Source organism: Sceloporus occidentalis, unplaced genomic scaffold (assembly GCF_023333645.1).
Source record: "Sceloporus occidentalis isolate IW3139 unplaced genomic scaffold, rSceOcc1.0.p SCAF_1, whole genome shotgun sequence".
Lineage (NCBI taxonomy): Eukaryota > Metazoa > Chordata > Lepidosauria > Squamata > Phrynosomatidae > Sceloporus > Sceloporus occidentalis.
Window position 1 is genome coordinate 161,830,187 of NW_028316981.1, and position 124,577 is coordinate 161,954,763.

The 124,577-nt window shown below is 42.0% G+C and overlaps 3 protein-coding genes across 8 annotated transcripts; 2 read left to right on the top strand and 1 right to left on the bottom strand.

The window, feature by feature from the left end:
• Window positions 1-3,538: 3,538 nt before the first annotated feature.
• Window positions 3,539-70,687, top strand: LOC149322568 (adenylate cyclase type 6-like). Of its 2 annotated transcripts, XM_089479922.1 has the most exons (23): window positions 3,539-3,783; window positions 8,733-8,854; window positions 9,819-10,668; window positions 21,281-21,430; window positions 25,284-25,405; window positions 25,689-25,800; window positions 26,197-26,324; window positions 33,247-33,405; window positions 35,086-35,227; window positions 35,918-36,046; window positions 49,618-49,643; window positions 49,873-50,020; window positions 50,128-50,225; window positions 51,748-51,835; window positions 52,824-52,940; window positions 54,254-54,415; window positions 54,854-55,029; window positions 57,422-57,457; window positions 59,491-59,620; window positions 60,347-60,610; window positions 64,917-65,121; window positions 65,276-65,400; window positions 67,662-70,687. In XM_089479922.1, the coding sequence occupies exons 3-23, from the start codon at window positions 9,820-9,822 to the stop codon at window positions 67,785-67,787; spliced, it is 3,492 nt and encodes a 1,163-aa protein (XP_089336048.1). In that variant the 5' UTR covers window positions 3,539-3,783; window positions 8,733-8,854; window position 9,819; the 3' UTR covers window positions 67,788-70,687. The 2 variants fall into 2 exon arrangements, with proteins under 2 accessions (XP_089336048.1, XP_089336058.1); XM_089479932.1 differs by lacking the exon at window positions 3,539-3,783 and having other exon boundaries at window positions 8,702-8,854.
• A 1,052-nt stretch (window positions 70,688-71,739) lies between these two features.
• SPMIP11 (sperm microtubule inner protein 11) lies at window positions 71,740-89,865 on the bottom strand. 3 transcript variants are annotated; one of them, XM_089479980.1, is made up of 5 exons: window positions 89,824-89,865; window positions 82,921-83,147; window positions 78,862-78,999; window positions 75,831-75,975; window positions 71,740-72,339 (listed from the first exon to the last, which is right to left on the bottom strand). In XM_089479980.1, exons 2-5 carry the CDS (start codon window positions 83,003-83,005, stop codon window positions 72,291-72,293), a joined length of 417 nt encoding a protein of 138 aa, XP_089336106.1. In that variant the 5' UTR covers window positions 83,006-83,147; window positions 89,824-89,865; the 3' UTR covers window positions 71,740-72,290. The 3 variants fall into 3 exon arrangements, with proteins under 3 accessions (XP_089336106.1, XP_089336096.1, XP_089336114.1); XM_089479970.1 differs by lacking the exon at window positions 89,824-89,865 and adding an exon at window positions 85,647-85,940; XM_089479988.1 differs by lacking the exon at window positions 89,824-89,865 and adding an exon at window positions 84,246-84,562.
• A 1,845-nt stretch (window positions 89,866-91,710) lies between these two features.
• Window positions 91,711-107,189, top strand: CCNT1 (cyclin T1). Of its 3 annotated transcripts, XM_089479942.1 has the most exons (9): window positions 91,711-91,920; window positions 93,987-94,068; window positions 95,854-95,982; window positions 96,748-96,808; window positions 98,043-98,105; window positions 98,490-98,535; window positions 100,727-100,890; window positions 101,171-101,241; window positions 103,609-107,189. In XM_089479942.1, the coding sequence occupies exons 1-9, from the start codon at window positions 91,730-91,732 to the stop codon at window positions 104,977-104,979; spliced, it is 2,178 nt and encodes a 725-aa protein (XP_089336068.1). In that variant the 5' UTR covers window positions 91,711-91,729; the 3' UTR covers window positions 104,980-107,189. The 3 variants fall into 3 exon arrangements, with proteins under 3 accessions (XP_089336068.1, XP_089336074.1, XP_089336083.1); XM_089479948.1 differs by lacking the exons at window positions 91,711-91,920; window positions 93,987-94,068 and adding an exon at window positions 94,618-94,640 and having other exon boundaries at window positions 95,854-98,105; XM_089479957.1 differs by lacking the exons at window positions 91,711-91,920; window positions 93,987-94,068; window positions 96,748-96,808 and having other exon boundaries at window positions 95,964-95,982.
• The last annotated feature ends 17,388 nt before the right edge of the window (window positions 107,190-124,577 follow it).

The window sequence follows — 124,577 nt, forward strand, 5'->3', positions numbered from 1 at the left end:
TAGTTCTGGAGATGGGATCAACAGGTGGCTACTGACCTAAGCCCAGCCTGGGTTCAGGTAGGTCACCCCTTCAGTCCTTCCACAAATGACAACAGGAGGCAAGTCACTCCCAGGGGTAGTTGTGTTGTGTGTGTAAATCTCCTTTGACATGTGCTGTTGGGGAGGGAGGCAAAAGGTGGAAAAGACATCTCAGAACTGTGCCTTGTGAAGACCAAGACTTCATCAAGGTAGGACAGGGATGCTGATCAAGGTATGACAGTCTTCCATCCCTCGGGTGGTGGACATTGGTCACCCGCTAGGCAGGGTGACCAGACATGCCATCCTTTCCCAGGACCCTGTCCTCCATTTCAGCCTTCTGTCCAAGAGGAATTCCAAAATGTCCTCCCTTTGGAACAGGACTAAGAAGAATGCATTTACATTTTATATGAGTATTTTTAACTTTTTATTTGGACATGTTCTCTATTTTTCTGGAAGGTCCCCCATTTGGTGGTGCCTTGTCCTCCTTGGTGGTGAGGAGGACCTCTGGTCACCCTGTGAGGGAAGAACCCCAGAGGCAGGGTGACCAGACATCCTCCTTTTCCAGGACACATCTTTCAACTTTCTGTCCTGGAGGAATTCCAAAATGTCCTCCATTCTGATCATGGCTGAGAAGCATGAATGTATATTTATACAGTCTGTCTCCCATATCCACAGATTCTTTATCACTATGGTTTGAAAATATTTTTAAAATATATAAATTACAAAAAGCACACCTTGATTTTGCCATTTCATATAAAGGACATGATTTTACTATGTCATTGTATATAATGCGACTTGAGCATCCTCATATTTTGGTATCCATGGGAAATGGGCGGGGGGGGGGGGGTCCTGGAACCAAACCCCAGCAGATACCAAGGGCCCACTGTATTAGTGTTTTTGGCTTTTATTTGATCATGGCCTCCATGGCTCAGGAATGTCCTCTATTTTGTGGAACCTTATCCTACTTGGCACTTAGGACATCTGGTCATCCTACCCCAGAAAGCCAGGGACACAGGAATATGCGCATACCTTGGAGAGTGCCTGCCATTGCCCAGGAGTGGGGCAGAGGGACAAGAAGCCCTAACTGCAAAGAAGGACTAGGCATTGCAAAATGGAGGCTCTTCCAGGGAAAAAAATGGAAGACATGAGCAAATAAAAGCTAAAAGCACTCATATAAAATATAAATCCATGCTTCTGAGTCCTGCTCAAAATGAAAGACCTTTTGGAATTTTCCTGGAAAGAAAGTTGAAATGTAGGCTCTATCCTAGAAAAGATGTATCTGGTCATACTGGCTGCTGCTGCTGTGGTTGAGAGCCAGTGTGGTGTAGTGGTTGGAGTTCTGGACTGTGACTCTGGAGACCAAGGTTCGAATCCCGACTCAGCCACTGGTTGACCTTGGGCAAAAGTCACACTCTCTCAGCCTCAGGGCATAGCCATGGGAAACTCACTCTGAGCAAATTCTGGCAAGAGAACCCCAGGATAGGGTCCCCATTAGTCAGAAATGACTTGAAGGCACACAACAACAACAGCTGCCTCTTCCCCCTCCTCAGGGTGACCAGATGTCATAATCACCAAGGAGGACAAAGCACCACAAAATGGAGGTCCTCCCAGGGAAAAACAAAAACAAAACTAGGACCCGACCAAATAAGAGCTAAAAGCCCTCACATAAAATTTCATGTAAGAATTAATTAATTCATTTAAAATTCATGAAATTATTAAATCCCCGCTTCTTAGTCCTGCTCAGAACAGAGGGCCTTTTGGGATTCCTCATGGACATGTGTCCTGGAAAAGGAGGATGTGTCTGGTCACCCTCCTCTCTTGGGGTGTGTGTGTGGTATCAAAAACAGGGTGACCAGATGTCATAACCACCAAGGAGGGAGTGCCACCATTAAATGTACGACATTCAAGATAAAACGTAGGAAAGGCCTGACCAAAGAAAACGCTCGTGTAATAATTTGTGTAAGAATTCATTTAAATCCCATGTTTTTTTAATCCTGCTCAAAATGGAAGACCGTTTGGGATTCCTCCTGGACAGAAGGCCAAAATGTAGGATGTGGCCTGGAAAAGTCTTGGGGTGTGTGTGTGTGTGTGTGTGTGTGTGTGTGTGTAAGAAAAACTGGGTGACCAGATGTCCTCACAGCAAAAGAGGACAAAGATGTTTTGGAGCTTCAGCTCCCAGAATTCCTGACTGTTGGCCAAGTTAGCTGGGGCTTCTGGGAGCTGGTCTTTCTAGGAGTTGTAGTCCAAAACACCAGGAAGGACACAATTTTGGGAACCAAATAACAACAACAACACCTTGAATATGACAATGTGGATAATCGTAAATACTTAATCAAAAGTCAATAATACAGACATATATAATTCAAAATTTAGATATCTGGAAGTTCGTTTTTAGTTAAGCTTTGTTAACTTTATTAATTGTATGAGTTAAAAGTGAGGTGTAATTGTATTGTATTGTCTTTTTTGTACTGTTTGTCACTGTGTGTGTTTTTTCAACTACATGAAAATTTAATAAAGATTATAAAATAATAATAATTTATTTTAATAATATAAAATAAATTTAATAATTTATTTATTATACTAATAATTTATCATAATAAATAAAATAATAAAATAATTTAATTAAAATAATAAATAAATTTAACAATGTATTTATTATACTAATAATTTATCATAAATAATAATAAAATAATAATAATAATAAAAAATAATAAAATCAAAATTAAATTATTAATAATAAATTAATTAAAAATAATAAAATAAATATAACAATGTATTTATTATAATATTTTATCATTAATAATGATGATGATAATAAATAAAATAATACAATTAAAATTAATAATAATAACAATTAAAATAATAAAATAAATATAACATTTTATTATAATAATAATTTATCATTAATTATAATGACGACGATGATAAAATCATAAAATAAAATAACAATAATAATTAAAATAATAAAATTTAAATTGAATGCATAATAATTAAAATAATAAAATAAATATAACAATGTATTATAATAATTTATCATTAATAATAATGATGATAAAATAATAAAACAAATTAATAATTGAAATAATAAAATTAAAATTAAATTAATAATGATTAAAATAATAAAATAAATATAATAATTTATTAAAATAATTTATAATAATAATAAAATAAATAAAATAATAATAATAATATGGTAGGGACTGACCAAAGGGGAAAAAAGCTAACAACACTCCTATGTTAACTATGTAAATGCCACGCTTCTTAGTCCAGCTCAAAATGGAGGCGGGGGACCTTTGGGGCTTCGTCCTGGAGCGAAGGCCGAAATGTAGGGCGGGTCCTGGGAAAGGAGGACGTGGCTGTCGGCCACTCTGCTGCAGCTGTTCCTCCTTCGGCGGGAAGGGAAGGCCTGAGGGACTGAATCACGGCGTCTCTCTCGGCGGCGGCAAAGGCCAAGGGGCTCCTCCGCAGGGACGGGGAGGCCTCTCTCTGGTGCGCCTTTAAGGCCGCCTCCTCCTCCTCCTCCTCCTCCTCCTCCTCTTCGTCCAGGAGGAGCGGAGGGAGCGGGCCGAGCCTTGTGGATCCGGGCTAGAGGGCGTTTACCCGGGAGAGGAGGGGACGGGCCCAGAGAGGAGGAGGCAGAGGCAGCAGCAGCACAGGCGGCTTGTGCTGCGAAGGGAAGGGAGAGAGAGCCAAGGGGCCGCAGGGAAGCAAGCAAGGAGCCCCGAGGAGGAGGAGGAAGGCCTGCGGTGCAGCCCAGCAGGGGAGGTGAGCAGGGGGCAGGGGGCGCAGGGGGCCCTCGTCGGAGGGACAGGGGTGGGGCCCCCTCCCCTCAAGGAGGACCAGGGACACCCAAAATGGGGGTGGTGGTGGTGGTGGTGGTGGCCAAGGAAAGGCTACCAAAACCACCCCCAGGAATGGGCAGGCATGCCTCTCAGGGTCCTGCTCAAAATGGAAGAGGAGGAGGAGGAGGAGGGCCCTTTGGGAAACCCCTCCTGGGCAGAAGAAGAGACAGGAGAAAAACACTCCCATATACATATACACACACACATACAGTATATATATGGTATGCATCTATGTATGTATTTGAGTTCATGCTTCTGGGTCCTGCTCAAAATGGAGGAAGACCTTTTGGGAGCCCTCCTGGGCAGAAGAGAAAAGATAAAAACACTCTCTCATAATATATCTAACTATCTATCTATATGGTATACATGCACACATACTCTATCTATCTATATATATATATGTAGAGAGAGAGAGAGAGATTATGCATGTATGTATGTGGATTTCTGGGTCCTGCTCAAAATGGAGGACCTTTTGGAATTCCTTCTGGACAGAAGATGAAAGCTCAGAACACTCATGTATGTGTGTAAATTCATGGAGGACCTTTTGGAATCCCTCCTGGAGAGAAGGCTTGAAATGTAGGACATGGCCTGGGAAAAGGAGGACGTGCTTGTGTAGCCCTGGCAGAGTGACCAGAGGTGCTCCTTACCTCCAAGCACTGCAAAACAGAGGACACTCCAGGAAAAAAATGGAGGACCCTTTTCCCCCAAAGAAAAGCTAGAAAGCACTCGTTCTAGAAATGTATATTCGTAATTCTTAGTCCTGCTCAAAATGGAGGAGGACTTGGAATGGAGGACAGGTCCTAGGAAAGGGGGATGTGCCTGGTCAGCCTGGAGGGAGAGGAGGTTGTAGGGAAGAGAGAGACCAGGACTTGGGGGGGGGGGGAGGAGAGTGGGGAGAAGGCATAGGGACCCCCCAACTCGCCCTGGGCAGGAAGGGAATGGCAGCGGGGGGGGGGGGGGTTGGGGGGTCAACCTTGGTCCAAGCATGTCCCTTGGGGAGGCTGGAAGGGCCCAGGAGAGGGGAGTGGGCTAGACGTGGGGCCTGGGAGTGGGTGCTCAGGCAGGGCTTGTGTGGTGCAGGGCACACCTGTTTGGGGAGGGACTCCTCTTGAAGGGCCCTGGCCCAGAGGGCAAGGAGGGCAGCCTGGCTCCAATTGCAATCATTGGAAGCTGCCCTCTGGAGGATGGACAGCCTACCCCTATTGAGTGTGTGTAAGGTATGTGTGACACCCCCCCCCCCACACACACACCTTTTCCCTCTGGTCCAGGTGAATGTTGTGTATCTTCAGGTAGGTGACCCCAAGGTTTGTTCAGAGGGGGATTGCCATGGCCTTCCCCTGAGGCTGAGAGACTGTGACTTACCTAAGATGGGTTTCATGGCCAAGCAGAGAATCAAACCCTGGTCTCCAGAGTCCTAGTCCGGTGCTCAAAGTACTACTCCAGCCTAGCATTCCTGGCCACAGGCCCGGGCTACAAGGCAAGGGGGTAGCCATGCAACACACTGGTCCTGGGCATGGGGTAGTTAGAGGAAAGACAGTCACCTTATGCTTGCAAGGCTACTATGGATAATCCACCTCCTCCCCTTCTAGTGTCTTCTCCCCCTTCCCCAAATTTTGGGACTCCTCTGCAGGGATTGGTTGCTTCCCTAAGAAGGAAGCTGGACCTTGCAGCTCAGCTCCTCAGCCTGGTCAGGTTGCATACCTGAGGGAGGCGCAGGTGGGCTCCCCTTAATCCAGATCTGCCCCAGGGTTGGGTCCTGGCTATTTTGTAGCCACCTCCAGGTCAGAGAAGCGGAGAGAGTGGTTAGGCAGGGGTCACTTTGGGACCCTCAACTCCTTCCTGCTAAACATGGAAAGCAACCAAATGGACAGAAGAGAGAAAGGAGGAAGAGAAAGACTGATCTGACCTATAGCCTGGCTGAGGGATCCAGACTAAGCTTTGCTGCAGAATATTTTGTGGTGTGCAGAAAAGGGGTTTTGGGTAGTAGGGAAGAGGGAGCAATAGTGCACCTCTGTGAAGATCTGCAGAAGGCATGTGTTCATGTTGGGATGTACACTACTGACCCCGGTGTCATGCTGTTGCTGTTTCATCAGAGTCTTCTTGTTTATTATTGTATTGGTTATGGATGTTTTTTTTAAGGAAAAAACCCACTTTTCCTGCTGTGCTACAGTGCTGAGCTGTGAGGAGTGTTGTTGCTCTTTAGCTCAAATCCTTCCTTCCCTTGATCCCTTGAGTGCCTTGCTTCTTTCCTCCTCATTCTGCCTGTTTGAAGGGTTGCATTCTGCACCCCTTGACCTCCCAAGCTTGCCACAAAGCTGTCCTCGTGTGCTACTTGTCTGCTGAGTAGTTGGCGGTGGTGGCTTCATCCCACACCAGAGGGAACTGTATTAGAGCCCTACCAGGGGTTTCCCCCCTCTTTGATTTGGCATGCAGGCCATGGGAGGGAAGTTCATGCTTTGGGGATCAGAGTGGAGCTGAAGAGAATGAGGGGTCTCCATCTTCTGGGGTATATCTGTGTTCCCAACCATAAAGGGCAGTGATGTCATGACTGTGACGCTATCTCCTGGGATGGATGCAGATAAGGACTGTGTAGGAGGGTGTTGGAATTGCTCTCTAAAGAGGTTGGAGCTAAAATGAGCCCTGGTTTTGGCTGGCACTCAAGACAAATAGAGTTTGAAAGGAGAAAACTATTCCAGTTTGGTTTCACATTGAATTGTAAGCAGGGAAGGAGGGAGGGAGGGACTTTGCTGCCAGGACCTCTGTTCTTCTAATCCCCCCATTGCTCCCCCCCCCCCCAATTCAAAATGCATTCTGTCACACACTGGGCAAAACTCCTCAGGACTTGGAGAAAGAGGGTGGACTCTTCGAGGCTGGGAGAACAGAGGAAACTGAAATGAAGCATCTAGTGAACTGTGTGTTGGCTGTTCCTGTAGTGGGCTGGGAATTCCTTTCACCCTTGGTTGCTGATCTTTGTTATGTTGTTTGGATGAGCCAACAAAGGAAGATGATGACTTGGGAAAGCTGGATTTTCTGGGTCCCTCAGTGCAGCGGTGAGCAAAGTGTGGCCCTTCAGATGTTGTTGGACTGCAGCTCATAGAATTTCTCACCACAAGCTATGCTGACTAGGACTGGTGGGAGTTCCAGTCAAACAACATCTGGAGGGTTGTGTGACTCCCACTTCTGCAATGGGAAGAAGTTTATAGATGTGCTTAAGGACACCCTCTGGGTGGAGTTCACCCCATTCCATTCCCCCAGCCATGAAGAGTGAAGACTTTTTCTTTAGATGTATCTGCTCCCCTTCATCTGGCCTTTTTCTGTCTTCCCTTGCTATTTTATGGTCATTCTGAAGTGGGTTAACATGTTAGGAATTGTCTTAGATATAGTATTAACACACTCTGGCTGTTTTGTTGTTGGAGCAACAATGGCAAAGCACAACTATTGCTCTCTTTCTACACTCCACTGTACTGCTGGTAGTTTGGGTTAAACTGAAGTCAGCCACCACTGGTGGTCTTGTTAGCTGTCTAGTGCATGTTTGATTCCTAGAATCCTTACTATATTAATGGCCTGTTACAGACTGCCAAAATAAAGCTGCTTCGGGTCTCTTTAGATGTATGCTATTTAAATGATGCATGAGTCCTAAGAGTCCGAAGGTCGCGCCAAAGCCACACTCCATTCCTAAGCACTGGAGTGCAGCTTTGGTGCAGCTTCCAGATTCTTAGGATGCATGCATCATTTAAACAGCATACCTCCAAAGAGACTTGAAGCAGCTTTATTTTGGCCGTCTGTAACAGGTCATTGAGTGGTCTGGGAACTGCAGCTGTCTTCTTTTTCCCATTGCAAAACCCTAGTTCTGAGCTGGCAGCTTCTTTGACATTTCAGATATTTTGGACTAAAATTCCTACAATTTCTTGCCATTGTTGAAAAGGTCTGTGTGTCTGTGTAAAAGGTTTGTCACCCCAAACTAAATTCAATTGAAGCCTTCCTTTCAGATTCAGAGTAACTGTGTCTTTACTTCTGAACATACTGTGTTTGACAGAGAACCATTTTCATACTGCTTTTGCAAAGGGAGTATAGGATATGCATTCATATAGTATCTGCCTTAATGGCCCATGTTTTTAGTGATTCAGGTAGTCCCTCCATGGATGAAGATCCTATCTATTTAGTGTGTTGAAAGTTGCTGTGGGCAGTTCATCACCTGGTGGTCTATTAGTGATGAGTTTCTCCTTACTTAGCCATGCACATGACCAGGTAACAGAGAAGCAGCTTAAAACCAGGGACATAATCAAAGCTCTGCTATAATGGCAGGACTTGCCAGAGTTTACACGCTGCTGCCATAGCCTTCCAGATCCCACTTTTGTGCCCCCAAAGCATGACAGAGTATAGCTTTGTGGAGGACAGAATACACACAGAGAAAGAATTGCAGGAGTGAGGGGAGGTGGGAGATAGATGAAATGAAATATAAAATGGGACAGACAAAAAGCAGGTGAACTAATCTAAGTGAATATGTCTGTTTGGACTTCTCCAGAATCATAGTCAGTTGAAAGGGGCTGCAAGGGCCATCGGCAAGAGCACTTGGGAGTTCAGAAATACACAACTGAAGCACTTGTGAAAGATGGCCATCCAGCTTTTTAAAGACTCCAAAAAAAGAGATCTCACCACTCCACATGGCAATGCAGAAGCAGAACTCTCTGAAGCACTTGCAGCAGTATGCAGAGGAGAGCCAACTGTGTGACAGTGGGCACCAGTTGATCAAGAGATTGAAATCTGGTCTTGATTCCCAGGGAACTGCAGAATGGAATTGCTGTGGGTGCTTTCGGCTATGGAATGGGATCTAGCATGAGTGACCAGCCTGACCAGCTCCTTTTCTCCCAGCAGGTTGCAGTTTTAGCTCAATGCTGAAGAGGAAATAACACGTGCCCTTCAGAGTTGCTGCTCTACCATCCCTACGGGGATCCATGTCGCCTCATCAAACCCAGTTCCTAGTGGCCTTTCAGGTATTGGGGGGGGGGGGGCTGTTTCCTCACAACAGAAAATCTCTGGTTTCTGAAGATGGCAGTAGGGCAATTCCTGTTTTAGAAGCCAAAACGTTGCTTCCTAATAAATCATAAAACCCTTCTGTGAGATTCCCAGATTTTTTTCCCCTGGCACCTGAATTTGTAAGCCTCTTGGCTTCCTGTCTGCCCCTTCCACAGATGGACAGTTTGGGTTTTTCACCCAGGGTTTGGAAAATTTACCTGGAAAACATTTCCCAGAATCCACAATTGCTGCGTTGGCTGCAGGATTCTGGCAATTATAGCCATTAAAAGTAATTTTTCCAGCTCTGGTATCTCCTGCCACTTGAGTTTTGTCTGGTATTGTCCCTGACCCAGCTTTCTTGTTTGAAGCACAGCCGGTTTGTGACTGAGACTGGAACTAGTCCCCATGCATTCTCCTCTCCCATGGGTCTTTGTCTTGTGGGGTGAGGAACTCATGGGTCCCAGCGTTCCATGGAACACTAATTTCTCAGAATGCTGTGCCTTCCCAGTTCTTTCCTTCCAGGCTCAAAGCATCTCTTCCTGCTGTGTTTCACAACCCTATGGCAATACCTCTGAGACAGGAACTCCATCCCTGTTGGATCACTTTGGGAAGGACAGGCTTCTTCTTTTTTCTGAGTGGCAAATTAATGATTGTCAACCTTTCTCTCTTGCCTGATCTAAACTGCAGAAGTAACGTAATTTGATACTGCTTTAATTTCCAATTATCAATGCTATGGAATCCTAGGATTTGTAATTTTGTGAGATCTTTAGTCTTCTCTGTCAGAAATCCCTGGTGCCACAACAGACTGCAAATCCCATAGGATGGAGCCATGGCAGTTAAAGCAGTGTCACACTGCATTGTTTTTCAGTGTGGATTAGACCTGTGCCTTTTGCTGTTTGTTCATCTATCTAATTCGATTCCTGCCTCTCTGTTTCTCCATAGCATGTCCTGGTTTAGTGGCATCCTGGTGCCCAAAGTGGACGAGCGGAAGACTGCTTGGGGGGAGCGGAATGGGCCCAAGCGCCACCGCCCGGCGCTTTGTGGCCCACGCTACATGAGCTGCTTGCAGGATCCAGAGCTGGAGCGAGGAGGCAGCGGAGGACTTGGGCTCAATTGTTCGTGGCAGGAGGACCACTATGGCAAGAAGCAGCCGCTCTCGCCACCACCACCGCTTCCTCCTGGAATCGGGACGGGTGATTTGGGGCTCAAAGCTGTGGACTTGGGCTTTGAGGACAGTGGGGGAGCTGCACAAGAGGCCAAGGGGCTCTCGGCTAGGGACTGTGGCCGGCGCCTCCTGCAGGTGTTCCGCTCCAAACGCTTCCAGTCAGCGAAACTGGAGCGCCTCTACCAGCGCTATTTCTTCCAGATGAACCAGAGCTCGTTGACTGTGCTCATGGGCGTCTTGGTGCTGGCATGTGGCATCATGCTAGTGTTTCATTGTGTGCCTGGAGGCCCCCGTGTGCCCTATGCTGCTGCCCTGGCAGTAGCGGCTGCCCTCTTCCTCTCCCTTATGGTCCTCTGCAACAGGACTGGCTTCCATCAGGACTGCATGTGGGTTGTGAGCTACCTAGTCATCGGGGCGCTGTGTGGGGTGCAGGCGCTAGGCACCCTTTTGGTTTCGCCACGGAGTGCTTCTGAAGGGGTGTGGTGGAGCGTCTTCTTCATCTACATCATCTACACACTTTTGCCTGTGCGCATGCGGGTGGCTGTGCTGGCTGGAGCCTTGCTGTCGGTGCTTCACCTAGTCATCTCTTGGCATCAGAATCAGATGGACTCCTTTCTTTGGAAGCAGGTAATGGTGGGAAAGGACCCAGGAAGTGTAGGTAATGAGTGAGCCTACTAGGCAGCCAAAAAACGGGTCAGAAACTGCTGGGAAAGGGAAAGTTGAAACCTTACACTAATGGGCCTCAGATGTGCTTTGCTGAAGGGAGGGTTGAGGCTGGGCATGAAAGGGAGAGAGTGTATGCTACAAACTAGTTATAGGGTTAGTAATGTGTTCTGGTTGTATAGACATAGTTAGGGCAGTAAGAAAGTGGCTTTTACAAGAGCTTGGAAACATTACTTGCACCCCTCAGGCTGCATGTGTGTCTTGGAACTTCCCATAAGGTCCCCAAAATCCCCAAGTTTTATTTTTAAAAAATAAGTTTATTTTATTTAAGTTACTTAATATATTCATTTATAGCCCTCCTTTCTCCCAACATGGAGACTCAAGGCAGCTAACAATATTTTAAACAATACAAGTTAACAATGCTAAAAAAATTAAAGAAAAGTATAAAATATATAATTAAACAATCATATATTAAATAATTAAAAATGCATTAAAATAAGAAAAATAAAACCTATAAACAGCCTTAAAAACATCAAAACAGCATAATACAACATTAAGAACCCAGTCTCAACAGTTTGTAAAGGCATGGTGGCATAAAAATGTTTTAAGCTGCTGCCAGAAGGAAACCAAGGACGGGGCCAGCCTGGCCTCTCTTGGAAGGAGATCCAAAGTCTGGGAACATCCACCAAGAAGGCTGTCTTCCTTTTCTCACCAAATAGGTCTGAGAAGGTAGTGGAACAGAGAGGAGGGCCTCTCCAGATGATCTTAAAATCCTAATGGGCTCATACAGTCAGATACAGTCCTTCAAATAACCTTGATCCAAGCTGTATAGGGCTTTGTATGTCAAAACCAGCACTTTGAATTGTGCCCAGAAACAGACCAGCAGCCAATAGAGCTGTTGCAACAAGGGAGCAGTGTGCTCTCTGTAGCCAGCCCCAGTTGACAACGTGTCTGCAGAGATTTCATGCAGTTTTGCCCCAAAACCACACAGAAAGCCCCTATAACATATGGAAATATGTGAAAATACACAAACCATACTGCCTATATATACCCCTGGCCATGCTGGAATGAGTGTTCTCAGCTACTACCGTGTTAAAAACAAATTAAGGTTTCCAAATTCTGGCTTATCTGAAGGATTCTGGGTGCTGTATTCCAAAAAGTGATCTTTGTAGGCTCTGTGCCATCAAACGGTCTAAATGCAGAGTGGGCAATTGCTTGGGGCCCAAGGGGCAATTTCCCACCAGGCTTCCCCAGGAGACACCCACCCACAACAGCAACCTCAGATATCAGAACTTTAATCAAAATGATGACCTGCAGTGACATCCTGTCATTTTTTGTTGCCATTTTGAGAAGGACTGCAGATGAAAGCGGAAATATTTCTGGGCATTGTGGGATTCTGGGGTGCTTGTGGTTGGAGTATTTTTACATGCTTTCCCACATTTGAGGGACATTCTGCATGGTTTGGAGGCAAAAAAATCCCTGGAAATTGTGTGATAAAAAAAATTGGTGGGGGGCTATGGGGACCTGATTCAGCGGGCTTCAGTGATCACAAAAGTGAGAGCCAAGGGCCACATGCAACCTTAGGGGTGCACTATACCCACCTCTGGTCTCAAGCCCATATTCAGCAGTATGGAAGCTGCTGCTGAGTGACTCCTTCCTGGTATAGTAGCTTGGAAAGCTTTCAGTTGTACAGGAGGAGCCTGTGTAAGGTGGCTCCTCCTAACGCTGCAGTTGCTGCCTTCCCTTTCTCTCTGTTTCTGATTACTCTACATCCAGAACTCTCTGAACAGTGTGAAGAACTCTGCATTTAACTCACACTCTCATGTGTGAGAGATTTTTTTAAAAAAAATATTGTATTAGAGTCTATAAATGTTGTAATGTCAACAGCAGGCAAAAAAAAACCCAAAAGAGAGAACAATTTGCAAAGGATTAACCAAGTGACAAGGATCACAGGGACTTACACATAGTAAAATCATTCATAGATGTGCTCTAGGATTTGTAATACTTTGCTAAATGTGGCTTTCCATTTTGTGACTGTTCCCATATCTGTCCATTCCTGGCTCCTTTTTGTCATTGGCTGAGGTATACCTGGAAATTTTTTTGCCTGAAAGAACCATCAAATCCTTTTCTCCAGCATAGAATTTGCAGGGATATCTGCAGGATTTCCCATCAATGTTTGCAACACAGGAACAGTTTTGGTGGTGGTGGTGGTGGTGATATGGTTGAATATATGGGAAGGTGAAGAAGATGTTGCAGTAGAAATAACAGTAGCAGGAGGGATGACTTGGTGTGCTTGATTTTTTTGCCCTTTACTGTATATTCCATACTCTTATTGTCATTTCCAGTTCTCCAATATTCCACACATCCCTGAATTTTTTTTTATCTCCCATTTTTTTGTACCACTTATCCATTCCGTCATAATTTTTGTGACACCTCTCTTCTTTGAGCATAGTCAGATCTTGGGTGAAATAGGACATTATGGGCATGAGGAAAGAGTTGATGTGTGTGTGTGAATACTTGCATACTAGAAATTGCTGCAGTGAAAGATGTTGCCTTGCCTATCATGAAGGATAGTGTGGGACTAACTATCTGGACCACATAGAGAACCACATCTACAGTGCAGTCCTAAGCATTTGACCTGTGACTTCACTTTCTTGGTATCAGTATAGTCAGTGCTGTGTAACATCCTGTTTTATCTCCATCCTAACCTTTCATATACTTAACATTGCAAATCTTGGCTTCAGTTCTCTGTTAGGGAGTTTACTGGCAAATCAAAGGCAGAAGTAGAAGTTAAATGTGCAAGTGGAAAACTTCAACCTGTCCTGTGTTAAATCAGCAGTTGCATGCCCTTTGTGCTTATGTTACTTTCCCCCTACAAAGCAACAAGATAAATTCCCTTTCCTCCACCCTGTTCTTTCTGGATTTTTAAAAAATCCTTTTGAAATCCATCAAGTTTGGCATCCTAAAAAGTTACATAATTGTGCTGCAATTATGATGTTCTTAAACTACTATATCAGATACTCCTTAAACACGAATAATTAAAATTGCAATGGCAAATGCTGTAGTAGCACTAATGCAGCACTCAAATGTATAGCAGAGGAAGGGAGAAGAGGAGGAGAAGACAGAGGAATGAAAGAAAGAGAGCCCCCCCCCCCAAAAAAAGGGGAGGCTATGTAGAATAATAATCTGTAATTTACCAGACTGTCATGCCCCTTTAAAAACACTGCAAATCTACCTGCCTCATTTCCCAAGAGCTGTACTGTTTCAGTGCTGGCTACCTATGGCAAGCCTGAACTCTTTTCAAAAAGAATTGATAATGTATAATGCTTTTAAAATACCACTACTTTATTCTGGGAATAATAAAAGAGTGTGGCATCTGTATGGTGTCTAGTGAGTGACCAGGGCAGGTGGAGGCAAGAAATCTTTGCAGTGCTCTGCCTATTTCTCCTTTGGATTGGGTTCATACATGTGCAGCAGTTTACCAATTTATGCCCTTGTATACATACATTCACCCTGCCTTTTCTTACTCCCTAAAGCTCCATTTCAGAGACAATTTAAAATGCAATTCCTAATATCAAACTTTTTTGTCAAGGAAGACAGAAGCTTGTTTGTTTTAAATCATGGATCAGCGGATTAAAATAAACAAGTAAGACAAGTTCCGTTATGCTGTCTGCAATTATCGCAGCATCTTCTAGTCAGAAGCAAAACCAGTCATAACCCTCAACTATTCAGAGCTGGTAACAGGAGCAGGAGAAGCAGCACCTGGGGAGTTGCCTTTGGAGTCGACAGCCTGGCAGTATCTACCAGTCTCTGCTTGTTTTAGCTGGGTAATGGAAGAATTAATCTGTCCTTTGCCCACTTTGTTAGAATTCTCTTCCCCTCAATTTATTCTGCCCTTTAGAACAATGAACAGTGAACAGAATTGGTTCACCTTAGTTGAGACAAAGATCATGGTGACAAGGAGAAGCTTGGTAGTACTGAAAGCAATCCTGAAATATACCACCTCTGTGTTGGTGCCTTCAAATCACGTGTCGACTTATGGTGACCTCATGAATGTCATAGGGTTTTCTTAGGCTCAGTGGTGATTTTCTCAGTTCCTTCCTCTAAAATAGCTGCCTTGAGGAGTAGTAGTAGTAATAATAATAATAATAATAATAATAATAATGCCTATGGCACCTGCGACACATTGCTGGTTTCCCATCTATGTAATAACCAGGGCTGACCCTGCTTAACTTCCAAGATCAGATGGGATTTGGTATCCTTAGAGTATTTAAGACAGGATCTCACCTGTAGTGTAAGAAAACTCTTCTATGCAAGTTTGGGGTGTGTGTGTGGGGGGGGAACAATGTGGCTCTCCAGATGTTCTTGGCCGCCTCCTCTCATCCTACTCAGGGTGGCAAGTGTATAGGAGTATAGGAGCTGTAGTCTTAATGACCTTCAGAAATTCACAGATGTTTCTGCCCTGATTACGTACTTACTTACAGCTTTTAAATTCTGCTTAATGGGTGTAAAGCCTTTCAGAGCAATTTATATATCAATTAAAAGGTTTTTTTTAAAAAGACAAGATAGTCCAGTGGTTCCCAACCTGTGGGTCGGGACCCCTTTGGGGGTCGAACGACCCTTTCACAGGGGTCGCCTAAGACCATCGGAAACCACATATTTGCATGTAGCGATGAAAAATAATTGTATGGTTGGGGGTCCCCACAACATGAAGAACTGTATTAATGGGTCGCGGCATTAGGAAGGTTGGGAACCACTGAGATAGTCCCTAGTCATAGATTTAAAATCTAAAAATATACCACTCCAAAGGAAAAGCGAATGATGAAGAAAAATACAGTTTGTCCTCTATATTGACGGATTCAATCATCCACGTCTTGAAAATACTTTTATATAGGTTCCAAAAAGGAAACCTTCATTTTGCTATTTTTAAAAAAGACACAATTTCACTATGCCATTATATTTAATGTGACTTGAGCATCCACAGATGTTGGTATCCACGGGGGGTCCTGCAACCAAACCCCAGTGGATAGCAAGGGCCCACTGTAAAACAAATCAAATCCCAGGCAGAAATTTTAATATGTTGAAGTTCCTTAGCCTGGTAGTGGAGCCAATGTGATGTGGTGGTTTGAATGTTGGACTAGGACTTGGAGACCAGGGTTTGAATCCTCGCTTGGCCACGGAAACCTACTAGATGATATTAGGCACACACTCTCAGCTTCAGAGGAAGACAAGGGCAAACCCTCTCTGAATAAGTTCTGCCAGAAAATCCCGTGATAGTGTTGTCATAAATAAGAAACAACTTATAGGCACACAACAACAATAACAGCCTGGTAGATGGGAGGCAAAACCCAGTGAAACTGGCTTCTCTAGAGGGCTGGTTGATGTTGGCCTTGCTTTCTTCTCCTTCCTCAACCTGGTGAATGGCTGTTTTATAGTGTGAAGTCTCCCTGTTTCCTTCCAAAGCAGATCAAATGACAGGTTTGTTCAGATCCTTTTTCCAATGTCATTGGCAGCAATAGGTGATCTGGCATAAAGCCTTATCTTATGTGTTATTTATTTTTTTATTTACACTTCTTTTACTTGCTGTCCCAGTAGCTTAGAGAAGATTACAACCCTCTTATTTGAAGAGCGCTGTCAGCCTAACATAGCTGAAGAAGAGACCAGGGAGCTTATGAAGATGCTTAGTACTTGTCACTGTGACAGGTGGTCACATGGAAATAATGAAGATGAGCTACAAGGAAAACCTTGAGTGACGAAGGGAAAGATGGCAGAAACTGGCTTATGCATAATAAGTAGAGCTGTAATGTTTAGATGGATTGCATTTTCAAAGGTTTTAATTTGCTAAAAGAAAAATTAATCGGGCAGCAGTTTACTGTTACCAGATAGAGTGTGTGTGTGTGTGTGTGTGTGTGTGGGGTATATACATACATACCTACACACACGTTACAGACAGACAAAATTTGTACTGTTTTAAGTTTGTTGGTAACTGCCTTGAGTCCCTATAGCAGGAGAAAGGTGGAATATAAATTAAATAAATAAATAATATAATGGCAAATGGCAAGTACCATCTTAAAGTTGTGGAAAGGTGTTGTAATTCATTGCTAAAGCACATGCTTTGCATCCAGAGGGTTTCAGATTCAGACCTTGACATTTCCTATTTTGAAAGCAGGAAAGGGAAGAAGAGAGGATTAAACAATAGGAAACAGGAAAAATCTCCATCTGAGATCCTGGAAAGCAGTCATCAGTCAGATTAGGCAGTTTTGGACTGGATCAGGTATGGGCATAGTGCAAGCTGTGAACCACATGTGGCCAAAATGCTACTTTTGAATCCAGTGGCCCATCCTCTTCCCAGTCTACTGATGCCAATCCCCCCCCCCCCAATGCATCATTTTTTAAAATCGCCATTCCTAAAGTCTTTCCCAGGTCTATTACTAGTTGCTCACCACTTGGCCAGATGCACAAATAACCTTTCCTGGTATAAGATATTTTCCTGGGCTTCCAAAAGAGGTACCCCCCCACCACACGCATACACAAGGAAATGCTGCTTTTAAGATGCTGCCTGGTACAACACTTCACATGTTACCAACAAAGAACATGTCCCCCATATTTTGTTTCAGATTTTTTCCCGCTGGTGGAAGTTTAATAATAATAATTAAAAAAATTATTTATATACCACCTTTCCAAAAAGATCAAAATAGTTTACAAAATTAGATAAAAATATATAATGCATAAATGATTTTCATAAGCAAATAAATAAAATACCTAAATAGTACATAACGTATACAAACTAAAATTCCCTTAACTAAAATACACCCATCATTAAACATGAAAAAAATTACACAAACAAAGCAATATTAAATGAATTCAAATTACAAACATAACATAGTACCAATACAAAAAAGAAAAGAAAAAATATGAATAATACAAAATACAGTACAAGGCACAATAACATATAATCAACTAACAATAATCAACTTTACCCTAGGGAGAGAAAAAATGTTAACAAATAATAATAATAATAATAGGATTTATTTATATGCCACCCAATCACTGGGAATCCGGGCAGCTTACAACAGAGGGGATACATAAAATACATAAACAATTTACATAAGCAAATGCATACTACATAACCTGTACAAACTAAAATTCCATCCCACATCCCTTGACTCAAATAAAACGATCAACTAAAACCTTTTCAACTGATTAAAATGACCTCTGTGTTTCATTCCTAATAATGGAAGCCTGACATATATAAATGGTCCCTCTGTGCAAACTTACCAACTTTCCAAAGGTCTCAAGCAGAGGCCTGTCATGTTTCTACCTGAGCCAAAGTCTTCCATATCACAAGACCACCTGCCTGATCTCTGTTAACCCAAATTTACAATGAAGTCCATGGAAATTACTATAGCCTGGGGGGAAATCACTAGCCAACTCATGCTGAAAGCTGGTGAAGGAAGGATGGAGAGATCCCTCCTGGGATTTCTGTGTTGGGTCCAGAGGAGGGAAGGGGTGCTTTCTGCCTGCCTGTCTTTATAGAATTCCTGTTTGTTTGTGACAACTACCTGCCTGGAGCTTAAATCTGAGGCTCTGGTTAACCAGAGAAGCTGGGAATGGGTGTGGGGCCCTCACACATGCCAAAAAGGTGCTCTTAGTTTCCTGGCTGAGCAAGTATTTTAAATCCAGGCCTTCATCACTAAAGCTCAGCTATCATATTGGTCATAAGGCTTATTTTACAGACACCTTCCCCCTGTGATAAGCATTTGCAATATGTTTTCAATAACTTTAGTTAATTTTGCAGAAACTTATCTGCCTTTTCCTCCAGTCTCCACTGCCCATATTTCAACCAGGTGGGTTTGAAGTGGCAAAGCTATTAATAGTCATACTGGCTGGATGATGCATATTTCCCAGTACTAAAGCGATTACTTGAGGAAGTACTTCTGCATTAATTCTGGACTGATAATTGTATTGTGTAAGTGCATACCTCTGTGCTGCTAACTTATGCTGGTGAGTGGGGTGTGTGCGCGCGCGCAATGAAAGCACTGGAACGTCATGGAACTGCTCTGCTAGCAGATTGTGAATTCTTTAGGCATGTGGAGCCCTGCATTGTTTAATGTAGCTTGTTGCCCTTTTAACTTTCTTAATCTGCCGCAGAGTGCTTTGGAGAAATTGTGTGAAGGCAAGCACCCTTCAAGACTGACCTCCTCTTACAGACATTCTGTCTGCCTCCTTTGTGGTTCTGTGTTCAGGGACTGTATATAGGGACAGCTGTTCTGTATCTTGCATTTTTAATTGTATTTTTAAACTCTATCTGAGTAGCTGCTGAGTGTCAGACACTACCTGCCACCACTGTGTAAGTTAGCAATGGTCATGCCGTCATCCTAGTGCCCAACAGGAGTGTGTTGCCAGCGGGAGTCTTAAAATTGGCTCAGCATCTAGTCAGGCAGATTCTAGCTTGGAAGGCGGCACTGATGAAATGCCAGGAATCCTAGGTCTGGTTCACTCTATCAGTTTCCTTTACTGCTGCCACAGCTCCTCTTTGGCCCATGTGCTGCTGGCAGTCCTCTGGGGAAATGTTAATGTGACCTCTGCTGCCTGTGACTCAAAACCCTCCCTTGTGGTTCCTTCAGCCCTAGTCATTCTTTTGAGGATTGACTGCACTTTTAAACCACCCACTTACCAAAGTTCTCAGGGCTGTTAAAAATGTAAAATACCATAAAACAATGACTAAAGACAGAATATCAAACCAAGATAAAAATAGCAGTAGTGAGTGCTTCTCACTGCTCCACTGTGCATATTGCGCAGGGCTTCCAATAGCCCTGCAGTTTTGTTGTTGTTGTGTGCCTTCAAGTTTTTTCTGACTCATGCCAACCCTATCAGTGTTTTCTTGGCAAAATTTGTCCAGAGGGGCATTGCCTTTGCCTCCCTCTGAGGCTGAGAGAGTGTGTGACTTGCCCAGGGTCGCCCAGTGGCTTTCCATGGTTGAGTGGGGATTCCAACCCTGGTCTTTAGAGCCGTAGTCCAACACTAAAAGAATTGGTGGCTTAAGTCAATTAGCTGTTGGTGGCAGCAGCAAAGAGAGAAGAAATGGGACATGATATCGGCCACCAAAATGGTCTGCTGTTTAGCAACTCCTCTGCCTGAACAATTTTCCCCCAGTGGCTAACCACATCCAGTTGTGAAACCTGCTTAATCTTTCCATTTGTATTCCCTTCTTTCATTCATAGGATTCAAGGAGGTATACATAAGATTTGCAAATGGTCTCCTCTCTCAAAGCTACTCAAGGTCTGCTTACCGTAGTTTCAGTAATGTGCCTTCAACGTTGGGCTTCATGAAGAATTGGCCATTGGGTTTGCTGACTTGGCTTGTTTCCTCCCAACCTCTTTTTCCTCTCATAAGCCTTGTGTGCAGGGACTCTGCTTTTCAGGGGGCCTTAAACTAATAGTAGATGGATTCGGATTTCAACTGGGTGATCTCTTGGCTACTACAGCTCATTCCAACTCTTTCTCCCTCTTTGGCCAGTGGTGGTAGTTGGCTCCTGGAGGCAAAGCGCTGTTCTCTTCAAGATCTGGACATATGTAGGAGACAGGAAATTGTCTTGAACTGGATCAGCCTATTTTTGATTTAGCCCATTGTTGGCTACTATGACTGTCTTTTAGGAGTTTTAAACAGAGGAGAGCCTTCCACATCATTTGGTTGTTTTTTTTCTTATTTAAAGTTTCTATGCATTGTACCTGGGACTTTCAAAGCCATCTTCTCTACCACTGAGTAAAGATCCCTTCCTATAATGTACATATGAGAACTTGCAATTTTAGTTTTTTAGAATATAACTTCTAGGATTATTTAGCCAGCCTGACCACTGGCCAGGCTGACTGGAGAATTCTAGGAGTTGTAATCCCAAAACATAACATTTCCAAGCTTTGGTACATACTGTACATATTTAAATGTGGATGCATAGGGGGGGGGGAGAGAATTCTTGTGTAAGGAGGTGGTGTTTTTTTTTTTAAATTATTAATGGATAGTTGAATTATTTCTCTCTCTCTCTCTCTCTCTCTCTCTCTCTCTCTCTCTCTCTCACCCAGCCACTACCCTCAGTGATTTTAATGAAACATCTCCCTCTTTGTTGCCACCCTCCATCTCCCAAAGCCACAATGCTGGCTTCATCCTGCCACCCACTCATGCCAGCAATGCCTTTGGTTTCCTGGGCAGCAGTGGAGGGTGAGGGGCAGTACAAAGACCCCTTTATGGGCCAGGAGGATCTCCTGCAACAAAGCTTCTAATTCATTCTTAAGGGAGAGGAATTGCCCTTGGGGTAGAGAAAGGATTGTCAGGAAATTTATACGTCATGAAATGCATCTGCTGCATATATGGGCTTGTTTCTTGACAGTGTTTTGGAGAAGTTACTTTTTTGGACTATACCTCCTGGAACTGGATCTGGAAGGTGTAGTCCAAATAACATGTTCTGTTTCTCAGCAGTCTAGGTTTTGGGTTGAAAGGTATCTTAGAAGTAAAATGCTTGAAATACAGATCTGTTTGTCTCCTGTGCCCATTTCACTCAGGTTTCCTCTCTTGCTTGTAGCTTGGTGCCAACAGTTTGATCTTCCTCTGCACCAACGTTATTGGCATCTGCACTCACTATCCAGCTGAGGTGTCACAGCGCCAGGCCTTCCAAGAGACCCGTGGCTACATTCAAGCTCGGCTGCATCTCCAACGTGAGAACCGTCAGCAGGTGGGAAGGAAGCATGAGACCTAGTTGGGGGTGCAGCATTGGAGGGTGGGTGGTTGACAGGTTATAAGGTGAAGACATAAAAACACCAAAGCTTGGTAATGCCACTTTTTGGGAGTCCAGCTCTCAGAATGTTCCAGCAATCATAACCACTGGGGGTAGTGGGAACTATAGTCCAAACAGTAAGATTTCTGCATGATCCTTGAAGAGCAACATTGGCTCTCACGTGCCTGCTTTTTTAAGGCTGGTAACAAGAAGGCTTCACTCCCTGGATAAAAGGGGTGCTAGAGTCTTGAGACCCTCCCAGCAGGGCCCAAGCGTCCTTCTAGGGGGCCTAGTACCAATTTCTAATATGGCTCCCCTCCCCTATACTTGCCATAGATACAACTCCCACATTGTTAGGAACCATGAAAGAGAACTCTTATTTATGAAATTAAATGTTATGTATTTCTGAAATTGCACCCATGACTCTTAAAAGGGGTTCTCTATCATGCCTCAACCCAAACTTTCCATGCCTAACATAATGCCCAATTTGAAAAGCCCTACAATTTTTTCTGATTATTTTGTAACTTTTTGTTGGTCCCAGTAAAGATATCATCTGTAATCTAGAGCTATTGTTGGTGTAGTATAGAGTTGCTGCTTGTAGTCAGTGTGGCTGCAAACATTGATAATATTGATTATATTTAAATAAATTAATATAATTAATTAATTAATTAAATATAATTGTAGTAATAAAAATCACATTAAAGCTTTTTTTCTTTTACCTTTGATCATTGTGGAAATCATTATCTCCCCAAAGTCAGTTCATCTGACAAGTTCGCATGTGAAAGATGGAAAGCTAGATGGATATTGTTTGCTGTAGCTTCCTTTGATTAACTTCTTTATAGTTTGGATATGTGGATGTCTTTAGGCTGTCAGTTGATTTATGGCAATCCCATGAATTTTATAGGGTTTTCTTAGGCAAGGAATACTCAGAGATCGTTTAGCCAATCCCTCTGAAATATAACCTACAGCACTTGGTATTCATTGGTGGTCACCCATCCAAGTACTAACCTCATAGAATCATAGAGTTGGAAGAGACCGCAAGGGCCATCCAGTCCAACCCCCTGCCATGCAGGAAATCTCAAAGCATCCCCGACAGATGGCCATCCAGCCGCTGTTTAAAGACCTCTAAGGACTCCACTACTGACCCTGCTTTGTTTCCAGGATCTGATAGAATCTGATGCTTTAGGGTATTTATGCCCCTTTCCTTTTAGTAGTGGTTTCTTAACTTATATTTATAAGCAAACATAGCATTGCATTTGCAAACCTTGGAAGTCACATGTTTAGAAATAGCAGTGCTCCTTTTCACAGTGTAAGTAAAGTCACAATGTTAAAATGTTTGTGTTTCTGAAAAACATAGAGGGGGTCACAAATGGGACCATTTTTTAACATTTAAAATCCAATTTTTTTAAATTAGAAAGAATTAAAAAAATAATCGATTAGGAACAAAGATGTAAATTCTCCAGAAATACCAAAATCATGGGGGAGAGTGATTTTGTTTGTTGTTGTTATTATTATTATTATTATTATTATTAATCTTTATTTAAAAGCGCTGTAAATTTACACAGCGCTGTACATACAGTCTTTTTAATTAGACGGTTCCCTACCCTCAGGCTTACAATCTAAAAAGACACCACACAAAAGGAGAAGGGCACTGTTTGTTTTAGGAAAAAAGGGAGAAATTGAAAAATATTATTTTAGTTTCCTTTATAGATCGAAAGACACGTTGTTACTTTAGCATTAAATGTATAACATGTGTCAACATATAATTATTATGATTGATATTTAAGAGTACAGTTTATTCCAAATATAATTACATATTTAATTTACTTTTTTAAGATTTTATTTTTGATACAAATGTAGCTACAAGATCCTGAATTCCAAGGAACACCTAAACTATAAGAAATCTCTTTGGTTTTGTGTTTGAGCCCCTCTCCAGTAAAAACAAGAAACCATTAACAGAAGTAAACTAGAGAAAATTATTTTGTTTCCACTAGTTATCCATAGTGTCAAGTAGACATAATGAACCCATTCCCATAAAAAGAACTGAGAAAAAGAAGCCAGTACCAGGAATCGTTATGTTCTGATACTAAGTCAGGGTGTTATATCTCTTCAAGTTACTTGTTGAGTATTGTACATAGTCTTAAATAAAAGTAGTCTCCTTACATAATTTTTAGAAATTATTTTGGGACAGTAAATACATGAACACAATGTCATTAACATTTTATTCACCGTTCTAAAAGAAAATATTCCATAAGCCATTTTTTTCATTCCCCCCCCCCCCCAAAAAAAGGGAGGGGGATCAGGAAAAAAATGGAGAAGAAGACTTTTCTCCCAAATTTTTCTGGGCTTACACATCTCTAGTTGGGAATATGTCACTATAAAAAATAACATTCCAGACGCTGCATGCATGCATACGTGAGTGTATTACATATTTGCATGTATTTTGGGTCTGTAAATCAGCAGCCTAGGCTCTCATTGTCCAAATCCTTTGATGTAGCAACTCGCTGCTTAGAATGTTTCTTCTGCTGCTGTAACACTGCTTCTGGTTCACTCCACCGATTCTCACAGGTTTTGGATAATAGGGGGAAATAAGTATCTATAAACTATCTTCAGGTATGATTGACAACAGGAATGGGTATCATACAGCCCTTGTTGGACTCCAAGTCCCAGCAGCATTTAACACCAAATCCCACAGTGAGAAATAATGCTGGGTATTTCAAGTCAGCAATATCTGGGGGAGACTGAAAGATTCACATCCCTGATGTATAATATAGTCTTAATTTCCTTTTTTCATATTGTAATGGTTCTGCCCTTGTGCTTAAATTGCTCTCTATGCCTTCCCTTTACCTCTCCAGTTTTTTTTGGGAGCAGTTGGCATCCTGCACCTTTGCCCCACTGACTTTCTCCCTAAGAATCTAGAGTTTATCTGCTATAAGCAAGATCTTCTCCGAGAACAGAAGATAGCAAATAGGGAATAATTATTAAAATCTCCTAGGTGCCAAGTGGCTTTCTTAAGAGACTGGCATACCCCTACCTCTTTCTAGGCCATGTGCATCATCTCTCCTCTTGAAAGGAAGTTTTCACTGCCTCATACACTGATCTAATCAATCTCCCTCCCTGCTCCTGGCTGGATTTTAATAGCAAAAATGTCCAAACACAGAGAGTATAGGGTTCGACACATTTCTCCAAGAACTTCATTGACATCCTCAGGCATATATTAAATGAAGTTGATCCTCCCCACAAATGACTAAATCAAGCCCTGGACACTCTCCCTCAAGCTTTCCGAATACAGTAATAATGTCATGTTCAGTTGGAGATGAAATACTTCATCATCCAAATGTAATCCAGTATGATGTAACAGTTTGAGTTTTGGAGTAGAACTACAGAAAACCAGAGTTGGAACCTGTGACTAAACCCCTTAGGTGACCTTAGGCAAATCATGCCCTCTCAGCCTTAAATGAAGGCAATGACAAATGTCCTCAGAACAAAATGCTATGATGGTGTCACTGCAAGTCAGAGTCAGCTTGAAGACACATAACAGCAACCATGGGTATGTATCTTGAGCCAATCCCCCTCAGACTCTGAGCCCACTAGTTGGCTTCCTGCACCCAAATGCTTGGGCCTTTTCATGGTTAACTGTAAGTAAAAAATGGATGGAATGGAAAATAAAATGTGTGAAGATTGGGTTATGGAGAAGGATGAAAGGAGGAGCTTGGCTAAAAACTGGTACTGAGTCATGTTCTTATTTGTGGTAAATGTCTTTGGTTTTGGGGAAATTATAAGGGGTCTTTTTCTCTGGGGTGGCTTGCAGGAACGGCTCCTTCTCTCAGTGCTGCCTCAGCATGTTGCTATGGAGATGAAGGAGGACATCAACACCAAGAAAGAAGACATGATGTTCCACAAGATCTACATCCAGAAACATGACAATGTCAGGTACCAGTTTCTGGGGGTCTGTGGTGCAGATGCCCACATCTGGCAGTAGCCAAGACCTTGGAGTGGCAGCATAGCTAACTTATTGAACAATATTCTGCAGTAGGCATGGAGTATTTTATCCAAAAAAGCACCTTTGTGGGATAGGGGCAGACAGGATAAGATAGACAAAAAGATGAAGGGTTGTGGTCAAGGTGACCTCTTGAAGTTAGGTATGAAAGGGATCCCAGGACAATAGGCTGGTTGAAGATCCCTCTATTCACTTGCTATCTTCTCACCCCAACAGCATACTGTTTGCTGACATTGAGGGTTTCACAAGCTTGGCTTCCCAGTGCACGGCACAGGAACTGGTCATGACGCTGAATGAGCTTTTTGCCCGTTTCGACAAGTTGGCTGCGGTAAGTGCGGAAGATGGAATGGAGTGAGCAGATAAGGGAGGGGAAGAAATGACTTGGGCCTCATTGTGGACCAGTGGAAGGGAATCTAGGAAAGAAGTACTATTGAGCTCCTGTCTCTCCCCTCAAAACCAATAATACCACTTCCTCTTCTCTGTTGAATTATTGTCAAATAATCCCACTTGTGTGCCTAGTTTTACTAAAAATATCTCTTCCCTGGGTTCTGTCCCCTCCATCTAACTTGACAATGGTATATCCATTTTCCCAGTTCCTTCCTCAGGCCATAAGTTTGGTGTATTGAACTAAGAACTGCTTGAGAAGAAGGAAAGATCCATTTAGGGATGGTGGCATTTTTGAATTCCCCCTCCTCACTGATCCTTCTATTTAATTTTTCCCCAGGAGAATCATTGCCTGCGCATCAAGATCCTTGGGGATTGCTACTACTGTGTCTCAGGGCTGCCAGAACCACGGGCAGATCATGCCCACTGCTGTGTGGAGATGGGTGTGGACATGATTGAGGCCATTTCGTGAGTGTGAGATGGGGAGCAACTTGGCTTGCAAGGGGTGTGCATGCTCCTGGGTTTCCTGGTGACTTTCTGTGCATGCGTCATATGCTGTGTTTGTGACCGTTTTCCAGAGGGCAAGCTACATTGGTCTGTTGGAGCAAGCACAATCTATGCAGGGATGGAGAATTTTGCAGAATTCCTCCAGGAGTTGTGAGACTGCAACTCCCAGCAGCCCTAAATGGGTGTAACCAAGGGCAAGGAATGGTGGGAGCTGCAGTTCAACATCATTTGGAGGGCCACACATTTTGCAATCCTGGTCCAGTGCATTTTTAAAGACTAATTTGTTAAGGCATAAGCTTTTATGGAGCATACTAGAGTCTACATCTTCTGATCTATGAGATGTTCTCCTCATGTAGCAGCTGGATAGCTACCTCCAGGTGCAGCAGGGAATCATGTGAATTGTGTTGTCAAGTGGCAAACAAATGAAAAAAGTACAGACTGTGAGAACTGGATTAAATAACCTGTTAGAACAGCAGTAGTAGTTGAATTAGGGCATTTGCACCTATTACTGCTGCATGTCACTGGTCACCACAGTTGTCATATCCCATAATTTTTGGTTTTACAGTGGGCCTTTACCTTACATGCATAAAGCAAAAAACGCGTATGCTTGAGCCCCATTTAATATAATAGGGCTCGTGCTTGCGGCACAGCAGAGTGTGCGTGTCTATTCTTTTGCTGCGTGGCTAGTGCGCCCATCTATGGCACGGGTGCACTGTATTGCCCTTTGCCCTTTATTTACTCTGCCCTAACTGTCCAGCATAGTGTAATGGTTTGAGCATTGGACTGTGACTCTGGAGATCAGAATTTTATTCCCTGCTCAGCCATAAAAACCCACTGTGACTTTGGGCAAGTCACACATTCTCAACACTAGAAAACCCCATGATAGGGTCACTTAGGGTCATCATAAGTTGGAAACAACTTAAAGGTACATAACAACAAGAACAACAACACCCTATTATGTATGGGTGTACTTAGCCATTGAAGAAAATACTCCATTCATTTGATGAAATGGACTTCCTTTATTAAAGTTCATGCTGTAATACCTTTGCAAGTCTTCACTTTTACGTTTCAGGGAGGAATCGGCAAAGTGTGGCCCATGGGTTTAATGTTACCTCCCCTCAGGATCCCCTGAGAATTTTTTTTTAAAAATTACAATTTTGGGGAGCAAAAATTCTACAGCCCCAGAATGCCCCAAATACCCTCTAAGGGCTGTGGAGGGTATTTTGACTATGTTTGAGGGCCCCCTTGGCCAATTTAGGGCCAGAAGAGGCCTTTTTCTAAAAACAACAACAACACATAGTGACTTCTGCTCACTTCCTGTTGTTAAAAAGGCCTCACATGGGCATAAAAACATGGTGAGAATGCTTGCACATTCTATTACCTGCACATATAAAAAAGAAATGGTGGAGAGTCCTGTTATCTATGATTTCTGGAGCAAGATTATTGATAGCACAATTATGGAAAGGAGCACATCTTCCAACAATAGATGATTGATTAATGCAACGTTTTGATATGCAAGAGATGGGCAGATTAACTTCTTGTTTGAATCATAAAAATGTAGAAAGAATAGAAGAAAAATGGCTTCCCATGAAAAAAGAGATGACAATAGCAAAGCAAGTAAGAATGGAATAATTAAACAATGTGAATTAAGTTGGTTGGAAAAGAAATTGGGATTTTGAATTTAAGGTACTTTTTAAAATTTAGTAGAGAATTTGACTAATTTATATTAACTAATTTGAAGCCAATAAGTTCAGATGTTTGGTAATCAGTGGAAATTTATGTACTATATATTTTAGTTATTAGAGGTATATTTTTGGAAATTACTGATTATTTAGGAAATTTTATATATGTTATATGTATTCAATTAGGTGTAGTGTAATCATGTTATAATTCTTTTGGTAATGAATTAAAATAGACTATAGATAGATAGATAGATAGATAGATAGATAGATAGATATTAAAAAATGGTGGGAATGCCTTCATGCTCCCTAGAGGGTATTTGGAGGCAAAGAAAAAAAATTTGAGGCGGGGTTCAGTCCTCCAAGGTTTCCTGGGGGCTAATGCACATCCCTAGACTTCCATAGTTGTCCACCTTTGGGACTACAAGACGCATTCCTGTATTTGTTGTTTGTGGATTCATCACAGTTGGCCAGTTCAACTTTACAATAAATAGGGGTGGTCAAAGTGTGTCCTGCAGTGATATCTGCACTAGAGAAATCAAGAGGAATAAATCACCAGGAACAGATGACATACCAATAGAGTTAATGCACTCTACAGTTAGAACAGAATACAGAGAAACAAGAGTGGTTTCTAATTAGAAAGGGATTCAGATAAGAATGCACTTAATCTCCCTGTTTGTTCAACTTATACACAAAGCAGGCTTAGAGTCAGAGGAAAGAGGAGTGAAGATCGGAGGAAGGAATATCAACAACTTAAGATAGCCAGATGACACCATAATACTAGCAGAAAATAACAAAGACTTGGAAGTGTTACTAGGGAAAGTCAAAGAAGAAAGTGGCAAGACAGGTTTAATGTTGAACGTTAAGAAAACTAAAATAATGATCATGGAATCTCAACTCAAATTCAATATAGATGATGAGTTAATTGAAATAGTTAAAGACTTCCCATACCTTGGATCAGAATGAAAATTGCAGTGTAGAAATCAGGAAAAGATTAGGACTGGGAAGGGCAGCTATGAAAAAACAAGACAATATCCTAAAGTGCAAAAAATATACAGCTGAGTATTAAAGTGAAGATTGTTCAAGCTATTGTATTTCCTATCATCATGTATGGATGTGAGACCTAGATGATGAAGAATGCTGGTAGAAAGAAAATCAACTCATTTGAGCTGTAGTCCCAGAGAAGAGTTCTGCAGATACCATGGGCAACTAAAAGGACAAACAAATAGGCCCTGGAACAAATCAGATCTGAACTCAGCGTTGCTGTAGCTGTATTAGGGGAGAGGAAGGATCACTGAAGTCCTCCTAAGAACTATTATTTTTTCCTATTCCCTCTCCCCTCCTCCACCTCTTGACATTTCACCAGGTGTTGTCCATGCATTGCTGAGGTTATCTTTATAGCCATATGGTCTACAAGCTTCCTCTTTCCAAAAATATGAATGCCAAGGTCTTTTCAAAGTTGGATCAAGCCTTGAATTTGCTTAGTGTAGCTGGGGAAGACAGAATACTCCCATTTATCTATTTATGTAGGGTTAGCTACTGTATGCTTTTAATGCAATAGTACTGTACTAGGGAGGAAGGAGAAATGAAACCCATGAGTTAGAGTGATGAAGTTGGAACTTTCTACTGGGATCAAGAATGAGTTTACCTGTGACAGTATATGAGTGATGGGGAAGCTTTGGTGCTGTAGATGTTTTGGACAACACTTTCCTCAGTTTGTTACTATTAGTAGTACTGGTTGGGTGAGGGGCTGTCAACCAGAGGTTTCCCACCTTCCAGGTAGCCCCCTGATTGATAAGCCAGAAGTCTCTGGTGAGAAAGTAGTGTATTATAAATTCCAGGAACACTCTTAGCAACATATTGGGATTCTTAGTTTTTTGTATGCTCCACTGCAGTACACCTGATTTTGGAGTTGGCTTTGCAACAGTAAGATCGTTGTCTGTTTGATTTTGATGGGCAGAATGAATAATAAAGAATGAGATTTTGATGGGCAGGTATTGGAAAACTGTTTGAAGTGTCTGCTAAGGGCTTCTAGGAGAAACCTCTTTGATTATTAATCTCACATCTTTTGCCCACATTGTTTTTCTCCAGCCCTTGCATTTCTTCCTGATTTTTTGTCTTCATCCTGGTCCTTTCCAAGATATATGCCAAGTTTTTCAGACTTCCAAATAAGTGCAGTTAAAAGCATGTGCTAATGAAAATCTTGTAAAGTCTGGGAGGATTTCAAAAAGGGATTCGCTGTAAATGGTGATTATTTATAATGGGTGTATATTCACATCTTGCTGGTAAGCTTACCATGAACAATTAGTTGGCCACTAGGTAGGTGAACAGACTGCTGGGTTAGATAGACCTTTGATCATCTAGCAGAACTCTACTTGTATTCTTAATTCAGCATGCCTGGCTTCCTTCATTATGAATCAGAGACCATCTGTCCATGAAGCAGTTTGGAGCAGAGTCCTTCAGTTTTGAGCTTCAGTTTTTTAAAACAGATTTTGTCTATAAACAACAGGCTGAGAGGGTGCTGCTTTACAATATATTATTGTTGTTGTTCTTGTTGTTGTTATTGCATTGGGTAGAGATATAGCTCAATGGCAGGGATTGCCCCAGACTTCTTGTCTCAGCCTATATTAAACGTGTTTACTCTTCAGTTCTTGCCAGCATAAGTGACTTTCTCAACAAAGCTCCAAGTATGAGGAATTAATTTTTGGTTTTCTTATATGCTGACCCAGTTCCCAGACTCTTAGCTGCAGCTGGGTCTTGTCTCTAGAGCATACACTGTTCTCCTAGCCAAGCGGTTCATTCTAGTTCCAGCTTTCTTCTCATTTTACATCCACTTCTTAGGGCCATTATCACTGGATGCTTGGTCAGATGCCTCTCAAATAGTGACTGAGGTTATAGAGAAAGGAAAAGAGAGGTGGTTTTCTATATGGACTGGCAAGAATCCATCCAGAAGTCTTAAATTTCCCAGACTTTCATTTGCAACTGTGCTTGTAGCATGACTATCTTTATCTTCTGTAGAGACAGTTGGGATGGTGGAGGATTTCCTTTTATAATAGTAACAACTAATAACAACTGTTGATGGTAAGGCTATTTTACTGAGTCTCTGTGGGAGTGAGCAAAATAATCCCTTTTCCAGAAGTAAACTTACTATGTGTAAACATCCAAAAATAGAGGCTTGTGGTCACTTGGGAAAATAATAACCCAACTGCTGTGCTGAGCTTATTATAAGCATGATAACAGCAGTATGAAGAACAGCCTGCTCAATGTGATGTTTTCCAGATGATTAGGACTATACCTTCTATTAGCCCCAGTCAATATAGCCAGTGATCCAGGGCTGAAAGAGTTGTCTTCTAAAACAATTGGAGGCTGGCATACTCTGACCCCACCTGCACCCATTTGATACCAAAGCAGAAACTGTTGATGTGCACAAACTAATGCAAGGACATCATAATGATGTTGGACTTATATACTCTTCCACTTCCTGTCCCAATTATATTATATTCTGATGAAGCATGTTAGTCAACCATATATTGAACTCAAAATCTTCTCATCCTGTCCTGTTTGCACACAGCAAGTTTATTTTGACATCACAGTTGTAAACCATGAATAGGAATCCTGTCACCATCCAGAAGTTATTAGACTGCAACTTCCAAAAATTTTTGCTACTGGCTATGCTGGCATAGGGACCTTGGGAATTGCATGATTCCCACTCCTGTTCTGTAACATGGGCCTCCCTGTTTCAGACTGAAAACTCCTCCAGTCAGGGTTTGTCTTTATGTACTGTCTATACTCATGTATATGTCTAGAAATTTTAGTCAAAAAATAGACTCCAAAAACCTGGATCAACTTATCCACGGGTCAGATTAAGTACTGTACCCTAACAAAATAGGAACCATCCCCTTCTCTGAGCAGAGTGGCAAAAGGTGAAAGCTTATCTGTTCTAGGAGAAACTAAAAGAAGCATCAGCCATCTCTACTATCTCTGCCACGGCAGCACTTTTGGCCTTTTTGAATGTCTGGGTGGGAAAATAGCAGCGTGCTTTGGCATTATTTTCCTTTCTTTCATCCTTTACATCCTTTGTTACATCCCCCTAAGTTTCACCCTTGACTTATATACAGGTTATGTCAAAATCCAAGCCCCAAATCTGCCTCTGACTTATACATGAGATCGACTTATAGTCGAGTATATACAGTATTCTCTAAAGCACCATGCACACTGATGAAACTATTTTAAAAAATTACAGATTCTCAGGATGACACCATATATACATGTCCTTGAGTCTCCTTATCCAGAAATCCAAAGTCTGAAATATTACAAAAACAAAAATTCATGGGTGACTGAATCAGTGACACTTTTGCTTTCTGATGAATCAATGTACACAAACTTTGTTTTATGCACAGAATTATTAAAAATATTGTATAAAATTACCTTCAAGCTATGTTTTCATATAAGATGCACCTAAAACCTAAACATATCCCATGTTTAGACTTGGTCCCATCTCCAAGATACTTTATTATGTACCTGTATATCTCATTATGTACAGGTATTCTGAAATCTAAAAGACTTCTGGTTCCAAACAGTGGCATCACTGGGGTTGGTGTCACCCAGTGTCATTCCACCCATTGACCCCCTCCCATTTCACACCATACAGAATTCTTATTAATGCTTTTTTGCACTAATGTTACTCATAAATCATAATTCCCATTTAGTACTGCTATAAACGGCTATAGCAAAATTAAAATTATACCTTCAAATTACAATATTATACGCACAACCTGGATGTATTTACATATAAATAGTGAAGATATGGTTAAAGTGTGATGTTTTAAAGAAAATTTTAAAAGAATAATTTTTTAAAAAATCAGTTCTTTTTGCAAAATTAAAATTTTGAAATCTGAAATTTTAATTTAAAAAAATTCTGGGGGCTCTCCTTTCTCCTTCCACAGAACTTTATCCCACTCCCACCTTCTATTAAAGCATTTTAAAAGGAAGCAGACAAATGCCACAGACCGTTTCTGCCAAAAGGTAGGTGTTTGAGGAGCAGTGATGTCACCCCCGCTTAGGGTGTCACCTGGTGTTGTCTGCACCTTCCTAGTGATGCCACTGGTTCCAAACATTTTGGATAAAGAAGACTCAGACTGTATCTGGTATGTGCATAAAGAGAGAGAGAGCTTTGGATGCCTATTCTATTGTCTTTTTTCCAGGCTAGTGCGTGAGGTGACTGGAGTGAATGTGAACATGCGTGTTGGGATCCACAGTGGGCGTGTGCACTGCGGAGTGCTGGGGCTGCGCAAGTGGCAGTTTGACGTCTGGTCTAATGACGTCACTCTTGCCAACCACATGGAGGCCGGTGGTAAAGCTGGGTGAGTGGACACTTTCTCGATCTGAGAATAGAAAAGAGAAGTTTAGTGGGGGGTGGGAGAGGGGCCTTTGGGAACAGGGAACAGAGGTACTATGAAACAGGGGTGGGAAACTTCTTTACTCCCGCTGAGGGCCACTTCCTCTCTGTGGAAATCTGGGAGAGAGGCACATGAAATGAGTGGAGCAAAAAACCCAAGTGAATAGCAGGAAAGGTCCTCCAGTCCCTGTCCCTCCATTCTCACAAATTTCTGTTCTTTCCCTTCTCTTTTGTCCCTCCCATGGTGTTGCAGTAGTTTAGCAAAGAGCTGTCATTGTGCCTGGAGATTCCTGTAGTTTTCATTAAATGAGCCATTTGGTATGACTGGGGCAAGCACATGGAGTCCATAGTCAGTGCCTTTAGCTAAACATAGGGCCGAACAGATAGGCCAAAATAAAGCTGCTTCGGGTCACCTTGGAGGTATGCTGTTTAAATGACACGCACATCTTAAGAGACCAGACGCTGCACCAAATCTGTACTCTAGTCTTTAGGACTGGAGCATGACTTTGGCATGGTTACCTGCCTCTTAGGACGCATATATCCTTTAAATAGCATGCCTCCAAAGTGACTTGAAGCAGCTTTATTTTGGCCTGTCTGTTCAGGCCCAGACTGAAATTATGAGGCCTGCCATCTCCTTTCCTGAAGCTTCTATACTGGCTTTTCCTGTTGCCATCTGTGTTGGTGTCTAATGTTCAGTCCTCCATATGACATTGCTGGCCCAGATTCAGTCCCTCTTTCCTCTTCTCTGCTTGTATTACTTGTTCCATACAAGGTCCAAACTAAACATCTCCCCTTGGCTCTTCACACTTTGGACTCTGAACCATCCTCCATGCTGCTGGACCATGGTCCCCCATTTTGGTTCCTCAAGCTGTTCCTTCAGGGTCCCCCCCTCTCCAAATCCCCCTTTTCAGCAAATGCCTTTCTGAGCCTTCCAGAGCTCATGTTACTTGCATTTCTCCTGCTGTCTCTCCATCTCTACTACTTTTCCTTGCTGTCATATCTGTCCATCTTGACCTCTTGCCTGGTCTGCCCTTTGAGCAGACTAAACCACTTCAATGTTGCTCTATCTCTTCCACTTGAACATTAGGGCTTGTCTACATGGATTATTTACTCTGAATTCCTCCTTGGGTTGCTGCATCCTGTGTACATGAACCCAAGCCCCCTGAATAGGGTTCAGAGTGTCTTATGGTGTCTGTACCTCATTTGGTCTTTCCTCCCCTTAACTGGAATTTAAAAATCTTACCTTTTGCTCTAGGTTTTCAGTTTTTTCCGCAGCAATGATGGGTGGCTGCATTCACATGCAGTCCCTACCTGGAGCTGCCGCTATAAGCACATGTTGTTTCGAGGTCAGAAAAAGAGGCCCAGCATTGATAATATGGCTGGGAGCTTTGTTGTGACCTCAACGGTGGCGCCAGAAAATGAATGAGGATTGCATGAGAAGGCAAACATCCATCATTGCTGTAGCACCATCACAGGTAAGGGGGGCAGAATACTCTGGGATAGCCTGGAGTATTCTGGCCAGTGAAGACAAGCCCTAAGATGTCAAAAGAGTTTCATGATAGGTAGTGAAGGTGGTTCCTTAATGGGTTGAGAAAGAAGAGAGCTTCACTGAATGACTAGTCTGAGTGACAGTATTTTGTGTCAGGCGGATCCACATCACCCAGGCGACATTGCAGTACCTGAATGAGGACTATGAAGTTGAACCAGGGCATGGGGGTGAACGCAACGCCTACCTCAAGGAACATAACATTGAAACCTTCTTCATTGTGGGCTGCAGCCAGAAACGAGTAAGTCTAAGGTGGAGGTGGGGCAGGGTGGAAACAGTGGCAATAATTGACCCTGATACATGTATATAGAGGGAGGAGGGGTAGGGCATGTGCCCATCTGCGGAGGGCTTGATATGTACCGTAGGCAGGACTCACAGGAAGGGTTCTGCTGTCCAAAGTTAAAACAGCAGAGGCTGCAACTCCAGCCTTTACAAATACACATGATCATTGGGAAGGCAATGTACTTGATGTTGAACTCCAACTTTTATCAACTCCAGCTAGCATGGTCAATGGTTAGGAATGATGGGAGTTTGTTGATTTATAGCTCTCCTTTTTCCCAAGACTGGGATGCAAGGTGTCTTACAGCATGCCAAAAAGATCAATAAAACAGAATGAGTTGTAAACATTAAATTACATGTCATTATGAAATATCAGTCAAAACACTTTAAAATCTCACTTTAACAAAACCATGGAAACATTGGAAGTCTTCCGTTTAGTTACTTCTGTTTAGTTACTGAAGGCCTACCTGAATAAAAATGTATATTCCCATCAGCAAAGTTATAATCCAGCAGTATTTGGAGGGTCTGCCATTCCCTAACCAGATGAATGCCTTCTTCTGGATGGGAGGATGTTTGAAAGAATTCTCTACTGCTACCATGGCTCTCCTTTTTGAAACTTGTTCTTCTGTTGCTTTATGCCTCTCTTCAACAGAAAGAGGAGAAGGCCATCTTAGCCAAACTGCAAAGGGCTCAGGCCAATTCCACTGAGGGGTTGGTGCCTCGCTGGGTTCCTGAACGCTCATTCCCCCGGACCAAGGACTCCAAAGCTTTCCGGCAGATGGTGAGTACCAGCAATGGGCAGGGAGAAGGCTGGCTCCTGGGTAAGAAGCAAGAGATCATTGGGTTATGTCTTTTTATTGGTTGTGCAGCACCATCTGCTTGCAGGTCCTTCAATAGTAACCTCTGTAATGCTCTATAGTAGATATTTTTCAGTGTTTAATTCTTAGAACATAGAATGGGAATATGGCAGGGGCTTGTTCTCACAGCTCCTTCAGTGGACATAGTAATCCTTACAGAAGCCTGAGCCCTGTTGTGTTTTGGTAGCATCACCAATGGCTAATACACTTTGATGCGACAGCTCACAGAATCTCCCCAGCCAGCACATCTTTGCTGAGAGTTGTTGCCCCAAACAGTAACTTTTTAAAAGTCTGCAGCTTATGCAGAATCTTTGATAATTGGCAGAAGTGGTGCCTTATACTTGTACTGCTTTCACCATCCTTTCCATATGGAGTGGCACAGTATCAAACAGAGGTCTTTTCAAGCTTTGCTAGATTGGGGCCTTCTGACACTACAGTACTATTAGTCCACTGTAACTGCTATGAAAACATTCTGGTGAATCCTAGGATTTGCAGTTTAGGCGAGAGATCTTTAGGATCCTTGGCCTGGAAGCTCCTCTGTTGCTGTGACAGATGATGTGGAATCATAGTGCTACAATGGCCTAGTGTGAAAAGGCTTCAAGATCCTTTAAGTAGAGTATGGAATGTAGTAACCTGGACATCCAAGACTTATTTCTGCCACTGAACTGCATAATCTTTAGCTCTTGAATGCCAGTCTAGATAGGAAAATCTTAGAACATTGCAGAAAGCTTTTCTGGCTCATCCTGTGGAACATCAGGGAAAGGTGTTTCACAGCTGTGTGGTGGGCACCATATATGCCTTCTTATATACTTTGGTATATGTATGTTACAATGAAAAACATATTGACTTTTGACCTTGAAGGTGATAAGGGCCACACCAAGACATTCTGCTACCTGAAGTGGAACAGAAAATGGCTCTAAACACCCAAAGTTTGACAAAGTCATATTTGTACATTTTGTAGGCTTCTCTTTCACTTCCTGACAGTAAATTGCATTGACAAATAAATGCATAACAAACTGGTGCCTTTTCATCACATCAGAAATCTGCTGCCTGAGGAAGCTGCCTCACTTTACTTAATGGTAAGACCAGCCCTGAAGTTTGTAATGGGACAGAGGAGAAAATAGGAATAAAGGAGAAATGCCTCCAACACCTGCATGTACCAAGTCATTAAGGTTGTGTATAGGTCACCTTGAATTGTGCTGAGAAGATAGTAAGCCATGTGCTAGAGGAAATGACCTTGGTTGAGGGATGGTGGGGATGAGATGGGAGCAGTTGTGTAAAGCTGCAGGCCATAACTGTAAAGTTACAATACAGCAGGATTACCAGCAATAAAATGGTGCATATAACATGTCAGTTACATTTTATCCAATTTGCAGCAAATCATGTCTGAAAAAGACAGACCTACCTCAATCTTAGCAGCTGAGAAAACAAATAAAGCCTCCACCCTTTTTTGTAATTCATATTACCTTGTCACTCAACAACAGGATATATAGATCTATATGTTCTATTTTTGTAGTGTGAGCCACTTGAGAAGCTTTTGATTCAATCTCTTCAAAGGGCAGTTCTTAAGAGAATGGCACGAACTGTACAGTGTGGAAGGTCTTATGCTACCCCAGCTCTGTGAGAGCCTCCTTTATTCTTTAATCCACCCACCATGCCATTTGAAATAAGAGGTTTTTGGGGCTGAGTTACTGGAACAGGACTTTCTCAACAGTGGCACCCAGACTTTGGAATGCAGTTCCAGGTTTGTTCATTCCTCCAGTCCTTCAGCTCTGATAGTATTTGTAATTCAAGCTGGGTCATTCCAGACGGTATTTGTGGGTTTCTGAGTTTGAAGAAAACCTCCTTCCCATGTCTCCTTTAACTGGTTTAAAGATGGGACTCAAGGGTGCCTCACAGGATTGCTAAATAAAGTAATAATATAATTTTACACTTTAAGCTAATATCGACTTTTAAAAGAGAACTAAAATTAAATGCCCAGTTTAACACAATTAAAAACACGTACTTGAGAAAATTTCAGCTGAATAGCTAATCCTCGCCTCACCAGCTTGCTGGTTGTCCTTGGTAAAAGTATGTCGTCATCATCATCATCTTCATAGGCTTTGGCATACTTTATTTGGCTAGTTGCTTACTAGTTTGTGCCAGAGGCTTTTGATGTTGTTGTGGGTTTGTGTGTGTGAACAGATTATGATGACCCTGTATTGCCATCAGTCTCGACATGTTGCTAGCAGTTACACAAGACTGTTTGTTTGTTTGTTGCCAGGGACAATTTAAATGAATTTTTAAAATTCAGATCAGACACATATCTGAAAAGGAAGTTAGTGTTTTGGCAAGGGAAAAGGCCATAGCTTTTGCACCTGAATTACTTTTGGTAATTTTGTTTGGGTGGGGAGAATGAGAGTTCCTTGTGTGCATGCACTGGAACAAAAATAGCCTATGAAGCTTTCTGGGCATGTAATAAAAACCTGATTCGGTTCTTGCCTTAACAGCTTCCCCCATATTACCTTCTGGTAAATAAGTGACACATTTTTTGTTCTGTTTTTTCTGAATGAAAGCTGGAGGCCAAGATTTTGCATCTGACTACGGTATATATATTTGTTTGTTTTTAAGTATTAAAAATAAAAACATTGACCTTTCTAAAGAGCTCCCTTGATTTGTATGTGAAACACATGAATGGAGCTTATTGTTGTGTGATTTATAGAGCGATGCAACAGTCACCCAGCCACTTGGCTATGTCTTGGAGGAGGGTCAGTTGCTTGCTACAGTTGTACCCAAGGTGTAATGTAACAGAAATAATTGCTCCTGATGAAGACTGATTAGAAGGAGTAGGGCCAAGACCAAGAAATTGTCCTGATCAGCAGCTGGCTCGTCTCCTTTGTGTATAAGTACTTTGTGTACAAAGTACTATAGGCTTACTGCTTGAGTCCTCCTCCATCTCAGCCCTCCCCCTCTCCCCCCTCAGCCCCATCATGCAACCACAGGCACCTTGCCTCCCAATATGTGAAGCCTGGCTGGGTCTATATATCAGGATTTAGGTATCCTGGAAAATGTACAGATGTGGGACAAAGGTAACAGGGTTACTGTGTGTCATAGGAGGCCATGATGACCAAGCATTTAGACCCAGATGAGGCAATGGGGTATGATGCAATCATGTCAGGACATAAAATCAGCAAGTGGCAGAAAGTACAAAGTCATGCCACATGAGGGACTTGTAGCACACAGGGAAGAGGCTGAACTAAATGTCTGGAGATGGCAAATGTATATAAGGGAGGAGCTCCAATGCCCAATGTGGGTGTCGTATGTTGTGTTGTATAGGCGTGAGATTCTGTCCATGTGAGTATTGATTTGTAAACAGTGGAACGGAGATTAAAGTGCCTCTGGCCGAGAACTCAATGTTCCATTTCGTTTGTCACTTCTCTGTGTGGGAGATGGTTTTCTCCACCCAAAACAAGCTCAGAGTGTCTCTTTGGGGTTTGATCCAGGCATACTGCTTCGGAGGTATGGACTGCTGGTTGCATGAACGCTCCAATATATATTTGGAAGGGGGTGAGTTGGAGTTAGTTGGGGCAAGTGAGATGTGCGCTAAAATGTTGCAGTGCTTAGTTTCAGATATTCACCAATCTTATGGTGCCCTCTTCCTGGATACTCCATTTCATTCCACAGCCCCCTGGTTCTCCAGTTCACTAGAGGCACTAGGGACCACATCACAAACGTACGATGTACAATGGAGCACACCAGAGAATTCCAGAAGAAAATCTCCATGTACTTTATTGACTGCAGCAAAGTTACAACATAGATTGTGAAAGGCTATGGAATAATCTCAGAGAAATGGGAGTACAACTACATTTGATTGTCCAGATGCACAACCTGTACTCAGGATAAAAGGCTACCATCAGAACTGAATATAGAGAAGCAGAATGGTTCCCAGTTGGCAAAGGGATCAGGCAAGGCTGCATACAGTCGGCCCTTCTTATACACTGATTTTTTATACACGGATTCAAGCATACACGGTTTGAAAATGTTCCAAAAAAGTATAAATTTACCTTGATTTTCCATTTTTTCTAAGGGACACCATTTTGCTACGTCATTATATTTAATGGGACTTGAGCATACACGGATTTTGTTATACACGGGGGATCTTGGAACCAAACACCAGCGTATAACAAGGGTCCACTGTACTATCACTCTATTTATTCAGTCTGTATACAGAAAATATTGTAGTGGGCAGGAGGAGTAAGATTGAAGGAAGGAACATTAACAGCCTAAGATAATGTAAATGATGCAATACTACTAGCAGAAACCAACAAAGATATGTAACATTTACTGAAGAAGATCAAGGAGGAAAGTATCAAGGTACGCTTAATATTGAACATTAAGAAAACAGAAATAATGACCATGGAATAATAATAATATAATAATAATAAAATTTTATTTATATACCGCCTTTCCAAAGATCAAGGCGGTTTAACAACAAGGTTTAAAAACATCCACAATACAATAACAACCAACAATAAAAACATGATAAAACACAGTTACATTTTCACCCCCAAAAATAAAAAATCTCAAGCCAGCTTCCAATGCTGTTCAGAGGGGAGGGGGGGAGTACTTCAGGGGTCAGGGGTATGCCTGCTGGAACAAGTATGTCTTCAACCCCTTCTTGAATTGGTCCAGAGAGGCAGCCGAGCAGAGCTCGCCGGGGAGCGAGTTCCAGAGCTTGGGGGCCAAGGTAGAAAAGGCTCTCTGGGTGGTGGTAGTACAGTCGGCCCTTCTTATACACGGATTTTTTATACACGGATTCAAGTATACACGGTTTGAAAATGTTCCAAAAAAGTATAAATTTACCTTGATTTTCCATTTTTTATAAGGGACACCATTTTGCTATGTCATTATATTTAATGGGACTTGAGCATACACGGATTTTGTTATACACGGGGGATCTTGGAACCAAACCCCAGCATATAACAAGGGTCCACTGTATATCTAGCTTCTGGAACCCTTAACAATTGCTTCCCGGCTGACCTGAGTGTGCGAAGCGGATTGTATGGAGAGAGGCGGTCCTCCAAGTACCCTGGGCCCAAGCCATTTAGGGCTTTATAGGTAATAACCAACACCTTGTATTGCGCCCGGAAGCGAATAGGCAGCCAATGGAGGTCTTTAAGGACCGGTGTTATATGACTGGTCCTGGAAGTACCAGTGACCAGTCTTGCCGCCATATTCTGCACCAATTGCAGCTTCCGGGTATGGTACAAGGGTTGCCCCATGTAGAGGGCATTGCAGAAATCCAAACGAGAGGTTACCAGAGCATGTACTACCGTTTCAAGGTCCTCCCAGCCCAGGTAGGGACGCAGCTGGCGTATCAACCGAAGCTGATAACATGTGCTCCTGACCGTCGCATCCACCTGTGGTGTAAGGTGGAGCGACGAGTCAAGGAACACCCCCAGACTGCGAACAGAGTCTTTCACGGGAAGCGTGATCCCGTTCAGGACAGGTGGAAACACCGCCATCCCCGGGCCTGGAGAACCTATCACTAGCACTTCCGTTTTCTCTGGATTCAAACTGAGTCTGTTTTCCCTCATCCAGCCCTACAAAAGACCTACAAAAATCCATCATAGATAACAAGAAAATTGAAATAGAGTTTCCATACCTTGGATCAAACATTGAGACTACAGTCAAGAAATCGGAAGAAGTTTAGGACGGGAAAAGGCAACTATGAAAGAACTAGACAAAATCCTAAAGTGTAAAGATATAACTCTGAACACTAAAGTGACAATATAATAATAATAATAATAATAATAATAATAATAATAGTTGTTGTTGTTATTATTTATTTATTTATATCCCACCTCTCCCCGGAGGATGGGGGTGGGTTACAATCAAAAATAAAACATTGTAAAATAATAACACAACCCCTAACCACAATTAAAATACAACAGCATAAAAATCAGTTATTAAAATCGCAATAAAAATTAAAATAAAATTTAATCCCCATTACAATGAGGCGATTTAAAGGAGAGTCAAGGAGGCACAATTGTGGGAAAGTGGAGAGGGCCCATGTATTAGTCTGGGAATGCCGCCAGAAGAGATCCATCTTGATGGCTTTTTTAAAGGCCTCATGAGATGTTATGTGATGGATCTTCTCCGGTAGGTCATTCCAAAGTTTAGGAGCGGCCGATGAGAAGGTCTTCTGGGTAACCACAGCAAGTCTGGTCTTCTTAGTCTGTAGTAAATTTGTCCCAGAGGACCTGAGTGTGCAGGGTGAATTGTATGGAAGGAGACGTTCTTTAAGTAAGCCATGTGGGTGGGGTTTTAAAGGTAATTACCAACACCTAGTACTGTACCCAGAAACTAATTGGCAACCAGTGTAAAGATTCCAGAACTGGAGTTATATGATCGCCTCTTGATTTTTCAGCAACCAACCTGGCTGGTCTACTCTAAGCCATTTCATTCTCCATCATCGTGCATTGATGTCAGATCTGGACAGTGAAAAAGGTCAATAGAAAGAAAATAAATTCATTTGAGATGTGGTGCTGGAGAATAGTACTGAGAATACCATGGACAAGCCAAGAAGACAAACAAGTAGATATTAGAATAGATCAAGCCTGAACTCTCCCTGGAAGCAGGATGACTAAACTGAAGCTGCCATACTTTGGCCACCTCATGGGAAGACATGAAGTCATTAGAAAAGACAGTGATGCTAGGAAAGGTGGAAGGCAGCAGAAAGAGAGGAAGACCACATGCCAGATGATTAGATGTAATATGAGGCCATGGACCTGCAGGAGCTAATCAGAGCAGTGAGGACATGGGCTTTTGGAGGGGTCTCATCCATAGGGTCACCATGAGTTGAGGTTAACTCAAGGGCAGGTAACAACAACAAATTTAGTATTCTCAGCCCAAGAGCTCCTCTGGTACTTCACCAGATTATAATAGCCTCTCCCCACCACCACATACACACACTTTCCACATGGTGTTGCCAAGGCAGTTAAAAGTGGAATGATGGTGCTATAGGTTTGTAGTTTAAAGGGTTCCAGGTCTGAAGAGAATTTTGCAAGAAAGAACGTTTAATATTTATTTCCTTCTCATGGTATAATTTGCTACCACCGTCTACTGTCTTTCTCAAGTGTACACTCCACTTTACATACCTCAGCGCCTCTTTTGGAGGAGCAGAATCATGTTTCCCCTTTGTGTTTTTTCCTTCCTAACTGCTACCTCCCTACAATATATCTGCTTTCCTTCTTTCTCTCTTTTGTGTAAAAAGAACAAAAACAAATGGAGCATTGTTATAGCCATAGTAACTGCAGCATGGAGCAGTTACTGTTCCACTCTAAGTAAACACTTGTGTGACTGTTTAAATTGGTAGAGGAGAGAGAACCATTGAAAGGTGAAAGGGAAATTTAGAGAGAGAAGGTTTAAAAATTGCTACAGCTCTGATAACCATGTATGGAATTTAGACTTTAAATTAATCCTGCAGAATCTGGAGTCCTGGATTTTATTTTAAACGAGAGAATAAAAGTGTGTGTTTTCGCATTTCATTGAGGGGTACACATGGAAAGTGGGGGGGGGGGGCAACCCAGATACCAGAAAACAGGTTAGATGAGAAGTGGCCAGAACCTGACTTCTGGTTTTGAAAATCTAGCCTTTTTAGGTGAAACGCTGTGATGTGTGTTGCCAGGTGAATTGTTTAAAGGGTGAAAAGGTACATTGTTTAAAAGGAGAATTGCTTACTCCTGAAGGCTTCCAGAAGAGGCCATTCATCACACAAAAAAGGGCAATCTGGAGGATTCAAGAGTAGAAAAAGAAGCCAGGGAGGGCACATGTGGCCCCCAGGCTCCAGTTTACCCTTTCCTGGTCTATGGGACCTGCTTTTTGGTTTTAAGGTGATCTATCCTGGGGTTTTCTTGGCAAGATTTGTTCAGAGGAGGTTTGCTATTGCCTTCCCCTGAGGCTGAGAGCATATGTCTTGCCCAGGGTCATCCAGTGGGTTTCATGGCTGAGCTGGGAATCAGACCCTGGTCTCCAGAGTCATAGTCCAACACTCAAACTACTACTGCTTACACTATACAGTGCAGTGCTATGATTCTACTTTAACTATGGTGGCTGCCTCCTATGGAATCCTAGGGTTGTAATTTGGTCAGAGGCGCCAGAGTAACACTAAGGAGAAGAATTCTCAATGCCCTTCCCTAAACTGCAAACCCCAGGATTCCATAGGCTGCTGCCATGGCAGTTAAAGTACTGCACTTCGGGTTGAAAAATGAAATGAACAGATATAGGATGGGTGACACCTGGCTGAATGAGACTATGTGTGAAAGGGATCTGGGAGTCCAAGTAGACCACAAAGTTAACATGAGTCAACAGTGCAATGCGGCAGCTAACAAGGCCAATGCGATTTTTGGCTGCATCAATAGAAGTATAATGTCTAGATCAAGGGAAGTAATAGTGCCACTCTATTCTGCTCTGGTCAGGCCCCACCTGGAATATTGTGTCCAGTTCTGGCCACCACACTTTAAAAAGGATGTTGAGAAACTAGAGCGTGTCCAAAGGAGGACTATTAAAATGGTGAAAGGTCTGGAAACCATGTCCTGTGAGGAACGACTCAGGGAGCTGGGGATGTTTAGCCTGGAGAAGAGAAGGTTAAGAGGTGATACGATAGCCCTGTTTAAATACTTGAAGGAATGTCATAGCTTGTTTTCTGCTGCTCCAGAGACTAGGACCCGGAACAATGGGTGCAAGCTACAGGAAAAGAGATTCCACCTCAACATTAGGAAGAACTTCCTGACAGTAAGGGCTGTTTGACAGTGGAACAAACTCCCTCGGAGTGTAGTGGAGTCTCCTTCCTTGGAGGTCTTTAAGCAGAGGCTGGATGGCCATCTGTCGGGGATGCTTTGATTTAGATTTCCTGCATGGCAGGGGGATGGACTGGATGGCCCATGCAGTCTCTTCCAACTCTATGATTTTATGAAAATGAAATCACAGTGTTATCATTGTGTAGTGTGAAAAGGACCCTTTTACTCCTGACTAAGAACCTATTCAAGCTTTCTTCAACCTGGTATCTTTTGGAAGATTTGGGCCTGAACTTCTAGCATTCCCAGCTAGAATTGTAGCACTAAGTTGGGGGTGCCTGCTGTCTCCTAATCTGTGGTTTGCTTGTTTTTAAAAAAGCAAACGTGTTATGAGCCTTCCGTTGTGCAGCTCCCCTGCCCCATCTCAATTTCAACAAAGTGCAGATAAAGCCCGTTATGCAAATCCAAAGGTTCTGAGCCAATTTGCATGCTCTCAGGGTTTTAAAAATTGTAATTCCACCCACTATTTAATATGTTCTTCATGATAATAGCTCCATTTCCTAGTTGCTAAGTGACAGCCCCCCCGGCCTCCCATCATCCATTGCTATGGGTGACAGTCAGTTTGTTGGTTGCTAAGATACAAGTTATTGCTATGGCATTGGCTGTTTAGTGGATTTTGGTACAGTGCTGTTGGTCACCATGGTGTCACTTTTGATAACAACTTTTGTCACTACATACAGTGTTGCTGCTTGGGACAGTGCATTGTCTGGTGTGATTTTATGCCCTCTGGCTTGTTGCTATGGCGCAGGTGGCTGTAGTGTAATCTGGCCCTGCCCTTTGGCTGTTGTTACTGCCTTATCTGATCCATTGCTGTGCCATGTTTGTTAGGAGCTAAGGTGCTGCAGGGAAAACCAGTGTGGCATAGTGGTATGAGCGCTGGATTATTACTCTGGAGAACAGTGTTCAAATCCCCACTCGGCCGTATAAATCCACTAGGTGACCCTGGACAAGTCACACACTCTCATTCTCAAAAGATGGCAATGGCAAATCCCCTCTGAAGAAACTTTCCAAGAAAACACCATAGTAAATTTGCCTTAGGGTTGCTATTACTTGGAAATGACTTGAAAGGCACACAACAGCAACAGCAACAAGGCTTTTGCTTTTTTGGAATTCATTTCCACACCCAGCCTTGCAGGCATTTTTAAGTTTCTCAGAAGCTACCTTTCTCTGTCATCCTCTTCCTTGGTCAGATCTCCTCCTGGTGAAATTTACAGTACTTATCATCCTCCTGTAACTAAATCCATTTAACCATCAGCTTCTGGGACTGTGATCTAGCCCATCTTCTCAGAGACTGGGTCCCAGACCATGGTCCCTGAGGCTGATGGATCAGGTGTATTCCTGAGAGCATTTGGTTGATGTAGTTAATGTTCATCTACCAGTGGTGTGCTTTGGTTGCTCTGTTAGTTAGGCAGTAAACACAATCACCTGTAAGTGTCAGTGCTGACTGGATAGTAGCCATTTTCCTCTTCATCTGCTATTCTGACCAAAATGCAGGTGATGGAAGCATCACAGTGAAACCTAATACAGTGGTACCCCGGGATACGAATTGACCGGGTTACGAAATTTCCGGGGTACGAAAAAGTTAGATTTAAAAAAACTGTTCCGGGTAACGAAAGATTTTTCGGGTTACGAAAATCTTTTCGGCGCGTTTCGGCGCGAAATTCAAAGCGCGGCTAGCGGCTAGCGGCTTTCCAGCGGCTTTTCGGGTTGCGAAATGTATCGGGTTACGAACGGCGCCGCGGAACGAATTAAATTCGTAACCCGAGGTAGCACTGTACAGGGAAAGCTCACATTCAAGCTGTCTCTGTAGCAGCAATGGTGCCAAAAACATCAGTGCTTCATGACCACTGTTCTTGCATCCATACAGTGTCACCCAGTGAGTTCTGTGGGACTTACTGTGTCTGAGCCCACAGTTAGTAGTTGGAGAAGCCTGCTGTGACTCATTTGCTAAACATCTTAATGATAAAATTGCTTGGATGTGCAGGAATATGGATGCTACCTTAACTATAGTGTGTATGAATGTTTTCAGAACGCTGTAGAGTCATGTTTTGTTGGGATGCACTTCTACTGCAGAATGCATTGAATGGGATGGGGGTTAGAAAAGTGAGGGCGCCTACCTGTGTGTTCGACCCTTGCTCTTCCTCCCAGGAGCCTGATTGGCTAGGTTTTAAATAAATACAGTAGGCCCTTTGTATCTGCTAAGATTTGGTTCCACGAACCCCCATGAATACCAAAATCTCTGGATGCTTAAGTCCCATTAAATACAATGGTGTAATGAAATGGTTTCCCTTATATAAAATAGAAAAATGCATAAAATTGCTTTTTTGAATTTATTTATTTAAATAAAAAATATTTTAAAAATATTTTCAAGATGTGGGTGGTTGAATCCGTAGATGTGGAGGGCCAAGAATACCTTGTTTCATAAGAGGTAGTCTTGTGACTTGGTGCTATGGTCACACATAAATCTTCACAATCATTCCTGTTTCTGAGAATTTCCCTTCTGGGCAAGGTTCTTAAACAGGTGGATCTTGCACAACACTTGTTGCCCTCAAATGAAACAGGTTTACACAGCTACAATTTTATGCCAGTTGTTGACTTGTAAAGTCCTAAATGGCTTGGCACCAGTATACCTCAGGATCTTCTTTGAGTCCTTTCTTAGTCTAAGGTGAAGCAAGTTTTCCCAGAGGGTGGCTTGCCATCTTGGACTCCCCCACCATGCTTGTCTGATGCCAGTTCTGCTATTTTCTCAGAACCATGTGAAAACTTTTTCAGCTGAAGTTCCATATGGGTTCATTATTTTATTGCCCCTGATACAATGTGATTTCACCATTATATTCGTTATGCTGTACTGTTTAAATATTTTGTTAGTGATGGTTAGTGGCATGTGTGTCAGTGTGTAATCACTCTAGGAATCTTAACTCTGTGAAAAAAGTTGTGGCATCAGCTTTTGTAGACTTGGTTTACTTCCTCAGATGTAGTAGAAGTAGACCAAGTCTACAAAAGCTTATGTTACAACTTCTTTCACACAGTTAGGTTTGAAACAGACTGCAGAAATAATCTAGTTTGAGACCATTTTAAATGCCCACTTTAAATCCTGGGAGTTGTAGTTTTGTGAGACATTTAGCCTTCTATGTTAGAGAGCGCTGGTGCCACAATAAACTACAATTCCCAGGGTTCCCTATCACTGAGCCAAGACAGTTAAAGCGATCTCAATCTGAATTATTTCTGCTGTCTGTTTTGGACCTTAGTTTCAAAGGTGCTACATGATCCCTTTGCATACTGATATTCCAGACTAACATAGCCATGTCTCTGCACTCTAGGAACTGTTTAGGCTGTAAGGGTGAAACATAAATGTATCTATAAATAAAAATAGTAGAAAAGGCTGTCAGAGTAAGTCAGGACTTGTGCCTAAAGTTAGGTGGGCAGTAGAGATGACATGATGGCTTTCTGAAAGAGAAGGGTCGACAATGTTGTCTCCAATAACATTTCCAAGCTCTTCTTGGGCCTCTTTCTTACCCCTTTACCACACCTACAAAGTTGAGCATTAACCAGCCTGCAGGCCTCCCTGCCTTCTAGCTGTAAATCTTAGCCATACTGGTATGCTGAAGGCCCAGAGCATTACAGTTTGTTTGGCCAAAGGCCAGGTGAGGCAGATTTATTGCACTCCTATGTGTGTTCAGTGATGGGACTGTGAGCTCAGGGAAGGGCTCTGCTACTCTTTGTCTGTTTAACGTAGTGTACAAGTAGCCTGGGAATTAGAATGCCATTTGTGCCATTTTTCTTCTCAGCTCTCAAAAGCAGAGTAGGACCTAAAGACTGGGACCAGAGTGAAACATGAGGCTGTTGTGTGAAATAGACGATATGGGAGGACAGAGGGTGTTATAAAAAATAAAAACAATGCAGAATTTGGCTTTGAACTTTCACGAATTTCTATTTCTACATATCCTCCTTCTTATGATGGTCTAATGTGTGGTGACTGTTGATACACACATATATGAATATAAATAATATCAGTTGTTGTGGACAGGTGGTAAAGTAAGAGAAACTGGTTAATGTGGACATTAAACTCACAGCTATTGCTGACATTCATTAGTGGAGAACTGAAAAACATGTTAAAAGCAGAAAACAATAAGTAGACAAGTTCCATGTGCTCTAAGATGGTCAACTGTTTATTCCTTTTAAAATAGCCCAACACATTTCAGCCTTTACGAGAAAAGGCTTTCTCAGAGACCTTCAGCAGAAATGGACCAGTAGGGTTCTGTGTTTTGGAGAGTATTTATAACTCCAGTGATTTCTGCTCCTGAAGAGGGCCTTTTCACATAAAGGCCAAAATGTTTTGGGTTATTTTAAAATGACTAAACAGTTGACCATATTGGAGCACATGATGCTTGCCTCATTATTTTCTAACTTTCATTAGTGCAATGAAATAAATTCAGACCTTCACCGGATACATGCAGGATCAATAACATTCTGTCACAATTGTCTGGCATTTCTCCATTTTGGATATGCATTTTAAAGTGAACGTAATTGAATGACATAGAGGAAGAGCATACATACAGTTTGTTCAATATATAAATTGTAGTGGTATGTGTAAGATTTTATTTTTTAAAAAACTGTGTGCACTTGAAAATGATTTTTCTCTGTTTCTTGTTCCTTAGGGTATTGATGATGCCAGTAAGGACAAGTGAGTGCCTTTATTATTATATGTCCCTTTTGTGTTTTCAGCAGGTTCTGGGCTGGGTGGGGAAAACCCCTTTACCAACTGTGTAGGAAAGGTAGAAAAGTTACTTTTTTAAGACAAGGGGGATTTGGCAGAGTATAGTCCTCACAAGTAATTTTTAAACGCTCTGGTGGGGAGAGATGGATGGAGTTCACACTGGAAAGGCCTGTCTTAACCCGTCACTCTCTTGCAGTCGAAGCACACAGGAAGCGTTGAATCCTGAAGATGAAGTAGATGAGTTTCTGGGCCGTGCCATTGATGCTCGAAGCATTGACCAGCTGCGCAAGGATCATGTCAAGCGATTCCTGCTAACTTTCCAGAAACCTGAGTTAGAGAGAAAGGTATCCCTTCCCTTTGCTTTTCCATCCTTGCTTGCTGAATGGTTCTTCTAACATGAGCCCTGAGCATCTTGTAGTAATACCCATTCTCTTTTCCTTCCCTTTTGTAGTATTCCAAAAAGGTAGATACTCGTTTTGGGGGCTACGTGGCTTGCACGGTGCTGGTCTTCTGCTTCATATGCTGTATCCAGATAGTTATCTTCCCTCAGTAAGTGACATATGTGCAAGAGTATGTTCACTGTGTACTCTACATGAAAACATGTATGTACATATGCATACGCACTTGTGTGTGCATGCATACAGAAAGTGAAGATGTATGCACCACAGGACACCAGTATGTAACATAGCTGTGTAAACTAAGCTTTTCAAGCCGGTGCATTTGTGGGCAGGATCTATATACACTAAGGTGTACAAATGAATAGTCCCAAGCACAGTCTTGAAGATCTACATAGCGCTTACTGTGATGTATTCTCATTGGATGGACTGCATCTCAAAGCTGCCAATTCCTAATTAAAGCATTCCCTGATGGTCCAGAGCAGCTTTCACCAACCTGGAGCCCTCTTCGTGTTGTGAGCCCACAACTTCCAACAGTTTCAGCTAGTATGGCTGATGTTTAAGAATGCTAATAATTGCAATCCACCAGTATCTGGAAAACCCTAGACTGAGGAAGGCTTTTGTTAGAGGAAGGAGTAGGAGACTTCAAAGATCTTATTCCTACCATCTGAATCAGTGGGCCTCCACTTGGTTATTCAAGTAGAAATTCAAGATGTCCTCTATCCAATTTTCACTTGACACAGTGAAATTATTTGCTACCATAGATGCTCCAGGGAAATTACTGCGGAATTTCATTTGTAGTAAGTAGGAGGCATATACACATACAGTGCTTCCCTGTGAATAGATGCATTCTTGTAGATACCACATTCAAGCTTCTACTCACAACTGTACTGCCCATCTGATATTTAAGATGAGAGAAAACACAGAGGACCATCCAGGTAGGGAGAATGTCATTTGCTGGGCCAGCATCTTCCCATCTGGTATTCTCCAGAGGTACTGGACTACATCTTCTATCGACCCCTGCCAACATGATGCATATTGCATTGTATGGTGATTCTCATCAGGGAAAGTCAGTAGCAGCCTGATGAAATTTATAATTTTGTTAACATTACTGTGTGAAGTCAGGTCATATGGGGATGAAGTGCTTAGTAAGATCAACTGTTTTGGTGGAGATTTTTGTTTTGATATTTATGGAAGAAGAAAGGAGGAAAGGCTGTTTCCCAATAAAGCCAACCTAGTCATGAAAGTAAGGGATCCTCAGAGGAAGGAAAGCACTGTTTTAAAAAAATTAGTTGCTCCTGTCTTCTATACAGCACCCTAATACAAAATATAAGATCATTGACACAGTTATGGTATAGTTGTTGTTGTGTGCCTTCAAGTCATTTCTGACCTATGGTAACTATGTCATAGGGTTTTCTTTGCAAGACTTATTCACAGGAAGTTTGCCATTGCCTTCCTATGAGGCTGAGAGCATGTGTTTTGCCGAAAGTCACCCAATGGATTATATTTCCAAGCTGGGAATTGGACAATGGTCTCAAGAGTTGTAGTCCAACATTCAAACCACTATACTATGCGATACCATATATCAATATGTTTGAAGCAGATAGATGGTGAAAAGTAAACTTTATGGTGATAGCCAAAACAGGCATGCCTGATCCTTGCCTATCTCCCCACAGTTCCCCTCTGATGCTTGGTGCCTACATCAGCATCTTCAGCATCCTGGCCACCATCCTTTTTGTCTGCGCCATCTATTCTTGCCTTGGGGTAAGTGACGTCCTTTCTGATTCTTCCTTCAGTGGGACCCCACAAATGAATGGTCTCTGATCTGTCCTAAGAACACTTCCATTCCGCTTGCCTATAGACCCCACCAGGGCACAGTGGGATTTTAGTCACGGTGTCCTTCCAGTCCCTTGAGGCCTTGATTTGCTGGTCTTAGCAAATGTCCTGTTGCATTACCAGTAAAGCTTCTGTCAAGCTAAGGGTGTAGTAAACCAAGGCTAAGCAGGTCAGCAGCCAGCAACAGGAGAGCAATCCTGTGGCTGTTCAGATCAAGGAAAAATCACAGCCTGGCAGTTTTATGGACATTTTTCAAAATATAATCCAACTTCCCTTTTGTAGTTAGCACAGTCTTCCCGGTTCATCTACCTATAGAAACTATCCCCTGTAGTTTCCTCCTTTGTCTAGTCTTGGGCAACTAGACATAGAATGCTGTCTAGCCTGGTATTAACAGTAGGAGGCCATTACTGTCATCTGTAATCTGATCTGTTTAACTGGTGATGCTAGGGATTGAACCTGGGACTAATCTACAAGCAAGCATGAGCTCCACAGAGCCCGGGAAACTTGTTTTTGAACTACAAGTCCCAGAGTCCCTCAGCCAGCATGGCCAGGTGGGAATTTTACTGGGTAAATTCTGGGAGCTATAGTTCCAAAAAAGCCTTTTCCCCAAAGTTCTGCTGAGCAAACAAGCTAAATTTCTATCTGGATTCATGTCCATTCATCCATCATCCATCATTTTATTTATATCTCACATTACTCCCAGGCTGGACCTCAAGGCAGCTTACAAAAAGACGAAGAATACAGTAAAACATATACAAAATTGTAATCAGGTTGAGGGGAATGTGAGCTGGACCTCATAACTATTTCATTGCTCAGGTTCCATCTCATTAATGCCTCTTAGCCCTAAGCAGGTGGGAATGGTGGTAACTTCTTGGTTCCCTGCATCTCATATGCTACCTTATGTGACTCTCTACAGCCCTTTCCTGCTACCTTACAGCATGTCTCCCGGAAGATCATCCAGTCTCGGATTAATAGCACAATCACAGGTGTTGCTGCCATCCTGCTTGTCTTCATCTCTGCTTTTATCAACATGGTATGAGGACTGGGGAGTGGGTGCTGAGGCAGGAGGTGGGTTGGTGTGATGGTCCTGGAAAGGACAGTTTAGAACAAATCTGGTGGATGTCATGAAGGATGATAATGCTTGCTGTAGGCCAGAGACAAAGAGTGTATCTCCACCACACAGTTACAGCAATTCAATACCACTTTTGGGTTGTGCTTCCATTGTGCTTATTCCTGGAAGTTTAGTGGGACATAGGATTCTCTCTAGAGAGTGTTGCAGTCCACTCCCCCAAGCTACAGTACTAAAATGATCTAGCAGAAAATTCTAAGCATCTCACCAAACTATAGTTCCTAGCACTCCACAAGATGAAGCCATAACTGCTAAGGTGGTATCATATGATTATAAACTGTGCAATGTATCTGAAGTGAAAGAAGGAATATTTGTTTCGGATGCAAAACAGAGTAGTTGAAGAGGCATCACCAGACCCCCACACCTCTTTAACTTTGTTATCCTGTAGCTGCCTCTGATCAAATCGTTGTTGCATGTTTTTAAAACAAGAGAAAGGCTTGCGTATCAGAAACAGAAGTAGCCAGAATGGTGCCAACACTTGGAAGCAAATCTGTTAAAATTAATTCTTCACTGAGCCTTGTTAAAATTGTCATAATTTTCAACCATTTAAAAATGGTTCCTTTAATCATCAAATTCCAGTGATGCTACTTTTGATTAATGATGCCTCTCATTTCTTTAGTTTGTTGGTGTCCATTTTAAAAAAAATTAAAATAATATTCAGTCTAACAATTGAGTCAAGTAATTAATGTTTTTTTTAAAATCACATTTCTCTTAACATGACACATGTCCAATTATGTTATTGTGTTAATGCAAGGCCTGTTGCACTAGCAGTGGCTCACTATCCTAGTTAGGTGGAGTCCAGTACTGTTTTTATTGTACACCTTTTTTTGCACTGCTGCTTTGCATGACTACTTGCACATAGTGGGTTCCCCTCCCCCCCCCCCCCCCCCATTCTGCTAGGATTCAGTTGGATTTAGGACAGTGAATTCCTTTGTTTAACAATTTAATGGTAATATGTTAGCTGTAATACTAATGTTTCCAAACTCTGGGATATTCATACAATAAGAAGCAGCTCTGCTTTCAAGCACTGTCAGCTCTCTGAGAAACTTATTGTCTGTCTCCAGCCCTAGAATCTCAGGGTTTCAGGACATTGGCTCCCCATCTCTGCTGCCATAAATCTCTGAGATGTTGAGGTTGGGTATCTCTGGAACAATAGCACAGGATCGAATTCATTAGCAGTCCTACATAGCTAGCCATTTTTCCCTCCCTCAACCCAGTTTGCTTGCAGCCGGCTCTGGCTCCAAGACTGTATTGCCGGATTTCTCAACATTACTCCAGCTGCTGTTGGGCCCTGCCTCGTCCATGCCCTCAACTACTCATTGGCGTCAGACATTCTTCCCTGCCAGGGAAATGGTGCTTCTAACTGCAGCTTCCCTGAGGTATGTATAGCCTAGAAATATTTCATTGTGAGGGAGATGGGATCCGATTGAATCAAAAGTGTGAAACTTTGTGAATGGGACTCTGGGCTCCATCAGACATTTGAGCATTTACTTTGCACTCTGCGGATTGCTTCTCCTCCTCCTCTTCCACCACCACCACTACTTGTTCCCCTCCCAAGGAGTACCTTGATAGCTGATTGCTTATTTGGGCCATGGAGCGTAAAAGGTAGGATGTTGAGGTATCTGTATGTGTGGAGGCAAGAGGAAGGGAAAATAACATTAAAGCTATTCTGGATTAGGCCTCGAAGTCTCTCAGTTCGAGAGGAATCAGAGGCGTTGTGCTTGTCCCAAGAGAATGAGTATGGGATTCTAGGAACTAATCTGATTTTGTGAGGGGGGGTTCTTACATCTCTTTCTCTTTCTCATTTGTTCCTCTAGTACTTCACATACTCAGTGCTGCTGAGTCTGCTGGCCTCTTCTGTCTTCCTGCACATCAGTAGCCTTGGGAAGCTGGCGCTGCTGGTGGGGATGGAGGTTGTGTACCTAGCCGTGGCTGAGGGCCCCCAGGGGATGCTGTTTGACAACTATGACTTGCTGGTGGTTGCTAATACCCTGTAAGAATCCTCTTCTCTTGCTGGGGTGGGAAGAATCTCAGCCTTTAGCCTTGGCTCCCAGAGTCCTCTCCATGAGAAGCTGTAATGCTGATTTACAGTGCAGTAGTTAAATGCCTGTTTTGCAGCCACAATGTTGTAAATTTCAATCCTAGAGGAAGGCTCCAAGGTCCACTCAGCCTTCCATCCTTTTTTCAGTCAGTAAAATGACTACCCAGCTTGTTGGGGGTCAATTGGCTTGCAATTATAAACCGCTTAGGGAGTGCTAGTTCACTGACAAGCGGTATAGAAATGTACTTGCTATTGCACGATGAAAGGTGGAAGAGAGTCTCATATCTGGCCTGTTTTCTTCCATGCAACTAAGAAAAAGGAAATGTTCAGCTACGGATCTAATGGTCCCCAGCCTTTGGTCTTCCACTTGTTTTGGACTTCAGATCCCAGAAGTCCAAGCCAACTTGACCAACAGTCAGGAATTATGGGAGCTGAAGTCCAAAACATCTGGAGGACCAAAGTGTGGGGAACCACTACCATTGATAATAGTAGTAATAATAATAACAACAACAAAACTGTAGGATAAGACTGCTGTAAGTCAGAGTTGGCTTGAAGGCCCATAACAACAACAATGTATTATAATAATGTGGTGCTGGTGATGGTCATGATAATGATGCTGTTACTCTTGAGAGTAATGTATAGCACCAGCCTTTACATGGGGTTTTCCAAAGGAGCACAAACCAAAAGATGTGTTTCTGCTCTCAAAGTGTAGGAAAGATTGTGGGGGGTTTGCCGGGGGCGGGGCAGGGGGGAAGCAGGCCATTGTCACATAAAGGTTCTGGGTGAGTTGTAGACCTATGAGGCATCAAGGGGAGAATGAGAACAGTCACTTAAGTAAACCACTTCAGTTGGTTGAGAGCCAAGCTATACTGAGGAATATTTTTTTCTCCAGCGTTTCACAAAAATGCAACTATAGAGATAACAAAGTGAGGTAGTGGGCCAACATACATATATAGGGGGAAGGGTGCTTTTTCTTTGGAGGATTTGCCTACTAAAATGCACCCCTAGCATGTTGTTTCTCCTTCTACCTTGCATGAATACTCCTGTGGTTTTCCCCATTGAGGTAAAAAAAAACACAATTCAGTATGGAGAGCAAATTTTTAGCAGAATTGCTGATAGGAAAAATACTCTTTCCCTTAAGACAATTGTTTGAAGCACCATTGGATTAGGGATTTTTTAAAAATGAGAAATGGTGCAGGGCTGGGGTGGGGAAGCCACATGCAAGAGAACCTCACCTGTAGTTTGACCCACTGGTGATAAGAAATGGTAAAGTGAACATCACCAGTGGTGATGGATTGGTATGTGACATTAGAGAGATGGATTGAAAACCATTAAGAACTTAGAATTCAAAGATATAATGGTTAGTTTGGAAAATCAGTATGCAAAGGGATCTTGTAGCACCTCTAAGACTAACTGAAAGAATATGAGCTTGTCTACTTCCTCAGATGCATGGAGTGGAATGGAGGGGCCAGGGATAGACTTATATAAGCTGGCTGTGTGTGCGAGAATGACAATAGAAATGCCAAACCTTGTGGTATGGAAATGAGATAACAAGTCCAGTTTTAACTATGGCCATTGTGGGACAAGCCAGAAGGAAGATTGTTGTCTAAAGCCAAGCAAAATAATAATAATAATAATAATAAATTTTATTTGTATGCCGCCCTTCCTTCGATCAGGGCGGCTCACAACAGTAAAAGCAAACAATTTCAATAAAAATTACAATAAGAATACAATAAAAACATCCAATACACAATCCTACAGTAGAGGAAAAAAAATTAAAAGATTAAAAAAGCCCCATGACCCAACCTCTTGGCCACGAAAAGAGGAGGGAGGCCCACAGGATATCTATTTGGGGAATGCCTGTTGAAAAAGGAAGGTTTTTAAGTCCTTCCTAAATTCCTAATACATTCCTAAATTCCTAATACATTCCAACACTCATTCATATGGCAATCTACTCACCTTGGCTTTAGGCAGCATCCTTCCTTCTGCCTTTGTCCCTCAATGGTGAGTATGGGTCAGTCTTTCTTCCCCTTGCAAAATCCTAAGGGGTGGGGTTCATTGCCTCCCCCAGTTCATATCCCAACTTCCAACATGTCCCAAAATTTAGTTGCCTTGGCAAGTATTGACTCCTGAGCAGAGCTTAGCAAAGTCACTTTTCTGGACTTCCAACTATCAGAACCTCCAGCAACCATGCTGATTCAGTGCCTCTGGAAGTTGTAGCCCAAAGGTTACTTTTTCCAAGCTTTGGTTGCAGAGGGGAGGGTTTGGGGGAGGTGGGGATGCTGGCGGATGGCCTGTTCCTCTCTCTGTAGACACACTTCTTCTCTTCTCCTTACCACAACAGGCCAGCCTTCAATGAAACATACAGTAGTCAAGACTGGTGAGTAGGAACCCGATATGGACTGAAAGACAAAACAGATGGGGGGATGGGGGGGGGGAAGCAGGGTTGATAGAAGACATCTGGAGTCTGCTGAGAGTGCTGCCAAACCTGTGGAAAAGGCAGAACAGTGTGGTAGGTTTTTTCTCCTTGTTGCTAAGGTCCCTGGATTTTTTTTAATGTAGAAGGGAGCCTCAAAGCTGGCAGGCAAGTTATGGTGAATTTTGCATACTTGCATGTATAGTTTTACAAACAGTAAATGAAACAGTAAAGCCAGAAGAATACGGTGAACAACAAGAAAAAGAATAGCATCAGCTAAAGCAGGTAACAATGTGACTACTATGAAAACAATGAGAAAAAAAAATTAAGAAAATATTTAATGCATAAAATTAATATCAAGGAACTCAGGAGAATGTACAAGACCTTACTAAACAAAGGCAAAAATGCCTATAAACTAGAACATTTTTTGTAGTTCTTTGGGGAGCTCAACTACATTGGCATCTTGTTGGTCCTGACCCTTGGGGCCTGATTATTGCAGGAAGGAAGCTTGCCCCTCCCAGCCTCTGCCCCACCTGCACTGTTCTAGGTCCATGTTTAATGCTTAGGTTAGAGGGAATTGGGAAGGGATTGTCTGTGAATGTTAGAAAGGAATGTGTGGTGGCATTTTACTTAGTCTCCTAAAGCAGCTATGTGGCTTTCCAGGTGTTGTTGAATGGCTATTCCCCTCCTTCCTCACCATTGACTGTATCAGTTAAGCATGATATTAGTTTCAATTCAACAGCATCTGAAGGACTACACATTGCTAATTCCTCTCTCCTAAAGACTGATTTCTTTTGGAGTTTGGAGACTGATGGACTTTGATTTTCAGAAGACTTTTGTGCTTCTGAGGGAGCAAGTCTGTTTGCTCGTTACAGTGCATGTATAATACCTACAGTAGTAAGTAACATATAGAAGTAGCAGAGGTACAAGATGGGTATCTGCTCTGAGGAGCTGAAATTTGAGATTTAGACTGTGAGGGAAGCAGGGGCATCAGTAGGGAGTGTGGGGGCTGCAGACTACACCAGGTGACACCACTGCTTCCCAAACATCTACCTTTTGGCAGAAATGGACTGTGACCTTTCTCTGTGTCCCTTTAAGATTCTGACATTGTATGAGTGGGGCAAAGTCAGTGGGAGAAGGGAGAGGCTCCAGCTTTATTTAAAATAAAAATTTTAAAAACTTTATTTTTTAAAAAAATTAAGTGTTAATTTTTGTTTTTTTAAAAAAGTCTTTAAAATAATCACATTTTACCCATTTTTAACCACATGAAACTATATACATGTAAATACATTTAGGCTGCGCATATGATAATGTAATTTAAAGCTATTGTTTTAATTTTGTTAGTTGTTTATGTCACAACTATTGCCACTACATTCAGTGATAAACAGGAATTGCCATTTATGAGTAACATTAGTACAAAAAATAATACTAAGGATTCTGTACTGTGTGGTATGGGAGGAGGTCAGTGATGGGACGAGTCCATGAGTTGCCGCACCAGGTGGCGCCAACCCCAGTGACTCCACTAGGGTGGAGGAAAAGAAATAGTGAAAAAAGGACTATTATAAACAAAAGAAGTTATGTATACCTAGGCTTCAATTCATTAGGGATGGTGCCTAAAGGGTTATGCAAAAAACTTCTTGAAAACATGGGTTTTGTGCAATGATTCATTCTCAGAAAGGGAAAAACAGAAGTGAACTTACAGTATTTTTATTTATTGCTTCAGTGTATATTCCATCTTTCTGCATATAGCATGCAGCCATAAAAATAAGGAATTATTGTTGCCATATGCAACAGAACTCCAGCCAAGATGGTCAGAAAGGGGTGAATGGGTTGAAGTTGTTTTCAAAAATCTGGAGACGCTTGGAAATGCGTGTTAGTAGAGTTTGAGAAACAAAGATCATGAAGGGCAGAGCTATATGAAGGCAAAGATAATACCTTTTTCTCTCCTTTTCTCTTTGGTTCTTAATTCTGTCCCCCTCCTCCATTTCTTTTCGTAGTCCCGCAGAGGGCAAAGTGGCCTTGAAGTACATGACACCTGTCATCCTTCTGCTTTTTGCATTGGCTCTCTATTTGCATGCTCAGCAGGTGGAGTCTACAGCCCGTCTAGACTTCCTCTGGAAACAACAGGTAATTGTGGGGTGGGTGAAGAGAAGTAGGGATTTTGGAGAAGAGTCTGCTCTGCTGTGCCTTCTCCTGGTTGATGAAGTTCTCAATCCAAGAAAACCTTTGGTGTCTTCATAGGCTAAAGGCCACACTGCAGCTTCTCAGAGATGCTGGTCCCTATCAGGGAGATACTCCTTGTCACACAAGCTCTGTGTGAGGTAGCAGCTGGCCTTTCCAGGGTGAAAGGTATTAGCTGCCTTAGAGGTAGGGACTCTGGAAAAGTCTAGTTTAATCTGCAAAAACTAAACCTTAACAAGTTGAGACAAAAACGGAATCCCTCCGATTTACCTTCTCCTCAAATCTAACCGGTTGTAATACTGAGGAATTACAAGAAGTGGTGCAAAAACATACGTTTAATATTAAGAACACAATAAATATTTATTATGGTCATTGACCAGCACAAGCTTAATATTAATCAATTTTGAGCCTAGGGATTTGTTTTGAATACCAAGATAGAACATAGCCCAGTCTTTTATATTAAAATCCATTTAACATTGTCCCAAGTTTGCTCGATTCAGCTGGTAAAATTTAGGGGGTGCAGTTATTGCGGTTTCTGCACAATTTTGCCAGAGGTCCCTGTTGATCTACTACATATCATTCAGGGATGTATAAGTAGCCCAAAATTTATCTTATGTTTTCCCCTGGTGTAACAGATAATGTTTCACTCCCCCTCATCACAATCTCTCCCAGGCTACAGGTGAGAAAGAGGAAATGGAAGAATTGCAGGCCTACAATCGCCGGCTGCTACATAACATCTTGCCCAAAGATGTGGCTGCCCACTTCCTAGCCCGTGAGCGTCTAAATGATGAGCTGTACCACCAGTCCTGCGAATGCGTAGCTGTCATGTTTGCCTCAATCAGCAACTTCTCAGAGTTCTATGTGGAGCTGGAAGCCAACAATGAGGGTGTTGAATGTCTGCGGCTCCTCAATGAGATCATTGCCGACTTTGATGAGGTGATTACATACATACCTCATACTGTTGGAAATTGTACACTAGCATAGGCAAAGAAATAAGGAGGTGTTTTTTTTTTCTCTCTCTTAGGCTGCATCTGCACTGCGGAAGTAATCCTGTATGATACCACTTTAACTGCCATGGCTCAGTTCTATGGGATTCTAATAACTGTAGTGTTGTGAGATATTTAGCCTTCCCTGTCAGAGAGCTCTGGTGCCACAACGAACTACAGTTCCCAGAATTCCATAGCATTGAGGCATGGGAGTCAAACTGGATTATTTCTGCAATGTAGATGCAGCCTGAGAACAGCTCTGAAGGACAAACAGACGGGACATCTTCAATGCTGTATATTGCTTTTTTCCTTCTTCCTAACTCCTGCACCAACAAACACCAAAAGTCTATAAAAAGGCTTCTTTGGTTGGATTCGGTGTATTCCTCTTTTTGTTGATTTTTTAAAGTTTTTGATTGAATCCAAGATTCCTGAAAGGCTCCAATAGTCAATGGACTCAACAACCAGTGTATGTTGGAAAAGGTGTAAGTCTAACTTGTCCATTAAACAAACAGTCACTTGTCAGATGTTTTCAGACAACTTTGGTTTGTACAGTGGAATTACTAGAGAAAATATTGGTGGTTTTTGGAAGGGTGGGGGCATGATGTTGTCTGAATCTGACTTTTGCTTCTGTTAGGAACCATATTGCTCTGCCTGTCCTTCAGCCACATTGATGTTGGGAGGTGATGAACATGTGTTTCTTTTCCTTGGATATTGGAAGTGCTTAATGAATGTGTCTAGAGATTTTAAGGACTGGCCCCTGCAGAATGAATTCCAGGATCCTCTTTTTTTCCTTTCAAAGACGAGTCAGCTCAGTTGCGCAGTGTGGAGAAAGAGTCATCAAGCACATACATGCAAAGGAGTATCTTATTCCTGCAGGATACCAGCAGTCTGCCAGCTATAGGATTGTAAATAATAATAATAATAATAATAATAATAATAATAATAGGATTTATTTATATACCGCCCAATCACTGGGAATCCGAGCGGTTTACAACAGAGGGGATAATAGACCGTTCCCTGCCCTCAGGCTTACAATATGACAGCAGTAAAGGCAGATGATGGTGATGATGATGATGATGATGGCTTCTGAAACTGACCAAGCACACTGTTGTAGCCAGGAGTGGTTGATGGATCCATTGCTGTGAGGGTGAGGAATCTACTCTCAGTTTTGTGACCATTTCTTCTGCAACTCAAAGTTATATGGGAGGCTCTCCTAATGCCAAACCTCAGGATTAGTGTACAGTATCAGAAATGCAACGTGGTGCAGGAGAGGTACAGCACCATCCCATACAGCAATGGATCCACCAGCTACCCTTGGTTGTAACAATAATAGCAGTGGTTGTGTGTGTTGGCTGCTTATTATTGCACTCAAGACATAGCCTAGCTATCTAGTATCTGGAATGCTTCATGTAACAGAAGACATCAGATGTATTTGAAAGATATTCTAAAATGTGGTTGTGGAAGTACTAGGGATTTATAACCTTGCCCCAAAGTGCAGAGAAGGTTACATTGGTTTCTAAGCAGTCTCAAATCAAGGGACTTTACAGGGCCAGCTTTCAAGTAGAATAATAATGTATCTCTTCAAACTATTCTCTGGGGTAGAGATGCACTGAGCTTTCTTTAGAATAAGGCCCTCTAGATTTTTTGACTCCAGGTTCTATCATCCCTAACTGTTTGTTGGTACTAATGTGAATTTTAGTCCAGAATGTTAGGAGACACCCCATAAGGGAAAGCTGTAAATGTTGCCTAAATTTAAACATTGGAAAGTATAAAAAAAAACCATAGTCATCTTCAGACATTTTTCTAACATAAGAGGGAAAAGTAAAGGCAGACCTAATATTTACAATATTGATTACATCGGGTCCCTGAGCCAGGATAATTTACTTGGTGTAGTGGTTTGAGTGGTGGGATATGACTCTAGAAATCGAGGTTCAAAACCTTTCTCAACCATGGAAATCCACAGGGTGAGTTTGTGCAAGTCTCAGCCTGAGAAAAAGAAAATCTGCTGATAGTTTCACCTTAGGTTCACCATAGGTCAGAAACTACTTGAAGGCACACAACAACAACTCTGAGCCAGGCCTGTGAGCCTACTTTCCTCCCAGCTTTGAAGCTGAGATAGACATGTGAACCATTGAACTGAGTGCTATCTCTGCTGACAGTTTTCCCTCCCACCCCCCATGCCTCAGGTGTTTTTTTTAGCAGCTTCACAAATATGTGTCATATATTAATCACTGTATTATTTTAAACCTCCTTTTAAAAAGAAAATCCTAGCGATTTGGGGGAGGATGGGGGTGATGATGATGATTCTTGGCAAATTAAGGGGACTATAATGAAGGATGCAGACAGGCAAGCTTCTACTTCAGTGTACCAAATCATGCATTTTCCTCCCTGTCCCCAGGACTGGACTCTGGGCAGGGGAGAGAGAAAAGGTGCATTTAGGAGAGACAGCAGTAAGAGTGCTTCTGGAGAAGCCGCTTTCCCCTAAAAACATTAATTCTGTTTTCACTCAAAGGGAAGTGTCTGTTGTAGGCCTTCAGAGAAAGGCTTGTAGTGAAAAAAATCATTGCACCCATCTGCTGGGTTAAGGTGCAGTGTAGAGCTTGAAAAGTTCCTTTTTGGGGCTACAACTGCCAGAATGCTGGGGATTGCAAGGGAGGCAGTTGTAATAGCTCTCAACATGGTTGGGCAGTTGATTGATGGCCTAGGACCTCAGGAGAGTCCATTGGTGCTTGGGTCTGACCCTCATGCTCTGCCTTACTCTTTGGCTCAGATCTATTAAGGAGCAAGCAGATAGGAAAACTGTGCCTTGTTGCTTCCACACAGGACCACTCCAAAACACAGAGCAGCAAATATCGCCCTGCACATGTCAAAATGCTTAGTATCCAAAGACAGACTATCTATTCTGGCACAAGACAAAAACCCAGAAACACCTCTTCCCATCACTGGTGGTACAAATATTATGCAGCAGCTTAAAAAGCCAATATGATTCTAGGCTGCATCAGTAGTAGTGTAGTGTCTTGATCGAGGGAAGTAATAGTACCGCTCTGTTCTGCTTTGATCAGACCTCACCTGGAATACTGTGTTCAGTTCTGGGCACCACAATTCAAGAAGGCGCATGTCCAGAGGAGGGTGACCAAAATGGTAAAAGGTCTGGAAATATGCCCTATTGTGCCACAAACTGCCAACCTTCCGATCATCAGAATTGGTGTCTTAACCACTAAGCCACCATATCCTTGATGTGTGTTTAGCCTCAGCCAAAAAGGCAAACAAATGGGTCCTTGAACAGATCAAGACTGATCTCTCCCTGAAAGCCAAGACAATCAAATTGAAGCAATCATACTTTGGCCACATCATGAGAAAAGACAATAATGCTAGGAAAGGTTGAGGATAGTACAAAGAGAGGAAGACTGTGCTAGATGAGCAGACTCAATTAGGGAGGCCATGGGCTTTAATCTACAAGACCTAAGTTTATCCACAAGCTCGCCATAAATTGGTGTCTACTTGAGGGCAGCTAACAACAGCAACAAGAGAAGATTAAGGAGTGACGTGATTTGAAGGGATGTCATATTGAGGATGGAGCGAGCTTGTTTTATTCCGCTCCAGAATCTAGGGTATGAAGCAGTGGATTCAACATTAGGAAGAATTTCCTGATGGTAAGAGCTTTTTGACAGTAGAAAATGCTGTCACAGAGAGAGGTGGAGTCTCCTACTTTGGAGGTTTATAAGCAGAGGCTGGATGACCATTGTCAGAGGTGCTTTGATTATGGCTTCCTGCATAGCAGGGGGTTGGACTGGATGGCCCTGGTGGTCTGTTCCAACTCTGATTCTTTAACAGTAAATTAAATACAGTAGTAATGATAAGCTGCTCTTTCAGGGCACCCAAAGTGTGCTACCTAAGAGGGATGCCTCACCTTGTCTATTAGCAGGGATGGCCATGTTTCCACAGTGCCCTGGAATGAAGCTGTTCTGGGATGTTGTGGGAGTGTCAGATGCAGGTCACAACAATGCTGCTGTTACTTCCTCACCATGCATGGTGTTGATTGTGGGAACTGCTGCAGAAAGGTCTCTGTAGTCATTGAATGGCCCTGCTCTGAAACATCTCTGTCTTGTTATGGATCTTTCCATAGATAAGTGTCAGGGAAGAATGCTGGGAACATGATAAAAGTCTCTGCTATTCAGGTTTATTTAACAAACAACAGTGATGCAAAGAAGCCTCTCCTGGCATTAATCAAAACAAATCCTTTCTTCTGCCCATAGATCATCAGTGATGAACCTTTCAAGCAGCTGGAGAAGATCAAGACAATTGGCAGCACTTACATGGCAGCTTCGGGACTGAACGACAGCACCTATGACCGTGAAGGGCGCTCCCATATCACAGCACTGGCTGATTATGCGATGCGGCTCATGGAACAGATGAAATACATCAATGAGCACTCTTTCAATAACTTCCAAATGAAAATTGGTCAGTGGACTACGGAGGCTGGGGTTGACTGGGTGGGTGGAAGTCTTATATATCCAAGTTAAGGAGAGGATGGGTGATATCAAGATTGATTGACTAGGACAACTTTATCTCTTTTCCCTACCCCCTGGATGTTTTTTATTTTATCCTCCCATAGGGCTAAACATTGGGCCAGTAGTAGCTGGGGTGATTGGAGCCAGAAAACCACAGTATGACATCTGGGGTAACACTGTGAACGTCTCTAGCCGTATGGACAGCACTGGTGTCCCTGACCGCATTCAGGTGAGAGCAGCTGCCATGTGATGCGTTTTGGCTGTGTTTAAGGGTGCCAATGGCGGGATACAAACCGCCATATAGTACGTATAGGATACGTACTAGGGTTAGGAAGGGGCGGTGCTTCCGCACCCCCCTAACCCTAGTACGTATCCTATACGTACAAGATGGCGGCGCCCCTTCCACATGGGCGCCGCCATCTTTACGTACTGGACGCATAGCGTCCAGACGTGTTGCGTCCTTTGTGACGTAGTGAGTGCGCCCCTGGCGCCTCGCTACGTCGCAAACGCGACTCCAAAAGAAGCTCCATTTTGGAGCTTCTTTTTTGCTCCGCGCGGGAGTCGCGCGGTTTGGCTGCTGCAGCTCCCGCGCGGAGCAAACGGTGGCGGCGGGGAAGCGCCGCAAAGCGGCGGTTTGTATCCCGCCAATATCTAACAAACTCATGGTTCCTTACATCCCAAGGAAGACCATAAAACCCCAAACCAACTAATATCAAAATACTCAGCTCATGTCGAAATACTCAGAAAGTCAGAGTTTGGAAATTTGTTGTGTACTTTTAAGATCTTTTCCAACTTATTGAAACCCTAAGATAAACCTGTCCTAGGTTTTTCTCAATAAGATTTGTTCAGAGGAGGTTTGCCATTGCCTTCCTCTGATTCTGAGAGAAAATGTGACCTGCCCAAGCTCATCCAGTCAATTTCCATGGCTAAGCAGGGAATAGAACCCTGGTCTCCCAGATTTCTAGTCTAGTCTCAAATCACTACAGCATGATGGTTCTCCACACTGATTTATTTGTTAAATATAATTTGTTTCCTGCTACTCCTCATAGTCTTTAACAAGTAATACTTAATGCCATGTAAGTACTTCTTTCTTCCTTTGAATGTGTTTTTCAATGTCATAAGAGAATGGTCTAAAAAATAGAGAAACTCTGTCAGAATGCCTCAAACCACCTTTAAAATAACTTTAAGAGTAACTGGAGAACATTATTATTATTACACTAATAATATAACAACTTCATGCCCCCTCTTTGCTCTACCTCTAAAATTTAATTTAGTTGCCCCCAAAACTGTTAAGGGTGGTTACATGTCGTTAGTTATTGGTTATTTGAAACTTTGGGGAGAACAAATGCATTTTTGCCTAGTACTGAAAGATAATAGTGTGGCTGGCAGGCAGGCAGGCAAGCATTCTGGGGAATATATTCTGTAAACATGGGGTTACCACAGAAGAGGCCTTTTCTAAAACTGCTATCCCAAGCTTCTTCTGGGTTCTGGTGAAGAAGTTCTGCAGCTGGAACACTTGGACAAGAAGCAGGGTTTTTGCTAATTCTTCTGCCTCCATTCCACCTTGTAAGTCAGTGTGGCCCATACTTGAAGATAAAGCCAGGTGGAGGAATAGGCTCCCTTACTCCCACTGTAATTGTCCTCTGCTGCCAGATTTTCCTGACAATTATTTTGGGAGGGGCATTTGGGGATGGAGGAGAGTAGGAGCTGTTCGGAGGCGTCTTCAGCAAGAGGGAGGTGTAATTTATGTTGTTATTCTTTATTTGTTGTGAGCTGCCCTGGAGACAGTATGTGTGTCTGGACTCATATAATTCAAACAAATATATTATGGAGGATTTCATCACTAGGGCTCCCTCTCTTGACCACTTTAACAGAGTTATGGTGCATTAGGAATATGGGAACTCATTTACCAGATCAGACTCCTCCAGAATCCAGTTTCCAGCTTGGCCCACAAAGTCTTGCTGGTAAATCCACACATCCCACATATCAACAATATCCCTTGTCAGTCTGTCACATCTGGAGATAGACTGTCTCTGAATATGGAAGCTTACCTGCTATGGCTAGAGAGGAATTATCCTCCTTGAATCTGTTCTGTTTCTTAAGGCCATCCAACATATTGGCTTACACTGCATCTTGTGTTGTACTAAGGCACTCTTACAAATTGTTCATGTATCCCAGACTAAAAGTCCAATTATTTCCATTGTTCCCAGTATGTCGAGGGCTGGACTAGAGTCTGATAGTGAGGTGTGATAATTTAGGCGTATTGGGAAACCCAGGCTCATGTCCCCATGAAACTCAGAGTGTCTTGGGCTAGTCAGTCTCTCTCGCCTGACCCACCTAAACAAGGTGATTGTTGGGTGGTTAAAAGTGGAGAGAGGAGGAGGAGCACCACGAACTCCCATCTTGAGTTCATTGGAAGCACCTTCTGCCTGACACTTGGCATTCTCTTATACTGTGACTAAAATCTCTGCCTGTCTTCCTTTTTTCTAGGTGACAACTGACCTCTATCAGGTATTGGCAGCCAAAGGTTATCAGCTAGAGTGTCGTGGAGTCGTCAAAGTCAAAGGCAAAGGCGAGATGACCACCTATTTCCTGAATGGTGGCCCCACTAGTTAGCGAGAGCCTTTGCTACAAAGGGACCTATTAGGCTGGGCTCAGGCAGTGTCGAGTCGATCAGTTCGTTTTCTCTGTTCCTCTCTCTGTGTCTCTTTCTTTCTCCCTCCCTCCCTTCCTCTCTTTCTCTTTTTCTCTCTCTCTCTTTCTGTTTGCTTTGGATTTTAGACACACCCTTCTAACATGGGAGGGGGAAAAAGAAAACACCTTACAACCTCCAAAACAGGTTTCCTCTGTGGTGTTAGAAGAAGAGGAGCTGTCAGGGGTCACTTTTTACCCTAAGAGACTTATTTTTTATTTATTGGGAGCAAAAGCCTACCTTGGAGCATCCCCTTTTGGGTCGCCATGGGTGCTGTTTTGGAAGTAAGGGAAAGAAATTGTTGTTGCAAACCTTCTGCTTCTCCTAGGATGAACTGAAGAACCTGGCAAGGGGAAAATGCAGCAGGACTTTAAGGCCCTTTCTTCTTGTATTCGTGGATTCAGAAAGCTGACTATTTGTGGATCCAGAAAGCTGACATTTGGTTTTATTGTTTGTATGGGCAGGGGGAGGTTTGCATTCTCCCATTCCCCTGGCCAACATTGCCTGGATATTTTGAGAGAGGCCTTTGCCCCTCTAGGTGCCCTTCACCAAGACTTTCAGAAAGAGAAGCAGCACTGTTCTGGCAGGGAGGCGGCTTGCCCCCACCCGACACATTTTGATTGTTGCATTCCTCCCTTTAGCAGAAGCCACTGTGTCTCTGCCTCTCTCTTTCTTACACACATGCGCACATGCACTGTGAAGTTGGGGAATGTGTCTCTTCTTTTGTAGCGAGGGGTAGTTGTTTGGGGTATGGTTCTCATTTGCCAAATTACTTTGTTTGGTTGGAATTTAAGGGACTGTGGTGACAAACACTGGGAAGGGCCCCCAAGAAAAAAAGGACCTATGGGTGGCATTGGTGGTTTTGATGCCAAAGAGTAGGCGGGAAGTGAGCCTTGTTCTCTCCACTTCCTCTGCCATTCCTTTTCTGATAATGCAGAGTTTGGAAAAAGTATTTCTTTGGACTACAACTCCCCAGATCCCATGCTAGGGGATTTGTAGTCCTAAAAAAGTAGCATTCACACACTCTCCATAATAGCTGGGGAAAACGAGATTCCTACCCCTTGCAGATGCAACCTGCCTTAGATGCTTGACATTAGGGGAGTGTGGTTTTATCTGTATTCCTCTTCTACCATCTTCCTGTAGAAAGGAGTTTTTTCTGGTCATTGAGGCCCAACAAAAAAAGAATTAGTTCTTTCACAGAGACTCTCTCCTGAAACTGGAAGGTGGAGCAAGCTCCTTCCTTTTAATATGCCCTCATGGACATTTTTTTACTATGCGCTAAGTCTCTGTCCCATGTCCACAAGATTTTTTTCATGGTTCTTAAGATGGTTTGCTCTTCTGGAATTGATTTCTTTTCAGGGGGAGAGGAGTGGGGAACAATGAGAAGAATCCTCCATTTTTAAAATATATGTTTTAAAAACACCATTGGTCCAGAATTGTTCTTGTACTTTCCCTCATTTTCACTACCTTCCCATTTTCAGCTGCAATGCTTGCACTCAGTATGAACTTGGAGCAAGCTGGGGCCTGGCTGCACTATTGAACAGTTGCTCTGGACTTCATTAAACGGTGTAGGGGAAGGTGTGTGTGTATTGGTGAAGTAGAACTTGGGAAAATTACTTTTTGGGACCACTGTTCTCGCAATCCCTTAGGCTGTAATGCTAGTGGCTTGGAGCATCTGAGAAGTGCAGTCCAAAAATCACTTTTCCAAGGAGGAGGTGGGTAAAACATATCAGCAACGTAAGAGCAATGTGTTAATAATCAAATACAAGTTAATATAAAGAATTTGGCACTGTGAGTTCAAGAGAAGGAGACTGATGATCTCCTTTTAAATTTTCTAAAATGTTCTTAGCAGGAGAGGAGGTTTTGCTTTCTATCTGAACAAGTACTGTTGAGCCATCTGAGACTTTGTCTTTAAAGATACATGTTTCCCATTTCAAAAATGCTCCATCAACTGATGACTGCCTTGGGTCCTTTCAAGGGCAAAGAGGCACCTCACATAGCAAATATTTGCATCCCTTTTAGATTTCCGGGACTTTTGGCCCTTTTTCACTTGATCTAGTTTCAGGGAGTCTTTATCTTCATAGCAGTTGTGGACTGAATTGATTGCAAGCATTTGTGTGTCTGTGTCCCATTACCATTTTTTTAGGTCTTACCACCACTGAATTTAACATTGTCAAAATTACAACATTCTCCCTTTCTACTTTCTTCCTTGCCCCCCCCCCCCCCGGCGGTGTCAAGTGGGACTCCAGTACTAAAACAGAGTTTTCTTGAAAATGGTTTATTTTGCTCAGCTTTTTGCTAAACGTGGCACCCAATGGGAAACATCCAAGCCATGGATAGGGAGGCAAGATGGATCTTTTGTCAGGTCTCTGTTCCTTTTAAAGCAAATGAATGAAGGGAAAAAACCAAGTGTTTTTAATGCAAAAAATAAATCCAGATGAAGTTACTTTTTTGTTGTTGGGAAACTTTTTTTTAAATTTTTTTGATGGTTAAGAAAGCTATTTTATTGCTTTAAATGTTTTAAAAGAAAGGTTTGCAATTTTTTAATGGGCAGCAACTGCCTTGGTGCGTAGCCTGTGCGTTATTGATGCCCACACTGGGGGTAGGCTATGGGGGAGGAGAAAAGTGACTGGGAGGGCACCACCCAGTCGCGATCTCCCCACTCCCTCTAGAGCTAAAATGGCTCCTTTGTATTCCTTGGGGGGAGGCATGTGAGTGAGTGGGTGATACGGCACTTATTTGGTACTCTTTTTTTTTCCTTTTGTGTGTGTGTGTATATATATATATAAATATATAAATTATATATTAAAGATCACTTTCTATATTACATTGTTGATTTCTTTTCTTCTCTGGTAAAAACAGTATCGCTGGAAACCTCACTGCTTCACCCAGGACCCAGGCAAACAGATCCCCATGACAAACTGTCAGTACAGTTTAAAAAATCATAGGCTATAATCCTGTGAAAACTTATATGGAAATCAGTGTCATTGAGAACAGTGGGATTTACTGCCGAATGAACTTATGTAGGCTTGAGCTGTTGTAGAATTAGTTCTACGGCTTCAAAATTAATTTTAAACCTTCATGCATTTGTATAGCAATGAAGCCATACATTTGAAGGGAAAAGATATTTTCAAATTATACATATACATGTCATGGCAGGCTTTCTTTTAGAAGAGCCATTCCTTCGTGGCAGATACTGCAAGGGATAGAAGGGAAAGGTAAAAGAAACACATGTTCTAAGATAATGTCATCTTATCTGCCCTTCCCCAGCCAGATGCCCCCCAGATGTGTTGTCATACAACTCCCATAATCCCCAGCCAACATAGGAAACTAATTTAACACAGTGAATAGAGAGAAGTTGGGAAAGCATCTTTAAATATCTTAAGCATTCTTAGATGCTGAAAATGTTTCATAATGTTTAGACGGGTTCAGTTTGATTGTAAACAGTTTGTATGTGTATATTTGTATGCCTGTGCACCCAGTTGTATTTTCCCAGGCTATAAAGCAGACATTAGCACTATTATTGCTGACTGTGCTGGCTAGGCCAAAAACACCTGGAGGCATCCACCCTTGCACTAAAATGTGGCCTTTCAACCCCAGGTCTCCCATTTTAGGTTTTGAAGGTCCAAAACACACTGCAGAAATAATCTAGTGTGAGACCGCTTTAACTGGCCTGGCTCAGTGCTAGAGAATCCTGGCAACTGTAGTTTATCGTGGCCCCTGAGTTCTCTAACAGAGGATAAATGTCTCATAAAACTACAGTTCCCAGAATTTTTTAGCATTGAGCCAGGACAGTTAAAGCGGTCTCAAATTGGATTGTTTCTGCAGTATGTTATTGCTCGAAGAGAGAGAATCTGAGACATTCACCAGATTTTATTGTTGTTTTTCAAACAAGCAGAACTTGCAAAGCATGCTTCTACAACTGCAACTCCCATAATCTCTCAGCATTGGCAAGGTTGTCTACAGCAGACATTAGCCATCAACATCTGCCAAGCTACTGTTGCCAACCCCTTAGAACAGGAAAAAGGTTTGTTCCATTTCTTTGTGACACTGGTTCCTGAGCAAGCTGAGTTGAATATTATCCGTCTTCCGCTTTTGGTCTTTGTAGGTTTGGCTTTTCCTTCTTTCATTCACAGAAGCACAAGGCATGCTAAAGTTGTTTGTTTAGTGGTCTGTCACAAAATCACAGCCCCCCCCCCCCAATGGGTCAGAGATCATCTGTGCTCAAGTTAGGCTTAGAGGGGAAACCAAATTCAGTTTTTTTATGCACAAAGAAAATACTAGCACTAGGCAAGGAAATGAAGATGACTGCCATGAGTCTCTATTTATTAGTACAACAGGTGTGCTGGGCTTTAACATGGCAACAGGTTATGGTGCAATAGGACCCACTGGCACAAGGAAGCTCGTATGGTTCCCGAAAGAGGCATTCAGAACATGGTGAAAAGAGGGTTGCTGATGGCCATTCTGTCTACAAATCTGCAGCAAAGAAAGAAGAGAAAGAAGATGGCATTAGCTCAGCTTTTCCTACTTCCAATCATCCAGCAGGGCAGGAATGCCATTTTAGCAGGGATGGACAACTTACATCTCTCCAGGAACTGTTGGACACCCATCAGGCATATGGCACATAATTGTTAGTAAAGAACAATGGGAGGTGCAGTCTGGCAACATTTGGAGGGCTACACACTGCCCTCCCCTGTATTAAAGTACATTATCGTTCCATAGCACCAACGTATGTTTGGTGAAGAACAAGCAGACTATGAATTCTACAATGTTTGGTCACCATTCACAGGTGGTGGTGATGGTGATGATGGTTGTTCTTGTTATTACCTGCTTCCCCCCATGGATCAAGGCAGGTGACAACAACAATTAACATGTAAACAACATCAATTAAAATACATCAGTTAAAGTGCATATCAATTTAAAAGAGCAGATAAATGTACATATAGTAAAACAAATAACAATCCACATCTCAAAGTCATTTAAATAAATATACACATATTTAAACAATCCACATGTAAAATTCATTTAAAATTTAAAAATCATTTGGATAAGCCTGCTGGAAGAGATTGGTCTTTAATGCTCTTTAAAATTCAGAATATTCAAACGGATTCATATTAATCATAACATTGTTATGATGCCTGCCCCTCAGGCACATCTCAGTTTGTGGTGGGATGTTATTCTTGACTAATTTATTTTGTCCCCCACTTTTTTATTTTTATAAAGGATATAATCAAGCCATCAATGGATCAGTGTTATGTCAACAAATTGATTGTATTGGCCATTTCACATAATAAAGTTATTGGTGAAGGCCTTGGATCTAGTTCACTCTAAGTTCCCAAGCAGGGAATCGTCTAACTAAAAAGATTGCATGTACAGCACTGTGTAAATTTACAGCGCTTCATAAATAAAGGTTAATAATAATAATAAAGGTTAATAATGACAGAGCTTTCCAGCAAAAGAATTGTAGTACTTCACAAAACTACAAATCCTAGGATTCCATAGGAGGGAACCACAGTGGTTAAAATGGTACCAAAATGTTACCCATAACACTCTGTGCTGAAAGGAAAGAATGAGGGAGCTGCTGAGCCAGGTGTCAGATATGCAGCAAAAATAACAGTCACTTCGACCAGCTTTATATCTGCCTAATGTTACCCATCTGCCATAAGTATATAACTGAAACAATGAAGCACAGTAGTGTTTGCACATGTACACTAATGGGAAATGAGCATATCAACATTATGGTTGAATTCCTCCTGCCTCCTCTTGGTGCTTCCTTGCAAGTGCAACCATTATATGAGGGCTGAGATTAAAAGGCTTCAGATTCTGATGGAGCCTGGAAACATTTCGCTGTTGCTCTTAACATTCATTTTGAAACTGATTTGATTTATTTTATTATTTTATTAAGCTTTCAAAGAAGCAACCGTGTTAAGTCTTTTACGGCATAAAAAGGAAGAAGGGATGGGAAGGGTGGGAGAAGGAATGTAGCAGCACCTTTCTGGTTTTTATTTTAGCATGAGGTTTCATGGATATAAACCAATTTCTTCAAATGCAGTACAGACTGATATCCAGGCCTCAGGATATATTTACACAGTTGTGGGAGTGGGATGGAATGTAATAGGATCCAAAAGGATGCAAATCATGGCCCCTGCCCAACATTTTCAAAGAGATACGTATGGTGATCAGGTCTTTCAGATCTTGATAGTAGTTAGTTAGTGTAGATGCCTGAAAGCAATACATTTGATTATCAAAGTCCATTTCACAAGATTCAAAACTCTCAGAATATCCTTTTGTTACATGTAGTGAGTAATATATGTAGTACACCATGAAGCCATTGTCTTTGTACATACCTCTGCTAATGTATTGGAATTTGTAAGTATAATTCAATGCAGGTACAGTTGGCCCTCCTTATCCATGGATTTTTTATCCACAGATTCAAGCATCCATGGCTTGAAAATGTTCAAAAAAAGTATAAATTCCAAATATCAATCCTTGATTTTCCATTTTATGTAAGGGAGTCCATTTTGCTATGCCATTATAGTTAATGGGACTTGAGCATCCACGGATTTTGTTATCCATGGGGGATCCTGGAACCAAACCCAGTGGATAACAAGGGCCCATTGTATTTCTCTTTCTCGTCTTCCTTTGTAATTTCCTACTTGAAGGACTGTGACCTTTAAATCCCTTACTGTCTGTCCATTGAGGTTGAAATGTTTTGCAACTGGCATAAAACATCCATAGGATTCTGTCCACAGATCTTTACCATTATAGAGTTCAGAAAGAATTTACCAGTTGATAAGATAGGCCCAAGTAAAACAAAATGACAAGGAAGTCTCCTGATATCATAAATCTATTTAGATTTTTTTTTAAATCCTGTCATTACGGTAGTTACTTTCATGAGTTCTAAGAGAGTTGGAAGAAAAGCTATGAAGCAACTGGATAATATGCTGAAGTGTAAACAAGTATAAAGTGGTAAAAATACTGAAGTCAGAATAATCCTGAGAAAAGTGGACAGTGAAGAAAGTTGACAGGAAGAGAATCAACTCTTGAAATGTGGTGCTAGAGAAGATTTCTACATATACCCTGAATTGCATAAAAATACAAATAAATGGATGCACAAGTCCCATTAAATACAGTGACATAGTGAAATTGTATCCTTTATATAAAATGGCAGAAACAAGATTTGCTTTGGGAATTTATAATATTTTTGAATATTTTTCAAGCCATGGGTGGTTGAATTGATGGATTAAAAAATCTGTTTTTACAGAGGGCTGACTGTATGCAATGGCATAGCAAAATGGTGTCCCTTGTTTTGTTTTATTTTTTTAAGGCAAAATCAAGACTCACCTTTTGGATTTTTTTTAAAATTCTAGTCATGGATAGTGGAATCAATGCATGCAGAATATGTGGATACAGAGGACCAACTGTATAAGCAGGTCATCCCAGTGTATGGCTCACCATAGCTCATGGGATGCAAAATTTATGACCATTTAAATTAGGCTCCTTCCCTTTTGCTTTTGATTCCATACAGATGATGGAGCTCAGAGTTCAATTGATTCCACAAGCCTGAAGTCTGCTGAGTCCTAGTCTATTGGGTGTGGTGAATTCCTTCATGTGAGCTCCCCTTCAGTAGTCCAGAGTGATACAGTCCATGTGCGTGTTTAGCCTCAATTTTTTTTGCTATATTTGAGACCTACAAATTAGAAGAATAATCTGTCGAAAAATAGTTTATAGAAGAAAGGTCCTGGATATATATATGGAGTGATGAGCAATAGCACCCTTCAAATGGCCACATTTCTGTGAAAACTGTGCATATCAGAACCTGAAAGAATTACTGGGATGCTGAGATAGATAGATAGATAGATAGATAGATAGATAGATATTCATGGAAAGGTGAGGTTCAAAATCTCCATCCCGGATTAAGAGACTGAAGTGGGGGAATGCGTCTCTACCTCCCCTGGTATGCTCACTTTGTCATGGGGCTCCGCAGCTGGGGATACCTTTGGGTCCTCATCCAAGGTATGACATCTTCTGGCTTGACTGACCGATCCTGAGGCAACCACCAGCCGATATCCTGTCCACAGGTCAGTGGTACCCTGTACTCTTGGTTGGAGTCTAAGAATACAGGCAAAGAGTTTGGGTTGTTAGACAGGAAAAATCCAAAGTTGTCTGAAGGAGTAGGAGAGAAGGGGCATCATTCAAGCCTAGCAATCATGGAAACATCTGTAGAGGAACATTGGGCTTAAAGTGATGCTTCAGTACATGCTGAGCTTTGTTTGGACTTAAAGGTCTGGATGTCGCTGGACTGCAGTTCCCATTATCTCTCACCACTGGCAATACTGGCTAGCACTTATGAGAGTTCCTGTGCCACCTATTGAGGGCCACACCTTTATCATATATTGTTATTCCAAAGATCATCTCTCCATGCAGGGTATCTCCATTTGATATAAACTTGATATTAAAGGGGCTGCCACAAGGCTTGGAGCCGAGTGGGAACCCCAGTGCAGAGGAAACCACTTGACCGTATAAAGAGTTCTTGTAGGCTCAGCATGGAAGCATTTAGCTCAAAGCCCAGAGTAATCTGCCAACAATCAAAATGTGCACAAGCCCCTCAGTGATAGAAACAATTGTGTATGTGATATCTGCATTTGCAAGTAAAACAGAAGTTCAAGAGTATCTCCACCCTTCAGGAGAGATACACCTTTGTCTAGGGACATATGTATGGATGGCCAGATGACTCTCAATTTCCTTGTTCATTTTCCCACTTGGAAAATCCATTCAGGTTCTGAAACTGCCTTTGGATAGATTTTGTTCTATTAACGTGCCCAGTCAGGCATTACCAATTTGGTCTTGGCTGAGTTCAGACAGTCACTCTGATTGTTTCTCCCTTGACTCCTTGGCACACTCAGGCCCACCCAGATCCTAGGCTGCATGCTGAGCCCGACTCCTTCATCACGTCCCCTAATCGGAGATCCATGCCTGAACCCAGTAAAGTATTGCCCTCTACTAAACCCTCTAAATTGCTATCAGCTACCACCTTTATATTGTCAGTTTGTGTGTGTGTGTGTGTGTGTGTGTGTGTGTTTCTGATTGAAAACTGATTTCTCTTTTACTGTTAAAACTAATTTGGAATATGCTGTCTGGAGTTCTTTAGTTTGGAACCATTATATAAAGGCTAGACCCTGGCTTTAAACGTTACACAAAGCCCTCTCACTGTTTCCTATTGAGCTAAATTTATTCCCTCATTCAATACAATTGTGAGTGCCCTCTCAGGACCCTTGAATTTTGGGTAACAGTGTAGTATAGGGGCATTGTCTGTATCTATTGGTAGGCTCAACTAGAATAGACCCATTTAATAAATGAGTTTCAACCCAAATGTTTATTCTTTACTTGAAAACTAGTTTTGTAGGTCTAGTTGAGAGCTTCAGTAAGATTCAGGCCAATGTTCCCATACCACAGGTGGAAAAAGTGTAGCCCACCATAGGTAGGACATGAACTTTCATAAGTGCTAGGCAGCTCCACTAAAGATGAAAAATACAGTTTAGCAACATTTAGGGAATCACATGTTTCCTACCTGTACCATTACAAATTGATCTTGAACAAGCATGAGTTCCCGTTTGTTGCAACCACCTTTTGCTATGGCCCTCTCCTCCCTGACTACCTCTTCTCTATCCCAGCCTTCCCTAACATGGTGATCTTGGGATTTTTTTTTTTAAATACAGCTCTCATTATCACTGGCAATTGGCCCTGCTATCTGGGGCTCAGGTACACTTTGTCCCAACATCTGGAGAGGCCCAGATTAAGGAAGGCTGCCTTTCCAGAGAAATAAGGAATATTTTGCCCTTGGCTTTGCTGAACCTGTGAATTCCAACGGTCTGTATGGTAGTTTTATAAGTGGGTGTGGGGGTTGAGAGATCAGTTCCCACCATGACCACCAAGAGTGTATGTGGACTGTGGATCAAATCCTGAATCTGTGTGTAACTCTTGTTATCTTTGGCCAAAGAGATTCCTTCCCTGATCAGAACAGAACAGCCCAGCAATCTCTACCAGGAGCAAAGAACAACAACTTCATTAGCATGAAGCAAAAATGTATAGGCTCATGTTGTGATGATACAGAAAGCTGTAAACCCATGTGTACAGTAGAGAGCTTCTCATGACTTCATGAGGTGAAAAGTATCAGCTTAGAATTAGTTTTAAGAATCAACAATATGATGTTTATTGGCCAGACAAGGCTGTGGGAGCAACAAGAAATGCTGAAACAGCTGACAAAGAGAAGCCTGAATGATCAGCAGGAAGGTTATCTTGCAGAGACAATTTTTAGGCACTTCAGAGACATGTGGTTTCTCAAGCTACCCTGGTGGTCAGGGAGACGGTTGTAAAAGCATGCCTTTTGCCAAATGGATTTTTTCACAATAACAGACATGCTTTTATGACTGTCTCCTTGGGAAGAGAATAGAACTGTTTTGACGGCAGGCAGAGAGGCAAGGAGAAAGCCACAACTCTGTTTTGGATTTCTTTTCTCATGTGATAATGTGGTTGGATTACCCATGATTTACACACACTACTGATATCAATCCAGACACCCACTTGCCCTCAGTCTATATCCTTTGACTTATGACTGTTGGCTTTCTACTAAGATAGAACTGGATAATCCTTGGCCCTCCAACTATTGTTAGGTTCTAGCCTGAGATGGCATGGCCTGCAATCAGAAATTATGAAAGTTGTGGTCCAATTAAAACAGTTTAATGTTTACGGAAACAGGTTAACCCACCCTTGCTGTAAAAAAGAAATGGGCAAGCATGGCTTTCCACATATTGCTGGAATGTAACGATCAATTCTAGCCAACATAATCAATAGTAAGGGATGCTGGGAGTTGTAATCCAACATCTAGAGGACTATTGTTACCCATCCATGCTGTAAAGGACCCCAGAGAATCACTGCTTTGTGTTTGGATAACCCAGAAACCCTGGTGAGAACCATCCCTGCAGCTCCTTCACCTACATTTCTTGAGCTGCACCCGTTTGACAGCTTCGCGATACTTGTCATAGCTGCCCTGGTGTACAGTGCCATCATACCCGGCTGGTCCTATGGGTGGCAGTTTGGGATAGAAAAGTTCCAGTTTGGGAGGCTGTGTTCCCACTGAGGATAGAGAGAAGGAAAAACAAAATGAGCAATAAATGACATCATTCTGGAAACAGCAGGCAAATGGAAACAGGGCAATATTAGTCTGCTCCTACAGCTGCAGAGACCCCCAGGCTACCAGTCCTGAAAAACAGCAAAATCAAGACTCAGCAAATGCAAATGAAAACCACCCAGGTCGAGGGGAATTCCCAGTAGACAATGGATCATTAAGTAAATGGACACCCAATAGGCCTTGGCCATTCAACAATAGAACAATACACAGATTAACATGTAAATCACTTCCTCTCAACCAACAGTATATATACCCCACTCTCTTAAATGTAAGCATTCTCTGAAGATGCCAGCCACAGCTGCTGGTGAAACGTCAGGAATAAACTGTACTAGAACACAGCCTCATAGCCTGAAAACTCCACAAAAAACTATCCCCAAAGTTGCCTGATAAAGAGTTCCATTTTTGAAAATTAAACCAAACTAGATGTAGCAGATACTGGGATGGGAGATTATCTAGGGATCCTATGCATGCAACTCTCACATCCTTCATCATTGGCTATGATGATGCAAGATAGATGTGACACTTGTCAATGGGCTGCAATTTACTTGTTAAACCCAGGACAAATATTTGTCTCAACTTTAATGGCGGTAATGAGTTTAGGGATGTATAAGCTTCTAATAAAGACCAGACAATTTTCTAATGTTCAGATGTCCTTTTGAACTCAAACTTAGAGTAAGTAATGGCTCAACATGAGTTCTTGGATGTATCACTGGAGATGGTAGATAACATAGGTGAAAAATACACATGCACACCACAACTCCAAATATAAAACCAGTGTCTTTGGCATGGAAGTCTAGGCTAAAATTCTTGTCTCCAATGTCTATTTAATTACCTTTTATATTGAAAAGCACTATATCCTACCTGTCCACTGAAAACAGCTAACAATAATAAAATATATATAAAAAATATTTTTAAAAATGGATGATTTTCTACATCTGCAATGTAAAAGAATAAAATCCAGTAATAGCATTGAAGCTGATGCCTGTGCAGATCAGGAGTGGGGAACTCTGGATAGTGTTTCACCACACCTTCCATCATTCCTGCCCGAACTTTGGTTGTTCTAGCTGGGTCTGGAGTCCAAAAATATCTGAAGGGCCACAGGTTCCCCAATCCATGTGTGCCCAGAAGCTTATGTACAAAGATACCACACCTTCTAAAATGAGCTGCAGTGAATATCCATCTCTGGAATCATACTTAGTGTGAGAAAGACAGGGAAAGTCTCAGCATTAGTCCAGTAAGAGAACATTTGTCCTAAGGAAGCAGCTACACCTTCAAAGATAACAAACACCTGAACAAAGGTAAAACTGTAACATGATTGATCCTGGATTATGTCCTCTTAGTAGCCATATGTGTTTGTTGTATGCCTTCAAGTAATTTCTCACTTATAGCGATCCTAAGGTGACCCCATCACAGGGCTTTCTGGGGTTGAGAGTGTGCGGCTCTCTGTGTCACTTGCCTTTCGTGACCTAGTAGGGAAACTCTGGTCTAAAGAGACGTAGTTCAAAGCTCAAACAACTCCACCACACTGACTCAGCCATATGTATAGCTATTGTGAAAAGTACCAAATACATCTTTGACAAATTCTCTTGCAACAGACGTTCTTTCAAAGCACGTAAAGGACACGGATATAATTACTTAAAATAAATAAACCCTGAAATCCCTGGAGCTTATCCATACTATGAGTTCTGTCCATGATATGGGATTTATACAATGTCTCAAATATATTCTGTGTTCATCATCTTTTACTGTCATTACAACATCTGCATTTTATGTCTTTGTACGTTACTCTGATCACAAATAAAACTTTAATTTAAAACATCCAGTACAAATTTTCTATTCTTGACTTGTTTTTTACATTGCACAGCTAGAAAACTATTGATTCCTATATCCTGCCAAAGCACTGATGTACAGTAGTACATGCTTTAATTTGAAGCATTCTGGGACATCCATCATTAGATCCTTTTCTGAAGAGGAAGGCATAGACAAAATGGGAATAAAAAAGTCTTGCCTGCATCAGTTTTGTGCCCCTTAAGTCAAATAATCCTAAAAACTGGATTTTGGTAAGATGGAAATTTAATTTAAGGTTCATACTTGTTCAACTTATACACTGAAAACATAATACAAAGTTCAGGGTTAAAATTAGAAGAAGGAGGAGTGAAGATTGGAGGAAGGGACATTAACAATCCAAGATGTGCAGACAACACAATAATATTAGCAGAAAACATCATGGACTTGCAACACTTACTAAGGAAAGTCAAGTAAGAAAGTGCAAATGCAGGCTTGCTGCTGAACATAAAACAAATATAATGACCACAGAGGCCTATGTAAATTCAAATTAGACAAAGAGGAAATTGAAATAGTTATAGATTTCTTGTACTTGGGATCAAACATTGCTCAGAATAAAGACTATAGTCAAGAGATAAGTAAAAGACTAGGAATGGAAAGGGCAGCCATGAAACAGCTAGTTGTTGTTGTTAGCTGCTTTCAAGTCAATCTTGATTCATGACAACCCTGTGAATTAGACGTCTCCAAGCCCCCTATCCTTTACCTCCCTGCTCAGGTCCTGCAGAGTCAGGTCCATGGTCTACCTGGCTGAGTCCATCCATCTGGCATATGGTCTTCGTCCCTTTCTACTTCCCTCCAGCTTTCTCAGCATTGTTGGCTTTTCTAATAAGAGGTGCCTTCTCATTATATAGTTGAAGTACAACAGCATCAATTTAGTCATCTTGGCTTCCAGGGAGAGTTCTGGCTTAATCTGTTTTAGGCCCCTTTTGTTTGTCTTTTTAGCTGTCTATGGTATCCTCAGCATTCTTCTCCAGCACCATATCTCAGCTAGAGAAGGAGCTAGAGAAGATCCTTAAGAGTAAAGATATATAACTGAGCACTAAGCCATTGTATTTCCCATCACTATGTATGGATATTAGAGCTGGATAGTGAAAAAAGCAGATAAAAAGAAAATGAACTCATTTGAGATGTGGTGCTGGAGAAGAGTGTTGAGGATACTGTGGATGGCTAAAAAACAAACAAACAAATAAGTCCTTGAACAGATCAAGCTGGAAACAGCCCCAGAAGCCAAGATCACAAAATTGAGGTTGTTGTACTTTGGCCACATCATGAGAAGGCATGACTCATTTGAAAAGACAACCATGATGGGAAAGGATGAGGGTAGAAGAAAAAGAGGAAAATCATGCACCAGATGGCTGAATTCAATTAAGGAGGTCGTGGCCATGAGTCTGCAGGACTTGAGAAGAGCAGTGGAGGATAGGGGGTCTTAGAGGTGTCTCTTCCATAAGGTCACCATCAGTTGAGGCCAACTCGAGGGCAGCTAACAACAACAATCCTCACTAAGAGAATAGCAATTTCCAGGTTCCCTGGGATGAAGGAATGATAACCAATGGTTTATGTTGCCATCCAAGTTAAGTGTTTTCTGTGTAGATGCATTTCCAGAGCAGTAAGTAATAGGGAAGGGTCATGTGGCTTAGTGGCCAATTCTGACAATCGGAAGATTGGAAGGTTGGCAGTTCGAGGCCCAAGTGCTGCATGTTGGGGTGAGCTACTATCACTAGTACCAGCTTCTGCCAACCTAGAAGTTTGAAAGCATGCAAATGGAAGTGGATAGATAGGTGCCACTTCTCAGTGGAAAGGTAACATGTTCAGTGCAGTCATGCTGGCCACATGACAATTGGAGAAGTCATCAGACAATATTGGCTGTTTAGCTTAGAAACAGAGATGAGCACCCTACAGTTGGTTATGACTAGACATTCATGTCAAGGGACTATCTTTACCTTGAAGTAATAGGGAAAACCAGGAAGGAAATCTAAAATTTATTTGCTAATGAACCAAGTGTTCCTGGGTAACTTCCTTACCTGGTACTTTTTGTTGGGGTAATATTATCCTTCTGTCCCAAAAGGGATCCTGATAGCCCATAAAGGTGAGTCCAAAGAAAGCCATCACTTGGCCCTTCTTTCCTTTGCAGGTTCAACCGCAGACTCTTAACTACAACCTTCTGCCTTCTGAAGCCTCTGTTTGTCAAGTTGCCATGGAGATCCACAACCCAACCCTCACACTGGAGGGATTGCACACAGACTGGCTCCTATGTGGGGAGAATGTCCTAAATTTAAAACTTTCTGGATAGTGGTCATAAATCACATCTCACTAATCACCAAACAAATCATCCATTTTTGTCCTGCGCTTTTGAAATTCTATTCTTATACCAAAGAAAACAGTGCTCTGAAACAGGGAGACCTTATAACAGGGACGTAGCCAGGATTTTAGGAAGGGGGGGGGGTCCAGACTAAGTGCCACCATTATAATGGGGCTTGGATGTGGCGGCACAGCAGCACACACCATTCATTTTTCTAATGGAAGGGGGGGTCCAGACCCCAAGAACCCCCCCCCCCCTTGGCTACGTCCCTGCTTATAACCTTCCTTCTGGCTGCTGCCACAACTGAAATGGCTGCTTGCTGGCAGACAGGAAATTTAACACTGGACAAATGGTGGACTAGAGTTTGGAATACATATAGTTACTTGAAAAACTTTCCTACGCCATCAATTCGTGTAATGGACAAAAGAAATCACACTCCTTTTATAAGGACTGCCAATTCATATTGATTATGTAGAATGAAGAGAGATCTAGTAGCATCCTTGAGACTGAAAGAAAGAAGTTGGAAGCATGAGCTTTTGTAGACATACTGTAAGTCTACTTCCTTAGATGCATTTGGCCAAACTTCTTTCTGTGATTCTCAAAGGTGGTACTAGATCTCTCTACATACTGATTCTACCGACTAACACCGCTATATCTTTGAATCGTATTGATTATGTTACCACTACCTCACATTTGCCCAGTCCACCATCAGGAACTACTGACTTATGGAGAGACTCTTTCTGCTTGAATCCAACCTCATAATGAAAGACCCCTGTAGCCAAAACTCTAATTAGGGGAATTTTAATTAGCTCGAATCGAGAGGGGGCTGCTACAAGGGCCCTGCAAAATTGTTTCTCATTTGTATACTGACAGACCAGGGAATTCTAAGAAATGGAGCAGATAGGTTTCTCCAATTAAAGTTATATATTTATTAAAAGAGGGGAAATCAAACAGCAATACATGTACACACACACACTCGCTCAAGGCTCAGGAAAATCAGACGTTAGCTTGGGATAGATTCAAGGCAGCACTAACGGAGATACTTACTCTAGTGTAGGCTTGCTTCCAGAGTCCAATTGGAGTATGATGGGGATGGCATGAGACTCGGTCATGGAATGAATGACTGGGCCAGGGCTAGACCAGAGATCAGAGTGACATGAAGTCCCCCTGCATCTAGCACACTGAGGGGAAATTCTTGGGGGTTTTTAAGGTCAAAAACTAGCCCTTGGCAAAAGGTGCTTAACTGCTTGGCTGAAGCCTAGACAAAAGTGTTTGGTTGCCTGGGTGATGTTTAAACAAAGGTATTGCATTGTCTGGATGAGACAATCTGGTCTGTCTACAATTGAGGGGAGATGGGAGAGGAGTTAAGTTGATCTCCGGCTCATCAAGTGTGAGCTCCTAAACAAATACTCTGCATTTTCCTAATCCCTGGGGGTGATGGCAGTTCTATTGGCAACTCCCAAACTACCTGAAGGATATTGTTTCCAAAGGGGTCTTGTCACTTGTGAGGCTGACCTCATCTTGTCTACCTGACCCATTGCTCAGAGGATAATGGCAGCCCCACCTGGCAGGTCAGTTTGAGGTCAGGAGGAGCTCCATTCCCACCAAATGATTAGAAAAATGCAGTCCTGGTAACACTCCCTCAGTGAACTTTTGTGTTTATCTTAACAGCACAACACTATCCAGATAACTACCCTAATGGAACTGTCTGTTAAACCTCCCTTATGTGTATTTTTGTTAACTCATATCCTAAGCCTGTTTGAAGATTTAGCTGTTGTTAATTTAGTATTCTTTGTGATTCTGAAATAAACACGAGTTTTCCAAAAAATATGGATTTTTAAAAAGCTTGATTACAAAGAAGGTGGGCAGAGGAAAGTACATTAGGATATGGATTGGGCTAGGCATATACTTTAACATAACTATTTCCAAAAATACATTTTCTTGAAGTTGACATTTATGTGATACACATTCTTGGGCAGCATAAAGTAGTGAGATACACCAACCATTCACTTTCCAACTTATGAGTGTCTTTTAACAACTGTAAGAGCAGGCAGAATCTACCCATATTGACCATTCATTAAATTCCAAATCAAAGGGGTGCAAAAATTTTAAAAAAATAAATAAATGTTTCTACTGAGACAGCTGAGACACTTGAAGAAAAACAGCTTGATGTTACTTAAGTCTGGTTTGAGGAAATAGACAATTGAAAGAATTCTTTCAGAATCACAAATCCCAACAATGTGACTTATTTAATTGCTTAATTTTATTATTGGCATTTGATTGTCAATAATTAAAAATATTTGTTTGCTTGCCACTTGAAGTAAATAGTGGGCGACTAGAAGAAATTAGCATAAGCAAAACATTGTGTTTTCCCTTTTGGGAAATCTGGCACACACATTAGCTTCTATCACTGCCTATATTGTGGTGAACTAGGCTGTTATTATGTACCTTGAGGTCATTTCTGATTTCGAGCGACCCTGTCACAAGGTTTTCTTGGCAGAATTTGTTCTTCCTCTGAGGCTGAGAGAGTGTACCTTTCCCTAGGTCATCTAGTGGGTTTCCATGGTCAAGCAGGAATTTGAACCCTGGTCTCCAAAATCGTAGTCAAACATCCAAACCACTACACCATGCTGTGTGAGTCAGTTAGCCTTCTTGAAATAGCAATCGTGCAGAGATGGGACAAAATCCTGTGCTCAGCAGAAACTAGCTTATGTATACATGCCTTATAAATGAACCGACTTTAATGAGATTGCACTGAAAACAGGTAATAAGAGATTCTACACAAAAAATATTTCAAATACATGGAAAATGGTTATTAGTAATTGGGACTCAAAGTGCTTATAAATTAAAATCATGATAGTTTAAACATACAAAAGGTGAACATTAAAATAGAATTAAGCTATTAATAATATTAAAATATTTAAAACGTATCTTTAAAAGGATAACCTGGTTTAATTATCAGCTCTGGCAAAACCTGCCCAAAACCACTACAAAATTGAATGCAACCATTTTTTGCTTTCATAATCCTTGGAAATCAAAATGAAAGCCAGACTTCTTGCAGTTATTAAAAAACATCCAGTCACGCAATACCTTTTTTAAAATAACCCAAATTTTACAAAACAGCGAGTAAGTTATCACTTTCTCAAGAACTCCTCCTCAGGTTGCATGTAGCACATTAAGAAGTGAAAGTGCATGTGTGGGGGGGAGTTGGCATGGCAGTGTTAGAAATTCTGCATGTAATTTATTTTTCTTTTAAATACAATAGTAGCACTTTCTGGTATGTTCTGGTTCAGACTGTGCTTGTGTAGATCAGGAAAAACTGTGGACTGCTCTTAAAGACATTAGTGTGCCACAACATTTGATTCTCCTGATGCGCAACTTATACTGGTTACAAGTAGGGTTGCCATAAGTGAGGACCTGCAAACTGGGACAAATGTAGGACAAATGTAGGGCAACATTTTCAAATGTAGGACACATTTTTATAAAAATGGAGGACGCACAAAAAATTGAGGTTTTTTTAAAAAAATGTTAATATAAATGCATGTTTTTAGACATGATCAAAATGAAGGACATTTTGGCATTATTCTTAAACAGATGGCAGAAATGTACTTGTCCTCGGGTTCAACTTTACTTCTCAGAAGTGTGTACTTGGGCAAGGGACTGTGGTTTTTCTTCACTGCGCATGAGTTTGTAAAAATCACAGCAAGTTACATTGGCCATGCCTCAGAGGCTTGTTGATATCAATATCACCATCATCATCATCATCATCACCACTATAATTGACCAAGAAAGGCAGACTTGTTAGCATTCAAAGCACTATAAATACACAGAAAATGCACTTGCATATATTTAATAATAAAAAATAATGAAAAAATAAATAAAAAACAAGGCAGGGGTGTATATATTTGATAATAAAAATTAATAAAATAAAACAAAAACAAGCAATAATAAAATTAATAAAATAAAACAAAAACAAGCAATAATAAAAATTAATGAAATAAAACAAAAACAAGCAATAATAAAATTAATGAAATAAAACAAAAACAAGCAATAATAAAATTAATAAAATAAAACAAAAACAAGCAATAATAAAATTAATGAAATAAAACAAAAACAAGCAATAATAAAATTAATGAAATAAAACAAAAACAAGCAATAATAAAATTAATAAAATAAAACAAAAACAAGCAATAATAAAAATTAATGAAATAAAACAAAAACAAGCAATAATAAAATTAATGAAATAAAACAAAAACAAGCAATAATAAAATTAATGATATAAAACAAAAACAAGCAATAATAAAAATTAATGAAATAAAACAAAAACAAGCAATAATAAAATTAATGAAATAAAACAAAAACAAGCAATAATAAAATTAATGATATAAAACAAAAACAAGCAATAATAAAAATTAATGAAATAAAACAAAAACAAGCAATAATAAAAATTAATAAAATAAAAAATAAAAAGCAATAATACAAATTAAAAAAATTAAATAAAATAAGTATTTTATATTTTTAAATATAATTTAAAAACCCCAAAATACCAAGCAGACCTAATGGCCACTGACTCAGCTTTCCTCCTCCTCCTCCTCCTCCTCCTCTGGCCCAATTCTGCCCTGGCCTTCAGGCACCCTTCCTCCGGCTCCTTCCTCCTCCTCCTCCTCCTTTTCCTCCTCTCCCTCCTCCTCCTCCTTAGGATGGCTGGCGCGCGCGCAAGGAGGGAACCGGGGCAGGCGCGCGTGCGGGGAAGAAAGTGGGGCAGGCGCGCGCGCTGCCACGGGCCCCTGCTGAGGCCTGGGCGGCGCGCAAGCCCTCACAGTGGGGGCACGGTGGCGGCGGCGCTTCTGCCGCCGAGGAAGAAGAGGAAGGCGGAGCCGGAGGAGGAGGTGGGTTGGCGCCGCAGCAGCCACATTAGCGGCAGTGGCAATGGCCGGAGCGGGCCCCCAAACTGGGAACAAGGCACGGGTGGGGGCCCAAACTGGACCGGGACCGGGAGGGGCCCCTCGAAACCGTGATTGACATGGGGGCCGCCGGGTTATGGCAACCCTAGTTACAAGAGGCTACTGTCTGGACATAATATGGAGAAATGGAGGGGTTTCCAATTGGAAAAGGGGTCAGGCAGGGCTACATTTTACCACCCTATCTATTTAACTTGTATGCTGAACATATCACACGTTAAGCAGTATTGGACTTAAGAGGAAGGTGGTGTGAAAACTGGAGGAAGGAACATCAACAATTTAACATGCAGATGACACCATACCACTAGCGGGTGGGAAACAAAGACTTGGAACAACTACTGAAGAAAGTCAAAGCAGGAAGTGCAAAGGCAGGTTTACAGCTAAACATTAAGAAAACACATATAATGACCATGGATGATTTACATAACTTTAAAGGAAGTGATGAAGACATCAAAATAAGGATTTCCTATATCTAGGCTCAGTCATTAATAAGAATAGAGACTGCAGTCAAGAAATCAGAAGAAGATTAAGATTTGGAAGGGCAGCTATGAAGGAATTAGATAAAATCCTGAAGTCTCAAGATATATAATTGGATACTAAAGTTAGGATGGTTCACACCATTGTATTTCCCATTTCTATGTATGGTTGTAAAAGCTGGACAATGAAGAAAGCAGATAGGAAGGGAATCAATTCATTTGAAATGTGATGCTAGAGAAGAGTTCTGTGGATATCATGGACTGCTGAAAAGACAAATAAATGGGTCATAGAGCATGTGCTTTATAGATTATAGCAAAGCCTTTGATTGTATAGATATGAGAAAATATTGATTGCTCTTAAAGAAATGGGCGTACCACAATATTTGATAGTCCTGATGTGTAACCTGTACTTAGGACAAGAGGCCACTTTTAGGAGAGAATATGGAGAAACGGAATGGTTTCCAATTGGAAAGGGGGTTAGGCAAGGCTGTATTCTGTCATCCTATCTATTTAGATTGTATGCCGAGAACATCATACAAAAAGCAGGATTGGACTCACAGGAGGGAGGCATGAAAATTGGAAGAATTATATCAACCATATAAAATATGCAGATTACACAATAATACTAGCATAAATATCAGTATATGGAAAGATTATTGAAGAAGGTCAACACAGAAAGTGCAAAGGCAGGCTTACAGCTGAACATAAAAAACCAAACAAAAATTATGGCCACAAATAATCTACATAATTTTAAAGTACATGAGGAAGAGATTGAAATAGTTAAAGATTGTCCAGACTTCGACTCAGTTATCAATCAGTATTAGAGTTGCCATAATTCTCTACTATAAACCGGGACAAAATTTAGACCAAAATGTAGGACATTTAAAAATAGAGGACCTTAAATGTCCTACATTTTGGGCTAAATTTTATCCTACAATTGTCCTACATTTTGTCCCAGTTTATAGTAGAGAATTATGGCAACCCTAATCAGAATGGAAAGTGCAGTCAAGAAATCTGAAGAAGACTTGGAAGAGCAGGTATGAAGGAATTTGACAAGATCTCAAGTGTAAAGATATACCATTGAATACTAAAGTTAGGGCTGTCCATGTAATTGTATTTCTCATTTCTATGTACATAGTTGAGAAAGCTGAGCAGTAAAGAAACCTGACAGGAAGAGAATCAACTCACTTGAAATATGGTGCTGGAGAAGAGGCCTGAGCTCTCTCTCCCTGGAAGCAAAGATGACTAAATTGAGGTTGCCGCACTCTGGCCATATCATGAAAAGAAAGGACTCAGTAGAAAAGACTATAATGCTTGGTAAAGTGGGGGGCAGTAAGAAAAAAGGAAGACCACATTCCAGATAGGATCCTATAGTTGGAAGAGACCCCAAGGGCCATGCAGTCCAACCCTTCTGCCATGCAGGAACTCACAACCAGAGCACTCCCAACAGATGGCCATCCAGCCTCTGTTTAAAGCCCTCCAAAGAAGAAGACTCCACCGCACTCCAAAGGAGTGTCTTCCACTGTCAAACAGCTCTTACTGTCAGGGAGTACTTTATAAGGTTCAGGAGGAATCTCTTTTGCTGTAGATAGTTGGATTCAATCAGAGAAGTCATGGCTGTGAGTCTGCAAGACCTGAGCAGTGTGGCTGAGGACAGGGTGACTTGGAGGTCTTTGATTATGGGGTTACCATGGATCAAAGTCCAAAGCAATTAACAACAAAGAGCAAATCAAGCCTAAACTCTCTTGAGAAACCAAGGCCCACTACATGCCTTCCTTAATGTGTGGAGCGGTGGCGTCCTTTTTTCTGCCAGAGGGAAGCCGCAGCCACCAAACTGCGCTGTGGCATTCCCTGGGAGACCCAGGGGGTGCGACCCCTCCCAGGATAGCAATGTTTACCAAGATTGAGGTGTGATAACCCTACTGGCAGACCATAGGATTATGACTCGCCTTCTGGTTGACAATGCTTTATCCATAATTGGATAAGCCCATGTTGATTCGGCTGAGACAGTGTACACATCCTGCTCCCTTTGCTAATTAGGATTTTCCTGAGTACACATTGGTCCCTGATTCCGCAAATTGCCTTCTGATGTACTATGAGATAATAAAACCTAATGTAACCCTGATGTGAATAAAAGGGGCTGGCCAAGACCTGGCCAGCTGAGATGTTTTGCACCCCCATTCCTGTCTCTGCGTCTCATTGCCGCGACACTGCGCAGCTTCCCGCTGGTGGAAGAAGGACCCAGACAAAGCGGGCTCTTTTTGTGACGCCATTGTGACGCCCGAGTGCGCCAATGGCGCTCCAGTTTTCTTCCTTAATTTTAGCTTATTCTTTTAAGCCAATATTGTAAGATATTTCGTATTGTTTGGGGTTTGTTTTTGTTTATTTGTTTAAGGGTCTATTATATGTTTATTTGTATTTCACTGTTTGCCCCCCTCTTGTAATCTGCCTCAATTATTCCTTCAGGGAAAGGCGAGCTATAAATACATTCTGTTATCATGTTGTTGTGTCCTAGCTGCAGTCCCTGTTCCTGGCAATGTTTGCTCCCAGGTATGAGGCCCCTTTTACTATGGCTGTTTCCGCATTGTCTAGGTTGAATTTCTGTAGGTTCTCCGTGGTCATTATGGCCGGCCTTTGCACTTTCTTCCTTGACCTGCCTCAGTAACTGTTCCATCCAAGGTTTGGCAGCGCTTTAACTCTTTGTCAGGCTCAAGGCTGCTATGGAATTCTGGGAGTTGGAGTTTGTTGTGGGGGCCCAGAGCGGAGCACAACAAACTCCAACTCCCAGAATTCCATGGCCTTGAGCCAGAGAGTTTGGATTATGGACGTCCCCACTCCCTTCCTCTTAGCTTCCCTCTGAACTACAAATCCCATAATGCAACGGGGGAGCAGTCAAAGTAGCGCGAGAATAGAACGTTCCCACTCGGAACGTCGGTGCCGGAAGTCAGTCCAGCCCGCGACCGGAAGTGCGCAGGATGAGGCACGACGTCGCCCTGCGCGTGGGGCGGGGCCTGCAGTCTCCGTCGGCCGTCGCCCCATTGCGTGCTGCGTGCGTCGCGCCGCGCCTGCGCAGTTGTCGACGGCAGCAGCCATCATGGCGGTGTGTGGCGCGGCGGCGGCGGCAGCGTCTGCATTGACTGAAGGCGTCGGGCGTCGCTGGTATTTCAGCCGGGAGCAGCTGGCGCGGAGCCCCTCTCGGCGCGCGGGCCTGGACCCGGACAAGGAGCTCTCGTACCGGCAGCAGGCGGCCAACCTGCTCCAGGACATGGGCCAGCGCCTCAATGTGTATCCCTTCGGAACTAGGCCGCGGAGGGAGGGAGGGAGGCGCTCCTTAGGCCGCAACGGCTGCGTCCCAGGAATCATGGAATGCGAGAGTTGGAAGAGGCCTCTTGTAATTTTGCCTCTTACGAGCGTTAATTCTGTGTGAATCGCTACTGTTGACCGTGTCTGTATTGCGCCGTGTGGTTGGTTGCGTTTTATCCGGTTGTAATCCCTCCTCGGTCCCTAGGGAGAGGCGGGAGATAGGAATGCATGATGTATGAGTTGTTATTCCAAGGGCTGCCCAGTCCAGGCCCCTTCTGCCATGCAGGAACTCACAGGCAGAGCATCAAATGAGCCACTCGGACTCCATGGCTCCATCCCATACAATCCCAGGGCTTGTGGCTCGGTGTGGCACCAGAGCGCTCTGGCAGAGGAGGATGCATCTCGGGAAACTACAGCCCCCAGAATGCCCTAGCATGGAGACAAGGCAATTAAAGTGGTGTCAAACTGGATTATTTCTTCAGCACAGGTGTAGCCTAAGGTCCAAAACACACTACAGAAATAATCCGGTTTGAGGCCACTTTAACTGCCCAGGCTCAATGCTAGGGGATTCTGGGAAGTGTAGTTTTGTGAGACTTTGAGACTTCACTATCAGGGAGCTCTGGTGCCACAACAAACTACAGTTCCCAGGATTCCCTAGCACTGAGCCAGGGCAGTTAAAGCGCTCTCAGACTGGACTATTCCTGCAGTTTGTTTTGGACCTAAGTTCATTTGAGGGGAAGCAGGTGTTTCTGGGGAGGAAAGGAGAGCAGGCCCAACATTTCGGACGCTCGGGTGGGGCTTCTCCTGAGTTGTGGTGTGTGTAGGAACCACATTTTGGGCCTCGGTGCTTCTCAACCTTTGGCTCTCTTAATGTTTTGGACTTCAACTCCCAGAAGTCCCAGCCAGCTTGTTGAAATGATTATGGATTCTGGGAGCTGAAGTCTAAAATGCCTGGGGAGGACCCAAGGTTGAGAACCATTGCCCTAGGTAATAAGTGGAAGGCAGGGTTGGGTTTTTAGTAGGCCAGTTAGATTCAGAGCTTGGGCTGGAGGAGCAGATTCGAGATGAGAAGGCCTAAATTGTTATTTCAGATGAGGAGAAAGGCCAAGTTTGAACAAGCAAGACGTTCCTGGCTCTTGTGTATAGTGGACACAACTAGCACTGCTATAATCCACTGTCCACTGTTACTCAGTAATTCTTGTGTATACTGTCCATTTTGAATTCTTCCATGCAAAGTGGTGCTTTTCCTTCGGCTTTCCTCCTCAAAAGGCACCACACAAATAGCTCCTGCAGCTTACATTTGTAATTATGGGTGAATAAATGTTGCTGAGCCATAGTAACACAGTAATGCTCCATTCTAGATTTTAAAGGTTCTATTTATCCAGAAGGATTAAAATGCTTCAATATCTTTATAGGGAGACTGGTTAAAATATATGCATATGGCCCTAAAGCACAGCTCGAAATATTTTAGTCTGCTCGAGTTTACCCAGAGATAAATTCATTGCAGATTATTCTTGGTAGAGATGCTTAGGATTGCAGCCCAAGTGTGAATTAGGTTTATGGCAACCAGATCTTTGGACAGTGAGTTTCAGGAAATTACTGTCTAAAGAAAGGTGCAGTACACTGATTACAGGGCGCCAGGGTCATATGCGGGTGCGCTATACACGGCTTTGACTATATGCAGAAAGCCGCACACGGGGCGCAAAGAGCAACACATCCCATCCATATGAATAAGGTGTGTGTCTGTGGCCCGCGCCACCACATGCACAAGCCCCATTCATATGAATGGGGCTTGAGCATGCGCGGAATTCGACTTATGTGAGGGGGTCCAGAACGGATCTCCACGTAAGACGAGGGTGCGCTGTATTTCGCACATTTCTTGGGACCACTTAAAGAAGAGATATATGTTTGCTCAAAAACATTTTTATGCATCCTTTTTCCACAATGAGAAACAGCAGTGTGACCTATTACAGCACAATTTTGCCTGAATTGTAATAAAACAGATTAATATTTTTCAGTCTACCTTTCCCTTAACTATTGTCCTCCAGTTCACAACTGACTATTAACACAGCTATTGTCTATATGCATCGCTTCTACATGGTTCAGTCCTTCACCCAGTTTCACCGAAATGTAAGTCACTCAAACTGTTTCTGTTGCTTACGTGATCTATGAGTAGCTTATTACCCTTTTACCAAGAGGGTAAGGGGAAGAAATCATATTCAAGGCACTGTCGTGGAAACCCACTGGAAAACATGTTGTAGAATAATATTCATGTTCATTGGCTTACCTGTCACACAGCTAGAAGAAGTAGGGATAATGTCCCTTACTTGTTAAAATATTTATTACAGTTTTCTTGCTTAAAGTAGTGTTTTTTAGCAATTACCACAGATAAAGATAATAAAACATAGACAGATGTATTAATTCCTTATTAGTCTGCATCAGTAGTGAAACAGTATGGCAAGAATAGAATAAAGCTTCAACAACATCAGCAGCTGGTGAAAACAAATCTAGGGACAAACTTCAGCAACACCTAGCTCAAATTCAAAACACAGAAGGAAACTACACAAAGTTTTTGACATAAAATCTTGAAATCTGGGCACTACAGTTTTACCATTTACTGTTTTAAGCAATTTGAAAAATTGATGATTTCCTTTAGATCTATAGCAAATTGATGGTGGGAGTCACACTAGTACTGAATCAGGGTAGGCAAACTGTAACTCTAAAATTGTATGTAACCCCAAACCTTCTATGCAGCCACCTCAAATCTTTTTTCTGACTTTAAAGGGGTAATTTGCCTTTCCTGGCAGGCTCCTGTTTAACTTAAAAAATTGCAATTTATCGTACCAAAAGTGGACTTTTTCACTTTTCCTTCCTTTCCCTATTTTGGGGGCATTTTTGAACATGCATGCCATTACTGGACAGTGAGGTTGTCTACCATATTTATTGTAACCACAGGTGTCCCATGGTTCTCACTTAAAGATCAGCTATACAATGAACAACTGGAAAACATCTGTTCACAAATCCTCATATAGGTTGTGTATTTGACTTTCACAGAACTTACAGAGAGGGATGTGATGTTAAAGGAGAAAGGGATCCTGTGTTAAGTACAGTCTGCCCTTGCCTTATGCGGGGGATCTGTTCCGGACCCCCCCCCCCCCCCCGCGAAAGGCATAAAGCGCATATGCTCAAGGCCCATTACATATAATAGGGCTCATGCATGCCACACGGCTGGGCGCACATAGTTGTGCATGCGCACCATTCTCCCAAACTGCCGGTGGCTTCCGCATAAGCTGGAAGCCGCCTATAACGAGCCTGCATATGGCACAGGCTCACTGTACATGGCACTATACATATTCCTACTTAGGCTTTCAGTGGGTGTTACTACTTTTTCCAATGATTCGGTATGACCATAAAAACTATAGGCATGTGTCTTAAAGGAGAAAGTTAGTGTAGATTCACCAGAAATCTCCTCTGTGCATTAAATTGCTATTTTAATGCATAAGCTGTGAATGAGAAAGCCCTAGAAATATATTCCCAAATTAATCAACAGTTATGTAATAATGTATATCTTTTATATTGTAATTTTTTTACAGTGCAGCATGTGTAGAGGTTTGTACATGTGTATATGTACCTTCAAGTTCTCTGTTGATTTATGGTGATCCCCTGAATTTCATAAGGTTTTCTTAAGCTAGGAATACTCAGAGGTTGTTTTGTCAGTTCCTTCCTCTGAAATATAGCCTGTAGCACCTGGTATTCATTGACCGTCTCCCATGCAAGTACTACACAGGGCCTTGTAAACCTTTAGTGAAATAACATATTGGTAAGTCTTAAAGTAGGATTGTTATGGTAGATTTGCTGGACATTTGAGTCCAGAGAGATTTGTTGCTTCTATTTATATCTCTCTCCTTTGTAAAGTCTGTAGCACCAGCTGCCCTTTTCCTGGCAGCCAAGGTGGAGGAACAACCTCGAAAACTGGAGCATGTAATCAAGGTCGCCCATACCTGCCTTCATCATCTAGAGGCCCTTCCTGATACACGGAGCGAGGTAAGTAGCAAAACTTTTGTGGAACCTGCACAGTGCTCATCACCTGAGGGAAAAGAACAAATCCTGGCAGTGCAAGTCCCCCATGCACTATTGGATGTACAGTGCTGCATTCTTCTTAAAACAAGCATGAATAAATTCCAGAACCATAGTAATTAGTGCTTGAATATTATTGCTGCATAGTACAGAAAGCTGTCAGGTTTTGTAAGCCAAATGGCTTCTCTGTCCTGTGTGTTCCTGCTAGAGTGTTGTGAATGGAAGCCAGGCGTGTAGCACTGTTTGCATCAAGGGGTTGATGTTGCCTGCCAGGATGACCCCTCTTATGGTGACACCAATGAATGCAGCTTGAAATTTAGTCTTGTCCTTGCCATTCAAACAGGAGGCTTGTTAAGCACTTTATTTTGCATCTCACCACAGCCCTTCCTGACAGGACCAGCACATCTAACCTTGACAACAAGGGGGAAGCTTTATTGTTATGCCAAATTGGAGGAAAGGGTCTATTTTTAGCATGCACCAATATCTTAATGGCCATTGAAACCATGAAGCTTATACAGAGTCAACAGTAGCATCTCTTGCAAGAAATGTCTCATTCAACATGTCTAATTTTCCCCCCTGGGGAAGGGGTACTTGTACCAGCTCCCTGCACTGCTAAATATGATAAAGATTCCCCCTTGCTATTTTTTTACCTCCTCAAGAGAGTGTTAGAAATATGCAGGCTTGATACAGAGTGCCTCATCACAAGTAACCTGCCTGTCCTCTCAACCCCAGGCTTACCTGCAACAAGCCCAAGACCTGGTCATTCTAGAGAGCATAATACTGCAGACCCTGGGTAAGTTTTTCCAAGCGGACGGGCTGCTTCATGAATCTCAGACCCAGGAAAGATCCGCAGAATGGAGAGTCTAACCCCAGTCTTCTTCACAGCTGGAGGGCAGAGGCACAGCTGGCCAGTATGGGAGAGCATCTGCTTAGGCGATAAACCCTGTCACAACTGCCAGTTACAACATGTTTGATATGTTTTGTTTAGGATGAATATATTGACATGTATGTGTGTATATAGAAACAAACATGAATGTGCACAAATTGGTTTGAGTCTTTCTCAACAGGATGTATATTGCTGATATTTCAGTCTCTGTACGCTTACAGCCTACTATCACAACTGTATTATCAGTATCGTCACCTAGGGTGGTAGCCAAACAAACCAATGTCAATTATTGTAGAGCTTTTTGTACCTAGGTGTTGTAATTTTGCCTTTTGAATATTTTTTTGTAACTAAAATCGTATTGGTTCTCCATTTTTTATAACCATTTGACATGTAGACACATATCTTTACAGAGTATGTAGGAAAATTGATCTGTGTTCCAAATCTTCCTTGTTATATGGAAGCATAAAACTTCAATTATAGTTCATTCACCAGTGCAAAAGAAAACTAATCCAGCTGTAATACGTCTTATGAAATAACACAATAGAGATAAAACTTGCGAGACTTGCAGTTTAAACTGACTGCAAGTGTCAGAGTTATTAGCTATCTTTGCTGAACAATAATCCATTTTGGTTGTTCAGGAAATCCACACAGGTGTGGCATGGGTTTGTAGGAATATGAAGTCATACTGTTTTATTCTGGAAAGAATAAGTTTTTAAACCCAGTTAAAACTAAGTTGAAACCTGGTTAACATCTGTTTCCTGAAAGCAAATTATTAGCTTGTTGTGTTTTTGGAAATAATAAGATAAACCTCAATGAAATACTAGAATTTTATCCTCTTGATGTCTTAATGCACAGTACCTTTTGTTTTAGCATTATTGGATGTATTTCAATATAATCTTTCCAACAGGGAATGGGATTGCATCAAAAGCTAGCAGTAACGGTCATTTTCTTGTGCTGGATAACATCCATTTGCACCTAGGAAGATGTCCTGCTTACTTCTTGCTTGCGCCTGAGCACAGAGCAAATAGGAAGGGGATGGTCAATCTACTTTGCCTCCCAGGATCCAGAGGCATGTGTGGTATGTAGAACCACAATCATGTTCTGTTCATGGCCTAATTGTTCTCTCTTTTTTTCGTAACAGGGTTTGAGATCACCATAGATCATCCTCATACACATGTTGTGAAGTGTACACAACTAGTTAGAGGTGAGTATTGATACAATGACTGTGATTCTGGTATTGCAGCTGCTACACTTCTGCATAGTGGTGGCTCTATTTTCTGAATGGCAGTTTGTTCCTGGGTGTATGGGTTTTTATGTGAAAGGAGCAAGTAAATTACGCAGGAGGTAATGTTATTGTATTACACATTCTCTTCTTTGCCTACAGTGATGGCAAACGAGAGGGATAAATACTTTCCAAAGGGAAGTATTTAAGTGGGCATTCATGGCAGTTAGTCATACAGAGAATCAAAGTGAATCCATTGTCAGTATGCCACTACATTATTGAACTACTGAACCAGCAGAAACACTGCAGAACAAGAAAGGAAGTTTGCAAATCATAACTTCTAAATTTCTCTCTTTCTCTTTTTAGCTAGCAAGGATCTGGCACAGACCTCTTACTTCATGGCTACCAACAGGTAGATGTTGACTCAATTTATCTCTTTCTATTTTAACCAGTATTAGAATGATTGACCATTGAGGAGGAACATTCACCAAGGTTTTGTACAAGAAATAAAACTATGCTTAGCATGTGCATTTAGATGTCAGGTCACTATATTAGAGGAATTGTTTTGTATGAGTGATTTTTGATCTGCAGATCAAATACTTTTCAAACAAATTCCTAATTTTAATAGCACACACACATAGTTATATTTGGTTGTTGGTGAGAGGTAAAAAAGAAACATGTTTTGGTAATGTTTTCCTTCCTGGTCACCTAAAGCAGTTCTTTCTTGCCATAAGTCGGGTTGGGAACCTTTGGCCCTCTAGGTTCTGACAAACTACCATTCCCATCATGCCTCACCACCAGCCAAGCTGAATTTTTTTAGCGAGGCTCATGAGGGCTTGCTTGTAGCTCCTCCCCTTATGGTGATGCTATGTAACAACACCATAAGGGGAGGAGCTACAGCCAAGCCCTCATGAGCCTGGTTAAAAAACATTCAGCTTGACTGGTGGTGAGGCATGATGGGGATGGTATTTTGTCAGGATCTGGAGAACTGTAGGTTCCGACCCCTGCCAAAAATAATTGGCTGATCATATGTTTGAGCTAAGGCTATTTTCTTGCTAAGAAATTTGGATGTGATGTTGCTGGCTAGCAATAAGTAGACATTAAACAGTTTAATGCTGTGATGTGAAAACAAAAGGCCAGAATTGTTATTTAGGGAATTGTTGGTTTTTGTGTTCTTGTTGTTTTTATCTGCTTGAATTCTCTAGAAGAGAGGCCTCCTTCATACCTGGTTGGAGAGTTCACTTTTTTTATAGATGCAGCATTTTGTATATAGTATTGTTGCAACCATTGCTAAGTTCTAGTGCAGACTTGCTTTGAGTAAACGGTTGCTTTTCTTTGATAAATGCAGTTGTTCTGCTGTTCTTAGTCTGTCCTTTGTGTAGTGCTGAATGTGTACAGCACTCAATATATTGAGGATTTTATTGTTTGTTAAAATAACATAGAGAAAAACTCAGTAATAGAGGTACTACCTTCCAGAAACTAATTGGTGGGGTTGTCTGTGACTAAAAATAAGTAAAAAATCTATTTCTTATGTTTTATTTCTTACTCTTCCGGGGGGGGGGGGGGGGGGGATACAAAATACATGTAAAATGCATTCAAATAGCTTATAGCAGAATATAATATTTGGATGGTGTGTTTTAAACAGTGTCATAGGCTAGTTCTGATGAATAATTATTTTTGGTGGATGAGGTGTCCATGAAAGGGGAAATGTATTGAGGCATCATTCTCCCATTTCAAAAAAGGTTGTTTGGAAGTCCAGTTTCCACAGCAGGTGCTACTGCCTCCATACTTCTCTTTCATCTCCAGTAACTGGACCAACTCTTGGGGGTTGGACTGGATGGCCCTTCTGGTCTCTTCCAGCTCTATGATTCTTGCCTGGAAACCAGAATTTGCATGCACTGGAACTGTGGTACATCTCCAGAAGACAATTTATTTAAATATAAATACTGTATACCATTGTGTAGAGCCGTATCTTATTCATCTTGCTAGCATCTCTTATCAAGGCAAGGATTCCAGGACAAGTTCATCATAGGCTGAAGTAGTGCTAAAGTCTCTGATGCTCTGTTGTTGAACTGGCAACAGTTCTACAACTGGTCAACATCTGAAGGGAATTTAAAGTTCTCATCAATTTAATAATCTTAATACGTCACTGGACAATGTTTGGACTGATACAGAATATACTACTGTCAGAAGGACATAACAGTAGGTTTGGAACAACTTCTGGCCAGGTGAAACAATTTTTTCTAACACATAGTTTCCTAAATCTTTTCTTGAAGCTGTAATTTTGTCCAGGTATTATTGAATAACCCAGCTCCTTTAATATTGTGCTTGGGCTTAGTTCAAAATGCAGCACTTTCCCTGTAGGCCAGTTGGGGGTCCCGGAGCTCCAGGCTGACAGGAGCTCCTGGAAAACCTTGTGCGAAAAGGCTGAAACCAAATTGTTTAAGCAGAGAGGCTTGAACATGCAAGATAACAAAAGCTTTTAAAGCTAAGGGATGCCCACTTCTTGCAGTGTCTGTCCATCGGGCGGTTGTGTGTGCTGCTGCCGTTCAGGCTTGGGAGCTTATAGCTTTCTGTTTCTCTCTCCCTGCTGGTGATGTCAGCCTTCACCTAACCACCTTCAGCCTGCAGTACACCCCTCCCGTTGTGGCCTGCGTCTGCATCCACTTGGCCTGTAAGTGGTCCAACTGGGAGATCCCAGTCTCCACGGACGGGAAGCACTGGTGGGAGTACGTTGATGGCACTGTAACTCTGGAACTCTTGGATGGTAAGTTTGGAGCAAGGTCAGATATGTTCCAATGCACAATAAGAGGTATTTCATTTCCTTAGTAGCTCACTTTTAAGGGACTTTCTCACCAAGGTTTCCAGGATGACAGTACACAGTAGAAAAAATTAAATGGGATGAATTTTATAATTTGAGCCAGTTATGTTAGTCCTGAGACTGCTCTGTTTCTAACAAACAAGGGCAGAAATTTAAACCAACCTCCAGACCAGGCTTTCAAATGTTGTGCCTCTCACTATGTGGTGTGTTTGTGTTTCTTGTACAGAGCTGACCCATGAATTCCTTCAAATCCTTGAGAAAACTCCTAACCGGTTGAAACGAATCAGGAATTGGCGGGTAAGATGCCCTGTATATTTTACTAGGAACTATCAAAACTTTGTATGGACTTCAGCTTGATAAATAATGCATAAAGATAATGCATAAGAAAATTAACTTCTTAATATCTATCTTGAAGTCAAAAACACGTGACCTTTGTGGGAGTACTGTGGTGCTGCCACTGGGACCCTACTGAGCACCCATTTATCCTCCTGTATTATCATCTAAAGCAAGATTTTTCTGCCAACCTCCCACACATTTGGGGCAGATCAAGCCATTACAGGCTGTTTGGCGGGGGGGGGGGGTATTCCTTGAAAAAAGTATTGTATTACTTTGAAATAATAATAATAATAATAATAATAATAATAATAATAATAATATAGTTTATTTATATTTTCCCGTCTCTCCCAAATGGATCGAGGTGGGATTACAGTTCACTAAAATACACATAAAATACATCAATAAAAATAGAATAACAATTAATATTAAAACTAGCTCATCGTCAAGTAGCAATGCAATAGGGTTATACAACAATGGGAAGGTGGGGAGTATCTCTTATATAAGGTCAGGTGGGTAAGCTTGTCGGAAGAGTTCCGTCTTAAGTGCCCTCTTAAATGCCTCCAAGGAGGCAATAAGACAGATCTCTTCTGGGAGACTGTTCCATAATTTCAGAGCAGCTGTAGTAAAGGCTCTTTGGAAAGTCGATATTAACCTAGTTGATTGATATTCTAACACGTTCTTCCCGGTTGTTCTGAGAGTGTGGGGCGGATTATGTAGGGAGAGGTGTTCCCGCAAGTAACTCAGGCCCAAGCCATGTAGGGTTTTAAAGGTAATGACCAACACTTGTAAAGGAAACAACCAACACCCGGAAGGTAATAGTGTCTGCAAGTGATGAAATGTCACTTCCATTCTGCTAAAATGTGATGACATGCTGTGATTGACATACTGTGATGACATGCTGTGGCCTTCCAGAGCTTTGTAGGAGCCCAGAATGGTAGCATACTGTCCTCTGACTGGAGTGCATCCACTTTGATTTAAGTTGTGGTAGTTTTAGAAAGATAGGTTGTAGACGTTGTTGTTCTGATTGAGCAATGATTTGTTTAAATATCTTGTATACCTTTAAAATAAGGCTTTCCTGAAAGAAAACAGGTTCTTGTTCTGCATGGAATTTGGAGATTCCAGTATTTGTTAGCTATTTTGTATAACATGTTACAGTGTGATATACAGTGGCAGCCGATAGGACAGAGTGGTTTAAATCTTGGACTAGGATTCCACAATAGGGCTTGAATCCTTGCTCAGTCATGGAAAGCAACTAGGTGACCTTGGTCAAGTCACACTCTCAGCAGTCTCCGGGGGAAAGAGTGACAAACCCCCTTTAAACAAATCATGCCAAGAAAACCTTATGATAGTGACACTGTAAGTCACAGTTGACTACATGGTACATAACAACAAGAGAATACATTACATAAACTATATGCAGAATCAGAGAAAATTATAACAAAATACAGCAATAAACAGTTGAATAATTGAGTTAACATATGGGATAGAAGTAAGTTTCTCACAGCTCTCCAGAAGTTGTTGGACTGCAGGTCTCAGCAGCTCATTCTAATTTAGCAAATAGTGAGGAATGTTGGGAATTGCAATCCACCATATGGAGGACAAAATGATTCCCATCCCTGGCCAAGGATAATAAAACTGTCTTAGCTGGACATCTAGAATATACTATGTTGGTGCTACTTGGACCTCTCTAGAGGGAACAATTCACAAACTTGGGTGGAGATGAGTGAGAGCTGATAGCTCCTTACTCTTATGGCCAGCTTGCAAACTTAATGCTAAGGAGACACTCGGAGAGGGGTCTCTTCTCTAGATCTTAGGTGGCGACATAGGGGGAAAGGGGGGGAGTTCTTTAGATCTTATGGGTGGGCAGCTTACCAGAACCCACTGCTGCAGTTGCATCCTTAATTTGGCAGCGCCCACAGTAAATCTGTGTGGTGCAGGCACATGTCAAAACCTCTTTCAGCATCCCTATGAGGCCACAGAGCAAAGCTGCAAGAGGCAGGGATGGGGGAGGCTGTGATTTCTGTGTTGGGGATTGTGAAGCAGTGGGGGCTGCTGATGATTTAGCAGCGAGTACTACTTGACTCGTGAAATGTGGCAAATATGCAAGCTATAAGTGCATATTGTTGAGGTCCCAGGATTTGTAGTGTTCTGTGTTATCTGAGAGCTGTTTCAGTATAGGGATTTATTTATTTTTTACAAAGGTTGTGAATGAAAGTAAATACTGTTGAAATGCATATGGCACTTCAGGAAAGTTCTATGCCGGTATTCTTTTCTCTCAGATAAAACAGGGGCTTTATGATACTACAGATTTTTTTCTGCTCATTTTAGGCCAACCAAGCAGCCAAGAAATCAAAGACTGATGAGCAAGGTGATGATGACTGCCTTTCAGAACAGACCATTTTCAACATGATCTCCAGAAGTGCATCAGACACAACCATCGCAGGTCTTATGAGTATGTCTACTTCCTCAACAGCAGGAGCCATGGCTTCACTGCCAGTCACAGATGGGGACTCTCCAGGAGAGCTGGGCAGCCTGGATGCAATGTCAGGAGATAGCTGGATAGCTCCACATGCAGCACATAAACTAGAGGTCAGCCATAGAGCTAATGAAATCTCAGCCAATACAGACCATCCACATCATGACAATAGTAGTGGTTCCTTCTCTAAGCAAAACATTAAGAGTGCACCACTAGCAAAAGTGTCATTAAAAGAGTATCGTGCCAAACATGCTGAGGAGTTGGCTGCGCAGAAACGGCAGCTGGAAAACATGGAGGCTAATGTGCGCTCCCAGTATGCCTATGCTGCTCAGAACTTGCTTGTGCAGCAGCAGCGGGAAAGAGATGTGCAGCAAGAGAACAACCCATCTCCTATCATTCTGAAAATCCCTTTGGGCAGCAACTCAGATGGTTCTGAACGGCCCTCTGCTGAAAAGGCTGACAAGTCCTCATCAGCCCTCAAAGTGCGCCTGCCTGCACCAGGAGACAAACCACCTGTTTCTTCCTCCAAGCCAGAGGAGATAAAAATGCGCATCAAGGTGCCAACTTCCTTGGATCGTCATGGCTCTTCTGATGAAAGTAGTGGCAAGAGCAGGGGGGAACATAAGGAAAAACATAAGGTCCACTCTTCTAACCACCACCACCACAATCATCATTCTCACAAACATTCACATGCGCAACCTGCTGCCAGCATTAAGCGACCAGGAGACTCCAAGCATGGTAACCAAAGTGGCATTGTATCCCATAAAGTTGGTCTCATCCCAACTTGTTCCTCCCGTAAGAGACCACTTCCTGAGGATGCCTCAGCTGTAGCACATGAACCCTTACCAAAAGTCAATAAGAGTTCAAAAGGGCCCACTGTACAGTTTCCCTTCCCGCAGCATCCTGGACACAGCTTGGATACGGCCGGTCTACCTTTTCCCCAGGGCAGCAAGGCCAGAGGGGCTCATGCAAAACTGGACAAAAGCACTGCGGGAGCAAATGGGCATAATATGAACCAGACTATTGATTACCAGGATACAGTGAACATGCTGCACTCCTTGCTTAGTGCTCAGGGCATGCAGCCTACCCAACCACCTACCTTTGACTTCGTACACTCGTATGGCGAGTACTTGAACCCCAGAGCTGCTGCAAGTGTGGATAAACCACGGCCACCCCCCCTACCCTCAGAACCTCCTCCTCCCCTGCCGCCTCTCCCGAAGTGATCAGCATTTTAACTACTGAAGTTAAGCTGCCCTCTATCAAGGGCAGATTGCTCATAGTTATCTCCACTGCCTTGTGTGAATGCCCCATTCCCCCCTTTTAAAATGTTTTTATTATTGGTCTGAGAATGTGGAGCCCTTTGAAGCTGTGAAAAGGTATGCCCATCTTTCTGCATGCTCTTCCCCCAACCCCTCCAGTCCTGCTGGAAAGACAGGGATTATGTTTCTTGTCATACTTTCCCTCACTTGTGGAGAATGTGGGGTTCAAAGGTCATGAACCAGGAGATGGCACAGGGCTATTTAAATTTTCAGACTTTATCTTTCTAAAAGACATTTTAAAATAATTTAAAATAAGTTATATGTTCTTATTGTTGATTTTATTTTTCTAAATTGGACAAAGGAAGGGTTTACAGCAGAAGCTGAAATGGAAGTAGGGCTCTGTCTACTTACTCTTATGTATGTTTTGTCCTAATTGAATTTGCTTCTCTCCAAATGGAGGTTTGAAAGGAAGGAAAGGTGTAAAAAGCCTCTGAGAAAGCATGAGCACTGACCATAAGCGCAGTAGTTGGGTAGGTGGTGGAGCTCACTGCCTTGGTTTTAACAGTTCACCAGCAGATGAGTAGAGACTAATGTAGGCCCATATTTCCAAATGGCATTGGAAATAATAAAGTGTGTGTTGCTTGCTTTGTTCAGCCCTTCCTGCTGAGCAGGGAGGATGGAAGAACATGGTTTTCTTAAATCTCTCACTTCCTACTTGACTGCACTGCTTCCACTGGGTGCCCTGTTATGTCTTCCACCTAAATTCAGTCATTTGAGGATGAATGTCTGCCTAGCTTAGGCACTAAAGTTCTGATAGGACTGTTATAAAGGTGGATAGGACTATGGGAACTCGCAAGTGTGTCTTCAAAAAGAAGGGTTGCTGCAGAAATCTGTCTGGGAAGAGAGCCCAGTGGGTGTGCTAGCGTTCCACAGAGTGGAGCATCTGTGGCTTGCCACACCCCATTTTATTCAATGATGGTAACTGAACATGGATGTGCACACATTACCAACCATTGAATAATATGGGGAGCAACTGCCCATATTTTTCCCATCCATGGAAGGGCCTGGAACTGAATTCTTGCAGATGGGAAGGGTCCACTGTATTAGTTGGGAGGAAGAGGCACTGGAAGGGAGGTCGGAAGTCTATGTGAATGTTAGAACAGTAATCGTGATTCTGGGATGCTTTAAATTGTATTTAACCTGCATTATGGGATATGAGATTTTCACATTTTGCTAGAATGGGGGGGAAACTTCTAAGTTAATGTCATGACAGCAACAAACAATTAGGCAAATTTGGATTCAAGCTTAGAGGAGTGAATCTAGGTGAAACCCATGTGTCTTCTCCTTTAAAGATGTTTACCAACAGTATAAAACTGTCCAGCTTGAGCATACCCTTAATTGGTTTGATTCCTAGTAAGGAACATGTGGGAACTGACTCCCACTAACTCTTACCCCAAAGGGGAATATGCCAGTTTAAAGTTGTACAGCAAAAGACATAGGATTCTGTCCTGAATGCAAGGTTAAATGGGACTAATCTTTTAAAAATGGCCATTTGTGGTATTTGTTTCATCAGAGTTTTTTTATTGTACAAGTCAGCTTGGTTTGAATAATGATAGCAATTGGATAAAACACTGAATTGTCACTCTTAAATTCCAACTTTGCTGTTCTTTGAGTATACCAACTCTGGTTCAGCAACGTCTTTCATGGTATTCCCATTTTCTTTGAAGAAATGTTGAAATTGAAATCTGAAAAAGTGTTTGGTATAACAGATTATTGTGGTTTTTGTTCTGGGCTGAAATGGAATACCTTGACTAATATGTATCAATAGAAGTCTATTCTGATGTCTTAAATGGCAAGGAAAATTGGAGAACAGACTTTGGCCTGCAGTTTCATGTGAGTGAAGCTGTAATTGCTGCAGGTTTCAAGTGGTGCATCATGTTTAAAATAACAAAAGACACTCATCTGTGGGTATCTGTTTGGTTTTTATTGGAGTGTTTTTCTGAATTTGGAACAGTGATTATTTTCCCATCACATCTAGATTTCTGAAGCAGTGGTATCTCAGCTACTGATGGTTGCAAACTTTGGACCTAGTTTCATAGAATCTTTCAAAACCTGTTTCTAATTCCCAGCTCATATTATTACTATTCTAAGTTTCAATAAATGTACTGTCTCCACATTTGGTTTCATCTTCAGTATTTCAACTGTTGCAAATCTATTTTTAACCACACACCCTAATAGTTCAGTGCAGCAAAGAATGGTTCCATGCAACATGTAGCAAAAACTGTAGTTCTGGATTTTTTTAACTTTTCCTTTTTTTTTTCCCACTTGGATTTTACTCCATCCATTTTCTTAGGCACCAATTGCCTTCACATAGCAGAGCAAGGAAAGAAGGAAGTAACCCTCTTGATTTGATTTCTTGATTATTTTTTTCCTAAACGGCAGTAGTTGCACAATATCCATTTCACAGTGAACTAAAAAATCACTGGTAATATGTTTTCTAAAGCTGAAGTCCTAAATAAAATAGAAAGATGGGGTGGCTTTAGATCAGGAATGGACTGGTTTTGTGGCCCACAGGGGTCCAGTATTTATTTAATTTTTTTGCAAAAATGTGTGTATGCATGTATGTTTTAAGTGCTCTGAAATGACCCATAGAGGGTGTGGAGTTCCACCACATTTCGATTCCCCCTAAACATGTAAGGGTCATTCTACCCACAAAAACAAGTTTTAAAACTTCAAAATGAACCCATTTGCCATCTAGGAGGCCAAGAAGGACAGTAGCAAAATTACAGTTATGAAGTAGCAATGAAAATAATTTTATGGTTGGGGTCACCACAACATGAGGAACTGTATTAATGAGTCGCAGCATTAGGAAGGTTAAGAACTACTGCCCTAAAGCATGGTGAGAACATCCTCTAGACAGGGTATTGGGAGCAAATGTGGGATGTGAAGGTCTCCTGGTGGGCTAATTTGGCCTCCTAACTTTCCACGGTTGTTGAGCATGATTAGGGATACAAGAAGAGCCTTTTTGGATCAGTCCAAAGGCCTGTCTAGTTCAACATTCCATTCACACTGTGGTAAACTGATTTCTGTGGGATAGAAGTGCAGGACACAAGCAATAACATGCATAAGAAATGTTTTCAGATGATTCCTTATTAGCTGCTGACTATATGTCTATTATTGATGCACAAGTCTTCATATCTAAACTTCATAGTAATTAATGCTAGCTCCATAGAAATTATGCTGACTGATTTGTGCTCATTACTTTTATGGTCTGATAGTTCTGACACAATAAGGAAAGTTCAGATTTCCAGTAATCTGAATTGTATACCCAACAAGGTATGCATTGCTAGCATTGCTAGTGATGAATATACAGTGCGCCCGTGCCATATGTGAGTGAACTATATGCGGCTTCCAGCTTACGTGGAAACCGCACGATGGTGAAAACAATGGCATGCGCTCCCACATGCACACACCCTATTGTTTCCAAAGGGCGGATTTCCCTTTACTCAGGGGGAGATCCAAAATGGATCCCCCGCATAAGGGGAGGGCCCATTGTAGAAGTTGCAGACAATATTGCAGGGCCACAGTGGAGCACCATGGTATAAGATTTCAAGAATAGTTGCACTTGTCTCAAGGACCACAAACTCCATTAAATTTTGGGGTGGAGTCAAACAGGTTGAGTCTCCCTTATGCAGAATGTCAAAATCGAAATAGTCCGAAGTTGTCTACGTGGGTGTCTGGGATAATGATACTTTTACTTTCTGGTGGTTCATTGTATACTAACTTTGTTTTATGCATAAAATGATTAAAATATTATGTATAAAATAACCTTCAGGCTATGTGTATAAGGTATATATGAAAGAAATCGATTGCACTTTTAGACTTGGGTCTCATCTTCAAGATAAGTATTTGCAAATATTCCAAAATCTGAAAAAATCCAAAATACTAGTGGTCCCAAGCTTTGGGGCAAAGGAGACTCAACCTGTACTTCTCCACTGGAGGTGCCTTAGAAAATGGAAGAAGCCCTTAAGCTATAACAGAACTTGAGCTATGCTGTAGCAATAACAGGTGTGTAGACAGAACTCCTTTTCAGTACAGCTATTGCTAAATGCCAAGAATTCTCCAGGTAAAGGTAGCCCACAGTGGATGGAGTCATGGGCAGCATGGAGGGAAGGGTACATACCATTTTCTAGATTCCTTCATAAAACCATGTTAACTGGATATGGGTGGGAATAGTGGCTCCTAGAGCCTGTCCCTCACTTTTTCTCTTGTGCTCCTGGAAAGGAGAATCATGACAAAACTAGGAGGGATGGTTCCCAGCTAAAATCAAGGTCCTTATTTTAGCCCCAAAGTTTTAAAAAATGAAACCAGAAGTAATCTGTTAAAATGAGAAACTGGAGATGCAGTTCATGGGGTCCCAGGTGGGTATGGCCCCACTGCATCTATCCACCCCTGCTTTGCATCAGACCTGGTGAAAGAGAGATGTTTCCTCTGGTTTCAGCAGGAGGAAAAATAATGGATTAACTCTCCACCTGTCCTCGTTTTCATGACAAAGCCTAAGAAGTGGTATAATTTAGTGCACCACCAACAGATAAGCACCATTACCCAAATGTGTTGTACTGCACAGAGCTGCGTCTCCAACCTCATTCTGTTTAGGTTTGGAGAACTTTGAAGATAATTGCACAACAAACATTTGCACAGAAAAAATACACTGAAAAGCAGTCTGCTTTCTGTGCACACACAGGCCAGTTGCAGTGATCATGATGCTTTCTGTTGTCCCCCTGGGAAATGATAACAATCTGGTTGTTTCAAATGGGAGTCTACACTCTTGCAAGCAGCATTGTGTATAATTATGCAATAACTGAAGTTTGTGCTATAATGGATGCTGCCTTGATGTTGCGCTATTGATGAATACAGAGCACTCCACTGCTGGACTGACCATGATCAGTAGGATCCAGCATGTGTTTGTCTAGAACCCATCGTGCCAAATGGAATCTTTTTTCAATCAGGTCACTAAATTTGTAGATTGTGAGAATACTGTGGATGTCATTTGTTGGGATTTTAGTAAAGCATTTAATAAGGCCCCCTATAATATTTTGATTAGCAAATTGATTAAATATGGAATAGTCAAATGGATCTATAATTGGCTGGAAAATACTTAAAAAGTCATCAGTGCTTGCGCTTCAAACTTAGAAGGAGCTCTCAACTGGAATTCTTGAGAATGCCATTATTCTTCAACATTTTTATCAATGATTTAGATGAAAAGGTGGAGGGAATTTATCACGTTCACCACAAACACAAAACTGGAAGGAGTGGCTAGTGCATTGGAAGATAGGAAGTGAATTCAAAAGGACCTTGATAAACTAGAAAATGGAGCAGAAAGTAATACAATGAAATTCAATTAGACAAATGCAAAAGTCTACATTTATGCCATAAAAACCAAATGCACAAGTATAGGAGGGGGATTCTTGGCTTAGCAGTACTACATGGAGAAAGGCCCTGGGGATTATTATTGATAATCAATTGAACATAAGCCAGCAGTATGATGCTGTAGCAAAAAAGGCAAACACTATTTTAGCCTGCATTAATAGAAGCATAGTTTCCAAGGTGAGGGAAGTAATAGTCTGACTAGTCTGCTCAGCCATGAAAACCATTGTCACCTTGGGCAAGTTACATGCTCTCAGCCTCGGGTGAAGGCAATGATAAACTACCTCTGAACAAATCTTGCCAAGTAAACCCCATTATAGGTTAGGGTAGCCATAGGTCGAACACAATTTGAGGGCACATAACATTATGCACTGACCAGGCCTGATCTGGACTACAGTGCTGCATTCAGTTCTGGACACCTGATTTTAAGAAGGATATAGACAAATTGAAGGAGGTTCAAAGAAGGACAACAAGGATGATAAGAGGTACAAAGAAAAGTTGAAAGAGCTGGGCATGTACAGCTTGGTGAAGAGAAGACTGGAGGGGTGTGTGTGACATGATGGCAGTCTTTAAATACCTTAAGAGCTGTCACAGAGAAGAGGGGGCAGACTTGTTCTCTGCTTCCCCAAGGGAAGACCAGGTCTATTAAGTTACAGGAGAGTAAAGATTTTTCTTGAATATTACAAGAAGCCTCTTGACAGCGGTTCAGCAATGGAACCATTGCCTAGAGGTGTTAGGGTCTCTCTCTCTGGACGTCTTCAAAAAGAGGAAGGACAGCTGCTTGCTACGGATGCTTTAACTCAGTGGCGCATGAGGTCCCTTTCAAGTTGGTTCCAACACTTTATGAGTTGTTTACAATCCAATATGTGTGTCTTGCTGTTTTACCTGGATACTGGCCAATAAAGTCTATGACTTGTGCTCTCTTTGTTGTCCCTGTGATGCTAGGGATTCATTTCTCGCTACCCTTCTGTCATCTGGATCAAGAGGGGGGGGATGATGAGGAGCCTGAGCATGCCTCCTTATTCCTGTCCACTTCTGACTTGGGGGAGTGAGGGTGTTCTAGACTTATAAAAACTTCCAGACATGATCTTGTCCTCCCTGCGCATGCGCAAACACTCTAATTTGCAATAAAGAAGCCGGTGGCTACATACTTGTGATGATTTCATTTGCATTCACACTGCTTTCTCTTTCAGATGGATGCTGTGTTTGTGCATGTGATGAGCTACTACGTAATTTTGTGTAATTTTACATTGGCCCCATTTTCTTCTTTTGGGATGGTGATACATTCCTTCTGTGTGAAAAAGTTCTTTGACTTATGGCAACCCTCGGAATGAGAGACCACCAAATCACCTTCTCATCCACCACCCTGTAGTTGGTGAGCTCCTTCAGCTTGTCTATATCCTTGTTAAAATCAGGTGCCCAGACTTGAATGCAGTACTCCAGATTAGGCCTGGCCAATGCAGAATGTTATGTGAACATGAACAGAATCACTCAGATGATTATTGCAGACTCCCACTGACAGATACACATGTCTGACTATGTCAATTCCTGGAATGCTGCCCTTGTGTAGCTAAAATGGTACCACAGGTACACAGAGAGGAATGAGAGAGGCAGCACTAGGCCTGTGGAGGAGAGGATACAAAACATCCCAATCAGGAATATGGAGTTTCAGGACCCACACAATATTGTCTGAGAGGCAGCAGGGAATCCTGCACCGCAGAAACTTGGTGCACTTCCCACTATGGGTGCACCCACACTACAGTTTGACGCCACTTTAATGGCTGCGGCTCTATGCGATGGAATTCTCGGAATTATAGTTTGTTGTGGCACCAGAACGCAGCCATTACAGTGGAGTCAAACCAGATTATGCCTGCAGTGATGATGTCGCCTATTTGATTCATTTCTAAAGCTGCTGAAATATTTTAAGCACTGTGCGAGGGTGACGAAATACACTTCTCGGTGGCAACTAAAGGAAGCCTAGTATGCAAAGGGATCTTCTTGGAGTACCTTTGATACTAGCAGAAAGAATTCAAAGACATAGCCGTGTACGTCTGCAAAATCGGTTTGTAAAGAGACCTTGTCTGAAAGAAGAAGTGGGCAGTGTGACCTTTCCTAGACTTCAGATGCATGTTAGAAAGGAAGTAGGCTCAAGTCTAGGAAAGCTCCTCCTGCCCACTTCTTTCTTTCAGTGAGTCTCAAAGGAGTTACAAGATCTCTATTATTGTTGTTGTTATTGTTATATCCAAATGCATCTGAGGAAGTAGAGTTAAATCTAGGAAAGCTCATGCTGCTAGGGTTAGGGTTAAGGTTAGGATTAGGATTAGTCTTAGGGTTAGGGCTAGGGTTAAGGCAAGGCCAGGGTTAGGCTTAGGTTTAGAATTAGGGCTGGTGCTAAGGCTAGGTTTAGGATTAGGGTTAAGGTTAGGATTAGGATTAGTTTTAGGGTTAGGGTTACAGTTAGGGTTGAAAGACCTCCAAAAACAGAAACACTAGCACTGTTGAAGACAATCGATTTCACTAAGAAATAGGTCTTACACTGATAAGTGTAATAAATAATAAACTGATAAATGTTTTTGTTAGGGTTCAGGTTAGCTTTAGGGTTAGGGCTAGGGCAAAGCTAGAGTTAGGGTTAGGGCTAGTGTTTGGGTTAGAGTTAGGGCTAGAGCCAGGGCTAAGGCTAGGGCTAGGGCTAGTGCTATGGTTAGGCTCAGGGTTAGGGCTAGGGTTAGTGCTAAGGCTACAGCTACGGCTACTGTTAGAACTAGGGTTAGGGCTAGGGCTAGGCTTAGCATTAGGGCTAGGGTTATTTTGATTTCCTTTTATTTAGAAACTAGTTTTAAATTTATTTTTCCCCTGGGGAGGTGGTCCATAGCTTTTATCAGATTCTCAAAGGGGTCCGTGAACCAAAAAAAAAGGGGGAGGAGGGAGGGAGGGAGGAAGAACCATTGTATTAAGGAGATTGTTTTGCACCCAATTTCTATGATTATTCACTTGTAAAATTTCTATGTGGCAAGGTACTAAGAACGGTTTTGATGAAGGGATTTCACTTAAAGTAAGATGTACCCTTCAGGGGCACCTTACCAATGCCATTGAGAATGAGAAAGGTGTTAAGCAAAGCTGCATGTTGGGTCTGTTCTTGTTCAATTTTATTTCAGCTCCACAGTAGAGTTTACAATACAAATTTTCCTTCTCCAAAACTGTCTGGAATATATATTTCTGTTCTGCTTTATGCCAATGATACAGCAATACACTCAAGAACACCTATTGGGCTCACAGGAGCATTGGAAGCACAAATAAAAAATTAAGAAATAAATAAAACTTTCATTTCTACCCCTTTTTTTGTGAAAACAATCAAAGCAACTTACAATGTTAAAAAATATACCATATATACAAAATATCCCCCCAAAAGGAATTAAACAGTTTAAGGTTAAAATTACATGAACAATTAAACATGTAGGGTCGCCACATGGCCGACTAATTTATATTATTATTATTATTATTATTATTATTATTATTATTAATATGATTTATTTATATGCCGCCCAATCACTGGAAATCCGGGCAGCTTACAACAGAGGGGATAATAGACAGTTCCCTGCCCTCAGGCTTACAATCTAAAAGACATGACACAAAAGGAGAAGGGAATGGTGAGGGAGAGAGGGGATCAGTTCCAGCATTCTTCTCTTCCTCTGAGGCCTGGACCAAGGCAGATGGACTGGAGGGAGGGCTCTTCTTCTTCTTCAGACTAGCCCTGGTGGAACTGGGCCAGACTAATTTTCTCCCTCACAGGCTGAAGGATGACAGTTATGGAGGGAGGAGCCTCTTTCTTCAGCCTAGCCCTGATGGAGCTGGGCCAGACTAATTCCCTCCCTCACAGGCCAAAAGATGACAGTTATGGTTATTCTGGGAAGACCTAATACATTACTGCAAAGTGGGCCAGTTAGAACTAAATTATCAGAAAATTAAAATCATGCCATTTGCCAAAAGAGTCACAAGTTATTTCTGGATTATAGCTGTCCATAAGATTGAGCAGGTCTTCTGTTTCAAATATCTGAGAGTAGTTTTCCATTCTACTGGTAGTAAGAAACCCCATAGGGATTATGGCCCAAAAGAGACGGGCTGAAAAATATGGTTCACGGTCATGTTGGCGCAATTTGTGCTAGGGCCACAGCAACTGCATGTGCCTGGCCTCGATCCTGTCCACTGCTGTGGTTTTGAACTGGACCAGCAAAAGGAGCAGTATTGAATGATAATTACCAATCTATGTGGAAACAGGCAGTGATAAATAAAATCTCATTACTGGGGATGCATCTGTTGAGTTGAAATGATGCAGTTTGACACCACTGTCAAGGCTCCATTTAACAGAATCCTGTGATCTGTAGTTTTGTGAGGCACCAGCACTCTTTGGCAGAGAAGGCTAAAGAACTTGTAAAACCAAAAATCCCAGGATTCCATAGGGTGGGGCTGCAGCACTTAAAGTGGTGTTAAATTACATTATTTCTACAGTGTCGACCAACCCTGGGTTTTCTTTTAGACCTTTTGCTAGTAATAGTAATAAAAATTTATTCGGTCATTGACCAGTATAAAAACAAATCACACAAGCAACATATCAATATAACAATAACAAATTAAAATATAAACTGATAGTAGACTGTACATGTACGGTATCAAACAGTTCTTTCTACATGGTAATAAAATGGCCATTTGACAGTTGAGGGCGCAGTTTACAAACAATATAACAGAATTTAGCCACCTTAAGGGATACTGTAGAATCATTGTTGTCCAATAGGAGGCGTAAATAAAAGGAGTCAGTTTTGCCTGGGAATTTACTCAGTAGTGGGCTAATCAGTTGGTGACCAATGTCTCTATAGAATTGACAATAAAGGAAAACATGCTCATTGGTTTCAACAGCGCCCGAGCCACATGGGCAAAAATGGATTTCAAAAGGTGCTTTTTTTAAATCTACCTTCCAACATGGCCGTGGGCAACACATTGAAACGTGCCAGAGTTAGAGCCCTTCTAAACTTCAGGAGGGTAACATGGAACAGATATGGAGCTGGGGAGGGGACCAAAACTTGAGCACTGAACATGACATATTTTGAAAGGGAAGTGGAGTCCAAGTATCTTTCTGCTTCTAGGATTTTTTGTTTAATAGTAGATTTAGCTGTATCGGCGTCGAGCTTTAAAATTTCATTTTTATTGAGACCAAGCTCATTTAATTTCTTAAGAAGGGAAATTTCCCAAGAGGATTTAAAGGAATCCAGGAAAATTAAATTTGTCAGACCTCCAGAAGTTTTATGCAATTTTTGCCAGTATACTAATCCACAGACTAGATTCTATTTTAATAGTCCCAGCCTCCCTTCTAAGAACAGCATTCGAAACACAATGGGCAACCTGAAAGATTCTCCTAAGGAACTTAGTTTGCGCACGTTCAATTACATTTATGTTACTATATGGTCCCAATTGGGCTCCGTATAGCAATTGAGGGCGAACCTTGGCATTAAACAGTTTGATTGCGGCCGGAATAAACTGAGCACCTTTAGTGAAAAAAAATCTTAAAATAGCCGTTATAGTTCTTTGGGCATTACTAATGACAAGTTCTGAATGGGCTGTTCTCCTACCAGAGGTATGAAATACAATCCCTAGATATTTGAAAGTCTTAACCTGCTCTATATGTTGTCTATCAAGTCTCCATTGTCTCAATTTGGGGCGGTGAGCAAAGGTAAGAATCTTAGTCTTGGAGGAGTTAATTGTTAATTTCTCCTCTTTACAAAACAAAGCAAGAGAATTTAGGGCTCTTTTAAGTCCAATGGGAGATCATGAGAGGATAACGACATCATCCGCATAGAGCAATGAGTTTATATGCTTATTAGCCAGCTTTGGAGGATGAAAAGAAAGATTGTTCAAGGCAGAAACAAGGGAATTAATATAAAAATTAAATAAAGTGGGGGCTAGGACACATCCTTGCCTTACACCCGTCTTGACAGGAATAGCCTTAGAAACATGACCTTGAAGACTGCATCTGACCTTAATGTTAGAGTTCTCATGGATCTTAATAAGAAGCAAGAGGAGTCGTTTATCTATATTAGTGCATAATAATTTCTCCCACAATCTAGATCTATTAACTGAATCAAAGGCGGACTTAAAATCTATAAATGCCGCATATAATGGTTGACCATAATGGAGGTATTTTTCAACAAGATATTGCAATATCATTGCATGGTCAATAGTGGATCGTCCAGGCCTAAAGCCTGCCTGTTCAGCCAACAAAATATCTTCAGACTCGAGCCAATCTATAAACTTATTTAAAAGGTATTTTGTGTACAATTTACTCACCAAACTCAAGAGACTAATTGGTCGAAAATTAGAGGGATCGGATCTATTGCCTTTTTTATATATCGGGATTATGATGGCCAAGCCCCAGTCTTTTGGAATGGAAGCAGATCTATCAATGGCTGTAAATAATTTAGAGAGGACCGGAACCCACCAATCAAGATTATTTTTAAGTACTTCACCAGTTATAAGGTCTGCACCTGGGGCGTGAGCTGGTTTGAGTTGAGTGATAAGACTCTTTATCTCTGAGTGCGAAACTGGAGGCCAAAGGGGAAGAGAAGAAACTTCTATCATAAGATCAGCTGCTAATGAGTTTGGAGTATTTTCAACAGAATCATAAAGACTGAGAAAGTGACTTTCCCATAAGTGGGCTGGGATCTGGGCTGTATAATTGTGTGAGTTCTTATTAAATGAAGGAGCAACCTCTTTCCAAAATAAGGTGGGGTTATTTGCACTAGCTGACATAATTAGTTTGTTCCAAGAGTCTATCATGGCACCCTTTTTCTTTTCTCTGACTAAAAGCTTGTATCTTTTCTTCTGTTCCAAAAGTTCAGATACAGAAAATTGTGTTGGATTTAATTTATGTTGTTTGAAAAGATATTTAAGGTATGCCCATAATTCTTTGCATTCTAAGTCAAACCAGTTCTGATGGCGTATTGGTTTATTTCTAGCAGAATTACTTTTGGTAACTGTTAATAGTGGTTGAAGAGAACTAATTAAAGTATTATAATTAGACAGTATTTCAGAGTCCAAGTTAGCATCTGCTATTGTGAAAGAAAGCCGCTTGATTGATTCACTAGAAAGAAACTTAGTGAGGGTATCAGACAGTTGAGGGGACCATTTAACTCGGGTTAAACTGATATCGTTAGTGAAAATTGAGATCTTATCAAGAGGCAGGGTAACATTGTCATAGAATTTTAAGCACAGGAGGGCTGGAAAATGGTCGCTGTCAGGTCTGCTAACAATAGAAAACTTAGAAATGTGGGATATTAAATTTAGAGAGACCCCTACATAATCAAGAACCGATGGTCTGGCACTGACCCAATGGGTAAATTCGGCTGGGTGGTCATCCTTAAAACTGCCATTCATGATAATCAGATTTAGTTCATTGAAGGTGCGAGCTAAACAAAGACCCTTGAAATCACAAAACATATCTTTAGATTTACGACACATTGTCGGGGGAATAACTGTAGGGGAAGGTAGTTGGCAATTGTATTTTGCTTACAGAGACACATCATCAGCACCAATTCTAGCATTGAAATCCCCTGCAACAATGAGGTTAGCTGTTGGAGCTTCAAACATCAAATCTTTAACAAAAGAATTAAGCTTGTTCCATACACTTTCTATCTTAGCACGGCCTTGAAGTGGGGGAATATAGATATTAATCAAATATAGTAAGTTGTTTTTAAACTTCAAAAGAACAGCTAGAGCATACTGCTCCAGTACAGAAACCTTAGTTATTTGAACCTTAAGTGCCAAAGATATCAGCACCCCTAAACCACCACATAATCTCCCACTACCTTTGCCAGGAATGGCATTTAAACCCATGAATTTATAACCCTCTATAGATATATCTTCGGCAAGCCACGTTTCCTGTAGAAGAATAATATTGTGTCTGTTGACAAAAGGCAAAAAGGTAGGGTCCCTGCATCTGGGCTTCCAACCAGCTACGTTCCATGAAATAATAGACAGAAGGGACAAGTCGATTGAATGTCAATTATCTGAGATTATCACAGACTGTTCCAGGGGTAAGGAGGCTTGCGATTCATTGACAATTATATTTCCACTAGGTGTAGTACCCTTCTCTGAAACTAGGTTGATTAGACTATCCGATAAATTCTGGTTAATTGTCATTGCTGCAGAGGGATTTGATTTAAGACATCTCCTTTTCTTAATCTTGGGGGATTGTGGATACTTGGTGGGCTTAGAAGAATTGAGGGCTATTAATTGTAAGGACTCACTATGGTAATCAAACATATGATTAGAAGAAGTTTCGGTCAATGGAATGAGGGGATCTGCTAGGTGGTCCACTGGGCGCTTTGGAGACATGTACATTAGAGGGATCAGATCGTCATCATCCTCATCAATGCACCTTTTAAGTCCATTTTTAGGTTGTAACAGAGGATCAGGTAAGGAGCAGCTAGTGGATAATAAATCCTTAATAGTCATAGTTGCAGTTGTTACTGACATCAGCATAGATTTAACAGCGTCGAGTCTGTTTAGTATTTGCTTTTGTTCCTCACCAGAAAGGGAGCCAAACATCTCAGCCATTTTCCCATCATCTTCAAGTAGACTCTCAGGGATTGGTATTGTCCTCCTGCCATCTTCATTGGAGTTCACTTTCTGGGGAGGAGCTTCACATCTTAAGTTGGACTTAAACAAAGGTGGGATATTGGTATTCCGGAAAACACGTACTGGCGTGATTGAATATTCCTTAAATGATCTCCAATTTTTCAAAATCAGGGAAGGTATTATGGCATTTTTAAACCGCAAAACAATTCTCTTAAAGTTGTTGTGGGAAGGCAGCCAATCAATTCCGAGTAGCTCATTATAATGCAGATGCCGGTGTAAAAGAAGAGAAAGTGAATGTAATATAACGAGCTTATTGTGCCATCTGGCATGGTTGTAGTGGTTGTTGGCCACTAGTAGTGCTATATTATTTTGAGATAGCTCTAGCTTATCCCTATTCCTAGCTTTAGCATTGTTTTGTATTTGTTCAGAGTCTTTTTGGTTGAGTAATGCTCCTGAATTTGATGAATGTTTGGGCTTCGTCATAAGGTCTTTTAACCCATCAAGTTTCTGGTCTATGCTTGTTAGTTTGCTGAAAATAGCAATTACCGTTCTTGCAGTAAGTAAACAATTCCTAGCAACTGTGTCCAAATCAGTCATATGGTTAATGCTGGTATCTGTGTCAAGGTTTAGGGCTGACTCTTCATGCATGGCAAGAAAAGATGTTTCTGTAGTGGACTTATCAGTATCTTTAGGGAGGAATAGCTCCTCCATTGTTAATTGTTTCAGAGTAGTAGCAGCCTCCAATACTTCTGGGTTCATTGTACTTGCAATTGAGTTCTTAGCAGGTTTCTTAGGCCTTTTAAAATTTGAACAAACTTCTTTTTTAGCTAACCTCCTTTTCCGCTTAATGCTATTCTTGACTACCATATTGTTATTGGATATCCAGGTATCCAACCAACTAAGGCACCTCAACAGAATTCTTATAGTAAGGGAAAGAGCAAAAATACAGGGTAAAATCCCTTATCAGACTATTATTAAAAGAGCACTTAAAACCAGCTACAAAACATAAAAGTAAGAGGGCCTTTTGTAGCCCCAGAGATCCACAGGTGTCTTGGGAGTCTCCTCTGGAGCAGGTCTGCTACTGGTGTTGCTCGACCTCCTCTGCCACTTGCTCCTCTGAGGCAGGTGGTGAAGCAAGGGAGGAACAAACACTCACAGGTCTTCAAGCAGCCTTAGTCCAACAGAAAAGCAAAAGGCAGGCTTGCTTATATCCTCCCTGAGGCAGGTGGTGAAGCAAGGGAGGAACAAACACTCACAGGTCTTCAAGCAGCCTTAGTCCAACAGAAAAGCAAAAGGCAGGCTTGCTTATATCCTCCCTGAGGCAGGTGGTGAAGCAAGGGAGGAACAAACACTCACAGGTCTTCAAGCAGCCTTGGTCCAACAGAAAAGCAAAAGGCAGGCTTGCTTATATCCTCCCTGAGGCAGGTGGTGAAGCAAGGGAGGAACAAACACTCACAGGTCTTCAAGCAGCCTTGGTCCAACAGAAAAGCAAAAGGCAGGCTTGCTTATATCCTCCCTGAGGCAGGTGGTGAAGCAAGGGAGGAACAAACACTCACAGGTCTTCAAGCAGCCTTGGTCCAACAGAAAAGCAAAAGGCAGGCTTGCTTATATCCTCCCTGAGGCAGGTGGTGAAGCAAGGGAGGAACAAACACTCACAGGTCTTCAAGCAGCCTTAGTCCAACAACCAACCTTTTGCTAAATATGGGATGTGATCAAGCATAAGCAGCCATCAAACAACAAGTAGAGCCAGCATGATGTAGTGGTTTGAGTGTTGAACTCAACTTCGGAAGAGCATGGTTCAATTTGCTGCTCAACTATGAAACTCACTTGCTAACCTTGGGCAAATTACATGCTCTCAGCCTCAGGAGAAGGCAATGGCAAACGTCCTCTGAACAAATCTTACCAAGAAAACCCCATGATAGGGTTGCCATAAGTCAGAATTGACTTGAAGGCACACAACAACAACAAGAACAACAACAACTGGACATAGAGTGTCTACTAATGGGTACTTTGCCTCCCCTGTGGCATATTTAACCAATCTAGATGTACCTAAACATTGGAGTGCCTTTACTCTGGCATGATGCCATGTTCTACCTTCAGCTGTCCTTGAAGGCTGATATAGGAAGATCCCTTATTCAGAGGTACAATTCCCCTGCAAGCCTGGCCAACAGAAACAGGCTTTGTACTATAGAATCATCTGCATTAGCTTCATTTCACCCTTACTGTATAAATATTCAGGATGCACAGGACAATTGTATACTTCCCTGTTGCTTTCAGACATTAGTCTTGATATACAAGGTTGGTAGGTTCTGTGCAGAAGAGCTTAAAGTTTGTTAGACAATGGCTGGTGTCACAGACCACATATAATAAATACTGAAATGTAAATAGATGGACAGGGTGTTCTACATACTATTTTTTTCTATATCGTATGTTTTAAGCATATGTATATTTTATTTTTATGTTTTTATTTTAATGTATTTCACTCCCTAGTACTGGTCTATGACCGTAATAAAGGGAGGGAACCAATAACCTACCTGTTACAGAGGATATTTTTGACCATATGCTCCTCCCTCCACCAGATCCACTATGACTGTTAATATGTGTGTGTTCCTGGCCAGATTCCCATCCATTAATAACTGCGTGGCCGAGTACAAACGGGTCCTCAGTGACGCCTTCATCACGTGCTAGGAGTGCCTCGGGTTGGAGTGCCCACATGCCCCGCAAACCTAGATGTGACGAGGGCATAATAATGGTGGCACCCTGTATACATGCGGCGTTTATGTAACAAGTGCGACAATGGTGCACTTGTTACGCCGCCCTTGCAGTGTAAAAAGAACCCACATTTCATGGGTTCTTTCTCTGCCGGAGGAAAACTATGCGGTTTGGTGGCTGCAGCTTACATCCGGCGGAAAAAGAGGCGCCAGCAGGCTGCTGTTTTTGGGCGGTCTGTACCACACCTCTGAGTCCCAGCAATCCTAAGTAGTATAGCCAATTGTGGGAGGTTATAGTAGTTGTTGTCCAATAACATCTGGAAGGCCAGATGTTCCCCATCCCTGATGTAAGGCCCCTTAAAGAAAAGTATAACCTTCAAGTTGCCTATCAATTTATGGCTACCCCATAACGTCATAGAGGTTTCTTAGGCAAGAAACAGAGGTGGTTTGCCTCTTCTTCTGAAATATAGCCTACAGCATCTGGTATTCATTGGTGGTCTCCTTTCCAAGGACTAACCAGGCCTGACCTAGTTTAGCTTCTGAGATCAGAATCTTCTGAGACCAGCTTGTGAGATCTGATACCTTTTGGGTATTTAATAGACTTAAAGCATCCCATCCCATCAATAACACTACCTTTCCACAGTGGTGGAATTGCATAATCCTGTGAGGCAAGAGGCTATGCTGATGGCAGCAATGCTGCTGGTGGGGTCTCCTATGTTGGATAGGCTTTTGCTGAGGAGGCAGATTAAATGTGCCAAAACATTTAGGACTTGATGTTGGGGAGGTACTTGCAAACACTGTAGAATATAGAGCATCTTCAGGGATTTGGTCCAGGAATGCAATCTGGGATTGTGCCAAACATATCCTTCTTGCAACATGGTGGCAAGGTCTATGCACAACACAGCCTCTGACTCCTCTTGCTTCTCGCCTTCTTCAGATTCCTGCATCATCTGCAGCATGTGAAAGAATCTGGTCTGTTTTTGGAAACACTCACACTAAACCAAGAAATAAACTGACATGTGTAAGGGTAGAGAAATTTATTTCAATCCGAGCAAACTTTCAGTGTTCAGAAATCCATGGTAACTGTGATGATGACAAATGTAACGAAGCAGAAGCAAAGAATGAAACTGATACTGATACCTAAAGCTCAGAATACCAGTCTCATTAAATTTCATGCCTATTCATTAAATCTTAGTCCCTCCTTCCTTCAACACACTTTCTCCCCCTCAATTATTTTTATGGGAATGGGTATCCATTTTATACTGTGGAGAGGAAATATAATTTTTTTGTTTTGTTACTAATGATGATTTCTTCTGTGTTTTTAAAGGGTTTTTCTTTGTCTGCTCCACATAAACTAGCAAAACCAAAGTTCAGGAGATTATTACTCCATTTCTTACAAAGAATTTTTAAAAATAAATACAAATAACAAAATTCTGTTTATAATAATTGTTTGAATAAACCGTATTTTAATGTACTAATTGTGATAATTTTATGCCAAATCAAATTGTACATAGTCATATTTTATGTTCCTAAAGTAACAGAGCGACTTTCAAACTGTAAAAAGTGCTAATGTTGCATTTTTTCAATCCCCCCCCCCCAAAAAAAAATTGTGGCTTCAGAATTTCCGGAAATTTTACATCTCTAGTGCAGCTGAACATTAAGAAAATGAAAAATAATAATCAGACAGGACAAAAATGATGTTCAAATAGTTTTTCCGTAACTTGCCTCAGCCATTAATCAGAATGGAGAAGAAGGGAAGAAATCAAAAGAAGACTAGGACTTGGAACAGCATCGTTGAAGGAACTAAACAAGATCCTGAAATCTAAAGATACATAACTGTCCACTATCCCAAGTCCATGGGTCTATCCCAAGTAGTATCTGACCCTACTCATGCTGCTGGGCACACTCTGGACCTTGTTTTTTGTGGTGGGTGGGATGATGATGATCTTGGTGTGGTGGAACTCTCCACAGTTCCATTATCATGGACAGATCATTATTTGGTCAGGTTTAGACTTACTGGGACTTAGAACCTCTGCAGGGGTGGGGGACCGATTAGGATGGTCCGCCCCAGGAGGCTGATGGATCCGGATGGATTCCTGAGGGCTCTTGGGGAGTTTCCTGTCACTATGGCAGGCGATTCTGTTGAAGCCCTAGCCAGTCTTTGGAATGGGGAAATGGCTCGAGTGCTGGACACAATTGCTCCTGAGCGTCCCCTCTCACGGAGTGAAGCCAAACCAGCCCCCTGGTTCTCTAGGGCAGGGGTAGGCAACCTTTTTGAGCCAGGGGCTGGGTTGGTGTCCCTCAGACAACTGGGGGGGCTGAAGCCAGGGGGCGGAGCTTCCGCCCCCAGGGGCCAGGCCACCTCCTCTTTGCCGGCCCCTGACAGGGCCCCAGGCCCTGTCAAAGGCCGGGAAAGAGCCGTCGGGGACCGCCAGCGGTGGAGGCCTCCCCGTCTTTGCTGGCCCCTGAGGCCAGAGGCCCGCTGCTGCCGTCGAAGCCCTCCTGGAGGGACCCTGCGACGGCAACTGGCCTCCCAGGGGCCCGCTGCCGCCGTCGGAGCCCTCCTGGAGGATCCCAGCAAAGGCAACGGGCCTCCCAGGGACCCGCTGCCGCTGTCGGAGCCCTCCTGGAGGACCCCAGCGACGGCAACTGGCCTCTGGGAGGCCCGCTGCCGCCGCAGGAATAACTTAATACTAAAGTTAAGATTATGCCATTGTAGTTCAGTTTTCTATGCATGGCTATGAAAGTTGGACTGGGAAGAAATCTGATAGTAAGAAAATCAACTATTTTGAAATGTGG

Bases quoted from the DNA above. Each gene is read 5' to 3' on its own strand.
- LOC149322568 (XM_089479922.1), top strand. From the start codon at position 9,820: ATGTCCTGGTTTAGTGGCATCCTGGTGCCCAAAGTGGACGAGCGGAAG. The intron at 33,406-35,085 runs GTGAGTGGACAC...ATTTTGTGTCAG, and splicing joins GAGGCCGGTGGTAAAGCTGG to GCGGATCCACATCACCCAGG. The intron at 65,122-65,275 runs GTCAGTGGACTA...ATCCTCCCATAG, and splicing joins TAACTTCCAAATGAAAATTG to GGCTAAACATTGGGCCAGTA.
- CCNT1 (XM_089479942.1), top strand. From the start codon at position 91,730: ATGGCGGTGTGTGGCGCGGCGGCGGCGGCAGCGTCTGCATTGACTGAA. The intron at 91,921-93,986 runs GTATCCCTTCGG...ATTGTCCTCCAG, and splicing joins ATGGGCCAGCGCCTCAATGT to TTCACAACTGACTATTAACA. The intron at 101,242-103,608 runs GTAAGATGCCCT...TGCTCATTTTAG, and splicing joins AACGAATCAGGAATTGGCGG to GCCAACCAAGCAGCCAAGAA.
- SPMIP11 (XM_089479980.1), bottom strand. From the start codon at position 83,005: ATGGCTTTCTTTGGACTCACCTTTATGGGCTATCAGGATCCCTTTTGG. The intron at 79,000-82,920 runs GTAAGGAAGTTA...CTCTATCCTCAG, and splicing joins ACCCCAACAAAAAGTACCAG to TGGGAACACAGCCTCCCAAA. The intron at 75,976-78,861 runs GTAGGTGAAGGA...CTGTATTCTTAG, and splicing joins ACGGGTGCAGCTCAAGAAAT to ACTCCAACCAAGAGTACAGG.